This window comes from Dasypus novemcinctus, chromosome 18 (assembly GCF_030445035.2).
Source record: "Dasypus novemcinctus isolate mDasNov1 chromosome 18, mDasNov1.1.hap2, whole genome shotgun sequence".
In the NCBI taxonomy this organism is placed as follows: domain Eukaryota; kingdom Metazoa; phylum Chordata; class Mammalia; order Cingulata; family Dasypodidae; genus Dasypus; species Dasypus novemcinctus.
Window position 1 is genome coordinate 7,036,334 of NC_080690.1, and position 144,179 is coordinate 7,180,512.

At 44.8% G+C, this 144,179-nt stretch overlaps 2 protein-coding genes and 1 non-coding gene across 3 annotated transcripts; 1 reads left to right on the top strand and 2 right to left on the bottom strand.

Annotated features, from left to right (window-relative positions):
• Nucleotides 1-10,720: 10,720 nt before the first annotated feature.
• On the bottom strand, nucleotides 10,721-94,769 carry HSD17B2 (hydroxysteroid 17-beta dehydrogenase 2). Its single transcript, XM_004468947.4, has 5 exons — nucleotides 94,170-94,769; nucleotides 40,869-41,081; nucleotides 36,233-36,418; nucleotides 19,473-19,610; nucleotides 10,721-14,137 (listed from the first exon to the last, which is right to left on the bottom strand). The coding sequence occupies exons 1-5, from the start codon at nucleotides 94,435-94,437 to the stop codon at nucleotides 13,779-13,781; spliced, it is 1,164 nt and encodes a 387-aa protein (XP_004469004.2). The 5' UTR covers nucleotides 94,438-94,769; the 3' UTR covers nucleotides 10,721-13,778.
• A 32,657-nt stretch (nucleotides 94,770-127,426) lies between these two features.
• On the top strand, nucleotides 127,427-133,707 carry SDR42E1 (short chain dehydrogenase/reductase family 42E, member 1). The gene is made up of 3 exons (XM_004468948.4): nucleotides 127,427-128,709; nucleotides 129,911-130,006; nucleotides 130,581-133,707. The coding sequence occupies exons 2-3, from the start codon at nucleotides 129,939-129,941 to the stop codon at nucleotides 131,692-131,694; spliced, it is 1,182 nt and encodes a 393-aa protein (XP_004469005.1). The 5' UTR covers nucleotides 127,427-128,709; nucleotides 129,911-129,938; the 3' UTR covers nucleotides 131,695-133,707.
• Nucleotides 133,708-142,244: 8,537 nt separating this feature from the next.
• On the bottom strand, nucleotides 142,245-142,319 carry TRNAE-CUC (transfer RNA glutamic acid (anticodon CUC)). The gene has a single exon. It is a non-coding gene; the product is annotated as a tRNA-Glu (tRNA).
• Nucleotides 142,320-144,179: the final 1,860 nt, after the last annotated feature.

Genomic DNA, 144,179 nt, shown 5'->3' on the forward strand with positions numbered 1-144,179 from the left:
GAACTCATATTGTTGCTTTGTAAACATATATCACCAATACTACTTCACACTTTTTCCTTCCTTACACAATTGACTTTCCCCAGCACTAATACTTTCCTTTAAAGTGAGCTTAACTAGCAATAAGAAATTGGAATAAGAAGAACAAAGTGACAAAGAGAAGATATAACACTTACGCAAAAACAACAGCTAATTAATCTCCAAGACTAGACAAAGAAGCTAAGGAACTGATTAAATCCGTCAAGAAAAAATGTTGACAAGACAGCAACAAAAATCTACAAACCAAACCAGTAATCAGGAAAACATGGCTGAATCCAATCAACAAACTGAAAATCAGGAAGGGGGGCAGGACTTCGCACAAGCAATGAAAGATCTCAGAACATTTATCACCGACAAATTTGATGAAGTAATGAAAGAGGTTAACAGCGTGAAGACAACACTTGGAGGGGAAATTGCAGACATGCGCAAAAAAATAACAGATATGATGGAAATGAACACCACAATTCAAGAAATCAAAAATACACTTGCAGCAAATATCAGCAGACTAAAAGAGGCAGAGCAGAGAATTAGTGATGTGGAAGACAGTGCATTGGAAATCAAACAGATAGTAGAAGTGGTCAATAAAAAGGTAGAAAAAATCCAGATAGGACTTAGGGACCTGAATGATAACGCAAAACGCTCAAACATACGTATTATAGGCATTCCAGAAGGAGAAGAGAAGGGAAAGGGGTCAGAAGGAGTGTTGCAGGAAATAATGAATGAAAACTTCCCAAATCTACTGAAAGAGACAGATGTACATATCCAAGAAGCACAGCGCACTCCACTGGTCATAAACCCCAACAGGCCAACCCCAAGACATATACTTGTCAAATTATCCAATGCTCAAGACAAAGAAAAAATTCTAAAAGCAGCAAGAGAAAAGAAAACCATCACATACAAGGGAAACTCCATAAGATTAAGTGCTGATTTCTCATCTGAAACGATGGAGGCAAGAAGGCAGTGGTATGATATAGTCAAGGTACTAAAGGAAAAAAATCTCCAACCAAGAATACTCTATCCAGCTAAACTAGCATTCAAAAATGATGGAGAGTTCAAAATATTCACAGATAAACAGAAACTGAAAGAGTATATCAACAAGAAACCTCCCCTTCAAGAAATTCTTAAGGGAATTCTGCAGGAAGAAAGGAAAAAACAGGACAGTCAGAGATGGAGGAGAGTGTAAAAGCAACAAGAAAGACAAAAATAGAAGGGGAAAATAAAATAATACAAACAAAATATAACAAACACAAATCCAACCAAAATATGGCTACCATAAATAACTCTCTAAACGTAATAACACTGAATGTCAACGGATTAAACTCACCTATCAAAAGATTCAGACTGGGACACTGGATAAGGAAATACGACCCATCTATATGCTGCCTACAAGAGACACATCTTAGACCCAGAGACTCATGGAGGTTGAAAGTGAATGGCTGGAAAACAATCATACAAGCAAACAACAACCAAAAAAAGGCAGGAGTAGCTATATTAATATCAGACAAAATAGACTTTAAATGCGAAACAATTGTGAGAGACAAAGAAGGATACTATATTTTAGTGAAAGGGACAATTTGTCAAGAAGATCGAACAATCATAAATATTTATGCTCCTAACAAGGGCGCCTCTAAATATGTGAGGCAAACGCTGGAAAAACTAAGTGAAAGAATAGATGCATCTACAATTATAGTGGGGGATTTTAATACACCACTATCAACTCTGGACAGAACATCTCAAAAGAGAATCACTAAAGAAACAAAACATTTGAACAGTATATTAGAAGAGCTGGATCTAATAGACATATATAGATCATTACACCCAAACACAGCAGGATATACATTTTTCTCAAGCGCACATGGAACATTCTCCAAGATTGACCATATGCTAGGCCACAAAGAAAGGCTTAATGAATTCAGAAAGATCGAAATCATACAAAACAATATCTCTGACCACAGTGGAGTCAAGCTGGAAATTTGCAAGGGACAGAGACCCAGACTTCACACGACAATTTGGAAATTAAACAGCACACTCTTAGAAAAACAGTGGGTCAAAGAGGAAATCTCAAAAGAAATCAATGACTACCTTGAAACAAATGATAATGATAACACAACATACCAAAATTTATGGGATGCAGCAAAAGCGGTACTGAGAGGGAAATTTATAGCCATAAATTCATATATCAAAAAAGAAGAGCAGAAATTGAAGAATTAACTGCACATTTGAAGGAATTAGAAAAACAACAACAAAGTAACCCAACAGGAAGAAGAAGGAAGGAAATAACAAAGATAAGAGCAGAACTAAATGAAATAGAAAATAAGAAAGCACTTGAAAAAATAAACAAGACCAAGAGCTGGTTTTTTGAGAAGATCAACAAAATTGACAAACCTTTAGCGAGACTAACAAAGAAAAAAAGAGAAAAGATGCAAATACACAAAATAAGAAATGAGAAAGGTGATATCACCACTGACCCCACAGAAATAAAGACTATCATAAGAGGATACTTTGAAAAACTATATTCCAACAAAAATGACAATTTAGAGGAAATGGACAAATTCCTAGAAATACATAAGCAGCCCATACTGACGAAAGAAGAAATTGATGATCTTAACAAACCAATCACAAGCAAAGAGATAGAATCAGTCATTAAAAATCTCCCAACTAAGAAGAGCCCAGGGCCAGACGGCTTCACAGGTGAATTCTACAAAACATTCTGGAAAGAACTAACACCAATCCTGTTGAAACTATTCCAAAAAATCAAAACAGAAGGAACACTGCCTAATTCCTTCTATGATGCCAACATTACCCTAGTACCAAAGCCAAACAAAGACACCACAAGAAAGGAAAATTACAGACCAATTTCTCTAATGAACCTAGACGCAAAAATACTTAACAAAATACTTGCTAATCGTATTCAACAACACATTAAACGAATTATACACCATGACCAAGTGGGATTTATTCCAGGTATGCAAGGATGGTTCAACATAAGAAAATCAATCAATGTAATACACCATATAAACAGATTGAGAGAAAAAAACCACATGATTATATCTATAGATGCAGAAAAGGCATTTGACAAAATACAGCACCCCTTCCTGATAAAAACACTCCAAAAGATCGGAATACAAGGAAACTTTTTGAACATGATAAAGAGTGTATATGAAAAACCTAAAGCCAACATTGTTTACAATGGCGAAATCCTGAAATCCTTCCCTCTAAACTCAGGAACAAGACAAGGATGCCCATTGTCTCCGCTCCTATTTAACATTGTCTTGGAAGTACTGGCTCGAGCACTGAGACAAGAACCAGATATAAAAGGCATTCAAATTGGAAGGGAAGAAGTCAAAATTTCATTATTTGCAGATGACATGATCCTATATATAGAAAACCCTGAGAGATCTACAACAAAGCTCCTAGAACTCATAAATGAGTTTAGCAAAGTCGCAGGTTATAAGATCAATGCGCAAAAATCAGTAGCATTTCTATACACCAATAATGAGCAAGATCAGGAGGAAATCAAGAAACAAATACCATTCACAATAGTAAATAAAAAAATCAAATACTTAGGAATAAATTTAACTAAAGAGGTAAAAAACTTATACATCGAGAACTATACAAGATTGTTCAAGGAAATCAAAGAAGACCTAAATAAATGGAAGAATATTCCCTGTTCATGGATAGGAAGACTGAATATTATTAAGATGTCTATCCTACCAAAACTGATCTACACATTCAATGCAATCCCAATAAAAATCAACACAGCCTTCTTTAAGGAACTAGAAAAACTAACTATGAAATTTATTTGGAATAAAAAGAGGCCCCGAATAGCCAAAGACATATTGAAAAAGAAAAACGAAATAGGAGGAATCACACTTCCTGACTTCAAAACATACTACAAAGCTACAGCAGTGAAAACAGCATGGTACTGGCATAAGGAGAGACACACAGACCAATAGAATTGAATTGAAAGTTCAGATATAGAACCTCATGTATATAGCCATATAATATTCGATAAAGCCACCAAACCCTCTCAACTGGGAGAGAATGGCCTATTCAACAAATGGTGCCTGGAGAACTGGATAGCCATATGTAGAAGAATGAAAGAGGATTACCATCTCACACCTTATACAAAGATCAACTCTAGATGGATCAAAGACCTAAATATAAGAGCCAAGACCATAAAGACCTTAGAAAGCAGTGTAGGGAAACATCTACAGGACCTTGTAATAGGAAATGGCTTCATGAATATCACACCAAAAGCACGAGCAGCAAAAGAACAAATAGATAAATGGGACTACCTCAAAATTAAAGCCTTCTGCACCTCAAAGGAGTTTGTCAAGAAAGTAAAAAGGGAACCCACACAATGGGAGAAAATATTTGGCAACCATATATCTGATAAGAGACTTATAACTTGCATATATAAAGAACTCATATATCTCGAAAACAAAAAGATAAACAACCCATTTAAAAAATGGGAAAAAGATTTAAACAGACACTTCTCCAAAGAAGAAATACAAATGGCTAAGAAGCACATGAAAAAATGCTCCAAATCCCTAGCTATCAGGGAAATGCAAATCAAAACTACAATGAGATACCATCTTACTCCCATAAGATTGGCAGCCATGAAAAAAACAGTAGAATACAAATGCTGGAGAGGATGTGAAGAAAGGGGAACACTCATCCATTGCTGGTGGGAATGCAGAAGGATCCAACCATTCTGGAGGACAGTTTGGCAGTTTCTCAAAAAATTATCCATAGATTTGCCATATGACCCAGCAATACCACTGCTGGGTATATACCCATCAGATCTGAAAACAAGGACACAAACCGATATATGTACACCAATGTTCATAGCAGCATTGTTCACCATCGCCAAAAGTTGGAATCAATCCAAAAGTCCATCAACAGATGAGTGGATCAATAAAATGTGGTATATACACACAATGGAATACTACTCAGCTGTAAGAACCAATACACTACAATCGCACGTGATAACATGGATGAACCTTGAGAATCTTATGTTGAGTGAAGCAACCCAGGCATTGAAGGACAAATACTATATGACATCAATGATATGAAATAAGTTAACTGCCTCAGAGAGCTAGAGTCTGGAAAAGTGGCTTACTGGAAATCGGGGGGTGGAGGAAGGATGTGAGTTAATGTCTGTAGGGGTGGAATCTGTGATGAGCTGGGGGTAAGTATGAGCACAAAGAAGGGACAAAATGGGGGCAGGGGGTTACCTTTGGGTGGGGTTTTCTGGGTTTGAGGGGGGCTGGGGATGGGAAGAGGGGTAATATGGTCCAAGAAATAGGTGGGAGGGAGGGGCAACATACAAACATGGGAGAGTGCCAGAAGTTCGTTGAGAACTAAATGTTGAGTAAAATGTATCAAAGTATAAGTAGGAGGGTTACCTGGTTAGGATGCTCAGGGGGTATGGTCTGATGCGGGACGGACTCCGGAGGGAATAGCTGAAGGCTCATTTTGCCAAGGTGGGTTCTACCATTGGGTGGGGTGGACCCATATCCTGGGGAAGACTAATGCCGTCGAATAGAGAGAACTGTATCTCTCGTGAGAAAGGACGGCTCCCAGGGCATTAGATTGGCAGGCGTTGTGGGCCCTAAGGGGAGGGGAAAATGGACGTGCAATGGATGGAACAAAGGTAAATAAGGGGGCAAAAGAGGAGTTATGTGAGAGTACACGAGGATGAATATAAAACAGCTAATATTACACCAAAAACATATAGGGGACGACAGACTAATAATGAAAACCATAAGACAAAACATAGGATAACTAAAAAATTTAGAAAACTGTACAACCTAAAGTATGGACCACATAGTAAGCACAAATGTTACCTTGTTCAAAAACTATAGTTTCGGAATCTGTACATCAGTTTCAGGAAATATGATATGAATAAGTTAAAAGATTATTGCTGTGGAAGGGAAAAGGTTTTATGGTGGATCTGGGGAAATACTGTATATTGTATATATGAATTTTGGTGATCTAAGACTCTTCTGAAGCTGACATTATGTTGGGATTCACTTTACGGGAAGTTTTGGATCACAGAGTGGTTCAACAATGGCAGTGGAGGAATACTGATATGGGATGTTATTGACAGGATATATATGGTTGACAGGGAGTTATACAGGGCATATGCCCAGGGTATATGGTAATGTCTATATATACTCATAGTGGAAACAATTAAAAACAACAGCTGGGGGGGTGCTGGGCTCCTGGCCGGGGGGTCACTGTTGTGGGCCCTGGGAGAGCAGCGGCAATCCTCCAGGTGCAACAGCAAGAACCAGGAAGGAAGGAGGGCCCAACAGTGGGCTCTTGATACTAATGGCTACACTTTTGAGCCTATACACCTGCAATAAGAACAAGGCCTAGAGTAGCATTGTGCCTGGGGGTTTCCTCCTGACAGCCTTCATGTTACTCAAATGTGGCCACTCTCACAGCCAAACTCAGCGTGTAGATGTGATGCATACCCCCCAGCGTGGGACACGACACCCGGGGATGAGCCTCCCTGGCACCGAGGGATCACTACCACATACCAGCTGAAGAAGCAACTAGAAAATGACCTTGAATTAAAGATTCAATGCGGAACAGCAGAATATACCTGTCTACATATAATAACATGACTTCGGGAAGCGGTTTGACCTAATGTGAGGGGGAAATGGAAAGGAGAAATGAGATTATAAGGCTGTGAGTCTCTAAAAAAGAGTCTGGAGGTTGTCAGAAGGAATACCCCTATGTACAACTGAACAGAGTCCAAGAGACAGATAAGGTAGATACAACCCCAGGTATTGGTTCTTTTGAGGGATAAAGAGACCCATGGGTTCTATGGTCATGGCAGAAGGGGTTCACTGCCATGACAGATGGCCCTTCTTTGGAGCTGGTGTTTCTGAGTGATGGAAATGGACTCAGAGGGGATCTCTTTTCACAAGACTTGCATGCTACTTTATTGGAATTGTAGTTGGTGCTGGGTTTAAGATATATGTAGGGGATTTGAATCTCTGGACTGATAATATGACACCCAGGCCCAGAGCCTCAACAGACTTCAGCTCCTACACTTTGACTTATTGGACTTACTCCACTCAGCTAACATGGAGTTGAAGAAGGTCAACCACCACAACATGGAGCCTAGAGTGTCTACAACTAGAAGCGGGAAGAGTGCATCCAGTACCCATGTGGAATCTAAGCCCTCACTTGACATAGGTGTGCAATGGACACAACCAATCCAATGTCCACAGAGAAAATGTGGAATGGGTGTGGGAACGGTAGCCATGGGGGCTGCTGGGTGTGGGGAACGGGAGGAAGAGATGAGATGTGGAGGCGTTTTCGGGACGTAGAGTTGTCCTGGATAGTGCTTCACGGACAATTATGGGACACTGTAGATCCCCCCAGGGCCCACTGGATGGAACGTGAGAGAGTCTGGGCTATGATGTGGACCATTGACTATGGGGTGCAGTGATGCTCAGAGATGAACTTACCAGGTGCAATGGATGTATCACGATGATGGGAGAGAGTGTTGCTGTGGGGGGAGTGGGGGGCGGGGGCGGTGGGGTTGAATGGGACCTCATATATTTTTTTTAATGTAATTTAAAAAAAATAATAATAAATAAATATTAAAAAAAAAAAAAAGGGAGTTGCAGAGGCGGTCCAGAGTCCTGCAGACCCTCGCTGGATTCCTCCTAAGTTGACATCTTTCATAACCATGCCACAGTCGTCAAAATATGGGAGGAACCCACCACTGGTACATTCCTGTTAACTAAACCCTAGACTTTATCCGGGGTTTGCCAGCTTTGCCATCAATGTCCCTTTTCCAGGGGAGGATCCAGGGTCCTGCAGCATCTCTCCATGAAGTCTCTTTAAGCGCCTCTGGCCTGTGGCAGGTTCTTGGTTTTTCCTTGCTTTTCAAGACCTTGTCAATTTTATTAAAGTCTTACCCATCTGGTGATTTGCAGACTGTTCCTCAGTTTGGGCTTGCCGATGTTTTTCTCATGATCAGACTGGGGTTTTGGGTTTTTGGGGAAGAAGCCTGGAGCAGTGCTTTGGGATTGCTGGGTCATATGGTTGTTCCATACTTATTTTCTGAGGAACCGCCAAACTGTTCTCCGCAGTGGCTGCATCATTTCACATCCTTACCAAAGATGAGTGAATGTTCCTATTTCTCCACATCCTGTCCACCACTTGTTATTTTTCATTTTTTTTTTTTAAAGATTTATTTTTATTTTATTTATTTAATTCCCCTCCCCTCCCCCGGTTGTCTGTTTTCTGTGTCTTTTTGCTGCGTCTTGTTTCTTCGTCCGCTTCTGTTGTCTTCAGCGGCACGGGAAGTGTGGGCGGCACCATTCCTCGGCAGGCTGCTCCCTCCTTCGCGCTGGGCGGCTCTCCTTATGGGTGCACTCCTTGCGCATGGGGCTCCCCTACGCGGGGGACACCCTTGTGTAGCAGGGCACTCCTTGCACGCATCAGCTCTGCGCATGGCCAGCTCCACACAGGTCAAGGGGGCCCGGGGCTTGAACCGCAGACCTCCCATGTGGTAGACGGACGCCCTAACCACTGGGCCAAAGTCCGTTTCCCTATTTTTCATTTTTTTTAACAGTAGCCATTTAAGTGAGTGTGGCATTTTGAGTATTTTGTGGACCCCAGAAAATTCTGTACTTAAAATGAATCCATTTCTGTAAGTGTAAACTCATTGTAAATGGGACCTTTGATTAGATTCAGTTAAGGGACCTTCCTTTTGATTAAATCACTTCAGTAGGGCATGACCCAGGGTGGATCTTAATCCTCTTACAGGTATCCTTTATAAATGGAGGAATAAAAAGCCACAGACACAGAAAGAAGCCTTTAGAAGTTGAAATCAAAGAACCCTGAAGAGAGAAAAGCCACAGACAGAACAACCCGAAGCTAGAAGCAGCAAGGCTCAGAGGAGAGGGGAGACACAGGACCCTGCCATGTGCCTGACTGCCCACAGCTGCAGCCCGGGAGGAAGGTATCTCCTGATGATGCTTGACTTGGACAGGTTCACAGCCTCGAGACTCTAGGCGTTTAACCTACTACATTCCCATTGTAAAAGCCAAACTTCTGTCTTGCACTAGTCTTGTGCCTGCTCGGGAATTCCCTGTTTACAGGAATCTGTGTGTCTCCTCTGCCCCTAATGGAATAGACTTTTCCCACTCCCAGGTCCTATTTTGTACGCCTTACAGTCAGTAATCCATTGCTCCAGGCTGTTTTGACTTAATAGATTATCTCTTGTTGTAAAAAAAAAAAAAAAAAAAAAAAAAAGAAAGAGGCCATGTTAGAGCCAGTAAGGAATCATTACCTATCATCAGAAATAGGAAAATTGAATAACAATTTAAAAATTGAATAGCAGTCAATTTCTAAAAAGCTCTTTGTATGTTTGTTGTTCCAGGAGAAACAGGAAGCTAAACAAAAATATCTCAGTGGTAAAATTCCCAGGGCAATTACCTGGAACATCACACGGATTGAATAACCTGGGAAGAACAAATAATTTAGGAGAAAAGGCTTGAGTTAGCTGTTGATCTTTCTGTTTCCCACAGTAGACTGAGAGTCTCACTTTACTCATGCCTATATTTTGCAATATGGTAAACAGATTTTGTGATAAGCCAAGACAGAATATCTTATTATGCTAGACACAGTGTACCTCACAATCTCATCTAAGCCAAGATACAATTCCAGTAATCTAGAATTACCAATGATTGGCTGAAATTTTTGGTTTCCACCATGGGGTTAGATAAGGGTTTTGTTTAATCTTGTTTCAGAGGGACTGTGTTCACATGCTTTGGAAAAATTCAATAGAAATTTAATAGGAAAAAAAGATCTGTTCTATGGGGGGAGAGAATTGGTAATATCACCTACCCCAACCTCCTTCTCTCTCTCTTTAGTTTCATCTCTTTCTCCCCCAGGACATTGCAGCACTGTCTAATTTCTCTGTCAAATTATTTTATTCCTCATTCTTCACTGACTCCTTCTCCAGAGCATGTATTTGTTGGGAATTCATTCTATTGCAAAAGATAGAAACCCAACTCAAAATAGTTCAAGGATAACTTATTGGTTCACACAATTTGGAAACCAATCCAAAGGGAAGAGATGCATATATGGCTAGAGACAGGGGCTCACACTAAGTCCTTAGATATTGGTTTTCCTTCATCATTCTGTTCTTTTTCTCTGTCCTGGTTTTATTCTCTACCAGACTGTTCACTTGCTAGACTCTAGAAGATTCCATTTAGCATGGGGAATGCAGCTCAGCAGAAGAAAAAGGTGCCCCCTTTCTCCCAGTGTCATTAGCAGTCCTCCCACCAAAGGCTATAATTGGCCCTTCCTGAGTCATATGCCCACCCCTGAGCCAATCCCTGCAGCCAAGAGTATAGGTTAAGTTGATTGGCCAGCCTGGGTCACATGCCAATTCCTCTGGCAGGAAGTCAGGACCCCTTGAATGACAGCCCCATCAAAATCGCTTGAACTGGGGAAAGGCAATTCCCTGAAGAAAAGAAGTCTCCTAATCTTTGACCTTCAAATGAGTGTTCAATCTTTCCTCCTTCCTTTTGCTTCCTATTTCTTGAAATGGAATTAAGAGCTGGGTATCAGGACAACCATCCTGCCTGCCGTGGCCACCTCTAAAACTGAGATCTGAGAGAGAGATACAGGCTCACAAGACAAGTCAACAAAGAAATATTTTATTTTGATCCACTTCAAGGCAGGTGTCCAGGGCCCCAGATCCCTGAGTGGGGCAGTCTGTGAGCTGGATTAGCGATTTTTACTGGGCAGGTAGCAAGCCTCAGGCCCCCACTCCCTCAGGTGTTGACATGGAATTACTATTGGAATGACACCATCCAGAATGGCATTCTAGAACCTGGTCTTTATCACCAGTGTAATTAAACTGATGAAATTTAAAGTTCCATTCAAATGATCTAATAACATTTATTTGTAGGTATTTTATTAATTCACTATGTAATAAAAGATGTCATGTTTTCATTGAATGATTTTCCTAATTTCTCCTTCTTACTCCAGGTCTGTTGTGAAAAGAGCCCATTTCACAGTCCTGGGAAAATACCCAGAGGGAAGAAAGGGCAGGAGGAGCAATTAGGAGTTGTTTGCCTGTGGGACTGTGTAGCCAGCTAATCAAGGTACCTTGTGTCCTGCCTCTGGGCAGGAGAACAGGGTTGGAGACAGGAAAGGACTTTTTGCTAGGAGATCTGTTGCTAGTTTATGTTTTCTTCATGCCTTCTCTCAAGAATACGATTCATTGTGGATGTACTGGGGGCTTCACTTGGCTGTTAGTTCTCATAATAAAGAAGAAACCAGGGACATCATTCACTGTGCAGACACGGTCAAGACATGATGTGCTTTGCATGTTGTTTTCTGAGAACTACAGGTATTGTGCTAAAATAACATACTTATACTTTCGAAACCCTGGCAATACTTTCAGTTAACTTTCTCTCTTATGGTTTAAAAAACAGGGTCTTCCGGGTGAATATGCAGTTGAATTCACGATTCTCCCCTCTTCTCCTTCTCTCTTCCCTGTCCTTTTCTTCAGGTGGATCTAGATTCCTAGGGGGCTTGTGCATTCTCACGGCCCAGGAAGGGACATCTGCCTCTTCTTCTCAGGTCTCCAGTGGAGGTTTCTCATCCTCTCTTCATGCCCCAGCTCAAGGCTGCCTACCCAGCAGCCTCTGCCACAGGGTCTCCTAGTTGGAGGCACAGACCCGCCACCCCCACCCCAACCCCTGCCCTGATACTTAATTCCAAGTTCTTTCCCCTCCTCTCTCCAGGAGCCTCAGTGTCTTTCCCAGACCCCCACACAAACAGCTGAAACCAAGGGCTCCTGGTGAGGCGTTCTCTCAATCTTTCTTTGGCTAAATAAACCATTTTGTGGTTTCTTTTCCTCCAACAGAATGTGGAAGCATTCCTGCAGGAAACAGGATATGACCTTCTCTGCACTGGGCTTCTCAGGCCGTTCTGGGTTCTCTCTTCAGCACTGCTCCCCTCGCCTCAGAGTTTTCAACTCCTGGGAGGCTGCAGAACAGAAAGCAGGCCCCACACTCACGTCTTGACTCTCTCGACCCTCTCCTGCTGGCCTCTGAGGACTTTCCCCTTCTGCTGTGATGGTAGAGGATTGCATTGTGGGCCCCAGTTTGTACATGTTGATGGTCATGGTCTGCATTCTGGTGGGCATGGATTCATTATAAATAAGATCTCTTCTAGATGCTACTTCAGTTAAGGTGTGGTGCGCCTGAATCAGGTTGGGCTTTAATCTGGATGACTGGAGCCCTTGAACAGCATGAACATAGGACAGAAAGAAGCCGCAGGAGCCACTGGAGCTCAATGGAAACCAGCAAAGAAAGAAGACATGGTCATGTTCATTGACATGTGATGGAAAAACCAAAGAGCCCCCAAAATTGCCAGCTAGCCAGACAATGCCGAACTCAGGAGGAAGCAGGCCTTCTAGCTTCTGAAACCAGGAGCCAATAAATTCCTGCTAAGCCAACCCACTGTATGTTATTTGTTGTAGCAGCCAGGAAACCAAGGCTGGAAGTGACCTTACCTCATATTTAGCAGCCTGCTTCCTCTGTAACTTGCAGTAGCTCTTCTCAAAACTTGAGGGTGCATCAGACTCACCTGGTGTGCTCATCACAACACAGATTGCTGGCCCCAGAGTTTTTGATTCACTAGGTGTGGGAGGTAGAGTAATGGTCCCCCAAAGATGTCCATTCCCTAATCCCCTGAGCCTTTTAAATATGGTGCCTTACATGCAAAAGGGACTTTGCAGTTGTGATCAAGTGAAGGATTTTGAGATAGAGCGGTATCCTGGATTATCTGGGTGAGCTCTATGGAATCACAAGGGGGTTCTGCTAAGAGGGAAACAGGAGAACCAAAGTCAGAGAAAGAGGTATAAGGATGGAAGCAGAGGTCAGAGTGATGTGGAACCAGGATTCAATGACTGTGGGTATCCTTAGAAACAAAGTTGCAAAAGGAAGAGAAAGGATTCTTCTGGAGCCCATCCAGAGGGAATGCAGCCCCATCAACACCTTGACTTGAGCCCTGTGAGACCCTTTTGGATTTCTGACCTCCAGAACTGTAAGATAATAAAGTTGTGTTGTTTTAAACCACTAAGCTGGTGGTGATTTGTTACAGCAGCAATAGGAATCAAATACGTGGTGCCTGAAAATTTACATTTCTAATAGGTTCCCAGGTAATGTTCCCAAGTTACTGGTCCAGTAAAACCAAACAATCCCTAGCAGTAATTTAACGGTGGCCCTCTTCATTTCCTCCTTTTCTCCCTTCCCTTTCATCTCTTGCTTGCTCCTCCTCTCCCAGCAGGCAGTGTCATGTAGTAGAAAACATGCGGGTTCTGGAGATTGGTGTGGATTTGAATTCAAGTTCTGCCTCTTGCTAATTGTGTGATCATGAACTAGGAACTTAGCCTCTCTGATCCCTACTTTCCTTACCTATTAATGAGGGTTGACAAAAGCTACCCAGTGAGGATTAAATAAGAGGATATCTGAATATATGCAATGCATAGCAGGCACCCAGTTAATGCTTTCCACTGGGGGAAGCGGGGAGGGGGGTTATTACAATTCTGCAGCCCTCTCACCAACAAGTCCTGGTGGACCAGCAAAGTGGACAGGGAAGGAAGGAAGGCACAAGTAACTTTAACGGGAAGCTCACTTTCATTCCAAGACCATGCCAGGGCGCACACATCGGAGGCCCACTGCTCTCTACGTGCTGTTACTCTTGCGATGGAGCACCCTTACAGCCCTGGGCAGGTCTCTTGAACCCAGCATTCTTTTGTTAAGATAATCAAATACCCCAGTGGGGAAAAAGGAGACAATGCAAAAGCACAGATAAGAGAATTTTCCCGGGGAGTAGAAGGGCAGGGGGCTCTTGGCGGAGACCGCGTGCTGGATATCCCTGAGCACCGGCGAGAGGTCGGGGCTGGACACAGAGCTTATGAGGCGCAAAACATTCCGATAGGCGAGGATGTAGTCCCTGCCGTAGTCGTCCACCACGTCCGGGCTGAGGTTGTCCAGAATGTTCTTCTCCATCTTGTCCCACATCTCACTCGAGCCTCCGATTTCTGGGACACGAGAGGAAAGGAAGGGTGAGCACAGGGTCAGATACTGGGAGGCACGGGCCCTCCCACAACCCCTTGGGAATCTGTTGTTGAGGATTGCGGTCAATACAAGAATGTTCCTGAATTACCAGGTGTTAAGAATATGCTGATACACGCGGAAAATACAACTAACGTACGTAAAGCACTGGCTATAGTGCACAAGAAAATCGTAATATTTTTGCAGCAAAGGCAAAGAAGGTACTATTTCGATGCTAAGGGTAAAAAAAAATAATATGGGATCTAATTTTATGAAATATGAATATGATCAAGCATTTTTTCTTATCTTTTTTTCATTACCAAGGAGACTTTGGTCACATCGTTTAACCAATCTGAGCTCATTCATTCACCTTTTGGAACACTGGAGAAACGATTGAGTTTGTTTTTAGGATTAAATAAGATAAATGTAACTGGACAGAATTTTTTAAAGGAAGGCTTCCAGAATTCGTTAGGCTGCTTTTTGTCTGTTGTTTTGTTTTTTGAATTTGAAATACAGTTGGTAGGGAAAAAAAAAAAAGAAAGCTCCCACCCATTGAGTTACTGACCAAGATGGCCTTGACCCTAGCCCCTTGACCTCCCTCAGCGTGGCACCTTCAGCATTCCAGATAGCACCCCTTGCACGTGGCCTGACCACAGAGTCAGACGTGGTCCAACAATGGGGTGTGTCCACTGCGTGTTGTTTGACCACTGCTCCAGCACTTTCCCACTCGCTCACCGCAGTCCTTAAAGTGCTCCTGCCCCCCACCTCAGGGGAGTGACGCCCCTCCTCTCCCCTACTGCAGTAACCTGTTCTCTCTCTCCTCTCTCTACCCAACAGCCTTCTAGGCTCTCTTCTCTAGCGCATGGACCTTTGAATACAGTCTTCCTTCCCTATTTATCATTGTCCAATGCACTTTTTTTACACCATATGTGTGCCTATATATATATACTTTTAAATTAATTTCCTCTGAGATGGGCGATAGTGTTGTGTGCCCTTTTGCACTCCCTTCTTGTTCACTGACACATATATTTACAGAGGGAGCTTCGTTTTATTTTCTTTTTTAAAAATAGGAGGAGGATTATGCTACACATCATACGATAATATTTTCCTGAAACTTGATTTTTTTTTTTTTTTCACTGAGTAATAAATCCCAGACTTTCCTCCCAGTCAGTGGCTATAGATCTAACCATTATTGGTCAGTGGCCATAGATTTAAACCAGAGCAGCAGAATTTTTCCATGGAATGGGTTTCAGGTGACCATTTTTCTATCAAATGACGTTCTAGTCATTCCCGGGTTTCACCATTACTAACAACGCTGCAGTAAACAGCCCTACCCAATAAATCCTTCTGGACTCCTGCTGCTCCTGTAGGCTTTGTTCCCCAGCATGCCCTCCTGGTCTGAAGGCATGTGCATGTTTAATTTTAATAGCTGTTGCTCCATTACTTTACACAAAGTTCGCAGCAACCCACACTCCCTCCTGCAAAGGGCCTAACAGCTCAGGGATTGCGGGGGCCCAGCCTCTGCCTGCTGGCTTGGGTAACTCCTGGATAGAAGGCCCGTGGGGCTTCATAGGGCTTCGACTGCTCCTTTCACTTTTGCATGGAGGCACAACACCCTACTTAACGAAATGGTTACCCTGGCAGTTACTCTGGAGGCCCCGGGGTCTTGAAAGATATTCGTCAACCATTGTCCCTCCAGCTATCTCTGCCCCAGGCTCTGCCTGGGGGAAGAGGGATTCCTTTTCCTTGCCATGCCTTTTGCACCTGCTGACCACTCTTGTGGGTAATCTGTCCAGAGAGCCCAGAGCTCTTTGTGTGAGTACCAAAGCCATCAGCCTTTTACCACCATCACCTGCCACTTTGGGCACATACTCTGTCCATCCCTTGCCACCTTGGTGCTACACAGAATGCAAAGGTGACCTGGATCCAAATCCCTTCTCTGCTTCTTAACCAGCTTAGTTACTTTGAGAAGTTCCTTAACTTCTCTGAGCCTCCATTTTCCCCCTGCAAGCAGGAATCTGATGCTACTTTACTGAGTGAAGATTAAATAATAAATGAGATGATCCATGTCAAGTGCTAAATCTTTTAAGTATGCACTATGGTTTAACTCTTTATTGTAGGGCACTAAAAATTCAGGCCTCCTTATATGTCTCCAGAACCTCCTTCTCTGTGTCCCAGGAGACCCCATTTCCTGTCCCCACCTTCAATATTAGTTCTCCAAACTTGAGTCCTCAGCCCACTTTTGCCTTCGGAGAGCTTATCAGATACCAGCAGCTTTAAATTGGGAATATGTGTGAGGGGCAGCCCGGTGTAACAGAAAAAAATTAAAAACAGCATTGCACGTAGGGATCTGGTTTCAAATTCCCCACCACCACCAAGTGCCAGCCACCTGACTCGGGGTGGGAGTGTAAATTGGAACAATGTTTTGGAAAACAGTTTGGTATGACTCAGTGAAGCTGAGGCTATGTAAACTCTGTGGTCCAGCCATTCCACTTCTGGGTATGTGTTATGGAAAATTCGTGAACAACAGGCACCAGAGACATGTACCAGAAGGTCCAAACTTATATTGTTGATCATCATCTCAAATGGAAGTACCCCGAATAGCATCGACAATAGAAAAATGGTGGCATATTCACAGACTACCATCTGGCAATGAAAATGAATGAACTACAGAGGCACTCAATATAGATAAATGGTAGAACCATAAGCTGAGTGAAAGAAGCCAGACATACATACACAAATAAATGGGGCTTGATTCCAAACAAAGTTCAATAACAGGTAAAATCAAACTTCATTGTTTAGGGATGCAGGTATGGATGGAACACTGTAAGGAAAAGCAAATAAATGATTATTACAAAAAGCAAGATGAGCAGCTACATAGTGGGGAATAGGAGAGGGCTGTGACTAGAGAGCAGCGTATGGGAGGGTGCTTCTGGGTGCTGACAATGTTTTCCTTCTTGACTTGGGTGTTAGATATATAGGTGTTTATAATAATTTGTTAAACTGTGTGTGTTGCTTTTCCTGTGTACCTGATACATTTCACAATTGAAGAAAATAAGATCAACACAATCAGAAAAGAAGGTGCAGAAAGTATGCCTTCGACCTGGCAATAGCAACTTCCCCAAAATGATAGCTACAGTATTATGGTGACTCCTCCATTCTGTAACTGCAGTGTTACTATCTTTTCTAAAGGGCACCCAGGCATCTGTGTGTTGGGAGTTTTCTTTGGCTGTGTCACCCAGCCTTCTAATCTCCTGGCATGCTCAAAATCAAATCCATCACCTGTCCCCCAGCACTAGCTCATGGCCAGCTTTCCTCTCTCTCTATCTCCCTTCCAGCCCTGTTTCTCAGTCTGGCACATTTGACACCATCGTTGACTCATTTCCCTTCTTCACCAACTCCCCTCAATTCTCCTCCCCACTCAGGGAGCCCACGTGTGGGAAACCCCTCTTGTAACCCCATCTTAACTATTGCCCTAGTCCAGCCTTTCAACCTGGATGGCCAATGTCCCTTTCTGTCACTTTCCTCTCCCAGAAAACACTTTCTCCTCCTCAACAACCTTGAGAGAATCCCAGCTTCCGGTAATTCAAACCACAAGTTTCTTTTTAGATTGATCTTGTGAGTTTCGGTTAACACTCAAACCTTTTGGGTTTGTTACTTACTACATTAGCTATCCCCCCCAGCTTGTGGCCTTTTATTAGGCAGGCTTTTCACATCTTCCCTTAAATCACTGATAGCATGTTTGATGGCCCAGAACTAAGGGCCAAGCCTTGGGGTGGTTTGGGTCTATCGAGAGTTCAGAACTTCAGAGAGGAGAGGACAGCCATCTCCCAGGGGTGGAGGAGAGGTGGGTCAGACTCTTCAGAGAGGAGGAAGGTTGTTTGAAAAATACATAGCACTAAAACAGTTGTCACTGAAAAAAATATTGTTTTCAAAGTGCATAGAAGCTGGGGGAAAGAAACCATCTTGGCAAATGGGAATGAGAGGCTGATTTAAGGAATGTTATCCAGAATAACTGCTCCACTTTAAACAACAATAAATCTAAATCTAAATAACAAACAGATATGAGGCTAGGGGATCATGTAGTGGAACAGAAGTTTGGATGGGCTGGAGAAAATTACCACCAACGATGAGATTCAGTTAGGACCATTTTGTGAACTGTTCTCCCATGGGTCAAGTGTGATTCCACAGCAGAAGGGCCTGAGTCACAGAATAGTTCTGTTCTGAATGGGAATCAGGAACCTGGGCTCTAACACAGCTTGGCCTCTGTGTGCGTACTTATCAGCCAACCCAGTTCCTTGGTGGAAGGAAGCAGGGTGTAGCAGTTTGATATTATTGATGAATTCCAAAAAGAAATATTGAACTATGTTTGTAAACTGATCTTTTCCTCTGGGCATATTAGATTATATTGGATTCATAGGTTTACTTGATTAAGTAATTATATAAACCGCTTTTGCCAGTAGGATGTTGAGTCCCTACCCTTTGGTGGGTGGGGACTCACAGATAAAAGACATGGCAAAGGACAGAGTTGGAGTTTTTGATATTGAAGTTTGATGCTGAAGCCTTAAGCTGGAGCCCCAGGAAGAGAGGAAGAGAGGAACCCAGGAAGCCTGAACCCTCCCAGACGTCGGCAGCCGTCTTGCTCCAACACGTGAAAATAGACTTTGGTGAGGAAGTAACCTATGCTTTATGGCCTGGTATCTGTCAGCTCCTTCCCTAAATAAATATCCTTTATAAAAACCAACTAATTTTTGGTATTTTGCATCAGCACCCCTTTTGGCTAACTAGTATACAGGGCCGAGCCTGCCATTTCCCTTGTGTTGTGGATTGAATTATATCCCTGCAAAAGATCTAAGTCCTATGTAAGGGCACCATGAATGTGACCTTATTTGAAAAGAGGACCTATGAAGATCTGGTTAGTGAAGATGAGGCCACCCTGGAGCAGTAGACGCTAACCCAATATGGCAGGTATCCTTATACGAAGAGGAAATTGGGCACAGACAGGGAATGCCATGGATTGCCAAATTCTTCACTATAGTCTTCCAAAGAATCATACATGTCCCTTCCCACACCTTGATTTCAGACTTCCAGCCTCCAAAATGGTGAGAAAATACATGTCTGTTGTTTTAGGCCACTTCATTTATAGTACTTTGTTACAGCCACATTAGGGAACTAAGATACTCTCTATTCATAGATGAGGCCCACCCAACCCTACCCCTGGTCGACCACTGAGGGGTCCCATTTGAGCGCTAGCAGGGAAAGAGGACCTTCAGGATCCCTTCCAGGATGAACATTGCAGGGCCCAAAGGCTCTGGCACCTACTTGTTTGGAAGCCTCCAGGTTGAATGACTGAGACTTTAACTCCCCATTTGGAAAGCTCTTGTCTCATAATTGCAGAAAACATGGTCAGAGCAGCCTTAGATGAGCCATATGCTGCTAATTTTTCCATTGGGACACCTCCTATGGGAGTAAGAGGAGAAAAAAAAATCAAGTCTGTTGTATTCATTCATTCATCAAATAAATATTTAAACACCACCACTACATGCCAGGAACTGGTAGCAGGAACTGCATGCCAAGGCAGGCAAGGGCCTTCCAGACCCACATTCTTGACCACTCCCACCATCTGCCTTGTTTCTCCTGCCTTCCATCACTCTCACAACTATTTCAATAATGAACACAAGTTCAGGCTCAGTCTCACCCGTCTCCTAAGCTCAATGTGATTTAAGTGGGATAAAGAAAATCTGGCCCAGCCCCTGACCTTTTCCAGTGGAGCAGACCGGAAAGCAGCAGCTTGACCCTAAATGGCTTCACAGTGCCTCCCCTACCCCCAGCCCCACCGTGCTCCAGTCCAAGAAGGGAGCCAGACTCTGGATTCTGCCTGCATACCGCCTGTCTGACTTCCCTCTCTGGTAGCCCTCACAGTTTAAAGGTTTTAAGCTGGGAGTCAGGAGAAGAGTGGAAAAGCAGAGAGACCTGGATCAGTGGGGGACATTCTTCACATCTTTGTTCTTCCTTGCTGCAGTGAGGAACAAACCCAACTTGTTCAACTACAAATGCTGTAATAGGATGAAAAGTGGCTCCTCAAAATATACGTCCATCTGGAATTTCAGGCTGTGACCTCATTTGGAACAAGGGTCCTTGCCAAGGTAATTAAGATAAGGATCTTTAGATGTGCTCATCCTAGAGTAGAGTGGGCTCTCAATCCAAGCACAGGTTCCTTATAGAAGACACACAGACAAGGGAGGAGCCATATGGAGATGGAGGCAGAGCTTGGAGTTATGTTGCTAGAAGCCAAGAGCGCATGGGGCCACCAGAAGCTGACAGGAGCCAGGCAGAATCCTCTCCTAGAGCCTTTGGTGGGTGCCCACACCTCGATTTCAAACTTCTAGCCTTCAGAACTGTGAGAGAATAAATTTTTCTTGTTTTGAGCCACCGAGTTTGCGGCAGTGTTTCACAGCAGCCATGTGAAACTAATGCAAGCTCACTCCTGGTAGTCTTGGGCTAGAAGACAGTGAGGGCTCACAGTACAGAAAGGAGGTGGCAAGCCTCTGCTGGTTTTGGTCTCATGGGTATTCAGGAAGACTGGACCCATGACATCAGGGCCCCCAGCCTGGACAAAGAGGTCCCTGGTCTAAGAAGCAGCCATTGGGCGAAAAACTGTGGTACAGCCATAAGATGAAATACAACTCAACCACAAAAAAGAACGAACTTTTATACATGCAACAACATGTATGAATTACAAAGTAATTATGGTGATTAAAAGAGTCAAACAAAAATAACATATTTTGTATGATTCCATTTATATACAGAATTCTAGAAAATGCAATTTAATCTATAGTGACTGAAAGCCGATCTGAGGTTCTAGGAGGGGAGAGAGGACCCATTTGGGGATGAAGGATATGTTCATTGTCCTAATTGTGGTGATGATTTTATGGCACATACATACATCTAAATTTGTCAAATTGCTCAATTTGAAATATTAAATATGAGCAGGTTATTATATGCCAATTATAGCTCAATTTTTAGAAACATTTTAAAAAAGAAGTCACCGAACTCAAGATATGATGGACATTTCAACAAAAGCCAGGATAACTTCATAGATATTTTGTTTTGCCTAAAACCCCCAGGAATTTTGCTCAACTAGTGAGGGGTGGGAAAAGAAATTCCAGCGTTGCCCCGTCCTGCCTTTGCATGCATCCTGGTTCCACTGGCTTTCCCTGCTTTTTGTGATTCTCACCAAACTAAACGTGGTTCTAGTTTTGCCTGTGTATCACTATCTCCCTTCTCCTGATTTCAGCATCTTCCAATGATTTTCCCTGCCAAAGTCTCCCCTATTCTTCTAGTTAGGCGCGCTTCAGGCATGGGAGAACACTTTTGTAGCCCTGAGCCCTCTTGCCTGAGGCCTACCTCCATCCAAAAGTTAAAGGTTTCAGCCTGAACATTTGGGATCATAAAATTTGGCTCATACCCACCTCTAACATTTATTTTGGCTCTTTTATTAAGGTTGGCTTTCTAAATGACCAACTCACAGTCTCTACTGAGTAGGACAGACCTTTATTTCTAGAGGGGTTTTCAGCTGCCTCTTTTTGGACCTCCATAAAACCCCAAACTCATTTCTGCAGACAGGGAAACCATGGGCTGCACATGACCACAGGGCATGGCCTTGGTCTGGTTTGCTAACTGGCAACCTTTGTAGACTGATTGGTCGCTTCCAGCCACTTGATGAAACTATGCCTTGAATTTGCCTGTCTAGCCTTGATTATTCAAAAGCCACAAGGTGTCATTAAAAAGAACATGAGCTAATAAAATTGTATAGAACCAAATACACACACACATTAAAACAAGTAAAACTGGGGAAATCTGAATAAAATCAGTAGATTATATCAATGTCAGTCTGCTGCTTATAATATTGTACTACATAGTCTTGCAAAATCTTACCATTGGGGAAATTGGGTCAAGGCTACACGGTATCTCTCTGTATTATTCCTTACAACTTTGGGTAAATCTACAGTTACCTCACTAAAATTTTCAATAATAAAAAAGGACATAGACAATGAAGGAGAGACATTTAGAATAGTTGATGTCAATTTACACCATCAGGGAAACGGACTTTGGCCCAGTGGTTAGGGCGTCCGTCTACCACATGGGAGGTCCGCGGTTCAAACCCCGGGCCTCCTTGACCCATGTGGAGCTGGCCATGCGCAGCGCTGATGCGCGCAAGGAGTGCCGTGCCACGCAGGGGTGTCCCCCGCGTAGGGGAGTCCCACGCGCAAGGAGTGCGCCCGTGAGGAAAGCCGCCCAGCGTGAAAAGAAAGAGCAGCCTGCCCAGGAATGGCGCCGCCCACACTTCCCGTGCCGCTGACGACAACAGAAGCAGACAAAGAAACAAGACGCAGCAAATAGACACCAAGAACAGACAACCAGGGGAGGGGGGGAAATTAAATAAATAAATAAATCTTTAAAAAAAAAAAATTACACCATCATTATTACTCTATTATTGTTAATGTTTTTGTCTGGCCCACACAATTTTAGGTGGGTGGGGTGAAATGCCCATTCTTACCTTCCTCTATTTCTAGGAAGGCTGTCAATCAATGGTCTGTCCTTCCCATCAAAAGAAGGAAGACCAGCCAATCGTAATACTCCATTCCCTCCCTAGGCATGGAGATCGGTGTGGGGTGGGCACATGCCTCAAATTGTACTTCTTGGAAACTGATAGAGATGGTGAAAGAAAGGTGGTTTTATTATTTCTAGCTACTTTGGTATGAGTGGAATACTGAGCTCCCAGGGGCCATTTTCTCCACCATGTAGGTAAAGCATGCCAACAAGAAGAGAACAGAGGGGAGAAACAGGGTGAAGGTGGCAAGTTGGATGGTGGTGAAAAGTGGAGAGGGAAGATGGAAAGTGGAGGCCGGGGAGAGTTTGATGATGTCATCTGAAAACCTGGTTCCAGCCAGTTGGTGAGCTTATTCAATACCTTTTCCCTTATTTGTTTAAACTAGTTCGAGGTTTGGCTCCACCACCAAAAACTGGAAGAATCCTGAGGCTTAACTAATGCAATTTCAAGATAATATTTGGCATAGAACAGGTCTCCTTAAATGCTGGTTTCCTTCTTGCTACAGAAGACAAGCTGATTTTTAAGTATTTGGTAGTTGCACAGAATCTTAGGGTTAGAACTCCAACTACTTTCCTTGGTAAGAAAGATCAAAGAAGTTGATGCAACTTGTTCATAGTTATGCTGTTGGTTGAATGGTAACCTGTGTTTGTGGGGTTGAATGACATTCTACCTCACCATGGTTTTTATAGATGATGGGAGCCTGGCCCTCAAGAAGCAGGTTAGCAGAAAGCCGTGGTTAGGAACGAGATTCGGGAGCCAGCATTGGCTGTATTCAAATCCCAGCCCTGCCATTGACCAGCCACCTGTTCTTGGGAAAGTGCCTGTTTTTCAGTCTAGAAAATAAGAATAATGATAGTACATGCATTTTTGGGTTCTTTTGAAGGTTAAAGGAATTAGTATATTCGAAAAGTACCTGGCAAAAAGTAAGCTCTATATAAGGACTTCCAAGTTTCTCACAATAATATCTCAATAGCTCCAAAGACCCCATATATTCAGTGTTTGCAAATGATGAGCTTACCTGTTCAGAATCTCCTGAGGTACTTGTTTATTGTGTGGGTTACTAGGATCCACCCTAGACCTACTAAATAGGAATCTGCATCTAAGCCAATCCAAGGGCTCTTTTTCCATACTAAAGCTTGAACTATGACATTAGGATTTTTGGTCATATTTCTGAGCATATGCTTCCATTGTAATGTACAGTCCAACAGTGATATAAATATGACAGATGGTGAAAAAATATCATACCCCACATTACTAGTCTGAACAGAACACATGCTTTAGACCAAACATTTGAGAACTGTTTGTCTTTTGTATTATATTGAGCCCTACGATGTTGCCAAGTATCAGAACAATTTCCTCCTATGGAATGGCAGTTTGGTAGGGTTCCACCTCATGGATCTAGGTTTGCTGTTAATGTTTATTTCGGTGTCTAAGGTCCTTGGGGGATTAGGACAAAATAAGGGTAGACATCCAAGGCTCGCAGAGGAAGAGCCACAGCTCTTTTCCACCTGACAATGCAGATAGAATCTTTCATTGTCTGTCCAGTTAGCCTCTCTTTTTTTTTTTTTTTTTTCAATTTTCATTCTTTTCAGGTTAAAATCCTAATGCCAGAAGAAAGCAAGGCAGTTGATTTCCAGGAGACTGGCAAGTACCTTTCCATTTCAGCAGGAAAACCTTGACTTCCAGAATACAGGGCTTATCTCCCTGGGCACTGGAAAACTGGTTCGGGATGCACAAGCTGGGAGGAAGCATGGGTTGTGACCTTAATAATCAGCTAGAGCACTGATGTCAATTCCAAGGGGGCTAACTCCTGGAAATTTACTTACTCAACCACTAGCTGAAATTATAGGAAACCAAATAGCTTTGATGCCCAGGGAGGGGCACATAGACTTTGCATTTGCTTGCATTTATTTATTTGTTTATTTCTTTATTTACATTCCAGATCAGCAGTACGGAGTTCAGGAGGCCTGGTAGAATCTACACCTTGGGAACATTTAGAAAACCTCAATGCCAAGGTCCTACTTAGACCCGTGAAATAAAAATCTCTGGCAATGGAGCCTAAACATCAATAATTAAATAAAACTCCCTGGGTGATTTTAATGTGCAGCTGGGGGATGGAAAGCACATTCTGGTTCAGAGGTGCTCAGACTTTGGTGAGTATCAGAATCACCTGGGGAGCTAATAAGGCTCACAGAGGCCAGCGTCCTTCAAGGTGGATAGAGCTTGGGGGGGTTTTGTATTGTTGTCAAATTCCCCAGGTGATTCTAGACGCCGCTGTTACTCCCTCTGCTACAACCTCTGTTCTAGCTCTTTGTTTTAGAAGGACTTCAAACTTGGCAGCTCATTGAAATTGCCTGGGGAAATTTTAAAAATATTGATGCCTGAATTCCCCCTCAAAAAATAGGATTTACTTGGCTTGGATTTGGTCCATCATGGGTACTAGGAATTTTAAAAGTTCCCCAGGTGATTCTTTTTTTTTTTTTTTTAATTATTTATTTATTTTTAAAAATTACATTCAAAAAATATGAGGTCCCATTCAACCCCACCGCCCCCACCCCCCACTCCCCCCACAGCAACACTCTCTCCCATCATCGTGACACATCCATTGCACCTGGTAAGTACATCTCTGAGCATCACTGCACCCCATAGTCAATGGTCCACATCATAGCCCACACTCTCCCACGTTCCATCCAGTGGGCCCTGGGGGGATCTACAATGTCCCGTAATTGTCCGTGAAGCACCACCCAGGACATCTCCTTGTCCTGAAAATGCCTCCACATCTCATCTCTTCCTCCCATTCCCCAAACCCAGCAGCCACCATGGCTACCCTTCCCACACCCATTCCACATTTTCTCTGTGGACATTGGATTGGTTGTGTCCATTGCACATCTATGTCAAGTGGGGGCTTAGATTCCACATGGATACTGGATGCACTCCTCCTGCTTTCAGTTGTAGACACTCTAGGCTCCCTGGTGTGGTGGTTGACATTCTTCAACTCGATGTTAGCTGAGTGGGGTAAGTCCAATAAATCAAAGTGTAGGAGCTGAAGTCTGTTGAGGCTCTGGGCCTGGGTGTCATATTATCAGTCCAGAGATTCAAATCCCCTAAAAATATCTAAAACCCCAGCACCAACTACAATTCCAATAAAGTAGCATGCAAGTCTTGTGAAAAGAGATCCCCCCAGGTGATTCTAATGTGCAAACAGGGTTTATAAACATTCCTAGATAATATCTCTGAACTTCTTCTATATATTTCTGTCCTCTGGAAGTATAAATGCTAACACTGCTTGGGATCTGAACCATTTCGAGATGTCACTTTTGGCTATGGAAAGCTCACGAGATTCAAAAGTTGGATAGTGGCCTGGTGGTGCTATTCTCTCCTCAATCTGTCATACATATTTGGGGAATAAGAGAGGTTGTATTGAGGGAGAATAAAATTAAAGTTTCTAATTTCTAATGCTGGGCTGGAGGAAAAGGTTTTTGTAAGCTAGACCAGCCTTGGTCAAAGTAGACTCCCTTTAAATTATGCTGAGTGAAGCCACTCTCAGAAGGTTATTTACTATATGATTCCTTTTATATAACATTTTTGAAATAAAATTATCCAGATGGTGAACAGATAGTGGTTGCCAGGGTTTAGGGATGAGAGGAAGGGGGACATTTTCATTTCTTCATTGCTAAAGCAAATACTATGTAATAGGTTGGCTTAAAAATAGGAGTTTATTGACTCATAGTTTTGAGCTAGGGAAAGTCCAGATCAAGGGATCATCAAGAGGACACTTCCTTCCCAAAGACTGGCGGTCTGGCCTGACTTCCAGCTACCCTGGATCCCTGGCCCCTCTGTCACGTGGCAATGCATATGGCGGCCTCTGCTGTTCTCCCATTCACTTCTGGGTTCTGCTGACTTCCACCCTCTGGCTGCTACCTCCATGGCTTTTTCCTCTCTGTGGCCTTCCCTAGAAAGCCTTCAGTAATAGGATTAACACCCATGCTGTGCCATACCTTATCTGAAGTACCCTCATCAAAGCACCCTCATTTACAAGGGTTCACACCCACAGGAGTAGATTAAATGTAAGAACATGTTTTTCTGGGGCTCATGGCTCACAGCCACCACAGGGGTGTATGGCTTTAAAGGAAGCACAGGGCAGCCTTCTGGTGATGGAACAGTTGTGTGTCTGGACTGTGGTGGTGGTAGTTACATGAAGCCGGACATTCAATAAAATCGCACAGAACTATATACACACACACAAAGAGTGCATGCAGAGCTGGTGAAGTCGGAATGAACTCTGTGGTTTGTACCAATGTCAGCTTCCTGTTTTGATATTGTCCTATAGTTATGCAAGACGTGGGTGAGACTGGGGGGAGGGTACATGGGACTCCCAGCAACTTTATTACAGTTGCCTGTAAATCTATAATTACTTCAAAATAAAAAGTTAAAACATATATACTCTCTTAGGACGTGCTCAATACAGGAGAAGTGCCTCGTTCCCATAGAGGTCTTTGGTTGCACAAAGGTAATAAGGTCCCTAAGGTTTCGGTAACTAAAAACTTGATTATCTATTTATGTATTTTTGATGTTTGTCATGGCATGCTAAGAAATCAAAGCCAGGTTTATTTGAATAGGATGAAGTACACTCCCTGGAAAAACAAGAGGTTTAGAAACATTTTCTGCCAAGTCTGCCAACAAATTGGAAATGATAATATATCTCTTCCACGCCCTACCCCGACACTCAATGCCATCACGGATGTGACTAATTGAAAAGCAGAATTCTGAACTTAGAGCAGCCGTTGCTTAGGCAACATCAAAACTGGATGTGTTATTCTCCCATAATTGGGTCTAAACCTGCCAGACCAATAAACAACTCAGAACCTTGAGTGACCTGGTACTGGGAGACTTAGCAGAACACCCAGTCAGCCACGGGACTTGCTTTAACCCATGGGCCTCTGGCCTCGTTCCGCCCTCTCTACTGCCGACTTGCTATCACAGCACAGCGCAGCCACTTGAGTGCAGCCATCCCTGCCCTTCCAGAGCCTCACTCATCTTTTCTGCCGCCAAACACGACTCAGTGCATTTGTTTCCTGGCCCTGGTTCCCTTTCTGCAAGTGAATAACCTCAGCCCGGCTTTGTTCATCCCCTGGGGTCACTGAGTTTTCCTCGACACTGTAGCATATTGAAGGGGGTGGGCTAAACTGGGAGGCAAGGGGATCAGAAACGACAATTTTGGAGCTTACAAAGAATTGTGGAGACCCTCTCCCCTCCCCACATCAGGTCTTTGCCTCATTCCTCTGGTGTCTTGGTGTGGCCCAAGCCATAAGTTACTATCACTTCCTAAGGTTCTATTGGCCAGGTGGTCTTGATATTCTTGGAGGCCAAACATGACCTCAAAGAGACCCTGCACCTTTTTCAGTGCAAAGAATATCCCAAAGTTTAGCCTTGGTCAGAATTTACTGCATATAAGAGAGGATATGTCATTCCAAAGAGCTTGGTTATCGAAGCCATGCTGCTAATATCCATTCCCTTTCATGTCACTATTTCCATCCCATTTCTTCCTCTTCTCCAATTCTTTTGAAACATGTGACCAGGGGGATCTTAGTTACTTATTTGTTTTCACTCTCCTCTTTTGTGTGCTGTGGCCACTGGAGTAGAGATTGCTGAGGAAATGGTTTATTTCACCCCATCTTGGCCTCAGTTTGAGTTATTTTAAATATTTTCTTGTAACTATCTTGTACTATTTTGTCGTGAAATGGATCACAATGTCATTTCGTAAAACAAAGCCGGATTCATGGGAAGAAAATGTACAATTCTTTCATTAAAATTATTACCCACTGACCTAACCTTTGAGTGTTTTGTGGAAAAATAAGTAAACTTTCTACACCACCACAACCACTAACAACAAAAAGACTTCCAGCCTCACAGCCACAGTAATAAACACCGATGGCGAGCCCTCTTTTTCCTACCCTATGGCAAAATAAGAATTATGGAAAAGAAAGGGCTTTGCCAGAGAATGTCCTATTAACATACGATGGGTCAGAAATATGAGCCCCGTCAGCCTGAGGTTGTATAGGAAAGGTAACAGGTACCCTGCTCACAAGTAGTCTGCTCAGTGTTCTACTACCTTCACAAGCCAGGACTAGCTCTCCACCACGTTCATAGAGAAGGTCACAAGAGCACCCAGCCAGTTTCAGCCTCCTCCAAGGTCAACTGGTGTCAACTCAAGTACAGTCCATTCCATTATTGCACTTTTCTGAGCTTAAGAGATGAAATAACCACAAGCCCCCAGGAGGATCAGGTTGGCTAATCTCATTAGGCACTGATAGAAGAAACTTGAAACTAGTAACATCAGGTTGTTTTCCTGTAATTTGAGCATCTCAGGGACCACAACAAGCTGTTGAGTAGCAAAACCAAAGTCTGGGACCATGTTCCCCAAAGTGTGGTCCTGGGACCAGCAACTGTACCTGGAGATGTTAGAAATGCAAATCCTCAGGTCCCACAGTACACCTATTAAATCAGAGATTCTGGGAGTGGGACCCAGCAATCTGCATTTAACAAGCCCTTCTAGCGCTTCTGATGCCTGTTAAAGTTTGAGAGTGTGGCCCATGGACCAGCAGCATTGGTATAGCCCAGAAACTGAATAGTTAAAGAGAAATGCAAAACCTCAGGCCCAGCCCAAACCTACTGGCCTCTGCATTTTAACAAGACCCTCTGATGATTCCTATGCACATTCAATCGTAAAGCATTTCCTAATCACCATTCCAACTCACTAGAGTTAGGGTCTATGTTTTTCTGCTACCCCTGCTTGCCTGGTCTGTTCTTGTTTGACAGCCTGGAGAAGTGGGAGGACCACAGAACTCGGAATAAAACGAGCAGGCCCAGTTTCAAACCCTGACTTGATTTCTTGCCCTTGATCCTGGGCTAGAATTGGCTTGATCTAAAGCATGAATTAATAGCTGCCTCTGCAGGTGTTAGAATTAAATGATTTTAGGCATGTAAAGCACCTACTACCATGCAGCACGGGGAAGAAGTTCATTGAATCTTGGTCTGCCCCTTGCCCCACAACAGCCCTGGAAGGTTTCAGGGGAGCAGATCCTTCACCTGTCGAGATGCTGAGCACATGAGGGATTGGCAGAATGTATTTGCCAAACAAGTCCCTTAAAGGGGGCTGGTGGGCAAGAAAAAGCCCAGTAATGAGGGGCTTGAAGCTTAGACTGAGACGAGGCCCAAAGCTTGAACTGCAAACTCTGCTGGACACCAACAATTTGTAGATGCATAAGAATTCTACCAGCTGCTACCTTTGGTAAAGTTGTCATAATGTGTTTTAACCAGTTTGGCATGGTGGGCAGCTATTGTTACTATCTTGCAGTATTGAGATTCCTTTCATTAGGATTACTTTTCATGTACTGGGAATTGTGCTGAGCATTCAGATTCCATCATGAATTCCATCATGAATTCCCAGAGCAGTGCCTCTCAACTGGGCATGATTCCCCAGGAGACACTTGGCAATGTCTGGACAGGTTTTGGTGTTCACAACTGGGAGGGAGGCCCCAGGCATCAAGTGGGTAGAAGCCGGGTATGCTGCTAAGCACCCTACAATGCACAGGTCAGCCCCCACGACAAGGTATGATCACACCCTCCCCCCTCAAAATGTCAGTAATGCCAAGATGGAAAAATGCTGCAACAACCATAGCCATTACTTCACCTCTAGGTGACAGATGGTAAAATGGAGACACAGACTCTATAAGGGTTCGTTTTCAACTCTTTTCATTCCAGCACAAACATATACCTGCACACGGGCATTTACTTTGCAATTTCTTAAAAGGAAAACTGGCTAGAAAAGGCTTTTAGACCTCTCAAACATAAAGATTTTTTTCAACTGCCCATTGTACAATCAAAGAGTCAGCTCTCAATTCCTCAGATCCTTGGTTAAATATTTATCCAACTGCCTTGCCAGAAAATGGGTTAAAGAGCTATACATTTGTGTGGGAGGATGATAAACATGTTGCTCTAGGGAATAAAAAAAAAAGTCTCCCAGACCAGGTGTTATCACACCTAGAACTTGTGACCTATTGGGGTTATCTGCCCAGGAGCTCATATGTAACGAGGAGCAAAAGTCAAGGTAACACAGTGTGACAGTCGAGGCAGAATGCCAGCAGATGGCAGGATAAAAACCACAGTGTGTTTACAGTTGTTAACATTTGCCCGTCCCTCTGTGCCAAGTCCAGTGCTGATGCTCTAACACAAGCCATTTCACGTCATCCTTACCAAAGCCCTAAAAAGAAGCGATGATTAATATTCCCATCTTAAAATGAGGAAGCTACAAGTCAGTGGCATAGGGATTTGCCCTAGGTCACATAACTGGTGTAGACAGATTTAAAACCTTTGGTTCTCTCTCTCTCTCTAACTGATTCTGTCTATATAAATTCATGAAGTCTTCCTCTCTCTTTTTCCTTTGCTTTCTCTAGGGGTGGGAGATGTCAGAGGAAAGGGTGAATTCATAATGCGATTGGCTCTACATTGCATCCCCCAGAGAAGAATTTAAAGAAGCAAAGCCCCTGCCACCAATCTTGGAACTTCCCATATGAGTGGACTGGGATGTAGTTTTGTCGACCCTATTCCCGCCTGAGAATGGGGGATGAGGCTGAACAAGCATCCAACAGTGGGGCTAGTAGAAAGAGGAAGATGGTAGAGAATATACCTTTGGGAAGGGCAACTGAAGTTCAAAGGCCTGGGGACGAGGCAGTTGTAACAAGTGCTCCACTTGAGTCATCAGGGAAGGAGAGGCCGCTTGATGAGTCAGATAAAGCAAGGGACCAGAGTTCAAATCCTAGTTCTAGCTTAAGGGCCAGCCACTGAACTCTTCTGAGCCTTGGTTCTCACAACCGTAAAATGGGGATAATTAAAACTTCCTACACAGGGTTTTTGGGATCATATGTCTGAGAGCAACCAACAAATGCCTGAAATGTAGCGGATGCTTCATAAAAATGATTAACATTGATTAGACCTCTCCTAGGTGCCAGACACTGTTCTGAAAGTTTGAACAACATCAACTCTAAACCTATTTAATGGTAACAAATGTCTTGGGATACAGGTTCTATTACTACCTACATTGAAGAAGATGAAAAAACTAAACCATGGGGAGCTTACATGACTTACCCAAGGACAAAGAAAGTGATAGTAATAACAGCTAACTCTTACACAGAATTTACAGTGTGCCATATAAAGACCTGTACACGGTTGTCACAGCAGCACTGTTCATAATGGCCAAAAAGTGGCAGCAACCCAAGTGTCCATCAACAGATGAATGAATCAACAAAATGAGGTCTAGCCTTGCATTGCAGTATTATTCAACCACAAAAAGAAACTGAAGTCCTGCTTCATTCTACAACATGGAGGAACCCTGCAAGCATGCTAAGTGAAAGAAGCCAGACACAAAAGACCACACGTTGTATGATTCCCTTTAGGCAAAATGCCCATAAGACAGAAAGTATACTAGCGATTGCTAGGACTACAGGAAAGGGGAAGATTTACAGCTAAGGGATGAGAACTTTGGGGGAAATGAAAATGTTCTGGAGATAGATAGTGGTGATTATTGCACAATCTTGTGAATATACTAAAAATCACTGTGTTGGTGAATTTTATGGTGTATGAGTTATATTTTAATTTTAAGAGTGTGCCAGATGCTGTTCCAAGCACTTCACATATATTAATTCATTCAATCCTCCCAGCAGCCCTATGGGTGGGTCCTATCGTTACCCTTCCATGTTATAGATGAAGAATCTGAGGTTAAGCAACTTGCTTTAAGTTGTCAAGTAAGTGAGTGGCAGAGCCAGGACTCGAGCCCAGATGGTTTGTCTCCAGAGCCTGCATTCCAAAAACTTTGACTATAGTTCCTCTTGCTACACTGTATGCCATATCTTAGTTGATAGCTGAAGGTTCCTGCTTCACAGCGGTAAGAACATTTCCTCAAAGTTTTACTTGCCTGCCCCGCAAAAGTTCTTAGAAGACTCAATATGTTATCAAGAATATGCACAGAAACCCTTTGAGGAGGGCATCTTTGGGTTGTCTCAATTAAGAAAAGCTTGAGTTCCAACACTGGCTGCCTCTGCCCATGGTAGAGGCCCATGGAACTGCCCACCGGAGCTGGCCAAAGCAGGCAGAGGGTCCGAGGAGGGTGTGGAAATCCTACCTTGCAGGGACAGTGAGGAGACAGTAAGTAGACCCAGAGTCAGCCTTCTTCAATGCGTTAACAAGGTGCTGAGGAAGTAGAGGCTGCACAAATAGTCTAATTTTCAAGGAGCTTAGAAGTAAAGTATAAAAGGGTGCAGGCAGGGCCATGTTCATTAATAGTGTTAATAATAATTCATAACCTTTAGATAATGCATACATAATACACATACATCAAGAACTAGGTTAAGGAAAGCGGATTTGGCTCAACGGATAGAGGGTCCACCTACCACATGGGAGGTCCAGAGTTCAAACCCAGGGCCTCCTGACCCATGGGATGAGCTGGCCCATGCACACTGCTGACGGGTGCAAGGAGTGCCTTGCCACAAAGGGGTGTCCCCCACGTAGGGGAGCCCCACACGCAAGGAGTATGCCCGTAAGGAGAACCGCCCAGCGCGAAAGAAAGTGCAGCCCGCCTGGGAGGGGCACCACACACACGGAGAGCTAAGGCAGCATGATGATGCAACAAAAAGTGACATAGATTCCTGGTGCCGCTGACAAGAATATAAACGGACACAGAAGGACCCACAGCGAATGCATACAGAGAGCAGACAACTGGGAGGGGAGGGAAGGGGAAAGAAATAAATAAAAATAAATCTTGAAAAAAAAAAGCTAGGTTAAAAACTTTATGTGGATTATTTCATTAAGGTTTAGAATGCCCCTATGCAGCAGGCACTCCTATTTCCTCCACTTTATGGAGAAGACTGCAGCTCAGAGAGGCCATGTGAGCCCAGTCCCCACCCCAGCATTCCTCACTTGGCCATAGGGCCCAGAGGACAAGGTGAGCATCTTAGTAAATCAGGAAGAGGGAAGCCTTGGACAGGAAGGAGTTGCAGGTTTGATAAGGAATCTTGCAGGGAGCAGTGCCCTGGGTAGAATGAAAGGCTCAGAAAGAGAGAAAGAGTTAGCAGAAGGAAGAGGGAATGGAGCAGAAGAGGAGCTGGATTTAAGACAGCAGGGGAGCAGAAGTTACTAATAGAGAAGTTCACATGGGATGGCTTCAGTTTGTAAAAGTTCCAGGGAACTCACTTTCTAAGGAAGGTCCTGTGAGAGTATTTGTTTATTGAGCTGCTAGAATGCGTATGTGAGAAGAACATGCTGGACACAAAGAGAAGGAAAGAGATGGAAAGAGGAGAAGGAGAAAGACAGGAGAGATTGCTGCCAGCAGAGAGGGTAAAGAGGAAGGAAGACCAGCTCCCCAAATAGCATGAAATTGGGAAATATTTCAGGGTTCCCTTACAAATTAAAACATAACACTCACTGCTCCTGACCACCCTAGACTAATCCTCTCTCCCCCTTCCTCTCCTTCCCCCCCCTCCCTCCTTTCCCTCCTTTTTTTCCTTCCCTCCCTCCCACCCTCCCTCCCTCCCTTCCTTCCTTCCTTCCTTCCACATACCTACCCACTTCCATCCTTCCATCCTTGTGATAGTTACATGTATGTCTCAACTTGGTAAAGTTTTGGTGCCCAGTTGTTTGATCGAACAAGTACTGGCCTGGTAGTTACTGTGAGGGCATTTTGTGGATTTAGATCATTAGCCAGTTGATCATGTCAATGGCCGATTACATCTACAATCAACAAAGCAGATGGCCTTCGGCATTGGGAGAAGTCTCAGCTAATCAGTTAATCAATTGAAGGCCTTAAAGGGAGAATGGATGACTTCAGCAGCCAGGGAGGAGAATTTCTATCTCTACTCCACACAGCTAGCTTCTCCTGGGGGATTCAGTGGTATCTTGACCAGAGTTTCCAACTCACATCCTGCCCGACAGAATTCAGACTTGCGCAGTCTGACAGTCGTATGAGCCAGTTCCTATAATAAATCTCATAATGTTGATATATATATACATACATATATCTCCTGTTAGTTCTGTATGGAAAACCTACTATAACCTGCCTTTCCTTCCTCCCTCCCTCTGTCCTTCTTTCCCTCTTTCTTCTTTTCTTGCCTTCCTGCCTTCCACTCAGACCAGCCAATGACCCAGCTCCCGTAGCAGGGGGTTCCAAGGAAGCTGCTGAGTTAAAACCAGGGAAGGGAGCATGAGGAACTGCAATTGTCCAGGAAATACCAAGGACCTCCTAATAGGAAATTCTTCTAGAACACTTGTTCACCTTTAAAAACAAATTTCAAAAAAATGAGTTGGACCCTTCGTTATTTTTCTTTAAATCTTACTCAGAACCAATCAACAAAGCATGAAGGATGGCACTCCTCTTTTTGGCTGCTCTGTCACCCAGGCAGGGGCCCAAAAGACAACACCCAGATGTTACTTAAAGCTGAGGAGGGCTCTGAAGAACCCTACTTTGAAAATGTCTGTCCTGGAAGAAGGAACACATAACAAAGGTTTTGGAAAGGGAAATTGTTAAGGCCTTGTCTGAGTTGTTTAGAACAGGGAAAAACAGGTGATCCAAATGTCACATCCAGATTCAAGGGCATTAAGATAGCAAAACACTAGTGATAACCTCACAGAAAACACTCAGCGAGCAGCGGACGGGGATACGGGACTTAACTGTGGAAATAAGGGCGAAGGCATTTGCCTACTCATCTTATAGGGAACAGATATGCCAAATTCAGGGAGGGTTGAACACTGGTTACCTGTGATGCTGCCAAGTGGAATTTCCCGTTAAAATCGGGAGCATTTTTGTGTTGGTGGTTGCATTGTAAAGATATTTAAGAATTCTAGGGAAACGGAGTTGGCCCAGTGGTTAGGGCATCCGTCTACCACATGGGAGATCCGCGGTTCAAACCCCGGGCCTCCTTGACCCGTGTGGAGCTGGCCCATGTGCAGTGCTGATGCGCGCAAGGAGTGCCCTGCCACGCAGGGGAGCCCCACGCGCAAGGAGTGCACCCCGTAAGGAGAGCTGTCCAGCGCGAAAGAAAGTGCAGCCTGCCCAGGAATGGCGCCGCCCACACTTCCCGTGCTGCTGACGGCAACAGAAGCGGACAAAGAAACAAGATGCAGCAAATAGACACAGAGAACAGACAACCAGGGGTGGTGGGGATTAAAAATAAATAAATAAATCTTTAAAAAAAAAAAGAATTCTAAATCCCCAGGAATGACACACGTTGGAAGGTAAATAAGAGCTCGCACATGAAGGGATTTGGAAGGAGAAAAAGGTTTTATTGTATGAAAGTGTGGGCAGTGAATGCACAGCCTTGCATGAACATGCCTGCCTTCTCGTTCAGCCCACAATGAAAGCAGTGAGCCAGGGTGGGCGTGGCGGACAACCCTGACCTTGTGGGGAAGGCAAACTCACCTGCCATGCTGCTGACGTTCACTAGCCTGCCCTTGGATATCCTGAGCAGAGGCAAAAATGCCTTCGTGACTTCCACGGTTCCAAAGAAGTTCACGGCCATGCATTGTTTGTAGTCGGCCATGGGAATGAGCTCCCCATCGGCTGGGTAGCCAAGGACTCCTGCGTTGTTGATCAGGGCCCACAGTCCTGAAGACAGAAGGAATGGCTGTGAGGCTGGGCAAGACAGGGGCGCATAAGGAGTTGTGACCCTTAGGGCTCTGGAGCTGGAAGGCCCCGCTGAGGTCTAGGATGCTAAGCAGAAGCTTCAGCCCTGGACCCTCCGCCCCACTGGGGACTGGAGGCCACGTACCTTGAGCGGGAAGCAAACCTCTGGGATATCAGGCCATAGTGTTTTGGGGGTACTGTCTCTTGCCTCCAAGCCCTTTCCTCCACCCAGGCAGCTAAATATTTGTGGGATCTAGGAGGGAATGACCCAGCAGGAGGAGAGCAGTAAGTCTTTGCCTGGCTCTGCCAGCTCAAGCCTACTTTCTGATTCTCCCCCCAAGGACTGTGTAGAGATAGCGTAAGCCCTTTAGGACAATGCGTGCTGACACAAGAGCCTGGCTTTCCTGATCTCTAGACCAGAAAATATTCCTTAGTCAGGGAAAGAGAAAAACTCGAGGGAAATGGCAAGAGCTAAAATGATTTTGGGGTCCTGGCTAAGGAGTTCCTGAGCCCTCTTCCCTTCCCCAACCAGCCTGCACTCTTTGCGCAGGCATCAGAATCACCAGGAGGGCGTGTTAAAATGCACATCCTGGGTCCCAACCTCCAGAAATTATGATTCAGCAGGTCCAGAATGGGGCCCAAGAATCTGCATTTCTAACAAGTTCACAGGTGATGCTGCTGTGGGGGGTCCAGACCATAGTCCGAGCACCTTGGCTGCCCATCACACCCCCCTGGGGAGCTTTACAGAACCCCAATAGCCAGGCCACACCCCAGGCCTGTTAGATCAGAAACTCTAGGGAAGAGAGTGGGGTCCCAGGCATTGGGAGTTTAAAAAAATTCCCCAGCTGATTGCAATGCACAACCAAATGTGAGAACCACTGCCCAAATTGGTAGGAAAGAGGTCATTTTTTTTAAAACTCCAGATATGCTGGGGATCTAGAGCAGAAGTGGGTGACGGCTCCTCTTTACCGGGGAGAAGTAGAGGTGCCAGGAGCTGGGGCGTGTTTGGCTAGGCAGACCTGACACAGAGTCTCTGACTTCCCAGAGCCCCCACACGAGAGAGCAGAGGCTCCCAGGGTGTGGCCCCCAAACGACTGTGCCAGCATCCCCCGAAGCTGTTGTTCAGAAACGGTTGTTGGGGTCCAGCCGCCTGTGATTCAACAAGTCCCCCCACCCCCAGGGGCCTGGGAGCCCCGGCACGGACACAGCAGGACGGGCCTTAGAGCTGGAAGAGGCCCCAGAGGAGCCGCACAGGGACTGGACAGAGGGCGGGACCGCTCAGCAGGGTCAGCATGAAGCGTGGACAATCCAAACCTACCCAGTGACCCCCCTCCAGGAATTCCCAGGCTCCCCGGGGGAAGGAGGAGTTGCTGAGGTCTAGGAAACAACATTACACGTCTTGCACGTCCGAGTTTACGGTCAGACATTTATTCACATTCAGGACTGGGAGCACTAAGCCGAATGACTCCTGGTACCGAGTAAGGGGTGGAAAGGGGTCTCTTTCCCAGCAAGCGATGGTTTTAATTCACACAGCTGGATACACCCCTCTGGCCCGTCAACATTCAGGAGACAGTTTGAGAATGCCCTAGAATGGGGGTCGGCAAACTTTTTCTATAAAAGACCAGACTGTAAATATTTTGGGTTCGGTAAGCTCTATGGGCTCCGTCTTCTCATCTCCCCAAATTCTGGTGTTGCTACACACAAGCAGCCACACGCAATACTGAAATGAACCAGCATGGTTTACGCCAATAAAACTTGATACACGGAAATTGAAATGTGTCAAAAATATTCTTCCTTTGATTTTTCTTCCAACCATTTTAAAGTGTAAAAACCATTCTCAGCTCTCAGGCTGCACAAAATTAGGAAGCAGTTATGGAACATTGTTTACGTAACAAATTTATAGAGATGAAGAATAGACTAATGGTTCCCAAGGGGTTAGGGACAGTGAGGAAAGTGGGATGTGTGGCTCTAAAAAGGTAGCATGAGAGAGGCTGGTGGTGATGGAACCATCATGCATCTTGATTGTGGTGATGGCTACACAAAGCTACACATGTGATTAGTCTGCAGAACTGTGCGCATGTAAACAGACACAAAGATATGAATGCAAGTGTAACGGGTGAAATCCGAATAAGCACTATGGATGACACCAATGTCACTTTCCTTGTTTGATGTTATGCTTCAGTTATGCAAGATGAGGGGAAGTCTGAGTGCAGGGTGCACAGGACCACCCTGTATATTTCTTAGCAACCTCCTATAAATCTATCATTATTTCAAAATATAAATTTTAAATATAAAACAGGCAGGAGTCCAAGCTATTAATTTGTCAACTCCTGCCCCAAAATGCTAAGCCAGCCAATGAGCCCATTATTCCTGTAGGATTTAATAATATTTCAAATTAATTAATTAACAATGAATGTTATAATAATAATTAAACCATATGTGGTATAGGAACACAGCACAGTTGCAGACCCTCGTACAGGAACTGAGGTTTTCTGGTTTGTAGCAGAAAATGTAATGGATTCTCAGGACAGCCATACAAACATGCAAAGGATGTTCCGTTCTGTTGTGCCTGTGGGAGCAGAATGTCTTAGAAACAGGGGGTGGGGAGAGGGAAATTTCAGTAAGAAGAAGCTGTATGTGAAAAGGTGTGAATTAGCACATTATCTACCGCAAACTATTCAGAGGCTACTGAGTGGAGCAGCAGGCAGCGTGGCTACCAGGGTTGGCAAGAGCTGCCCGTCCTGCTTCGATTGTATTGATAGGGAAACACTGACTCCTGAAATGAGGCAAAGCAAACCCCACACTACAGGCCTGGCTCATAGGAGGAGCCCCGTCCACAAAGGCCACGTGTGCAGCAGAGCATTGAGGGATGTTAGCCACGCAGGTCATGGAGATCCCTCTCCGCTGGGCAAGCAATGGGGAAGGAAAGAATGGCAGCCAGGAGGCCATTGCTGAGGCCCCGGCCAGAGACGGTGAATGGCCTGAGCCGCGTCATCGCTGCCCGGAGATGGTGGAAGGCGTTGGGATATGACATATCTTGGGACAAGTAGGATGCAGGGAGTAAGGATAAGCTGGGGTTCCAAGTGACCCCTAGGTTGCTGGCTCAAATGGCTGATGAGGTGGCAGTGACAGAGTCTGAGCTGTGGAACTCAGGAAGAGAAACATTTGCAGAGTGGCAGCAGTGAAAAAGGTAATGAGGTCAGTGTTGACAATTGCGGTTGAAGCATATCTGGGATAGGAGGGGTCATGTCCGGAGGACAATTTTATCACATACAGCTTTGGATGTCGGGAAGGATGGCTGGGTGGTAATATCGATTTGGAAGTTATTGGCTTAAAACACAGTGCTTCTCAACGCTGGCCAAACATTAGCATCACCTGGGAAGCTTGAAAGACGTGAGGATGTCTGGGATCCCCTTCCAGAGATACTGATTTCATTGGACTGGGGGAAGGCACCCAGGCAGGGCCAGCTTCATGGCATGTGACCTGTGCAGTCACACAGGGCCCTGTGCTCAGAAGATCCAACGCTTGGTTTACCTCCCTGCAGTCACCATCTATAATTCTTCATTATTTAACAAGGGATCCTAGGCTTTCATCATTGGGCCTCCCAAATTAGGGAGCCCATCCTGGGCCCAAGCATGGGCATTTTCAAACACTGCCCAGGTGCTGCTAATGCTCAGCCAGGGTCAAGAACCACTGTTCTAGGGAGAGAGCAGTGTAGCCCAGGAAACACGTTGAGTGGGAAGTTGGGGGACAGAGTCCTCAGGGGCATTCACATTTATGGGGGAGATGGAGGAAGAGGTCGAGAAAGGAGTAGCAGAAAGAATGACCAGAGAGCTAGAAGGACAACATGGCCAGGAAGGATGACCACTGCTTTTAAATACTACAGAGAAGTTAAAAACTTCGCAGTTAGGCTAATGCTGATTGACATTGCCAGGTCAGTTAGGGGGAAGGATGGGGGCTGATGGCAGACGGAAGGTGAGGAAGAGAAAACCAAGGGCAGCGAGGGTCTCAAAGAGCTCGACCATCAAGGAAAGGGAAGGGAAAGGGCAATAGTAAAGGAGAACAGTGAATGTGAAATTGTATTTGTTGAAACTGGGAAAGTCTAACACCTGTTAGTATTGGTGAGAGGACAGAAATGACCCGGGGGTGAGAGGAAAGTAATGGGAAAGTAACCTAGCTGATGTCAGAGGAAATGGGATGAAGATTCTTCTAAGTTCTGTGAGGCTAGGACAGATTGGATTCATCACTAAAAGCTTCACGTCCAAGAGAGCCCCTGGCATATAGTGGCCGCCTCGTGGATGCCCCTGCAGTTCAGGCAGCAGCCAGCGTGGAGAAGAGGGTATAAGCAATGAGAACTGGGAACCAGCATTCATGAGGAGGGCTCAGGGGAAGCTCCAGGGCAATCCGGGACACTGGGAGCAGGCAGCAGTACCTCTGCCCTGCAACTTTTCCACAAGTTTGCTACGTGCGTCTTTGATCTGCGCTGGGTTGGTGATATCCAGCTGGAGCACGGAGAGGCGCTCGGAGCAGGTCCGTCGCAGTTCCTCTGCTCCTGGTCCTTTCTCGTTCAAGACTCCAGCAAACACTGTGAATCCCAGCTGGTCCAGATACTTGGACAAAGCATGGCCAAAACCAGAATCGCTACCTGCAAAGGGCCAAAGCAATACAAAGTGGGCTGAAACCAAAGTGACGACACCTTAATAAGGAAAACATATTATCTATATGTGATTTATAATCACCCTTGTTCTCGGAAAAGAGTAAGTCCCAAGGAGGTTTCTAAGGGAAGTGGCGGTGATGAAGCCAAGACAGACCCGTTTTTCCATATTACAAAAAAAGGGAGGTGAGGTGGAGTTTAGCGGGGTGGGCAGAATGTAGGAGGAAGGGGAAATTTGGTGGGGAAGAGATATCCAGGAGTGGTTGGTGGCCAAAGAGGAACTTCAAAGGGAAAATCAAGACATCTAAAACAAGTTTTTTAAATTAGTCTTTGCTGTTTAGTGCCTGATGTAACTATATCACTACATAAAGTGGTCATTTAATACAGTCTAATGTGTCAGAGTTGGTTTTTGTTTTTGGAGATGTAACAAAATTCCAAGTCCTGCTTCAAAATTAAGACAGAGGCTGCCCATTGGAGCCAGTTTTATAACCTCCGGGTTATAAAAGACGAAGGCTGGGACCCTCGTGCAAAGTGCTGGTGGGAATGTAAAATGGTGCAGCCACTGCGGGAACAGTTTGGTGGTTCCTCAAAAAGTTAAAAATAGAGTTACCTTATGACCCAGCAATTCCACTCTTAGGTACAGACCACCCTCCAAAATTGAAAACAGTGATTCAAATGGATATTTGTACCCCGATGTTCATGGCAGCATTATTCGCAATAGCCAAAAAGTGGAAACAACCCAACTGTCCACTGACAGATAATGGATAAACAAAATGTGCTCCATCACACAGGGGCATGTTATTCGGCCATGAAAAGGAAGGAAGTTCTGATCCAGGCTACAACATGGATGAGCCTTGAAAGAAGCCGACCGCAGATGCCACAGATGGAAGGGTTCTGCTTATATGAGGCATCTGTGATAGACAGATTCATGGGGACAGAAAGTAGAATCATGGTTTCCAGGGGCTGCGGGGGAAGGAAATGGGGTTATTGCTTAATGGGTACGGACTTGCTATTTGGGATGACTAAAATGTTTTGGAAATAGATAGTGGTGATGATTATACCATGTTGTGAATGTACTTCATGCCACTAAATTGTAAACTCAAAAATGGTTAAAATGGGGGAGCAGATGTGGCTCAAGTATTGAGCACCCACCTCCCACATGGGAGGTCCCGAATTCATTTCCCAGTGCCTCCTAAAGAAGACAAACAAAGAATGAACAAAGAGTAAAAACAATGAGCAGACAACGAGAGAAAAAAAAAGAGCAGGGAATGGATATGTCTCAAGCAGTTTAGTGCCCACCTCCCACATGGGAGGTCCTAGGTTCGGTTCCCAGTGCCCCCTAAAGAAAAAACAAACAGACAACGAGCAGACAATGAGCACAAACAAGGAACACAAACAACAATAAGCAAAAACAGTGAGCAAATGAGGGAGCCATCTCAGGGGAGGAAAAATGATCAAAATGGTGAATTTTGTTATATATATTTACCTCACAGAAATGCTAAAAAATAATAAAAATAAGGTGCTGATTAAGGAAACAAAAAAGATGAAGGCTCAAAGCCACCTGTACTTCTCACCTCCCCAGACCTTCTGTAGCCAGGGGCTCCCCAGTCCATGAAATAGACTTCATCCTACAAAGACAGTTTGCAACAGAACCAGAGAGAAACCCCTAAGCTAGGGGCTCTTGATCTTTTTTGTTCCACAAACCCCTTGGCCGGTCAGGTGAAAACCACAGACCCCTTACTAAGTCTACACTGTCTTTTGTGTAATTTAATAAATAGATCACACCCACACCAACACATCCTCACAAGAACAATGTTTGTTTTTTTTAATTTCAATTCAAGCTCATGGACCCCTTGTTAAGAACCCCTGCCCTAAGCCCATTACTTTGTGAAAGCCAAGGAGAACGTAACATTTAAAATATCTGTCAGACCTCTAGAATTTGAGATGGGAGTTTATTCAACCCAGTCTAGAGCATATTATAGGTCCTGGAAAAATGCTTTGCATGCACAAGTGCAAAACTTTGCTTTCAGACATTCTGGCATACAGCTGGCCATCCTCTTTGAGGCCCACCATGATAAACTTACAACATGCACCGTGTCTCTACAGTATTAGAGATCCAGAATCATTTCCATGTTGACAGCACTGCGGGACTGTCCCTGCACACCTTGAGGGATCTCTCTTGTCAGTATTTGGGGTTACAGACAGGGATCCCCCAAGAATTGGGGAATTGGGCATGCTGAGAATCAACTCAGAGATCAGTATGTGAGTGATCAGAAAAGAGGTCTGACTTCCAAGCCCGGCCTGGGATCTGACCTCAGATGTCATGAAGTGCGAAGAGAGAGGCAAAGGACAGAGGTGGGCTCTCCAGGGCTGACTCTCCAGGCTGGCCCGGGGCTAGGTAAATGGGCACTGACATATAGTGTTGATGATGCGTGAGTTACTCCAACATTGCAGAGGTCCAAAAATCTACTACTGCTTGACTGTGATGTCCTTTAACCCCCAAATCTCAGCTAGCTGCCCTAGAGAAATATATATATAGATACAGACATAATGATGTTCTCTACAGCATTGCATATGATGGTAAAGAAGGGAAATAACAGAAATGTCCATGAAGAGGACAACGGTTATATAAATTAGGGTACATCCAATGGGATATGATGCAGCAATTTTAAAAGGTGAGGTAGAACTATAGAAACTGACATGGATATAGTTCCAGACATTTGATGACATGAAATAAAACAAGTTTCAGTTATAATAGTTATGCATATGAGCATTGTGGCTGTTTTATTGTACTGATGAATTCCAAAAAGAAATGCTGATTATGTTTGTAAACTGGTCTGTTCTTCTGGGCTTGTGATACACTTTGATTGTGTTAAATCCAGAGGTTTCACTTTTACTTAATTAAATTAAGATTAGGGCTTTGATTCAGCCACATCAGTAGGATGTGGAGTCCCTGCCCCCTTGGTGGGTGGACACTCACACAGAAAATGACAGGGCAGAGGAGAGAGCTGAATTTTGATGCTAGAGCCCCAGGGAGAGCCAAGTCGTTAACCTGACAGTTTACAGGTGGTCTTGTGTCGATTGCAGAGCAGCTCAGCCTGGAAAAGATGAGCCCCAGGAAGAAAGGCTAGCCTTATGCCGGCCCACAGCTGAGATCACAAGAAGCTAGGACCGTGGAGCCTTAGGAGGAAGGGGAAGGCTGAAGCCTGGTAGAGACCGGCAGTCATCCTGCTCCAATACGTGGCAACAAACTTTGGTGAGGGGAGTGACTTACTCTTTATGGCTTTGTGACTGTAAGCTTCTACCCCAAATAAATACCCTTTATAAAGGCCAACAGATTTCTGGTATTTTGCATCAGCACCCGTTTGGTTAACTAATACAGACATTAATAGAAATATTTATATTACTCATAATATAAAATATGAATTTACACTATATCTTTTTATAAAATTGATATACTTTTACGAAGTGAAATATTGATACAATTTATGCCCCATCCAAAAGAGGGACCTACCTGTGAGTAGAAATGCAAAGGACAGGATTCAGATGAAGAGATAGCAAAATGATAACAGCAGCTACCCTGGGAGGAGAGGCACAGTAGAGGGGACTTTCATTTTCATTACAGGAAACAACTTATTTTCCTTGTGTCATTTTTCTCTCTCTTAAAGGTCATGCCAGTTAGCATGGAGATTGGCCAGCCCTGCAAGTGGAGGGAGGGTGCAGTAGAGCCAGCCACGGCCGGGCATCTGCAGAGGCTGCCCACGACGGAGCGACGGCCGCAGCACGTGGGCTGGAGCTCCCCATCCTGCGGCCACCCCTATGGTGCGGTAAAGGCCCCTGGTTGCTGTGGCTGGTTCCATTTCACTTCTGATTCATCTGCTTCCTTACAGTGCACCCATGCCTGGGAACCGGCCCTCTGCCTGGGCTTCATTTTCTGCCTGGACCAGGCCAGAGGCAGAGACGGTGCCCGTGGAGGCAGCCACGAGGGTCCAGGCCACGGCCAGATCCCCACCTGGGTGTGTCTGAACCCGTTAAATTCCTGGCCCTATCACAGGTGTGCCCGTAATGGTTGTGTGCTTCTGGATCGATCTTGTGGGAATGAACTGGTTGGTGGACAAATCCAACGTTTGGGTCTGCGGTGCTGAGGCCAGCTACTGCACGGTGGCAAATGCAGCAGATAGTGGACGTGATACATGCGGCCTCTCCCTGGACACCCCCAAACACCACCCAGGGTCAAGTTGTAAAATGGGTCGTAAAATTATTCCCCAAATGTCTACAGTTGTGATGATCACGCTCATTTCACAGAGGAGGGAACTGAAAGTGAGAGCAGTCAAGGTCATGGGGATGGTAGGGATGGGCTCTTTGCCAGGTCCTAAATCCAAGTGCAGGCTTTTTCCTCATGCTGAGTGGGCAGTGAAGGGAGGCATGCATCAGCAAGACCCTGAATGAGCCTCTTGGCCCAGTAAAGCGGAGAGGAATTAACCTGAGCATAACGAAGGTAGCACAGGTGGCAGTGAAACACGTTCCAGGGTGAGGCCAGGTATTCCACGGTGAGTACTTCCCATTTGTGATGTACCACACCCTCCTCTGCTTTGGCCTCATCTTCAGCACAGCCGGACAGCTGGGGGCTCTGGATTTTAAAGCCCACAGATGCCCCTGGAGTTTCTGTGTTATCAGGAACCAGTGTGCTCCCCGACTCAAAAGTCCCTTCTGCACTGAGAGAGGCCTCCTGCAGGGCAGGGATGACTGCTGCGGCCCGGCTCTGTGCAGCAGATGAGCTCAGCCAGCGCCCCTGCCTCTCTGGAGAGCTGGAGGGAGAAACGCTCAGTCCCTACTGGACCATCACCTGCACCTAAAGCTGGAGTCTGGGGTCTGCGCCCAGTCCAGGTGAGGAACATGAACTCTGGACCCTCCAGGCCTTCTTCTGGCCATGCATCCCACAAGGCTCTGATTTGGTCAACACTGTGGCATGCGTGCCCCACTCATGACCGCTGAGAGCTGCCCTTTCTCACTGAGGTTTCATGGGGCTATAATTGTCCCACACAACCCCACCCCTACACCGCAGCTGATTGCACCAGGGTCAACTAGTTTTGCTCACCCAGAAACATGGAATTTTCCTTACTTTTGGCCCAGGATGGCATTTAAGCCCAAGAGTAGTAGGTGGTCTTCTACCACGTGCATGAAGACGTAGGGCAAGACCTTCTGGAGGGTAATACGAGGCCAAGCCACAAGTAAGGGCAGAGTTTCAAGGTCAAACAGTATCAGACGAAGCAGGAGAAGGGTCTTCTCAGCTAAGGACAGCATTTCAGTCTCGGGCACACCTCACGCGAGCTCCTGTATATGGACACCTTCAGAAACCCCACATCCTTATGTAATCCCCTTTTTCCTAAAATCAGCTCGCCTACATGTCATCTGTTCACTTATTAGAGACACTAGAACTGTTGACTCCTGCTTTTGGAGCCAGCCTGGCAGTTCCTCAAAAGGTTAAACACCAAGTTGTTATATGACACAATTTCACTCCTGGGTACATACTCAAGAGGACTGGAAGCATATATCCATGCAAAAACGTGGACATAAGTGTTCATAGCAACATTTTTTCATAAGAACCAAAAAGTGGAAACTACCTCAATGCCCTTCAAATGAAGAATAGACAAGCAATAGGTGGCCTGTCCATACACTGGAATATTATTCAGCCATGAAAAGGAGTAAGTCCTAATCCATGCTACAACATTGAAAATGTTATGCTGAGTAAATGAAGCCAGACACAAAAGGCCATCAATTGTATGGTTCCATTGATATGAAATGGTCAGAATATGCAAATTCACAGAGACAGAATTAGACAGGTTAGTGGTTTTTCCAGGAGCTGGGGGAAGGGGAAATGGGGAGTGACTGCTAATGGATACCAGCTTGCTTTTGGGAATGATGAAAATGTTCTGGAATTAGACCATGACAATTGTTGCACAACTTTGTGAATGTACTAAAAACTGCCAAATTCTGTACTTCAAAAGGGCAGATTTTATGGTATACGAATTATATCTCAAAAAGACCTATTTACCTCCTACTAACAATGCCTCAGAGGTGCCAAAGGGTCGTTCAGATCCCTCTCCAATCTGCACCAGCCTTCCAGAGCTGCCCCAAATAAGCAATCCAGGGAGAACAGTTCCCTTGCTATGCCAAAGCAGCTTCTACTCAGCAATTGCCACCGGCTCCCTTCCAGCCAAACTGCTCTGCCACATTCCCTTCCTTGTGGAGATCCTTAGGCCCCAAGATGCTGCACCCCAAATGTGCTGCTCCCCCAGACTCTTCCCAGCCCCACTGTCAAGGTGCCTCTCCTCCCCCAGGGGCCCCTGCAGTCACCAGCCATCAATAGGGAACATACTTAGTTCTTTGGGGAGGGATAAGTGAATGGAGAAGCATACTGCTGGCACATTACCTGAGCCTTGTCTCAGGTGGGTTTCCCTGGTAACAGACTCTGATGAGGAGAGGATGAGCTGGAACGACCGGGAAGGTGAAGGTGTGAAGGAAATGGGCAGAAGGAGACACTGGGCTGCTGTTTAGGAGCAACAAAGAGCTCGGCTGACCCCATGGGAGCTCTGGAACTGGGGGAACCTTCAGAATTGTCAATACCTGAGGCAAGGGGGCCGAGCCTCTGTACCCTATGTGCACCCATCATGGATGCAGGCTTCCCCTTGGGCAAGGCAGCTCTCTCCTGCTGAGTGCGATTCTAGAAGGGATGCATACAGCAGAGCTGTCAGCAGGCAATGCCGCTTTGGTCCCAAAGGGGGCAGCACCTACCATAGAGGTTCTCACTTAATCCTGACAATTGTCCTTGGAAAGATGTGGAAACTGAGACTCAGAGGGCTCATTGATTTGCCTCTATCATGAAAGAAGGAGAGAGCTGAGCTGATATATAAACCCAAGTCTGCAGACTCTAAAACCTGCCTCTCTTTGCTTGGGCAAAAGCGCCTTCTTTGGGAGCGGGTGGTGGTCATGGCGGTTGGGAGCAGTGAGCTGAAAAGTCCGGGCAAGGCTGGAGAGGGTGCAAGGCACCTGGCAGGAGCAGTGCGTGGGCTCGTTGGCCCCGCTTCCTCCGCCGCTCGCGGTCTGGGGTGCCGTGTGCAGCTGTGGGCCTTCTCTAGAAAGCCCATTTCAAGTTGGCGAGGGTGTTCCTGGTCGCCTCTGCCTCTCATCAGGGCCCAGAAGCTTCTGGAGTCAGTGGTGCTGCCAAAAGTGTCCACTGGGCTGTGACTCCCTTGAAGTGACCCCGGAGCCCCTGCCGCCCTGACCGCCTTTGCCCCAGTGGCAGCAGAATTCGGGGTCCCCCCCAGGGGGGTGTATGGACCCACAGTGAGGAAGCAGACAGGGCCAGGCCACGGGAGGTGAGAGGAGCAAGGCACGATGCCTGACCCCTGGACCTGAGGAGAGAACCACCGGGCAGACGTTGGGAAGGCGGAGACTGACCCATGCCGTGATTCTAGGCTCCAGCCTTAGGAAAGAGCCCAGGACGGGCTTGGCGCACGGTCGGCCAGGCCGAACGGTGAACCCAGCCAAAGTCCACGAACCACCTGCTCACCTGCACTTGGCAGGGGCCTTGAGGCGGGCTCTGCCACGCCTCCCTGGGGTCCCCAGGCCAGTGATTTCACCTCCCTGTGCCTCAACATCCTAGTCTGCAAGACACGCGCACGAATATGCTTCCCGCCTTAGTTAGCCTTTGTGAAGGGCTTAAAACCGTGCCTGTTATAAATCTTTTTTTTTTTTTTAATAAAACCATTGTCCCTCTTGATTTTCAGGCCTCCACAAGCGCGGAAGGGGAGGTGGCACCTGTGCCTTTCCAGTCCGTAGGCATCTTGGTTCAGTCTGCCGGAGCCCGTCCCCTCCATTACGAACCTTTTCAGAAAAGTCACCTGTAAGCGTGCTCAGCCAGGTAATAGCACATCCCTCCAGGAGTTCCCAGGATTCCGAGACGGGGCCAGTGGGCCTAAGGTTATCAGCAGCCTCGAGGCTCCCAGGCGCCCTGGAGTCTAGGCAGGCTGGCGGGCTGGGCTGGCTGAGGCCTGGGGAAAGTATGTGGCTGGGAACCACTCCCTGTCAAGACAGATAACCCGGGTGCACTCCCGGAGCCCAGCCTCTGAGAAGGCAGGTCTTCCTAATGCTCACAAGAGCGGCTCTCAGAGTGTGGGCTATGGTGTGGGCCACTGGCCAGGAGGTGCAGCGGGGCTCAGAGCTGTAGTCGCCAAGTGCAGTCAATGTCTCATGATGATGGAGGAGGTTGTTGTGATGGGGAGAGGAGCAGGGGGAGGGGGTGGGGGGGTATATGGGGACCTCATATTTTTTTAATGTAACATCAAAAAACAAATAAAGACAAACAAACAAACAAAAAAGAATGACCATGGGGAGAGCCAGTCCCCGTCAACCTCCACGTCTTCACTCGCTCTCACCCCCTACCACCCTGGAGGTAAGCCATGGTGTTCTGTTTTGGTTTTTCTTTTGTTTCCCATTGTGGTAACCTATCTACAACACAAAATCCCCGCGCTTTAGCCACTTGCACGTCTACAGTTCGGGGATAGGAGCTCCATTCACCATACTGTGCCGCCCACCACCACCGTCCCCCACTGAAACCTCCATCACCTCACCCAGGCCGGAGCTCCCCAGGTCCACCCACCTCCGGCTCCTGGAACCTTTCTGTCTCTACGAATTCACTTAGTCCAGATATTTCAGATAAGTGGAATCCTACAAGATTTGCCCTTTTGCGTCTGGCTGACTTCGCTCCACGTGTCTTCAAGGTTCATCCACGTGCTGAGAGCATGGGTGAGCGCGTCTCTCTGTTTTCTGGCTGGATAATATTCCATTGTATGGCTAGACCACATTTTCTTCATGGGTTCATCTGGGGGTGGACGTGAGTTGAGTCGTTTTATGATCACCAGTGTACAGAGGAGGACAGGCAGACACAGAAGGGTTAAGTCATTCAGCTAAGACATGGCAGAGCTGAGGTTAACATCTGCCATAGAAAATATTTAAATGCCGCTGAGCAGAGGGCCTGGCGCCTGGTAGGCGGTCGATAACTAGCATGTGTTGAGTGAACAGGCATTCTACAGAAGAGAGCACTGGAATGTGAGCACCTGAAGAGACAGGTGAGCCCTCCGCCTCCAGTGTCGAGGGTTCCTGACTCAGGAAACCTTGGCTGATTTGGATGGCTGGCCCAGCAGAAGAGGAGGGTGAGGCTGGACTTGGCTCCCACTCTGCCCTTGGCAATCCTGCTATCTCTGTGGCCGGGACACCTCTTACCTTAGCACCAGTGATGATACCAGAGTCCCATTTATGCATGATTGAACAGAGTGGGTTTGAAGTGGTACTTCATGATAAAAATCCTAATTGTCTCATTTTATGTGCAAAATTGAAATACTGTGAATCACCTTGAATTTTTAAAAAATTAAGAATCGTATTGTCTCCAAACTGAAGTATATTGATACTTTGCCACATGGGGGCCCCCTATTCGCTAGTGAACAGAAATGGAGCCCACATTTATTAGGCCTTGGCTTAAATTGAGCAAGTTGCAAGTAACATAAGTTCTGGAGTTCTTGGAGCCCAGGTCCTGACAATAAAACACACCTACCCTATAAAACTAAGACAAGGCAATGCAGAGGCTGTGGACTTTGGCACAAGCCAAGCCCCATTCAGAGAGGAGGAGGAAGGTGAAAGAAACTACAAAACTGTAAGTGATTTCTTGTCAGGATTAGAACATTAGCTAAGTAATAACACCTCATGGTGAGCAGCGTGATGAAAGAAGAAACAATCCACAATCTCACCAGTTTTTTATAACTTTGGTGTGTTTTTTCTCTTCAAGTCTCTTCTTTTTTCTATATTCTTTAACAATCAGAGTTACAGCACATATGATTTGACAACCTATTTTTTTTTAATTAATATTATATAAAGCAGTCTTCCATATGACTGTAGTCTTCAAAACCATCCTTTTTCATTACTAGCAACGAATTCTCCCTGTTCTTTAAAGTGACAAGGGGCCAGAGCCTGGATCCTGGAGTCTCTTGGGCTCAATTCCCAGCTCTGCCCTTAACCCATTCTGTGATCTTTGGCAAAGTCACTTCACTTCTCTGTCCTTCAGTTTCCTTCTCTATAAAATGGGGTGATACGAGGACCTGCCTCCTAGGCTTTTGAGAAGGACTAAATGATTTGATACGTGAAAGCACGTGAAACAGTTCCTGACATGTGGCTGTCACTATCCAAGTGTGGGCGCTACAAATGGCAAACTTTTCATCCGTGATAGTCCTTTCATCGGCTTCTCCTCGTCCCTGGACTCTGACAGGGTGTCCAGTTGAGTCTCATCTAGAAGGACTTCACCACAGCCATGGACCAGCCCAGGACCTGGGCTCTGCTTTCTGACAGTGGCTCCTTCTCTCCTCCACCCTGTCCCAAGAGCTGCTCTGAGCGCCCCATTCACCAGTAGTGTCTCCAAGGGGCGAAGCCACTCAGGGGTGAGTAGAGAGGCCCGCAGCCCTTTCTGGTAGTGACTTCTGCTTCTGGCAGTGGGATGGACAAACACAAATGGGAGCCCTACCCTGTACTGGTAAGAGGACGTGGTCTGAACAAGCATTTCATTGGGCCCCAATGGGATATTTTGTAAAAAGCTGAATTAACATTTAGAATCGGGAGACTGCACCTGAAAATCTGGATCAGTGGTTTCTCTTGATGAACAGGGAGATGGGCCAACTCCTGACACACACTCCCCCCGGGCTCCCCACTGAGGCTGAGGCTCCTCCTGGCTGTCGGTTAGGGACGAGGCCCTACCCTGGACAGTGTGCGCAGGCCACTTCCACCACCTGCTAGAGCCCCTCTCCCTGTGGGCTGCCACCCTTGTGGCCTATTGAGCACGAGACCCCCGATGGACATTGCCCCGGTCACACAAGGTAGCTGGCTCCAGACTTGTTTGTCCAGGAAACTGGACGTTAGTGGGAAACTAATGCAGAAGTGACTTCACCCTCCCTCATTGAACACTTGGGCAATCCATCAGATTGCCACCCTCCCCTGATGTCGAAGGTATAATAAAGTGGTAAGTAAATAAAATAAAACTCCAGTGCACTTGAGACTTCCCTCGTGGCCAAACAAGGCTCAGCTTCTGATCCAGGGAGGGCAAAGATGTGACTGCTGTGGCCCGGGCACCCCAGCTCCCTTGCCTGAGGCTCTGGGAACCGGCTAGATCTTTTCCGTCCATTTTTAAACAGAAGTCATTGCATTTCTCATGGAACGTGACCTTCACGAACACTTCTCCCATATTATCGCTATTCCTATAAGAAGATGGGGCACCTGAGGTGCCAAGAATATGCAGCCAGGACGTGTTAGAGGCCAACCTCAAATCCAGACTTGCTCTTTCTAACCCACATTCATTAACTCCTCTGCTTCATTGCTTCCTCAAGCGCCCCGGGCAGGAGGGGAATGCACAAAAGGGACCACGTGGGAGCTCCCTTCTGGATGGGGTTCCCACCGCTGACACCAGCTCCCTGCAGTGAGGATGGCTTCCCAACTTCCACAATAGCACACACCGCTCTTGCCGAAGGGACTGTGCAATGGATTTGTTCTCTGTGGCATCTGAGAAAGCAGTTCCTTGCTTGGCTGCGGAGCAGGCAGAGAGTCAAAGTAGCCCAGTGGGGGCTGAGCACCTGGCTGGACTCCCAGTCCACTGTCCAGTCCTGACACCTCTTCCGACCTCCACCTGCTCCACCACCCCCAAACAGAACCCATCACTCATTACCCCGATTGCTCTGCTTCCTGGAATTCCTTATTTCCTGTCCCCTTCCCTCCTGGCACCCTGGACTGATGCCATCTTTCTCGGTTCCTCCCATCCACTCCATCCTCACGCCTTACCCCAGGTTCTGACATCTGTCTCCATGCTTCCCCTTCTGCAACTCATGGCAAAAAAGCCAACTAAGCCTCACCTGGGCTTCCCGGGTCCCTCTTTTATCCCCTGTGCCAGAACAGTGCTGGCGCATAGTGTCTGCCCAGGAAACATTTCAATGAAAGGACCCTTGCTGGCAATTTGAGGTTCTTGCTTCTAACTGGTCTCCTGGACCCACTGCTCCCTTCTCCTCCTCACAATGGCCGTGGCTCTGCCCCTGTCTGGCCCTCAGTGCCCAACTTTGCATCCCAAGGGTGTTTCCAAGTCTCCCTGTCCTCTGTTCCACACCCTGACCCAGAATAAAATTCAAGTTCTCAACCTGGCATCGAAGGCTCTAGGATCTGATTCTGAGCTACATGTCCAGGTTTCGGGCTTCCTTTTGCCACCCTACCCACATCTTTGGCCATATCAGACTTCCTGTCTGGAATGTTCATTTCCTCACCATTAGTTTCCATTCCAATTTCAAAATGAAACAAAAACAAAAACTATTTCCTGGGGAGCGTATGTAGCTCAAGTGGTTGAGAGCCTGCTTACCATGGACAAGGTCCCAGGTTCAATCCCTGGTACCTCCTAAAAATAAACAAGCAAATGGAAAAAACAAACTTTCATTGGGGAACAGACATCACTCAAGTGGCTGACCACCTTCTTCCCATGTACAAGATGCTGGGTTCAAACCCTGGTACCTCCAAAAAAAAGAAAGAAAGAAAAAGCAAAACTATTTACTACAAAAGAACAGAGAATAATGTAACTCCAGCCGTGATCACTTCCAAAGCTGCCAGTGATTTAACAATCGATCTCGGGAAACAGACTTTGGCCCAGTGGTTAGGGCGTCCGTCTACCACATGGGAGGCCCGCGGTTCAAGCCCCGGGCCTCCTTGACCCGTGTGGAGCTGGCCCATGCGCAGTGCTGATGCGCGCAAGGAGTGCGGTGCCACACAGGGGTGTCCCCCGCGTAGGAGAGCCCCACGCGCAAGGAGTGCACCCATAAGGAGAGCTGCCCAGCGCGAAGGAGGGAGCAGCCTGCCGAGGAATGGCGCCGCCCACACTTCCCGTGCCGCTGACGACAACAGAAGCGGACAAAGAAACAAGATGCAGCAAAAAGACACAGAAGACAGACAACCGGGGGAGGGGAGGGGAATTAAATAAATAAATTAATAAATCTTTAAAAAAAAAAAAACAATCGATCTCAAATTCCTGAATACTTAATGATTAGATATTGTTAATTGTGTCCATGCAAGTCAGCTCCAGAACACCTCTGGAAAAGCAGAGAGTCATGAGGAAAGGTGCAGTGGGGTCTCAGGTACCTGGGGAAGACAACCTCAGGAGGGAAAAGGACTATCACCTGGGTGCCCAGCCTGTGCTCAAGTCAGCTCACATCCGAGGTGCGAGGGTCACGTCCTTTCCTCCCTAAGGTCAACACCCTCCCACTGTTCTTCCTCTTTCTCTTTGCCGCACAGCTAATTCTCATGCTCCAAGCCTTAGTGTGAATATCACCACCATCTACTTAAAGGGATGTACCACCCCCAACCCCTTCTAGGAAGGAGGCTGCCCAGCTGCTGGAAGTGCTGTCAACAGCTGACGTCCAGCAGTCCGTGCAGCCAGAGAGGCCCCTCTCCCTGGAGGGGTCCCCAAGCAATAACTGATCCATGCAGGAGCGCCTCATTTCAGCCTAACTTAGGATAAACCAAAAGGGTCGTCCAGTTTTAGAGCTCCCCATGGGATTAGCCGAGGCTGGCCTTGGGCTGCATTGCAGCTCGACTTGGCCCGTTGCCCATTCTGCTTGCATGGGTGTGGATTCAAGGGCACACCTAATGCACACACTGCATGCTCATTTTGGCCTCCGAGACTGTTTCCCAGGGAATCCAACCTGCTCCATCCCCCATCCCAATACCCCATGGCCCTTTATTCATTATCTCGCCCCTTTGGTGGATTTCTTCTATTAAAAAGTAATTTTAGGAAAGCAGACTTGGCCCAGTGGTTAGGGCGTCCGTCTGCCATATGGGAGGTCCGCGGTTCAAACCCGGGCCTCCTTGACCCGTGTGGAGCTGGCCCATGAGCAGTGCTGATGCGCACAAGGAGTGCCCTGCCACGTAGGGGTGTCCCCGCCTAGGGGAGCCCCACGTGCAAGGAGTGTGCCCCGTAAGGAGAGCCACCTAGCGCAAAAGAAAGTGCAGCCTGCCCAAGAGTGGTGCTGCACACACAGGGAGAGCTGACACAACAAGATGATATAACAAAAAGAAACACAGATTCCCATGCCACTGACAACAACAGAAGCGGACAAAAACAAGAACACGGAGCAAATGGACACAGAGAAGAGACAACTGGGGCGGGGGGAGGGGCGGGTTGGAGAGAGAAATAAATAAAATAAATAAATCTTTTTAAAAAGAGTAATTTTATTTGTTAGTTTTGTTTTTTTTCGGAAATCCTTCCTAGTTTATTTTTTTCTGAATCCCCATAATGTGGTAATTTATGAGCAGAGACTGTGTTTTCTCTTGTCTCTCTATTTAGTCACAGAATATGGCATTGTAGTAGTTATTCAATAGTTTTTAATAAATTAAATTATCAAAGTGTAGCCAACAGTGCACTGATTGGCCACAAACAGATCCAAAAAAAAAATTCAGACCCTTTCTTTTTATTCTTCATAGCCATTCTTTCATTTCAACATACACCTAACTTGAAGGTTTCTCAACATTTAAATTCTCAAATGAATTTAGAGTATACGGATGACTGGAATTCAATATTCTACTAAGAGCTGCTCACCATGCAAATGTGCATCATTTTTACCACACCTGTGAATGAACACAAAGCCGATATGGGAATGGGTGGGGTGTGTGGGCACTAATGATTTTTGCCCCTTCTCAAAAAGCTTGAGTGCCTCAGGTTTATATATGCTACCTCATTTCATGCTCCAAATCTTTTTTTTTAAGCATATGTAGTTTTAATAGATATTGCCAAATTTCTTTCTCATTTATTTTATTTATTTATTTATTTATTTATTTTTAATCTCTCTCCCCTTCCCCCCGTTGTCTGCTCTCCATGTCCATTTGCTGTGTTCTTCTGCATCCACTTGCAATGTCAGGCGGTACCAGGAAACTGCATCTCTTTTTTGTTGTGGCATCTTGCTGCTTCAGTTCTCCGTGTGTGTGGCGCCAATCCTGGGCAGGCTGTGCTTTTTTCATGCAGGGTGGCTCTCCTTGCAGGGTGCACTCCTTGCACGTGGGGCACCCCTATGTGGCACAGCACTCCTTGCGCACGGCAGCACTGCACATGGGCCAGCTTACCACACAGGTCAGGAGGTCCTGGGGATCAAACCCTGGACCCTCCATATGGTAGGCGGATGCTCTATCAGTTGAGCCACGTCCACTTCCCCATGTTCCAAATCTTGAGGTAAAGCGGATCTTTCCTTAATATATACTTTATTTTTATAGTGGTGTTAGATTTACAGGAACAGTAAGAAGATATAGAGTTCCCATATACCACACACACTCACACAGGCACATATTCCCTGCTGTTAACATCTTACATTAGTAGGACCATTTGCTACAATTAACAAATTGATGCTGCTACATTATTATTAACTCAAGTCCATAGCTTGTTCAAATTTCCTTAGGTTTTCTCTCATGTCCTTTTACTGTTTAAAAATCCAATCCAAGATTCCACATTGCATTTAGTTACCATGTAGTCTTAGGGTCCCCTTGACTGGGAAGGTTTCTGAGACTTTTCCTTGTTTTGTTACATTCTTGACATTTTTAGAGAGTACTGCTCAGATGTCTTGTAGGATGCCCCTCTACTGGAATTTCACTGATGTTTTTCTCATGATAATTTCTCACAGAATTAGTGTCACTTTCACCATATCACATATCAACATGATAAATGAATACTTGACCATGGGGATGAAGAAGTATTTGTCAGGTCTCTCCCCTGTGGAGTCACTCTTCTCTTCCCCTCTCCCCCTTCCATTTTCCACACTGTCCTTTTTGGAAGGAAGTCACTAAATACAGCCCACCCTTAAGAAGTTTTTTAAGATTTATTATTTTATTTATTTCTCTCCCCTTCCCCCCTGTTGTCTGCTCTCTGTGTCCATTCGCTGTGTGTTCTTCTGTGTCCACTTGCATTCTTGTTGTGGCACCAGGAAATTGTGTCGCTTTTTGTTGTTGTTGTTGCATCATCATGCTGCATCAGCTCTCCGTGTGTGCAGCGCTACTCCTAGGCAGGCTGCACTTTTTTCATGTGGGGCGGCTCTCCTTGTGGGGTGCACTCCTTGCACGTGGGGCACCCCTACGTGGGGGACACTCCTTTGTGGCAGGGCACTCCTTGCATGTGGCAGCACTGCGCATGGGCCAGCTCCACACAGGTCAGGAAGCCCTGGGTATTGAACCCTGGACCCTCCAGGGTAGGCAGATGCTCTATCAGTTGAGCCACAAGCATTTCTTTCCCCCTTCTTTAAAATAGAGTATCTCCATAAATTATTTGGAATCCTTCTGCCTGGGATATTTGTCTCTCTCCCCCCATTTATTAATTTATTTACTCACTTATAGCAATATTGACTCACAGATATTTATTTTCTATATTATGTTATAGTACAAAACAACTTTATTTTGATGCTCAAAGTGATCCTGCTTTGGCCATTTGGAGCTTTCAGTTGGTTCCTGTGAACGTTTTCCTTTTTTAATCTCCATGTCATAGGTGAGGAAGCAAAGCTTCAGAAAGAAATATAAAATTTTCCCATTGTTACCCAACTAAGAACAGAGGTATGACTTGAAACTACATCCATGATATTCTAGAAAAAGCACGAGTTTAGTTCTTTTTTGTTATCCACCATGTTCCATTAGAATATAGTCAATCTTTGTAAATTCAGAAATAGTATATATTTCGCTTGATGGAGTCATTTAAGGCAATATCAATTTTGAGACTATCAATCTGCTATGTATAGTATAGAGGAATTTCCACAGTTTTTTTTTCAAATTTTTATTAAAATAAATGTACATTCATAAAAGTACCCAAAGCATAAGTGTACAGCTTGATGAATTTTCAGAGTGAATCCATACATGCAGCCAGCCCCCAATCAAGAAAAAAGTCATTACCAGCCAACACAAACGCCCTTGTGCCTGCTTTTTACTGTGAATACAGGCAATTGTACATTAGCCCTCTCCGTGGCTGGCTCCTTTTGTTCAGTCTCTTATGTCTGAAGAGGTTTGATCAGTGGACATTTTTATTAAAGGTTACAACTCCACATTTCACAAGAAGGGTTCTTAGCAAAGTAACACTTATAAAAACAGGTTAAGCTACTAGTAAAAACATAGCACACTGCTGAATGAAAAGTCAATTTATTTAAAAGTAGCATAAATCAAAAGAAGGGGAAACTACTGGAAGGCAGAGCCAAATTGCCCCATTATCCAAAGGTGGCTTCATGCCTCCCTGGCCCTATCTGGAGTTTGATCTGCAATCGCTGTTCTGTTAGTGCCCCTATGAGTCTTTTCCACAGTAAAGGCATTTCCTGGCTGACAGGACGTCATTCTTGCCAACATATGGCCAAACACTCCCTAGGCTGCTTCTAAGGTGTGATGGTGCAAGGTGCTACCTGCTAAATTTAGCTAAAATATTGCCCAAGGGGGAGGCGGGGCAAGATGGGTTCTGAGAGAGTGCACCTCACGGTCTCTCCTGTGAAGAGGCGGCCGAGTGGGGTTGGAGTCTTGCCGGAGCGGGCTGTCTTGGGGGCTTGCAGGGCAGAGGGTGTGTGGACATCGATTTGGAGAGAGAGCAGCGGAGGTGGTGCTTGCTAAAGGTAGAATTGCGGCTTGCAAGTACAGAGGTTGGAAGCTGTGGGCTGGCTGGACCCTTCCCCCTGGGGCTGGCGGCTGCAGTGTTTCCTGAGAATTGTCAGTTGTGCGGTGGCATTCCTGGGCCCCGTGGTCCCCGGATGCATGGTCCCCAGGTCAGTGTCCCCTGAGCCCCCATAGCCTGTGTTCCACGGACCTACGTGCCCTGGGTCTGCAGAGTCCCTGACTTCCCTTTTCCAAGACCAGCGCTCCCTGAGGTCCGGGATTGCCCTAGCCCTCTGGTTCTCGACTGACTCTGTGGGTGGGAGGGATTCGGTAGGGGATGCAGTAGGGGGGACTGGCTAGTGTGGGTTCAATTTTCTGGTGTTCCCCGCCCCCTGCTTTTTTCTTTTCTTTTTTTCTCTTCTTGCACTTAGAGGAGCATACCAGCTGGCTTGGGGAGAGTCTGGGAAGAGAGGAGTGGCGAATCTGCTGAGAAAACCCGAGTCACCTAAATACCCTGGGATAGGAAACTTGGCCTGGGAGAAGATGGAGTCAGAAAATCAACAAGCCCTCTCATAGCACACCTAAAGGAGAGAGACTGTAGGAGCTGCTTCCAAGCCTCCAATAGCATACTTGGGGTTCCTGGTGAGGTGTGGGTGCTCTCTCTGGAAATTAAGAGTCATTGTTTTCTGTGCAGAGCTGATTCAACAAGAACCCACTTGAATCTCCTACCAGACCTCTCAGGCAGCTTTCCTGCTGCTTCAGAGAGAGGGAAGTGAGAAAGGGAGAAAAGGGGGAACGTCAGATCCCTAAGCGTTTTATTTAACTACAAACAGGAGTCCTTGCTTGAAACTTTTCCCTAGTATTTGGTTGGTTTTTCTTTGTTTTTCCTTCTTCTTTATCCCCCCAAGGCCCTTTTTTCTTTCTTTTTTCTTTCTTGCTCTTTTTCTTTTTCCTGCTTACTTCCCCACTCCCTTTTGTCTCTTTTTTTTTTCTCTTTCTTTCTCTGCTTTCTTATTCTTCTTACATTAGGTGCTGCAGGGAGAGCTTCACATTTGCTGTATTTCCTCATCCTCCATTTACTCTTTTCTGTGTGTATTGATTTTGGCCACCAACACTATTCCCTTTCCTCTACATCTTTCTATCCTCCATCATTGATTGTTTCTCTTACATTACACCTCACTTTGTTTGCCCCCCTATTTTTTTGACTTTTTATTACTAATACCTTTGTTCTGTTTTCTGCCTTATATTCACTCTTTATATTATTGTCCTCTCTTTTCTCTTTCCCTCTCTCCTGAACACACAGGCCTTTTAATTCACACTGTATTCCTCCCCATATTCAGATTTTTACGTACTCTACTTTTCTTACTGTTATAACTCTACATACCTTACATGTGTCTAATATCCATTTTCCTATATCTCACATGGTTCCTCTGTTAATATTTACTATCAATACTACTATTATTCATTTTCTTTTCTTACTCCTTTTGCTTTCTCCAGTCCTGATATTTTCCTTCAAGTGAACTTAGCCAACAACAAGGAAATAGAATAAGAAGAACAAAGTGACAAAGAGAAGACTTAACACGCATACAAAAACAACACCTAATTAAACTCCAAACTAGACAAAGAAGCTATGCAACTGACTAAACCTGTCGAGATAAAATGATGACCAGACAGCAACAAAAAACTACAAATCAAACCAATAATCAGGAAAACATGCCCCAATCCAATGAACAAACTAAAAACCAGGAAGAGGAACAGAACATCAAACAAGTAATTAAAGATCTCAAAACATATATTAGGGACCAATTTGATGAGGTGAAGGAAGTGATTAAGAATATGAAGAAAACAATTGGAGAGAATACAGAAGAAATTGCAATCATATACAAAAACATAAGGGATATGATGGTGATGAACAGCGCAATTCAAGAAATCAAAAATACACTCTCAGCAAATAACAGCAGACTCGAAGAGGCAGAGGAGAGATTAAGTGATGTGGAAGACAGTACATCTGAAATCAAACAGATAGTAGAACTGGTCGATAAAAAGATTTTTAAAATCCAGCAGGGGCTTAGGGACCTGAATGACAATGCAAAACGCACAAACATACGTATTATAGGCATCCCAGAAGGAGAAGAGAAGGGAAAGGGGACAGAAGGAGTGTTGGAGGAAATAATTGCTGAAAACTTCCCAAACCTATTGAGGGAGATGGATGTACATGTCCAGGAAGCACAACACACCCCAAACAGCATAAATCCCAACAGGCCTATCCCAAGACACATATTTGTCAAGTTATCCAACACTCAAGACAAAGAGAAAATACTAAAAGCAGCAAGAGAAAAGAGAACCATCACATACAAGGGAGGCTCCATAAGATTAAGTGCTGATTTCTCATCTGAAACCATGGAGGCAAGAAGACAGTGGTATGACATAGTCAAGGCACTAAAAGAAAAAATTTCCACCTGAGAATACTCTATCCAGCAAAGTTAGCATTCAAAAATGATGAAGAGTTCAAAATATTCACAGATAAACAGAAACTAAGAGAATATGCCAACAAGAATCCTGCCTTTCAAGAAATACTAAAGGGAGTTCTGCAGGAAGAAAGAAGAAAACAAGAGAGAGTTGGAAGAGAGTGTAAGAGCAACTAAAAAGACAAAAACAGAAAAAGAAAATCAAACAGAATATGACAAACACAAATCCAAAGAAAATATGGCTAATATAAGTAATTCCTTGAAAGTAATAACACTGAATGTCAATGTATTAAACTCACCTGTCAAGAGACTCAGACTGAAATATTGGATAAGGAAATATGACCCATCTATATGCTCTCTGCAAGAAACACATCTTAGACCCAGGGATTCAAGGAGGTTGAAAGTGAAGGACTGGAAAACAATCTTACAAGCAAACAGTAACCAAAAAAGGGCAGGAGTGGCTATATTAATATCAGACAAAATAGACTTTAAATGCAAAACAATTGTGAGAGACAAAGATGAATACTACATATTAGTGAAAGGGATAATCTTTCAAGAAGAAGGAACAATCATAAACATTTATGCTCCTAACAAGGGTGCCTCCAAATACGTGAGGCAAACACTGGAAAAACTAAGTGAAGGAATAGATGCCTCTACAATTATAGTGGGGGACTTTAATACACCTCTATCAACTTTGGACAGAACATCTCAAAAGAGAATCAATAAAGAACCAAAGACTTTGAACAATACATTAGAGGAGCTGGACCTAATAGACATATACAGAACATTACACCCAAATACAACAGCATATACATTCTTATCAAGTGCACACGGATCATTCTCCAAGATAGACCACATGCTAGGCCACAGAAAAAGTCTCTTTGAATTCAGAAAGATAGAAATCATACAAAATAATTTCTCTGACACAGTGGAATGAAGCTGGAAATCTGCAAGGTCCAGAGACCCAGATTTGGCACCAAGATTTGGAAGTTAAACAACACACTTTTAGAAAAACAGTGGGTCAAGGAGGAAATCTCAAAAGAAATTAATAACTACCTTGAAATAATGAAAATGATAACACAACATATCTAAACTTATGGGATGCAGCAAAAGCAGTACTGAGAGGGAAATTTATAGCCATAAATTCATACATCAAAAAAGAAGAAAGAGCTAAAGTTGAAGAACTAAATGCACACTTGGAGGAATTAGTTTAAAAAAACAACAAACTAACCCCAAAGGAAGAAGAAAGAAAGAAATAACAAAGATCAGAGCAGAACTAAATGAAATAGAAAATAAGAAAGCACTTGAAAAAATAAACAAAACCAAGAGCTGGTTCTTTGAGAAAATCAATAAAATTGAAAAACCCTTAGCTAGATTAACAAAGAAAAAAAGAGAGAAGATGCAAATACACAAAATAAGAAATGAAAAAGGAGATATCACCACTGATCCCACAGAAATAAAGACTATCATAAGAGGATACTTTGAAAAACTATATTCCAACAAAAACAACAATTTAGAGGAAATGGACAAATTCCTAGAAACACATAAGCAGGCTACATTGACAAAAGAAGAAATTGACAATCTCAACAAACCAATCACAAGTAAACAGATAGAATCAGTAATTAAAAACTTCCCAACTAAAAAGAGCCCTGGGCCAGATGGCTTCACAGGTGAATTCTACAAAACATTCCAGAAAGACTTAACACCAATCATGCTTAAACTCTTCCAAAAAATTGAAACAGAAGGAACATTGCCTAACTCATTCTATGATGCCAACATTACTCTAGTACCAAAGCCAAACAAAGACACCACAAGAAAGGAAAATTACAGACCAATCTCTCCAATGAATCTTGATGCGAAAATCCTCAACAAAATACTTGCTAACTGCATTCAACAACACATTAAACAAATTATACACCATGACCAAGTGGGGTTCATTCCTGGTATGCAAGGATGGTTCAACATAAGAAAATCAATTAATGTAATATACCACATACACAGATTGAAGGGAAAAAATCACATGGTCATATCTATAGATGCAGAAAAAGCATTTGACAAAATACAGCACCCTTTCTTGATAAAAACACTGCAAAAGATCAGCATAGAAGGAAACTTTCTGAACATGATAAAGAGTATATATGAAAAACCCACAGCTAATATCATTTACAATGGTGAATTCCTAAAATCTTTCCCTCTAAGATCAGGAACAAGACAAGGATGCCCACTATCATCCCTCCTATTTAACATAGTCTTAGAAGTACTTGCTTTAGCATGAGGCAAGAACCAGGCATAAAAGGCATCCAAATTGGAAAGGAAGAAGTCAAAATTTCACTATTTGCAGATGATATGCTCCTATACATAGAAAACACTGAGAAGTCTACAACAAAGCTTCTAGAACTTACAAATGAGTTCAGGAAAGTTGCAGGTTACAAGATAAATGCACAAAAATCAGTGTTTCTGTACACCAATAATGATCAATCTGAGAAGGAAATCAGGAATCAAATACCATTCACAATAGTAAATTTAAAAATCAAATACCTAGGAATAAATTTAACTAAAGAGGTAAAAGACTTAAACACAGAAAACTACACAACACTGTTCAAAGAAATCAAAGAAGACCTAAATAAATGGAAGAATATTCCCTGTTCATGGATAGGAAGATTAAATATTATTAAGATGTCTATCCTACCAAAACTGATCTATACATTCAATGCAATCCCAATAAAAATCAACACATCATTCTTTAATGAAGTAGAGAAACTAACTATGAAATTTATTTGGAAAGGAAAGAGGCCCTGAATAGCCAAAGACATATTGAAAAAGAAAAATGAAATTGGAGGAATCACACTACCTGACTTCAAAACATACTACAAAGCTACTGTAGTGAAAACAGCATGTATGGGCACAAGGATAGACACACCGACCAATGGAACCAAATTGAGAGTTCTGATATAGATCCTCATAAATACAGCCATATGGTATTTCACAAAGCCAACAAACCCTCTCAACTGGGAGAGGATGGCCTCTTCAACAAATGGTGCCTGGAGAACTGGATATCCATATGTAAAAGAATGAAAGAGGATTACCAACTTACATCTTATACAAAAATGAATTCATGATGGATCAAAGAGCTAAATATAAAACCCAAGACCATAAAGACCTTGGAAAGCAAAGTAGGGAAGCATCTACAGGACCTTGTAATAGGAAACAGCTTCATGAACATCACAGCAAAAGCATGAGAAGCAAAAGAACAAATAGATAAATGGGACTTACTCAAAATTAAACCCTTCTGCACCTCAAAGGAGTTTGTCAGGAAAGTAAAAAGAAAGCCTACACAATGGGAGAAAATATTTGGTAACCATTTATTTGATAAGAGATTTATATCTTGCATATATAAAGAACTCCTATACCTTGAAAATAAAAAGACAAACAGCCCATTTAAAAAATGGGAAAAAGATTTGAACAGACATTTCTCCAAAGATGATATACAAATGGCTAAAAAACACATGAAAAAATGCTCAAAATCCCTAGCTATTAGGGAAATGCAAATCAAAACAACCATGAGATACCATCTTACTCCCATAAGACTGGCAGTTATCAAAAAATCAGAAGACTACAGTTGTTGGAGAGGATGTGGAGGAATGGGAACACTCATCCACTGTTGGTGGGAATGCAGAAGGATCCAGCCATTCTGGAGGACAGTTTGGCGGTTTCTCGAAAAACTAGCTATAGATTTGTCATATGACCCAGCAATTCCACTGCTTGGTATATACTCAGAAGATCTGAAAACAAGGACACAAACTGATATATGCACACCAATGTTCATAGCAGCACTATTCACTATTGCCAAAAGTTGGAATCAACCCAAATGCCCATCAACAGATGAATGGATAAATAAAATGTGGTACATACATACAATGGAATACTACTCAGCTATAAGAACAAATACAGTACAAACACATGTGATAACATGGATGACTCTTGAGAACCTTATGTTGAGTGAAGCAACCCAGTCATTGAAGGACAAATACTACATGACCTCTGTGATATGAAATAAGTAAACCAAGCTGTCTCAGAGAGCTAGAGACTGGATGATAAACTTTAAGGTAGTTGGAGGGTAGAGGAAGGTTGTGAGCTGACAGCTACTTGGGTGAAATCTATGATAAGCTGGAGGTTAGTATTTGTACAGGGAAGGGATAAAATGGGGGCATAGGGATAACTTTGGGTGGGGCTGCGTGGGCCTTAGGGGCACTAGGGATGGGAGGAGGGGTCAGATTGCCCAAGAAATTGGGGAGAGTGTGAGGGGAACATTAGATCATGGGAGATTGTCAAGTATGTGGTTGAAACTGTGGTGCAGAGAAAACTCTTTAGAGAATGTCATATGGAAGGTCGCCTGTTTGGGATGCTTAAGGAGGGGGTTGCATCTGACACAGGGCAGGCTTCTGGGGAACGTGTGAGTGCTCATTTTGTCATAGTGGATTATATCATTGGGTGGAGACCCATACAATAAGAGTGAAGGTATACCCACATCCTGGGGAGGACTGATGTTCTCAAACAGAGGGAATTATATCTCTTGAGAGAATTAATGGCTCCCAATGGGTTAGGGCAGTCAAGTATGTCAAGTTCTCAACATTTTTGCAAGTATCTCTGAATATGGTCCCTCAAGTAATGAAGATTGATTGTCATGGTGGGTCCTGAGGGGAGGCAGAGAGAAGTGTTGAATACATGGAATCAGGGTAACTGTGGGGCAATGGAAGTGTTCCACAAGATCATGCCATGATGGATATAGGTCATGTGAAATTACACAAAAAATGTAGAAAGGTCTATAGGCTAAAATGTAAACCATAATGTAAAACATAAGATAACTAAAAATTTAGAAAATTGTATAGTCTAAAATATAAACCATGATGTAAATCCAAATGGAACCATGTTTGAAAGCTATCGTTTCAATATCTGTACATTAGCTGCAGTAAGTATAATATGAACATGTAAAAAGATCACTTTGGGGAAGGGACAAAGGGTTTGATGTTGGATATGTGGGAGTACCATATATTGTATATGTGAATTATTGTGACCTAAAACTTATGTCAAGAGAAACTTAATAATCAGGAAAAAAAAAAAAAAAAAGAAAGAAAGAAAGGAGGCAGACCCTGAGGAAGAAATGGAAGAAATTGCCTTGCCACTGTACATACAGGGCAACACCTGTAGCAATGATGAAAGGTAAAATGTCAAAAACAAAGCCTTTTCATTTTTTCATTTCTTTGATACTCCAATTTATTTTTCCTTTATTTAATTTTTCTAAATTTCTATGTATTCTCTATCTAACCTTTAAACCCATCACTATATTCCATTTTTCTATTAATGGAACCTGGCAATATTGGGCTTCCTTTTTGAAGAAGTTTTGGACTACAGAGAGGTTCAGTTATGGTGGGGGAGGAGCACTTATGTGGGTTGTCATTAGTGGGGGGCACATGGTTGGGAGGGAGTTCTCCAGGCCATGTATACAGGTACATAGAAAGATTTGGATATTTTCATAGTGGTTTCAGCTGGAAACGACAGATGAGAGAGTGCTGAATTCCTGACCAGGGGAGCTCTATCACATTCCGCAATGGAAAAACAACCATCCCCCAAGTGCAATGGCAAAGACCAATAAAGATGGATGGTCCAACAATGAGCCCTTGACACTGATGGCTCTGATTATGAGCCTGTGTGCCTGAAATATGAACTAGGCCTATAGCTGTGGGGTGCCTAAGAGTTACCTCCTGAAAGCCTCCAAGTTGCTCAAATGTGGCCACTCTTTAAGCCAAACTCAGCAAGTAGATGCATTGCCTTCCCACCAGTGTGGGACATGACTCCCAGGGATGAGCCTCCCTGTCACTGAGGGATTACTTCCAAGCACCAGCTGATGATGTAATTACAAAAAGACCATGAACAAAGAGGTCAACGCAGACCAGCAGAATATCTCAGCCTACATGTACTATCAGGTGTTAAAAACTGCTTTTTGACTTTGGATAAAAAGGGGGAAATGGCAAAGACAAGTGAGTTTATATGGCTAAGAGTCTCCAAAAAAAGAGTTGGGAGATCATCAGAGGGTGATGCTTATGCATGCCTCAGCAGGGTACCAGAGACAGCCAAGGTAGATGGAAACCCAGGTGCTGGTTCTCCTGAAGGCTGCAGCGACCCACAGGTTCTATGATCAAGGCAGATGGCTCTGGAGTTCAGGGCCATGTCAGTTGGCCCTACTTTGGAGTGTGTGTTCCTGAGTGTGATGGAGTTGGACTCAGATATAACCTTTCTACACATGCCTGTTCTGTTACTTTTACCAGACGTATGGTTGGCGTTTGGGTTGGTGTATGCTCATGAGACCTGAATCTCTGAACTGTCCATGTGATGGCCAGGCCCTGGGCCTCAGAAGACTTGCAGCTCCTACCTTCTGGTTTCTTGGACTTACCCTGGCCAGATGACAGGGAGGTGAAGAGGGTCAACCACCACACCAGGGAGCCAAGAGTGCCTACAGCTGCAAGCAGGAGAATTGCATCCATCATCCATGTAGAATCTAAACCCCCTCTTGATGTAGAGGGGAACTGGACATAGCCATCCCAGGTCTACAAGATGGAGGAATAGAGTATGGATTAGAGTGGACTTACTGGTGTGCTGCTGGGGAACTATTGTGATTAGTAAGGGAAGAAATTGTAGTAGCAATGTGGAGAGGGTGGCCACGGTGGCTGCTGATGGTCGGGAGAGGGAAGAATAGATATGGTATGGGGGCATTTTCAGGATTTGGAGTTGTCCTAGGTAGTGCTGCAGGGACAGATGCTGGATGTTGTGTGTCCTGTCGTGGCCTACTGGCTGGACTGGGGGAGAGTGTGGACTACAATGTGGACCACTGTCCATGTGCTGCAGCAGTTCTCCAGAATGTATTCACCAGGTGCAGTGGATGTGCCACAATGATGGAAGAGTTTGTTGATGTGGGAGGGGTGGTGTGGGTGGGGTGGGGGGTATATGGGGACCTCATATTTTTTTAATGTAAAATTTAAAAGAAAATAAAGAAAAAGAAATAAAATAAAAAATAATGAATGAATGAATAAATAAACAAACAAACAAATAAAATATTGCCCAAGAGGCCTCTGATTTATCCGAGTTCTCAAGCAGTCATTGCCATTGCCCTAGTCCCTTGGTGTCCAGGCTACCACACCCCTCTTTTTTGTCACTATGGACATTTTTCAACCAAAGCACTTTTCCTCAGCACTTGCTCACCCCAGCACTCTAAATCAATCAGAGAAGGCACCAAAGAGGACACCTCTGCACCATCCCATTCCCATCTGGCTGAATTCAGGTTTTCATTTCATTGATTTCTATTGGGTTCACACTTGAATTTCTATGACATCTTTACCACATCTCACCCCTACTCATGAACATCCCCTGGCTCCCACTTTCCTGTAGGTCATGAATGAAGGGCTCTGCCTGGATTTCAAAAACTTCTATAATTTTCCCACACCCAGCCAAGCTTTCTGTATTTCCCAATCTCAGGAGCCACCTTCCTTTCCAGTCGGGCTGTCTCCATCATCTCACACATGTCCTGCTTTGCCCAGTTCGTGGGCTCCTATGTGTTATCCTAACAAATGTTTCTTCACTCTTTCAATAGCTATTTATTAAACACCTTATTATGTGCCATCCATTATTCTAGACCATGGGAAACAGCAGTGCATAAAACTATCTGAGTCCTTGTCTCATGGAACTTGCATTGTAGAGGGAGAATGGGATACCCTTGCTAAACAAAGGCATCTGGTGACAAGTGGTGATAAGTACTGTGACGAATAGAGAGTGGCAGGGTAAGACAACACCACGTTCTGGCTGGGGGTCTGAGGGGGTAAGAGATAGCCCAGTGTGTACCAGACAAAGGAAGGAGCCAGCTCAAAGGCTATAGGACAGGAACGTAATTGTTAGTGGAAGAAGTAGGCGGCCATTGTAGCCAGAGCAGAATAAGTGAGAGGAAAAATAGGAGGTTAGTCCAAGCAGCAATTCGAGGTGGGTTCATGTGGGTCTGTCAGGCCAATGGAGCTCAAACGGGGGCAATCTTATCCCCAACCTGGGGGACATTTGGCAATCTCTGGAGACATTCCTTTTTGTTACAACTGGGGAGGGGGTGCTGCTGGCATCTAGTAGGTAGAGGCCAATGGTGCTTCGAAATATCCCACAATGCACAGGGTAGTCCCCTGCAGCAAATAATTATCCAGCCTCACATGTCAATGGTACTGTGAAACCCTGCTTTAAGCCATAGTGAAGACTGTGGGTCTTATTTTAAGTTTAGTGAGATGTCATTAGAAAGTTTTGAACAAAAGAGTGATATGACCTGACCTAGGTGTATTTAAAGGATCATCTTAGATACCATGTAGTAAATCAAACCTGATGGATAAGAGTGGCATCACTGAGCAATTGCCATATTTGAAACACTGTGCCAAACACCTTACCTAAGAGACCTCAGGTTTTCTTCATTGTTCCTCCCACAACCTGACACTGGATTACAGATTTATCCATTAATTTTAAATATTTGACTCCCTCAATAGAATGATGTTCAATGAGGATGACTTGGTTTTCTTATCTGTTGAATCTCCAGCATCTAGCACAGTGCCTGGAGCATACCGCACACTCTGTACATGTCTGTTGGATGACTAAATGGCTCCTTGAGGTCGAGCTGTTTATCCCCATTTCACAGACAAGGTCAACTGAGACTCAGTGTCTGTTGCTTAAACCACAGCTAAGAGCAAATCTGTGTTTTGAGGCCCATTCCCAAGAGAACAATCTCCAAGTTTTGTGGCACTCCCCAGAAAGGAAAGTTCTCTGTGCAATATTCGGGGTGAGTTGTCTAGGTAGTTATTGTTACTGCTACCTTTCACCTCCACATGGATCTATGCATTCATTCACTTACTAAGCCTTCACTGAGGCTTGGCTATGAACCAGGTCCTGGGTCAGGCCCTGGCAATGTACAGGTGAAGAAGACAGGCGAGACCCCTGGCCACACAAAGCTCACAGTCCAGTATGGGAAATAGACAGCACCTGCGGGGTATGCCCAAGAAAATGATGGACTGTGGTGAGTGTTGCAATGGAACTGAGAGGAGGGATGCAATGAGTACTCCAGGGGGAGGGTGGAACTGCCTCGAGGAGCCTGATCACAGAGGGTTTCTTGATGGAAGAACAGATGAGCAGAAACAGCGAAAGCATAGTACAATAAAGAGAATGAAAAATAACTATATATTTATGTTGACTGCATGTTTAAATAATAATATTATGGATATATCACATTAGATAAAATATATTGAAATTAATTTCACCTCTTTCTTTTTCACTTTTTTAATGTGACTACTAGAAATAATTTTAAGCTACTCATGGGGCTTGCCTTATATTTCTAATGGATGGTGCTGTTCTACACTATTCCCTTCCCACCCAAGATACCAGTGGGCAAGGAGAAGGATTTGACACCCAGAAGAGCTGAAATCAGCGTAGGGGATGGAAAGCAATATGTCAGGAGGCTGGAACTCAAATTGCAGAGATGGCTAAGTGACATTTTAAGACTAGAGCAGTCCGCTAATGGGTATGGGGTTTCTTTGGGAACTGATGAAAATGTTCTAGAATTAAATTGTGGTTATAGTTGCACAACCTTTTGAATATACTAAAAACCAGTGAATTTTATACATTAAAGGCATAGATTGGGGAAGCAGACTTGGCCCAGTGGTTAGGGCATCCATCTACCACATGGGAGGTCCGCAGTTCAAACCCCAGGCCTCCTGGACCCATGTGGAGCTGGCCCTTGTGCAGTGTTCATGCATGCAAGGAGTGTCCTGCCACGCAGGGGTGTCCCCCATGTAGGGGAGCCCCACGCACAAAGAGTGGGCCCCGTAAGGAGAGATGCCCAGCATGAAAGAAAGTGCAGCCTGCCCAGGGATGGCACCGCACACATGGAGAGTTGACACAACATGATGACACAACAAAAAAAAAGAAACACAGATTCCCGTGCCGCTGACAACAACAGAAGCGGACAAAGAAGAACACACAGCGAATGGATACAGAGAACAGACCACTGGGGCAGGGGGTGGGAAGGGAAGAAAAATAAATAAAATAAATCTTTAAAAAATAAAATAAAGGAATAGATTTTATCTTGGAATTAAATCTCAATAAAAATAAGCTTACAAAGAAGACAGTCTAAAATTATTTACAGAGTCTGCTAGGAGAGAAGACTCCTGAATTTTCTAGACAACCTGTTCCTTTTTCCTAATCTGCATACAGGGAATTCTAAAAATGTGTTTGTTGAAGAAGAAGAATTAAAGAGAAGGGGTTCTTACATGTTTTGGCTGATACCAGATGGATAATGAGAGTTCAGCTTCAGTAGAAATCAGAGCCAGAGCTGACTTGGAGAAGATAAGTTCAGGAATTTGCAAAAATGTTGTAGAGGGCATGGGAAGACCTCCCTCAGGGTGTAGGATAGGGGTTTGAGCAGATGGTAGTACAGTCTCATGGGGCAGGATGACCCTAGCTGATAAATCTGAGTCACACTCATTATTGGGAAAAACTGATTCATTAAGTCTAAATATGAACGTTTGTCTATGGTCTTGTGGCCTGTGTGAGAACCTCCCTTATGCAGTGTAAAATTGTGCTCCCTCCCCATTAACTGCCCTCCGGGTCAAGCTTTCTGTTGGCCCCCAGGAGCACAATGAGCTGAGCTTGCTCTCCAGGAGCAAGGACACAGGGGACCACGTTTTCTCTGGGCACAGTCTCGGAGTTGATTTACAACACCTTTGAGACAGCCCAAACCAAAGAGACTCATTAATTCACTCAGCTTTTCTCTGCCAGGCACCGGGCTGGGTGTTGAAGGTAGGCTGATGAGCAAGACAGGCTCAGTTACTGCTCTTAAGGGACCTAGAGTTTGCTGGGGAAGTTAGAGCCCATGGCCAGCCCAAAGGTCCTTTCCCAGTTCTGCTAAATCTAACATTGGCTAAGCTGGCATTCCCTATCTCGGTTTGCAGTCTGTCATTTTTTTTTATTCAGGAGAATGAAAGATGTTGCTTATTCCTATGATTTCTTATCTTCTCTACACAAGGGGAGAATCAACCTTCGTTGTTTGGAATGTGTGCCTCTTCCAAATCTTCCCCACACTTAATGCTTTTTGGTTTGGTGTCTTTTCCCCGCAGGCCACTCACTCTGGTCACCGATTCCCTGATTTGGCACAGACTTTGTGGGGCCCTGCTATTGACTTCTGCCCCTGCCATGTGCTCATGCCTGCATTGCAAGGAAAAGAAGTTCTTGAAAAGCATTGATCATCAACGAGGTAGGATTCCATGCAGTTTCCATGGCCTACTGAGAACCAGAAGCCATGAGCAAGAGTCATCAGCCTCACTTCGGCAAGATGTTCACTTCATTGGGAAATAACAGTAGAAGTAACATCTCTTAGAAGTAGGGAAGCGGATTTGGCTCAACTGACAGGGTGTCCGCCTACCACAGAGGAGGTCCAGGGTTCAAACCCAGGGCCTCCAGGCCCGTGTGGTGAGCTGGCCCATGCGCAGTGCTGATGCATGTAAGGAGTGCCCTGCCACGCAGCGGTGTCCCCCGCGTAGAGGTGCCCCATGTGCAAGGATTGCACCATAAGGAGAGCCACCCCATGTGAATAAAGTGCAGCCCACCCAGGAGTGGCGCCACACACATGGAGAGCTGACGCAGCTAGATGACCCAACAAAGAGACATACGTTCTCAGTGCTGCTGACAAGAATGTGAGTGGACACAGAAGAACACACAGCGAATGGACACAGAAAGCAGATGGGGGAGGGGGGAAGAGAGAGAAATAAAAAAAGAAGTGTCTGTGGCCATCTGTCGTTTTTGCTGCTGTAGCAGTCAGGACCCCCAGGATAGAGACAGCACCCTCAGATTGGGTGGTTTGAAGAACGTTTAATTAAAGGTGTGGAAAAGGACAAAGGATGGTGGAGTGCCCCAGGGCAAGGAAAGCCAGGGTTACCTCCCCTAGCCTGGAAGGGGCAAGAGCAGAGAAGAGTTAAAGAAATCCAGGAGGACTGAGCCCCACCCCTGCCCCGCCCCTCCCCCACAGTCACCGTGCCCTCCAGGCAAAGCAGATGGCAACCCAGAGCCTGCCTGCAGCCAGGGTGCCTGCCATGGGTGGTAATTCGCCTAACTTCGCACACCTCCCTCCCTCCAACTTTTGGCCCTTGTTCCCACTGACTGAGAACAGAGGGAGAGGAGGTTGCTGAGGCAGTCGGCAATCCACCCAGGTGCAGGAGGAGGAGCTGGGCCTCTGTCCACACCATCAGGTCTCTCAACCCACCCCCCTCCTCCTGGCAACAGGTTCTTCGTTGGTTTGCAGCAACTACCCCTCCCCTGGTACACGTGGTCTGGGAGAGACTGCCCACCCCCGCCCCAAGCTAGGGGAAAGGAGCGTTTACCCCACAAGGTCAATTTTGAGCTTGAAAAGAGCAAAAGCCTGCTCCTGTGAGGGCAGCTCCTTGCCCTGTGGCTTCTGTGCCCTGCTGTCCTCCAGCCACCGGCTCCCACCCTGCTGGAATCCCGACTCCAGGCTTTTGGAGAGCTAGAACCTATCTTCCCGATGCAATCCTTAGGTTAACCTGAGTCTGTTTTGTGACCTAAACAAAGAAACCGAACCAAGACAGGAGGGTCCTTGAAGTCTTGTTTAAGGCAAATATGCAAAGGGGTGGAGGGACCGAGACCCCTCCCCCCCACCCCACCCCCGCCTCAGTGCTGACTAGGACACATATGGTTCCATGCTGAAACACCACTCCACAGCAGGGGTCCACACCAAATCCCTAAACACAGTTCTGAAGTGACGGAACTGGAGGACACCCTCTCCTGGGTGAGTGCTTTTAGCTGAGCCTGAGGGAACACGGGCTATCGAGGACAGTTGGGTATCTACTTAGGCCAACACTGCCCAGGAAAATGTTCTGCAATTGTGGAAATGCTTATCTGCACTGTCCAATATGGTAGCCACTGGCCACTCGTGGGCCTTTCGATGAGGCTAGTATGATTAAGGAACTTGATTTTTAACTTGATTTCATCTTAATGAACTTAAATTATTTATGGCTAGTGGCTGCTGTATCCAATTGCATGCGTTTAGGCTATTGACCCCCTGGCCCCTTTTCAGGACCCAGATCTGAGCCCTCTGGGGAAATGGGTTTCAGGCAGAAGCTGAAAGATCTGTTTTGCCAAGAACTCTGAAGTCTAAAACCTCAGGTGGCACTGCCTTGGGGACCTAGGTGAGAGAGTGTTGCATGGCATGGTAGAGAAAGACATTTTCTCATTGACAAAGCCGAATACATGGAGATAAAGGAAACTTACTATTTGCTGGAGAGAGGAGAACCCAAGTGAAGAGGGTGGTGAAAGGGAGGACAAAGTAGAACGTGGGAGAGGAAGTGCAGCTGCCCTGCCTGGAGACCAGGACTGGGCTAGTGCCATCAAGTGGGTGACCCAAGGCATCAGAACTCCAGAAGGAGGTGACCTTGACAAGGAGAAGAGAAGCAGAGAAATGGCCTCACCCCAGGAAGAGGCTCTGAATAAGTGTGGGACCCTCATCTTTGCTTTGGAAACTTCTAAAGAGACAAGATGGGGGTGGGGGAGGGGTGTTCACACATGGAAGCACATGGACAAACTTGTTCAGCAGACTGTGGTCCTGACCTGTCCAGGACCTCTCCTCATCTGGCAGCACAACCTTCTCCTCACTCCCCACCAGCCAGCCCAGGGCCTGTTAGCCCCTCTTAGCCCTGTATGGAGAATCTCGTCATCCCCATTTCACTGAACAGAAAAACAAAATTCTGAATGAATACGTGAGCTGGGACTCAAACCCCATACCAGTTATGAGCACTCTTTTCTACTCCTCTACCAAGAAATCTTCCCAGAAGAACAGAAAGGGGTAAACCAGAACCCTTGCTACCAAGTGTGGAAAGAGGTTTCGCATGAATCTTAAAAGGCAGAGGACTCCAGAAAACTGCAAAGTCAATATAGAAGAACAATCCTGGGGGCTGCAAGCAAAGCTGAGTCATTTAGTAAACACCAGGGAACACAGAAGCAATTAGAAGTACATGCCCCATGGTTAGCCTCCTCAGAAAGTTCCAGAGCTGGTGGAACACCTCGGTGAGACACACCCTAAGAGAGCTTCCTGCTGTGAGTAAGCTAGAACTCAGTGGAAGTTCCACGCATGTTTCCCCCTCAGCTCCCCTTGCTCTGGCCAAGGTGTAGAAGCTGAGTGTTACTGCCCACTTTCAGTTCCTTGGACCTACGGCCAGTGGGACAAAAATCACATTACACTCATCATTCACAAAGCCCATGGCAGAAAGAAACAGAAAGAGAGGAAGAGGACCTTGGCTTAACTTCCAGTTTTCTGCAAAAACCCAGAAATGCCACCTCATGAGAGGAGGATGCCTTCCCAGTCCCATGTCCCACCAAGGGGAAACCTGTAACTGGCCACTTTTCCTAGGGACCACCTCGTGAGGAATTGCCAAAGACTGCCCATGAGCATTGTCATGGAAGCTTAGACGTGGCTTGACCGCTGGTCATGTTACATGGAGGTCATTTACTGAGCACCTTCTATGACCATGTAAGTTACAGCCTTGATTCCTGTCCTTGGCAGCCATGAACTTCAAAGAAGACCTGCCCAGGTGCCCAGGGCATGGAGAGGAGCATCAGAATCCCCTGGGTGCTAGGAGAAAGCAGGGAAGACTGCACAGCTGAGCAAAATCTCCAGGGTGGGATCCCCATTCTGCAGAGGAGCAAACAGAGTCTCTGAGATGTTAAGAAAGCTCTACCAGGTCACACAACTAGTAGGTGGCAGAGCTGGGAAGCTGAAACTCACAGACTCTAAGGTCTATGCTCTTCCTACTATGGTAGATCATCCTTTTGCATACCCAGCAGTCCAAACTTGCTCGTTCATTCACTCATGCTCTTTAGACATATTAATTGAGAATCTACCATGTACCAGGAACTGTATTAAATGTTCATAATATAGACCTGGGTGAAATAGTGAAGGTAGTCCAGTAGGGTACTCAGAGAATTTTCTACCTTCACTATTTACTTTAATATATATATACTTTTAATATATATTTACTTTTAATATATTTATACTTTTATATTTATATTATACTTTTATATTTAATTTATATATATATTTAATATATATATACTTTTAATATATATTTACTTTCAAGGTGAGAAAAGTAGTATGAAAGTAAGAAGTAGGATATGAGGATCAAGAATAACAGCTGAGACTTAAAGCCTAATGATCAAGGGAACTCCTGTCTAAGAAGGTACTATTTAGACTAGTGATTCTCAACCAGGGGCAGTTTTGCCCCCATGGAACATTTGGCAGTGTCTGGACACATTGCTTGTTCCAACTTGGGGGGATGCTACCAGCATCTAATGAGTAGAGGCCAGAGATGCTGCTAAATATTTTACAATGCACACAAGAGCCCCCACATCAAAGAATGATCTGGCCCCAAATGCCAATAGTGGCAAGATTGATAAACCCTGATCTACAGTAGGACATGAAATGAAAAAAGAGACAGACCTGTAAAAGATGGGGAGAAAAAGCAATCTCATTAGAAGAAACACATGCAAGGACTATCATGCCAGGAAAATCTTAGTGTTCTAAGCTAACAAGGGGAGAGGGCTACAAGATGAAGGGACCAGATTGTTCAGGGCTTCGTGGTCTTGGGCAGTTTGGGTTTTGATTCCTGATAGAGTGGAAAGCCCTTGATGGATCTTAAACCAAATGGGGCACTCTGGGAAGAATGGATTCAAGAGGCAAGAGTGGAATCCAGGAGGCCAGGGAGCAGCCCACGAAAAAATTATGGCAGCTTTGACTAGAGTGGAGATGGCAGAGATGGAGAGCAATAGGCATATCAAGATGAATTTTGAAAGTAAAAGTTACAGCACTGGGAATGAATTGGGTATGGGAGGACAAGGAGAGAGTAACAGGAATTGAGGGTGACTCTGGGCTGGCCCCGTACAGTGTATCTGGTAGTGCAATTTACCAAGAGGGAAGAGACTAAGCAAAGTCCAGGTTAGGGCAGGAAGGAGATCCCAAATGAAAAGGTCATTTCCAGGACTTGGAGGTCATTTCCAGGACTCCAAGTCCCATTGCAGAGACAGATGCTGGACATTATATATCCTGCCATAACCCACTGAATGGACTGGGGGAGAGTGTAAACTACAGTGTAAACTCTTATCCTTGTGGTGCAGCAGTGCTCCGAAATGTATTCATCAAATGCAATGAATGTGCCACAATGATGAAAGACGTTGTTGATGTGGGAGGAGTGGGGTGGGGGCGGGGGTGGGGGGCATATGGGAATCTTTTGTATTTTTTAATGTAACATTTTTTTGTGATCTATGTATCTTCAAAAAAATACAAATAAAAAATGATGGGGGTGATGGGGTAGGGAGTGGGGTATATGGGAACCTCGTATGTTTTTTTTATTTTAACGTTTTATGTGATCTATTAACTTTTTAAAAAGATAATTAAAAATTAAATTAAATTTTTAAAAAAGAGGTCACTTCTAGACACGTAAATTCTGAGATGCCTTGAGGACATCCAGTGGAGACAGGTACAGGAAGTGCTGAAGATAGGAGTTGCTTATAAAGGTTTTGAACAGTGAGTGATTCTCAATGTAGGGATATGCATTAGTTACACCTGAGGAGAGGTGGTTTCCTAAAAAATGATGCCTGTGTCAAGCCTCAGAGCAGGTAAACCTGACCTCTAGGGATGGCGCCCAAGCATTGTTAATTTTCCAAAGCCTCCCAGGTGATTTTGATGCATAGCAATGGCTAACATCCACTGGACTCAAGGAATCAGAGGCAGTGGTCGTCTCTGAATGCATAGATGTCCCCTCCCTCCAGTGGGGAGCCTCACTTCTATTACTAATTGTGTACTATGAAAGGAACTATGTCTATCTAAAATTCTCTGCTCCTTCAGTGGTTGCCTGCATTCTTGGATGTTCCTAGGTTTCCTGCAATTCCAGACCTTTCATTCCATGGTGCTTTTGTTTATAGCAATGTCTATCTTCCAGTGAAGCCCCAGGGCTGCCTCATCACTCCCATCCTTTTGGGGGCAGAATATTTACAATCTCCTTTGTGAACTTTCTTTTCAAACATCTCCCAGCAACCTCTGCCACTGTGAACCCAAAGCACAAGATGCATTCAGACCTGGCCTATTCTTCAAGGTCCAGTTCAATCCCCATTTCCTTTGATTATTATTGGGCACCCACCATGCAACTAGCTTTGTACCTGGCACTTGGAGATACCACAGTCAATGACAATGACATGGCCCTGCTCTAGGGAACTTACACTCCAGCACAGGATGTCTCAACCACAGCACAGTTAACATTTGGGTCAGATTATTCTTTGAGGTGGGGGCTGTGCCTCCCTGGCCTCTACCCACTGTTATCAGTAGCACCCTCTGCCCAGTGGTGACAACCAAAAATGTCTCCAGACTTGGTCAAACGTTTGGGGAGCAAAATTAACCCCAATTGAGAGCCACTGCTTTAGAGGAAAGAAGATATTAAACAAATACTCATAAATATTGAAAATGGTGGTGAAAGGGGAGTAAACTGGAGGTCTAATTTAACTGGGTAAGAACAGAGAGATAAAGAGCTCAACATGGAGTTCCAGCCCAGAAGATAGGTGCTATTATTTCCGTCACAATGCTTTCTCTGATCACTTTATTGTCTTTTGTTTTCTCTGATTTCCTACAGCAGAGATGGGAACAAGAAAGCACCCATTCCCTGAATGTTCACTATGCAGCCAGGAACAGCACTTAGTGTTTAGCATGCTTTAGTTCATTTTATTCTTGCAATGACCCTATAACCATAACTGGCTCCATAAACTATTGAAGATTCGCTATATCAGTAAATTGCTTTTTTAATCAATAACTTCGCATATTAATTTTACAAATCAACTAGAATGGAAACTCAGACACTTCTTCTCTTGTACCTTGAACAGCAGCCATCCACTTCAAATATCACAATCCCTTTTGCACAATGTCTTCTTCATTGAATCCTCACTTTTGGACCTCCAAAATCAACCCCCGAAATTTCTTCTCTTGGTCTTACTCTTCCCTAAAGCTAATTTCCCATCTTGCTCCTTCCTTTACCCACCAGGGTTTTCAGACCTTCTAGAGTTGTCCATTAGTGCCATCTCCTCACTGCCTTTGCACTGGGCTCCTAACCACGCCCTCCACTAATCAGTTCCCCCAAGGCACCCAGTGCAGGGATCATCCCACTTGATCCCTCTTCCATCCTGCACACTCTTTAGAACTCTCTCCCTTTGGACTTTCTTCTCTTCGCTGGAACTCTACACCATCCAGATCCACCTTCCACTGCCTATCCTGTAGATGTGGGTGGACTCCACTGCCCAGCTCTTGGTTGCCCTAATTTCTGTCTATAGTCTCCCCTCAGATGTCTGTTTAGCTTCTAGAGCTTCCTTTGTCCCACCTATGTGAGAGACAAACCTAATTGTGTCTCTTATCTTGGACTCTTTCTTGTATTTCAGCCTCACTTCTCCAAATGCCATTCAGGCATCTTCAACTGGATGCAACCCTGGCACCTCACATTCAAGGTGTCTCTCCAAAAAAGGCACTATCCTTTTCCTCAAAGTCAGTTCCTTCCCCTCAGCCTCCCAAGATGTTTTGTTTCTTTTAGAGGTAAAAATTATTTTCAGACCCTTGGAATAATTCTCTGCATTCATTCATTCATGCATTCACTCCTTGAGCCTGTGTTGTGTACCTGCTTTACACAGGAATACAGAACAAGGGTCTCTATAAAGACAGGGCCCCAAAGACTCTCTCCTTTCTGTAGCAGAAGAACCAAAAGAACGACTCAGAGAAAACGACCCAACTGTGAAGCAGAAGGGAAGAACCTGCAGAATGCTCCCACGGGAAACTCTCAGATGAGGCCAGGGCTTAAAAGGCAATTAAGGTAGACATGGAACAGAACCATAGGTCTCCTCTTCACACCAGGCAGCCCCACCCGCCTGTGAGAAAAACATCTGTCAGGGAAAACAGATGACGCTGAGGCCTGCAGAAACAAGTTAACTACAAAGAAGGCTTGTCAGCCAAGTAATGGCCAGAATGCAAAAGAACAAAAGTGGCTGGGCACCATTGAATCAGTCCAATGAGTTGACATTAATGAATGACGCAGAAGGCAGAGCTATCCGAATCCCACTTGGCTTTTGTGCTCTCCATCAAGGGATTACTGGACTGGGAAAGATAGGGGAAAAGTAAGAGTCATTTTATCTCATGAAGCTTTTATGTGCCAGGCAGATGTATATACACAATCTTGTTTAATCCTTAGAAGAGGGATCAGTCATAGTTCCTGTTTAGTTTAGTTTAGTTTTGTTTTTGTATAAGGAAAATCAGCCTTTGGGAGATGAAGCAGCTTGCCCTAGGGCCCAGTGGTTGTGTGCAGTCTAACGTCTTCATTTAGATACTGAGCATCTTATGAGTGAAGTTTAAAATTGTATGAGCATGTTTGCGGGAGGGAGCTGGGAGAGTGGAGTTCTGGGCAAGCAGCTCATACTTAACCCCACTGAAGGTTGTAGTCAGGCCTCCTTGGATCTGTCACAGAAGCTGAAGTTTAGACACAGCATCCTCCATCCAGAGAGTGGGTTTTCTCAACCTAATGTTGGGGGAAATACTACTTCCCCGCTCCTAATGTTTTCTGCAATATGGAGGGATATTAGTCTGTGTGTCACTCAAAGCTGCAATCTGTCCTCTCACTCTCTCCTCCCCTGGGGAGTCAGTAGAATGGTGAATGTTCTGGAAACCAGGCCATGGAGGAAGGAGAGTTTTGGCTCAAAGAAGACTTGGCTGTGATGTGACATAGTCTTCACATTTGTCAAGGGCTATCATACAAAAGAGTGCTTTAATTACCTTAAAGGGTAGAAGTAAGTGCATTGATGGATGTTCCAAGGACTATTTTAGCTTATTATAAAGAAGATATCTCTAACTATCCCCATTCTATAAAAATGGAATGATTTTCCTCAAGAGGTAGTGAGAGCTCCATGCCAATGGGGTTGTTCAAACAACCCCCCTGGGTGAAACCGGCTGCTCCTAAAAGGGCACTCAGGTATGAGGATATGGTTATCTAAACTGAAGTTTATCTTTGACTTTTGCAAACATCAAAGTGCAAACTGGGTAGGACAGAGGAGGCCCCATGTACGTGGTCAGACCCTACCTAGCAAACAGGATGGATGCCGTAGAACCCTCCCCGCCTCCACCCCACACACACTCCCTAAAAGGAGGGGCTATGGAAGGCTCAAAGCACCACATGCTCCACGAGGGAAACGTCTGACAGAAGAGGAGCATCTTCCTCCCTGATCTCACTCTTGAAGAAGGAGTCTGTGACAAGCCTGAGTAAGAAAAGCAGAGGCCCTGCTGGAAAAGCAGCCTCAGAAGTGAGGCGAACAGGTGCAGAGCATTCGCGAAAGGCATGTTTGTCCTCCACCAGCTCCTCCCCGAAGGTGTTGAAGGAAAACCAAAGCAAAGGTCATGAGCTGCCGTTGCCCCATGAGGATGTGTGTTTTGGTTTTTTTGGCCCATCGGGTTGTTTAAAAATAATAAGGAAAAAATTGCCAACTTCCTTAAAATGGCATGTTTCACATGCAAAAGTCCACATTTCCAGCTTCCCTTGAAATATCACACAATCTGGCAAGGTGGCAAGAGTCGGCTGCCAGTGAGAACTAGCATTGCCTTCTTTGGTCAGGGGGTTCCAGAGTGTGTTATGAGCCTTACCATCCACTACCAATCTCCAGTCACTGAGGCCAAGGGTCAAGTGCCATTATCTGTTGTCATTTACCTTTTTTCCTTTCAATTTCTTAGTTCCCGTGTCACTTTCAGAACAAGGAAAATAAAATAGCTGAGGGAGACAGATGTGTTTCTTACACCCTACCTGGCTCACCATTTTAGCCTCCCCACTAAACAGCAAAATTCAGTTTGTACCCGCTGATACCTGACCTACTGCTTCAAGCATCTGATGTTTCTCTTCCTGAGGAGGTCGGGTAAGACTGCAGGAGTGTTACGGGAGCAGCGAAAAAGAAGGGGGGCCTGAGAGAGAAGGAAATAGCCAGGTGCTGTCTGAATTGGACTCTCCATGGCTCAACAGGAAAAAGTCAAGAAACATTTGGCCCCATCCACTGATGCCATGTGCATCCTAGGAGGTGAATGGTGAACTTTTCTTCTGAAAACCAGCTGTGACTAGATCCCTCTCCCAGTCCTAAGAGTATCGTGTGGGGAGGTGGGCAATGTTCCCCTGAAATGAGTTTCTGGTTTGCTATCTATTGTGTGAACATAGACTTCCTTTGGCTTAGTCTAGAGGCTTCTCTCAAATTTTAGGTGGGAAAAGGTGTTGGTGCTGGGTGGGGGATTCCGAGGAAGTGATTGCTTCCATGTCATAGTCCAGGGCTTGCTCCAGTCATGCCAACCACTGTCATCTCCTCTTCCCAGAGATGGGAGGCTCCCCCAGCATCTCCATTCCTTGGCTATCTCAACCTCATCCTCTTTGAATAATATTAAGAGCTGCCATCTAGAGAACCTTCTCAAGTCCAGGCACTGAACTAAGCCCACTTCATGTATTATCTCATTCCATCCTGGTAACAATCCCAGTGAGACATGTATTATGACTATCTCCATTTTAACGATAAGGAAACTGAGGTTCAGACAGGTTGATTAACTTGCCGTAAGTCACAAAGCTACTAACTGGCAAAGCAAAAGCTGGCAGGCAGGTCAGACATTCTCCAAAGTATGTTGTCTTAACCCCTGCCCCCTGCACTGCAGCAACCAGGCCTGCACTGAGGGCTCAGATGCATCATGGTATGGCTTTGTTTCAAGAAAGGAATGCATTTTCAGTTTTGTTTCCAACCCCCTTCTTCACTCGGCCCAGCTTTTGTTTGACTGTAGGCCATAGGAGCCCCGCATATGTTGTCTTCAGAACACAGGATTTCGTGAGTAGCAGATCCCATTCCAGTGCCTCTTTGCCCTGTCAGAGACTCTGACCCATAAAAATAGAATTTGGGCTCTCCTCCTCCTGAGACAATGTTGGACACTGGCTCAAATTAAAATGGGTCTGGTCCAGTCCCTAGACTGTCAGTCCTCTACACACAAAGTATTCAATGAAGGATCTGAGTGCCTTCTGTTCTTAAGTTTTAGTATTTTTTTCAGCTGATATGTATTTTTTTCTAAGTCCTGTTCATGGTGTCCATGAAAGTTGGCAATTCTGAGCACAGAGGAAGAATCAAAATCTTAGGATTGGGGTCAGTGGGTAAGGAGGAGTCAGGGGAGCACCCAGATGTTGCATGGAGTAGGTTTTATGCTGAAAAGTTGCTGCCACTTAGTGACAACAGTGGATGGGATGGAAGCCCATGGGTCCCTGGAGCATCCGAGCCTGACATGCTCCCCCTCTTTTTCCCATCTCTGCCCTTGACATCCTGGTGCTCCCTGCTGATCTTTGGACCCCATCTTCTTCTCTTCAGTCCCTGGATTTACTGACTTCTCTCAGCCCTGGCCCTCCATTTACCTCCTTTTGTCTCAGTATAACAGAATTCTCTGAACCACCAACCCATCAACCTGATCTCACAGAACCTTTACTCATATCATGTCCTAGCACACAGGTATTGACCCCTTATGATAGAATCTAATCCCTAACTCTGGGGGCCCAGCATTGAAACTCAAATTCAGGAAGCTGGGATGGGGCAAAGAAGCAGCACCTGGCAAAGGTTCACCCTTAGGAACATAAATGGAGGATCCCAAATTGGTGGGATAATCTAGGTTCAGATACTGATATAGACAAGGCAGGGATAAGCTTTGATCATTTTTTTGAAATGAGATTTGTTTGTACAAGAGACTCTTCTGAAAACCACAGGTTTTACCTTCCTGGCAACTCTTGACCTGTCTTAAGGTAATAATATTTTTTGGTATAGACCTGAATGGCATACAACTTTTTGAATACCGGATAGGTACCCACCACTTCACTGGGAATTAGAGAGGAGGGGGTCTGGAGGAAGTATATGATATGATCTACATTTTCAAGAACTTTTGCACACAAGAAACTTGAATATTATAGGTGATGGGGGAACTATAGAAGAATTTTAAACAGGGGAATATGGAATGGTAAGCTTTATAATTTAGAATGATCATTCTGGCTACAGTGTGAGGATGGAGAAACAAAAGTAGGAAGGACAACCAAGACTCAGTTACAGAGGAATTGTATCATTGGTGTGGAGACAGAGGCTACAGGAGCTGCTGATGGCAGGGAGAGGGAAAAAGAGGTGTGATATGGGGGCATTTTCGGGACTTGGAGTTACCCTGAATGATATTGCAGGGACAGATGCGGGACATTATATATCATGGTATCACCCACTGAATGGACTGGGAGAGAGTGTAAACTACAACATAAACTATAATCCATGTTGGGTAGTAGTGCTCCTAAATGTATTCATCAAATGCAATGAATGTACCACACTAATGAAAGAAGTTATTGATGTGGGAGGAGTGGGGGGTGTGGTGTGGAGAGTGTGTTATATGGGAACCTCTTATATTTTTTAATGGAACATTTTGTGTGATCTATGTATCTTTGAAAAAAAAAGATTAAAAAAAAGGGAGAGAGAAATGGTGAAGACTTAGCATAGGGCGTGGTGGTAGGGATGAAAAGGACAAGAGATACTCAAGAAGAAGTGGAAGGTAATTGAGTTATCCATAAATGACTGATTGGACAAGAATAAAAGAGAAGAAAAAGTCCAGAATGACTCTAAAGTTTCTGGTTTGGGCAGATCAATAGGAAGAGTCAAAGGTGGCTTTGAATCTTCTGATTTGGGCAGATGCGTGGGTGGTGCTAATACCATCAGCTATGTAGAAAATACTAGACTAATGGCAGGATTTAGGGGAAAGGTAGTGGATGCAGTTTGGGATGTAGACTCTGGAACTTTCCATAGGAGATATTAGGTAGACCATTGGGATATGTGATCCAATTGCAGAAGAGAAGTTTAGACTAAACAGATATTTGAGCATCGCCAGAATACATGTGGCAGGCAAAATCATAAATGCAGGCAAGACCAGTGCAGGAGAGGGTGAGAAACATAACTACAGCCTAAAGTATAATGTGGAGAAATTTGGGGGTTATAGAGAATGCCAGCATTTAGGGGGATGGACAGAAGAAGACGAACCTTTGAAATTTATCAAAAGGGAGGAAATGAACCAACCTGTAGAAAGTGGTTGATATACAGAAGAAGTGGAAGCAGGGGAGAGAAAAGTGGAAGATATAGAATTGGGGGAAAGGTAGGAATCAGAAGAGGAGGAAAAGTATTAGCAGAGAAGATAAGTTTGTTTTAGAATAAGCCAATTTTAAAGTTTCTGCCTAAAATCCTGGAACTGTAAGTCAGGAGGTCATGAAGAGCATCAGGCATATAAAACTAAGGATTTGTCAATCCTCACACGACACCACAGGAGCAGGTGAGACTCACATGGCAGGGAATGCAGCGAAATAAGAGGAGGGGGAAGAGGGGATTGCCTCGGGGGAGCAGGAGGAAGAAGCAGCCAGGAGGGGTCAAAGAAGAGAGTGAGAACCATGGAAATGCTGCACACTGGAATGCACAGGAAACCATGCGGAGAAGTAAACTGTGGTCAGCAAGCTGGAGTCAAGGTCAAGACCTGGTGATCAGGAGGTCACCAGTGCCCTTGAGAACAGTTTCTGCAACCTGGTGGGGGCCAGAGGAAGTTCAGATTGTGCCAAGTCCCGGGTAAGCAGGAGCACACTGAGAACCAAGTCAACACAAAGCCCTGTCAAGAGCAAGCTAAAGTTGAAGTTCCTGCAGAACAATGGGGCCTCCCACGGCCTAGTCATGTCACTCTGCCCTTTCTGTACAGTTGCCCCCAGCAAAAAGAACCAGCAGAGATAAGAGCCTAAGCAACAGTGAGGTTTGAGACAATCGCATTGCATCCAACCAAGGACCACAAAAAGGGAAGGGCATTTCATCAACTCCGATTGTTTCCTCTTGGCTCATTCACTGATTATCATACTATTGTTTCAAAGACTGAAAAGGGTCGATGGTGATGAAAGAGACCTGCTCCCTGCCCTCAAGCAGTTTGCAATATAGTTGAGGGGAATTTCTTCCCATAAGAACATCCTCCAATCAAAATACCCCATCTAGAATGCCTAATAAAATCAACACACAAACTTTAAAACATTGCCTGTGATAGTATACCTTAGCATGCTTCCCTGTAGAGGACCAAGGTAAAGCTTAAACTGGAAGATAAGGAGAATAAGCGGCATTTTTTTTAAAAAAAGGATCCTCTAGCCTTATGGAGTGTAGGGTCACTGAGGGTTGTACAGACTCTTTAATGTGCCTCAGCTACCTCTTCCCTTGAACCTCAGTCTTATTTTATTGCTCATGTTTCTTCGGTTTCCATCTCCAGGCCTAACATAGATTGACTTCTCTATTTCTAACACAATGACATTTCTAGCTGCACTGCCCTCAGTGCCCTCAAATGCACCACATCATGCCTCTCATACCATCACTATCTTCCAACATCCCAACCCCTGCCCATTTTAGCTTCCCTCATCTGCATCTCCTGCATCAAATCAATTGCCAAGTTCTGCATCAAGCGGAATCACATGCACATAAAATGTTCGATGTATACACTTGTTGATTGATTGGGGACATTTTATGCCCTGCGAAGCTTTGTGGACTAATAGCAGCTATGGCTGTAATACAGCTAATGATCGTGGTAAAGAACTTGGCTTTCAGGGGCGGGTGGATCTGATCTGGATTTCATCCCATCTCTGCTGCTTATTAGTTCAGTGGTTTTGGACCCGTAATTTCCTTATTCACAAAAGATATTATGGTTGTAAAGAAATGAATGCAACGCTCTTAACCGAGCAGTTTCATCTTTTAGTCCACTGTCAATACATAGCCTGTGTATCCATTTCAGTAACCTAATGTGAAATTCAGAGGAGCCCAAATCCCTAGATGACGCCAACTTTAGAACCTAATTAGACAAGCGAATAACTCCCAGAAGGGGTCACCATCCATCTTGGACCCTTTATTTGGAGTATAAAGTAAAAGATCTCAAACTAAAACAGATTCCACTTCCCTTCCTTGTACCCAGTTTTGAACACTTCAATAAAAAAATTACCCAGCTCAACAAGCTTTATGGAGTGCTGACTGTATGCTTAGCGGCTTGCAGACAGTCAGCCTGCGGTACCGTCCTACCTGGGGTACTTCCTGGAACGTTACCTCCTTTGTAAGCCTTCTGCAGTCCCCTGCCTCACTTAAGAGCTGCCCCTTCTCTGGGCGCCACCGCACTTTGGGAAACCCCCCTGGGAAGCACCCCTGGTGCCCCACAGCACAGCTGTGCTGAGACTGTGCTCTCTCACCTACAGGGCGTGAAGCCTCCAGGTGTGCCCTTGCCCACAGCAGACCTGAATCAATACCTAACGTGGGCGAGAGAGCCTGGAAGGGCCAGGGTGAAAGGGCGGCAGGGAGGAACTCAAAGCGACATTTGCATCTCCTAGCCAGCTAGGAGGGTAGGCTGAAAAGGCTCAATGTAAGGAAAACTAGGAATTTTGTTCGCATCTCTGAGGACAAACCAATGTCATGGTCTTTCAAAAACTTTCCCCTTTTGCTTCTAGGCAACACCTGGTGCGTACTGGGCCTTCAGAAAATATTTGCTGAACAAATAAATACATGAGTATTTCTTCTCTCTGTCAACTTTTCTTTTTCTTTCATTCTTTCTTTCTTTTATTTCTCTGCCACTCTCTTTTCCCTCCCTCTCTCTCCTTCTTTCCCACTCACTCTCTCTCATCCACTCATCCGCTAACTCCATCTAGAAACATGTGGGGTGTGTGTGTGTATTATCATTTCCAGTTTACAGAGGAGAAAACACAAGTCCGAAGGCCCAGAACCGAGTATCAAACTTCACACAGTGGTGGGGTGTGCGTTGTGGGGGTGTGTGCGGGGGGTGCGTGTACATGTGTGAGCTCATGCCCTGGCACGGCCCACACTGCCCCACCTCCTGGGCCGTTTTTGCGGCACACTAATCCCTGGTATGTCTCACTCCCAACAGCCAGCACCTGCAACCCAGAGGTGCAACCCAGAGGTGGCCCCAGGCACACAGGGAGCGGGAAGTGCCTGCGAGCTGGGTCTGCCCTCCCCCGTTCTGATGCCTGACCAGGGCAAGGCATAAAGGACGGAAAGGCCTAAAGGCTGCAGCTCCAGGGGCCCTGCTCCCATGTGTGACTTCCCTTGATGCCGCCCCCTCCCCTCTTCCATCTTGCCCACTCCAGGTCCAGCTTTCCTCAGAAACTTCCCTAATAAATCCCGTTCACACGGAGTTTCACCTCAGCTGAAGGGGAATCTGGGGAGCCCAGCCTCAGGCAAGGTGACTGCAAAATTCAAATCCTAGCCCGCTGACCGTCAGGGTTGCTTCCATCGCGTCTTGCTTGAAATGTTATTGCTTTCCTGTTCTTCATGAAGTTTGCAGTCACTTAAAAAAAACAAATCAAATGGCCACTGCAGGTTCAGGGACCTTGAAGATAAATATGTGTTTAAACACTGTGTACTTGCTTATTTCTTCTTCTTACTATAACTTCTGGCATAGAAGATCTTTGAGCATCTTAGCAAAACAAAGGATTGAAAGAACAAGGAAGTTGTTTTTTTCATTTGTCCCTGGAATTGCCCACTTGGGTCCAAAATTAAATATAACACAAAAGGGACTCGATTCTTTTAATGGTTTTGCTCTTTTAAGTATTTTTATTATATAAGTAATATAGCCACATTAAAGAAATTTGAAAACTAGGGGGCAATACCATCCACGTACTCTAATCCAATCATTTCTAAACTCTTTCCTTCCAGGGTTTTCTCCATGATTGACACGGCTGTGCACTTGCACAAATCCTTGTTTTCACTTTTCCCAGCAGTCTTCCCTATGATAACACAGTCCTGGGGTTTCAATTTTTTTTTTTTTGAGATACTGCTCTGTCAAATTCTTAAATGTTGTTTAGTTGGATAAAACAAAACTATTACCCTCTGCTGTGATTGATAAAGTACAATATTTTCTCACATTAATAGAGTTTGTAATATTGTTGAAATACTAAAAACCCTTCATTCCTCATTTAGCTCAAATATTAAAACCATTGTACGTGTTAATCTAGAAAAGTTGTTCATGAAAATAAGAAAACGTCCAGCAGGCTGCTTTTTTAAAAAGCAGAGAAGGCACTGACACAAGCTTAAGCAGTGAAGGAGTGAACTCTAGCTTACCTTGTAAACTAACTGTACCAGCACCAACGTTAGATTTAAGTAGAGCCTGTGGCAGAGGCAACATTCTAAATGACTACCCTTTGGATTGTAATCACAATTGTAAAAGGGACCAAATTACAGTATAGCCCCTTATAAAAAATTTTTTAAAACTGTGAGCAGCATCCCCCACCCTTTTGTAAGTAAAAGGCTTAACTCATTAGTGTCTGGTCACTCTGAGGACTGCCACCTCTATCTAAAGGTGAACTGCAGGTAGAAAAAACAAGACAAGAGCAATGAACTGTCATAAAACACCTCTGTGAAGAAGAAATCTAAGGGAAGACATCTGAAACGCCTGCCAGCAGCAACAGGTAATGGCCTATCATACCCCTGCCAGCTCCTCTAACACCCTCGGGACTGTTAAAGCAAATACCCTCCCAAAGATCCAGAGCCAGACCAGGGAAACCTGAAAAGCAGCAGAGCGACTCTGCAAGGAAAACGGGCATCGTGGCTGTGATCGCTGTAGCAGCACCTCCAGCTGCCTGTCGCTTGCCCGGAGCTCATGGACATCACCCACGAATATTCGTCGTGCTCACCCGACAACTGGCCATCGGTCCCCTCCTGCTCTCAGGAGGAACGAGGTATGCTTCCACCACTACACACTGCAGCAAAACACCTGTGACCAGCCAGCTACTGTTTGCTGCCTAAAAATGTGAGTACTCTATGTAAAACGCCAGCGACCCTACAGCCAAATGAGAAGTAATAATTTTGTTATTGCCTATGCCTCAAACTATACAAACAGAGAAAAATAAAGTCATTTTGGCCATGCTGTGCAGCCTTACTGGAAGGGACTCTTCAGTCCATGAAAAACAAAACTCACCCAAATATTGTTACGAAACCACAGTTAATAATCTGAAGTCTCCTATTCCCACTAAAACTCTATTATGTCAAGGTAAACTCTTCTTACATCTACACTAATTTTTTTTTAAAGATTTATTTATTTATTTCTCTCCACCCCCCCACCCCGGTTTTCTGTTCTCGGTGTCTATTTGCTGTGTCTTCTTCTTTGCCCGCTTCTGTTGTTGTTAGCGGCACGGGAATCTGTGTTTCTTTTCGTTGCGTCACCTTGTTGTGTCAGCTCTCCGAGTGTGCGGCGCCATTCCTGGGCAGGCTGCACTTTCTTTCGCACTGGGCAGCTCTCCTTACAGGGCACACTCCTTGCGCGTGGGGCTCCCCTATGCGGGGGACACCTGTGCATGGCACAGCACTCCTTGAGCGCATCAGCACTGCGCATGGGCCAGCTCCACACAGGTCAAGGAGGCCCGAGGTTTGAACCACGGACCTCCCATGTGGTAGATGGACGCCCTAACCACTGGGCCAAGTCCGCCGCCTACACTAATTTTAATGTCACTTAAACCTCACAGCATATGGCCCATCAAACAAGTTATCGTAATAATCTAGCTTCTGACCCTATGTCTGATTGGTTTTCCTCACTATCTTAGCCCTCTATCTCACAGTTACTTCCCGTATTCATTCCACTAATAACCCTCCTTCTTTGAATAGCAGCAGAACCTTACATTCTCCAAGCTATAAGGCAGTTCATTCAAACAACAGTCCAGAACATCGCCCAGAAGCACGTGAACAAACGCCTACTAATGCATGACATTCAATACCAGCCATTAACCCCTAAAACACCATCACAATAACTCAACGAAGCCCACTCCACCCCTCAGCAGCAGAAAGGAGCCCACGATAGTAACAATGAAGGGCAAGCACGGCTATCCTCATTCCTCTTATTTTCCTTCACTCTTAAGAGCATTCTTTTTACCCACTAAAACATTATTACTGACAGTATTGATGTTTTTCTTTCTAGCCCGTCTCTTACAGCTCCTCTCCCGATTCATACACTGAATCGTACAACCAATGACCCAGAAATACATGAATGGCATCTTCCTGATACTTGACAATTAATATCAACCCCTGTGAGACCTGAAACGACAGCCCACTGGACAGAACCAAAGGGAATTTTTCTCCACCCCTTGACAGCAGGAAGTAGCCGGGTCGAGCCGACGCCCCAAATCCCCTTACCCTCCCATCCTGCCCAGTACCATATATCCCAGTACCCAGCTCCCCCAACATATATATATGTATATATAAACAAAGGGTTAGGAATGTTAGAGGCTCCCTCTCTCTAGGTTTGCAATAATTAACAAGCTGGGACTCAGTTTCCCTCTGACATGCATTGAGGAAAGACAAACCCTCCCCCACCCGTAAACCTATGTGTCTGAAAGCAGGGCACTTCCCCAAAGGTTGAACCAAGAAACCACATGGAAACGGGAGTAAAGGGAGATAGAGACCTTCACTCCCTGCAGATCAAAACAACACCTGCTCCTCCTGCATTCCAAGAAAGCCTGACTCCCTAACCCACCCCCCTCTAGCCATGCAAGGCAAAATTTTCACCTCTAGAGCTTCCTATGGGCCCCTGCACCTCGCTCGGACCCTCGACCCCCTCCCACTGACTATCCTTTCCCCACCTAGGAATGTACTGTAGAAACTCAGATCCCCCCTTTCCAGGGCTGACATCTCCCTTTACCCCCGCCATGCCGGCAGGGAGGCTGAAGTCTGTGCTTAAGATCCCCTTATTGGGAGAGCTTCCCAATAAACTTTCTGCCTGCAATCAGTTTCCGTGTCCCAGTGAGGGCTCCCCTTTTCTCCAACAGATGTACACTTCCAAATTTCTTCCCCAATTCATCCCTCTAAAAAATGTGTAACAGTTTTTAAGTTTTTAAAAACTTAAGTTTTTAAGTTCAGGTTGCTTCTTGCTTTTTAGTGAGCTCTGGTCTAAGTAAAATAACACATTGAAAATGTGTATGTTTAGTCCACAGGGCTTGAAACCTTCTGTATTGAACCAATGGCATTCCTTGTGAAAATGACAACCTGACAATGACATTTCAGTCACCCTTGAGTATTTGTAGTTACCTTCTTAATTCTGAACTTTGTAATAATAAGGGATTTCATTTAGGGATTAGTCACTGAGCTTGAATTACCTAACTGAATCAGTCTTCTTACCTAACACTAAACCCAATTCAGTACACTTGAAAGGCAGAAGTGGGTTCACTCTGATTTAGATGTATATTTTTCAGCATTTACTCACGCCTATATCCTTAAAACAGAAGATAAAGAGCATAGGCAAGGTAAACAAGCAAGAAAAGCTCCCTGTTTTCTCTCAGTTACCCTAAGGTTTGCCTGAGTTTATCCTCAGATCCAGTATTCTCATTTATAAGCCCTAGAGGTGCTGCCCCTGAAATTGATTTCCCAGGGATATTTAAACTTTCAGGAGATTTCATCTCATAATGATGAGCACAGCACTGCTATTTTTTTTTTCCCAATACCCTTAATTTTTCTGTCTTCTCTCACACAAATGGAAAAGTACCAAAAAATTAATTTGGCCCAGAATTATGAAGTCCATGGGTGCTTGGTACTGTACACGGAGCAGCTTTTCATCCAGCCCATGGGACACTCGAAAAAGCCAGTGGAAAATCCAGCGCATATCCTCAATGCATGATTCAAGGTGATGCCAGATATTGATGTAGTTAAACATCGCCATGACTGAATCTATCTTTGAACTGTTTTCTTAATTAAAGAGGCTTGTTCTCAAAACTCTAACAAGCACCAGCTTGCATTTTGTTTTGAGAAAAGAATCTTATTATTGGGTTAAAGTAAGTGGCAACTTAGAAAAGTCCCTTTAGTGTCCACTTCTCAGTGAATCGTCTCAACACCTCGATTTGCTCCATCCTTGCCCCATACTTGCTGCACCCCAGCGGCTCACAGCCAGGGGATGATGACCTCCCAACCAGCCATGCCCTTTCCTTGGCAGGATTTTCAGGGTTAGGACAACACTGGGTAATCCTCATTAAAGCCCCATCCAAGCTCAAGCCTCCTAACCAAACAAACCAGTTTTACAACTCAAAGGAATTTAATCTGGCCTCAGGCTCCCAGCTGAAAAAGAAAAAAACACACAAAAGAAGGGAAAACCTAGCAGCTCAGCTAACAAGCAGCCGGAGTCTGGACACACTGCGCCTTGATCCAATTAAGAGCATTAGCAGTCTAATGACAAACTTGAAGAATGGCTCAGACCAGACTGAAAGTTCCTCCCAGCAGCCAGGTGAACTGCAAAGTTTACAGCCCAGGTGAGTTCCCTTGACTTTCAAGAAACCCAGCAAGGTACAAGGAGAACCCGGCTTTGTAAGTGTCCTTGCACACTTCAGGAATAAGAGCCCAAGTCTAGAGTCTGGCCAAAAACGGGTTTAAGTCGAAAGAAGCGTATGGGACCTTCCTGGACACCACAGAGCATATGAAATACTGCAGTTTTACTCACTAATACTTCCTCCTGGAAAACAAACAGAAGCCCTGCTTAGGTGCATCTCACCTCCCCCCTCCCTCTCAGCACCATCAAAGGAACTGCCTGAAGAAAATGAACCAATAAACTGTAGTGAAATGAACCAGTAAGCAGTAGCCAAAACCATCTAGGCATGTGCTTTCCCTCACTCCATGCCAAGTATTTTATCTTTAAGCCACATTCGAAAAGGTCCCGCTAAGGCAGAGCAAGTGCCCAACTCTGCCCTCAGTAGGCACCTGCACACCGTCCACTTACCTGTGATCAGGACTGCCTTGTGATCCACAGGTAGCAACTCCTGGCCAGGTAAGGTTGCATATATGAGGAAGCAGGACAGGGAGAAGAGGACCAAGCCCCAGAAAAGGGACCCACAGAGCAGGCCAGCCCCAGCCCCCAGGCCGGCCACGCACACAGCCCGGCTGCCCACCTGCCCGGGCCTCCCCTGGAGTCTGCAGAGAAGCATCACCCCCAGCACGGCGGTGACCGCCAGGCAGAGCCCCGCGGGCTCCAAGAAGAAAGGGCTCATTCTCGGCGTCTGGCTGCACCTTCGCGTGCCTCAGGGCCAGGGAGTCCAGTGGGCAAAGGCTGGAGGGAGCAGCCCGAGTTATAGGATCGGAGGGGCGAGGAGGGAGGGGAGAAGCCCTGCGCGCGCCCTGGGAAGGAGCCGGGATTAGCCATCATCACAGGGGCTGACACTTCCCGCAGGTCATTTAAACCGCCTTGCGGGCGCCTGCGAACACGGCGGCACGCCCCTTGCCAGCTCCCGCGCACAGCCCGGGCGCCAGCACCCACACCCGGCAGGGCTCACTTCATTCCTTTCACGACCGACCCACTCTGGAGAGAGAATGCGAGTTGGATAACAATTGACAAGGAATGCAACGGGGATGACGATGCACAGTGAACGACAGAACTTCCCGGCTTCCAGGAAAACGCGGGTGGCTGTTGAATCCGTCTTTTAGACGTGGGAGGGAGCGGGTGAGTGAGTGTGTGTGTGTAAATCCAGGTGGTCAGGGAGGTCCAGAAGGTCGACCCTGACGGGCAGGCACCGCTTATTCTGTCCCTGCCCACGGGTGTCCTGCCATCGCCTGGCCAGCCCGGCCAGCTCGCGGGGTGAGATGGAGAGTGGAGGAGGAAGCAGAGAGGTTCCTTACAGAAAGAAGGTGTTTGCCTTGCCAGAAGGGAGAAATGCCTGAGAGGTAACAACGACGGTGCTGTAGCAACAATGGCCGGTGTGTATTGGGGTGCTTTCTGTGCCAGGTGCTGTGTTCAGCTCTGTATTCAGTCATTTTCTTTATTGAGTCCCTATTCTGTGCCAGGGACTATTTTGGGCACTGGGACTCATCAAGACAAGTGCCATCTCTTTGAATACAATATTTTTAGGAAGTAGGCTTGATGTCACGGTAATTTTACAGATGAGTCAACTGAGGCACAGAGAGGTCAAGAGACTGGCCTCCAATCACACAGCTGTGGAGTTCAGTCGCCTTACCTCCAGAGCTCTATGCTCTTAAATATTCTGCTGCCTCTTTCAGGCAAAAAAAGGAAAGATAACAAGGGCATTAAGGGCTACACCTTCCCTGCTTTAACTTCATGGGAACCTGAAGAAATCCTTCAGGGAAGGTGTTTTTACACTCACTGTAGAGAGCGGAACACGGAGGGTAAGTGGCCTCCCCGAGACCGCACAGAATGCGGAGAACCCTGTGACTTGCTGGCAGAGCCGCGACAGGACGCTGACCACACGGGCCACACCACGCTGACCACACCACACTGACCCCCAAGCCCCACACCGTGATGACCCCACCGCACCGGCCACACAGCGCCACCCTCTGATAAAGGCTGGCGTGACCAGAGCTGGAGACCTGGAGAAGTTCTGACTCGGAGGTCAGATTCCCTGTATTGAAACCAAATCTCGGCTCTGCTCTTTCCTAACAAGCCAGTCTTGGGTCCCAGACCTCCAACTACCAGGCTGTAAAATAGTAAAGTAAACACCAAAGTATCAAAGTGCCCAGCCTGGCACATCAGAAAGCTGCCTCAATGCTGGCCACATGCATTTCCAAACCAGAGCGGAAGATGGAACACGAGGCGGCTGCGGCATAAGGTGCCCGTCCTCGCAGGCATGTGTGGAGGCGCAGGCTGGAGGGGAGGCAGGGTCCCGTGAGACCGAGGACATGCGGGCAGCAGAAATGTGCCGTGTGGCTGCCACGTGTGGGATGGCCAGCCTCAGGCAGGGAGCCAGGGAAGCGGGCTTCTGGGCTGAGCAGACTGTCCCCTGCGGTGACTCCGTGTCTGAGCTCTTTGGCCTGCCTGAGTCCAGGGCCCCCTCAAGGCGGAGACCAGGGCAGGTGACAGCATCTTGGGAGTGGTCCTATGCTGTGTGGCTGTGAGGGGAGGACAGAAAGCAGTTCTGGGGGTCTCAGGCAGGGACCTGAAGGAGCAAGGTGGGGTCAGCTCCAGGATGCTGGAGGATGAGGATCTGGAATTCTCCTTGGCTGCCCAGAGGTCACTCTCCGGCACACACACACACACACCCGCCGGACGCCCACAGGGGCACGCCCAGAGGGATGGTCAAGGAGCTCCAGGGATCAAAGAGCTGTGCAGGTGGAAGGCAGAGTCAGTCCAGCTCAGAGCCTCGGGGTTTTGTCAGCGGCTCCCACAGTGGGGCCAGTGGAGCCTTCACTCCCCCTGAGATGAAGCCCCTGCAGCTTCCCAGCTGGTTCTGCACCACCCTGGGCCTGCCTGATTCTGGGGCTCCCAAGGAAGGGGCAAAAGCCCCGGTGAAGGCTGTGGGAACGTGGGCGTCCAGGCAGGCTCGCACCCCGATGGAGGAAGGGGGCACACAAGTTAAGAACCTGAGCTGGCAAGCCTCGTGAACTGAGCGTGGCTCCTGGCGCTGCTGCTCCAGAGCTAGGAGGCCCTGGGCAGGTGGCCAGCCCTTCCTGAGCCGCCCTCTCCCCCTCTGTCAAATGGGGTGGGGTCCTGGGCTAGTTTTCCATTCTTCTTTAAGATTCTCTCCCTATAAAAGATCATGTCAGGAAGCAGACATGGCTCAACTGATAGGGCGTCGGTCTACCACATGGAGGATCCAGGGTTCAAACCCAGGGCCTCCTTGACCCATGTGGAGCTGGCCCAGGTGCAGGGCTGCGCGGGCAAGGAGTGCCCTGCCACGCAGGGTGCAAGGTGTGCGCCCTGCAGGGAGAGCCGCCCCGCGTGAAAAAAGCACAACCTGCCCAGGAGTGGTGCCACACACACAGAGAGCTGACACAGCAAGATGACACAACAAAGAAGAGACGCAGATTCCCGGTGCCGCCTGATAATGCAAGCGGACACAGAAGAGCACACAGAGAGCAGACAACTGGGGGGACGGGGAGAGAAATAAATAAAATCTTAAAAAAAAAAAAAAAAAGATCATGTCATCTTTGAATTGAGATTGGAAAATTGAATGACTTAATTCTTGCATTGTGCCCCACCCTGGTAAGTACTCCCTAGGTGGGGGGGGGGCGGGGGACGGGACGAAGACTTTCCTCATCCTTAGGAACACTCCCTACCTCTTCACACCCCCGCCCTTGCTTGGGCAGACTCCTTAACTGCTTTGTTCAGTCCTTCTCATTTTCCAGATTTCTGAATGCCACTTCCTCTGAGAGGACATCCCTCACACCCCATCTGAACAGCTATTGTCATCACATTCTATTCCCACTACACTTAGTTCAATTCATAATTACCTATTTAATTTGTTCATTTTTTTAAAAAAATAAAAATCCAACCCTGCCCCCTAGACAGTGGGTTTCAGGGGGGCAGGGGCCATATCTGGTTTGGTTTCGTTGCTGTTGTTTGTTTAATTCACTGTGCATCCAACGCCTAGTTACGTGCCTGGCACGTTGCCCATGTGAACTAAATATTTGTTGAAGGCATCAGGAAAGAACAAATCTCTATCAAGTACCTACTTTGTGGCAGGTGCTGTGCTAGCCGTGGGAGAATTTCAGCAAAGATTAATATGGACCCAGTTCCTGGCCTTCAGAAATAATAACTTAATGTTCTTGTGGGTTTATGTCACAAAGGCAGTGACTAATGGGGGCAGAGGGTGGCAAAAAGGAAGAGCGTGAACTTGGGGAATTTCCAGGTAAGAAGTAGCTCCATCCCATCTAAGGCTTGAATGCCCTGCTTCCTTTGAATGAGGACCCCAGGGTCCTAGTCCATCTAAGAGCAGCTCGATCTCCGAGGTAGGTGGAATATGTCTCCCTGGCTCTTTCCATCCTTTTGCCCTAGTGCCATCTTTGAGGTCATCTTGCTTGGCCAGCTTCCCATTTCTGACCAGCATGCTCTCAGCTCCCCAAGGGGAGGGAGCACATGGAATCAACTCATTTAAGGTGGGTCAATTTGCTCCCTCCTTCTGCCACGATTATATGCTTTCTCTCCTTTATTCTGTTAAAGTGGTAAGTTTATTGACTTACCACTGATATTGACTGATTTTGAATGATAAACTAACATTGAACTTTTGGAGTAAACTTTACATATTAAGCATTTCATCTGTTGCTGGGTTCAGTTTGCTGATATTTTGTTTAGAGTTTTTCCAACTATGTTTATGACTAAAATGGGCCTCGAATTGTCTCTCTCTCTTTTTTGTAATGTCCTTACTTGTCTTTGGTGTCAAGATTTTGCTACCTCATAAAGTGAGTTGAGAAATGTTCTTTGGAAGAGTTTGCTTAATATTGCTGTTATTTCTTAAACTCTTCAGTGGAGTTCACTAGTGAAGCCATCTGGATCTGGAATTTTCTTTGTGGGAAAATTTTTAACAACAGCAAATTTTAAAATAGATATGGAACTATTAAGATATTCTGTTTCTTATGTCAATTTTGGTAAGTTGGACTTTTCAACATGTTTTTGCACTTTTCCATTTATTGGCATAAAGTTGTCTGTGATATACTCTTATGACTATTTGATATTTGTAGGATCTATAGTGATATCCTCTTCTTCCTGATATTTGATTTTTTGGGGTCTTCTCTCTTTACTCTTGATCAGTCTCCCCAAGTATTTGTCAATTTCATCCTTTGACTTGTTGATCCTTTCCATCGTATGTTTGTTTTCTTTGGTCTTAATATGATGTTCTTTTTCTAATCTGTTTTTTTAAAAATATAGGTGTTTATTCTAAGTATGGTTGAGCTGCATCCCCCAAGTCAATGGAAAATATTTCATTATTTCCATTCGGAATTTTCTTTTGTCCTATGGATTATTTAGAAGTATATTTTGTCATTTCCAAACACAGAAAATTTTACAGTGTTTTATTACACTTTCTATTTTAATTTTACTATGATCAGAAAATTATTATGCATGATTTCAGTCCTTTGAAATATCTTGCTCAATGGTCTATCATATGGTTGATTTTTGTAAATTTTCACATATACTCAGAAAGAATGAATATTCTGCTCTTGTTGGTTTCAGTATTCTGTTCAAGTCAAATAGGTCAATTTGTTCATTGTTATTCAAATCTTGTGTCTTTCAGATTTTTTAAAATTTGTTCTATCCTTCATTGGGTGTGATAAAATCTACCTTGATGAATATAGATTTGTCTTTTTCTCCTTTAATTCTAAAACTTTTTTCTTTAACTATGTAGATTATGATATTAGTTGCTTCCAAACCTAGAATTGTTTTATCTCCCCGGGGAATTGAATTTTTTATTATTATGAAGTATCTCTATCAGTGAAAATGTTTTTTTGCTTAAACTCTACTTTGTCAGATATTAACATAGTTCCAACTTTGCAGTATTCTTATATTTTAGATATGTCTTTTTGATGCTCTTCAAAGCATCACATAATGTCATTTTTTTAAAAATAAGGTTTAAAAAGAGAAGCTTTGAGTTCTATATGGCTGGCCTGAAAGTATTTTGTAATCTACAAATTATTTCTATCATTTAAAAGAATGCTATTGCCAATTCAAAGAAATGTCTGGTTTCTTAGAAAAACACATGCAAAAAAAAAAACAACGAATGAAACACAACTGATTTTTGCATGTTTATTATGTATCCCCCAACTTTTCTGAATGATTTCATTAGGACTAATAGTTTTCCGTTATTCTTTGAGATTGTCTCTCTATAAAATATTATGTCATCTTTGAATTACAATTGTTCCTTTCAAATTTGGATGCCTTTTATTTCTTTTCCCTTTCTAAATTCTTCAGCAAGAACTTCTTATAAAATTTTGAATAGCAGAGCTAAAAGCAGTCCCTCTTGTCTTATAGCCAATATTAGAGGGAAAACAACTATTGGTATTATTTCTTTATCCAATACGACAATCTTTTTCTTTTAATCAAACAACTTAGTTCACTTAAGTTTAATGTAAATTTTTTATATTTAGTTTGAAGCCATCATTTTACTGTTCTCTATAAATCCTTCCTAGTCTGTATTCCTTTTCTTCTATTTTCTTGCTTTCTGTTCTAGCCTGCTAGGCTGCAGAAAGCAATGTACCAGGAATAGGTTGACTTTTACAATGAGAATCTAAGAGCTTACAAGCGTACAGTTCTGAAGCCATGGAAATGTCCATCAAGACATAAGACCTTATGCCTTAAGACCACCTGCCTGCAATCTTGGACTCCTCTCTCATATGGCAAAGCACATGGTAGCATCTGCTGGTCTCTCCTTTCTCTTACAGGTTTTGTTGCTTTCACCTTCTTGCTTCTGTGGCTTTTACTTTCTCTGTCTGAATTTCATTCTTGTATAAAGGACTCTAATATGAGCCTGAAGACCCATCCTGAATGAGGTTTGTCACATCTTAAGATCCTACTCACTAAAAGATCCTACTTACCATGATTCCACACTCACAGGAATAGATTAACTTTAAGAACATACTTTTCTGGAGTCCATACAGCTTCAAACCATCACAACTTCTTTTGAATTAATTATTTTTCCTTTTCTTTATTCCATCCATCCCCTCATTATACACTCCTGACAGTAATATACTCTTTTATCTTCATTTTTTAATTTTTAATTTTGAAATAATTTCAAACTCATAGTACAGTTGCAAAAATAACACAAACCCCGTACAGAGAATTCCAACATATCCCTAACCCCCCCCACCCCCAGAGATACTCAGATCCACTAATTTTAACATTTTGCCACCTTTGCTGTATCATTCTATCATCTATCTATTTTCTGAACATTTGAGAGCAGATTGCATACATCATAATCCTTGAACATATAATACTTCCATGTGCATTCTCTATGAACAAGGGTATTCATTTATGTAATCCCCTTAAGTGCAATTATCTTCAAGAAATTTAAAATTGATATAAATCTTACACTCCATATTCCAATTTATTCTTCTGTGCCAATAATATTCTTTTGAGCCTCTTCTCCTGCATTCTTAGATCCCATCCAGGTTCATGTCATTGTATTTAATTGCCATTACCTCCTTAGTTTATCTTTTTTTTTTTTAATTATGGAAAACTATATACAACATAATTCTTCCCACTGAAACACTCCCAAGCATACCATTCAATGGGATTAATTACATTCACAATGCTGCAGTACCTTCACTATGATCTATTACTAGAACTTTCACTTCGCCCAGAAGGGAAACAGAAATCCCACAGTAATTTGTCATTAACTCCCATTGCTCCTCTTCCCCATGCCTGGTATAACCTGTTCTCTAATTTCTGTTCCTATGAGCCTGAATGTTGTCTGGTAGTTTTCTTTGTGGTTGCCATGGGGTTTACATTTAACATCCTAAATCCATAACTCTCTCCTTTGCTTTGATGCCATGCTAACTTCAATAGCATACATAAACTATGTTCCTATACCCTCCATCCTGCACCGTTATGTAGTTCTTGTCACAAATTACATATTTATTCATATGAGTCCAAAACCATTGATTAATGATTAATTTTATGCATTTGCCTTTAAGATCTTGTAGCAAGTAGAAATTGGAGTTACAAATTGAAAATACGGTTGTACTGGTATTTCTGTTTATCCATGTCATTATCTTTACCAGAGATCATTATTTCTTCATGTGACTTCAGTCATTTGTCTAGTGTCCTTTTCTTTCAACCTGCAGAACTCTACCCTCTCTTAAAGGGCTGGTCTAGTGATAATGAACCCCCAAGCTTTTGTTCATCTGGGAATGTCTGTGCCCCTTGGCTTAGCCTGAATTCCCTGAAAACAGAGCCTGCAATAAAAGCCTGCTTACAAGTAGTTTATTTGGGAAGTCATTCCAGGGAGCAGGAACAAAGGACAGGGGCCATGAAACAGAGAAGGAAGGGAAGCCAGTGCAATGATGCATTTTGGAGCTGGCCCTCCCCAGAGGATGGTGCTGGATTCCACCGGACCTTCTGAGAGCTATGTGAAGTGTGCCTTAGACTGTCCACCTGAGAGACAGAAAGGAAAGGCAGCTGTCCATCAGCTTCCACACATGCCCTTGACCAGTGGAGGCCTGAGGCTTCAACAGCCCTGCCTCCAAGCAATTCCAGGCTAGAGAGTCAAGCAGTTTCCTTCCTTGGGGCCTTTGCATGAGCTAAACCCTCTCCCTCAGACACTCTTCCTCTGCCTTTCACATATCAAGACCTTCTAATCTTTCAGGTCTCCTCTTAAATGTTATTCCTTCAGAAAGAATTCTCTAACCGCCCAGTTAAGAGAGTCTGGGCCAGCCCACCCTACCTCACCCAACTCTTCTTCATCATAGCATCCTGTTAATTTTCTATGTTGTATGTATCACCAATTGTAACCTTTCTTTGCTTATTAACAAATTTAGGATGAAAACTTGTTTCTCAGTGTCCTCAGGACTATCCAAGTGACTGATCCATATTAATTTGTTTGATTAATTTGTCAATCAATGAAGGGTGGATGCAGATAGAGTGGCCATGCTCCCCAGAGGAAAGGGAGTGGTTAAGACTGGACCTAGGAAATGTGGATGGTGGTTCCACCTAGAAGAGGAGGAGCCAGGTGATTTGCCCATTAGCCAAGGAGAGTAGTTCAATCAGACCCTTTGGATTTACAGAAGTGGTGTGGAGTTATTAAAAGAAGAAAAGCTGCCTGGGCTAGAGGAGAATCCCCAGGGAGAAGGAAAGGAGGGAGGAGATTCTGGTAAACTGAACAGCAGATGCCCACTCCTGGGCTTGGCTGTGTGCTGGGTAGATGACCCAGCATGGGGACGGAGAAGGTATCTGCTATCTGCTACCCTAGGTAATATCCCTGTGTGGCCTTTTCCTCCCCAGCCCACTCTCCCAGCTCTGCCAGAATCCAACCTTCCTCCAGGTGGGCATCACAAGAGATTTGAGGTACTGGCCATGGAGGCCAGCATGCAGCTGAGGCCCTGGATAGAGGTCCTACCCGGCTCTAATATCTCTGAATTGTCCTGAGTCTTTGCACGGGTCAGCCAAGTCGGAGCAACCATTCGTCAAGGCCCTGTGACAGGGAAGCAGACTTGGTCCACTGGTTAGGGTGTCTGTCTACCATATGGGAGGTCCGCGGTTCAAACCGCAGGCCTCCTTGACCCGTGTGGAGCTGGCCCATGCGCAGTGCTGATGAGCGCAAGGAGTGCCGAGCCACACAGGGGTGTCCCCGGTGTAGGGGAGCCCCACGCGCAAGGAGTGCGCCCCGTAAGGAGAGCCGCCCAGTGCGACAGAAAGTGCAGCCTGCCTAAGAATGGCACCGCCCACACGGAGAGCTGATACAACAAGATGATGCAACAAAAAGAAACACAGATTCCCATGCCACTGACAACAACAGAAGCGGACAAAGAAGACGCAGCAAATAGACACAGAGAACAGACAACCGGGTTGGGAGGGAAGGGGAGAGAAATAAATAAATAAATAAACCTAAAAAAAAAAAAGGCAATTGTGGCAATGTGTCCTCTGGACACAGTTCTTAAATGTGGTCTGAAGACAGATCCCAGTCCATGGTGAAATGAGGATCATCAAAAAGGATCATCAAAAAGCTTTTTTAAGAGTGAATTCATCTCATTTAAAAGGCTGTCTTCAGAGAATATCACCTTCCTCTTTTTGGCATTAAAATACCTTTTTGTTCATGAAATGGTGGTAATAGGGTATCGCAGTTGGATTGTTGTTACTATTTTAATGCCTTTATTTGGCCAAAACAAAAAGTTGGCAAGCCTATGGGTCTCCCCAATTTTTGGTTTGAAATTTTAGCAGCATTCAAAACTCAAAAATATGGGAGCCCCACTAACATACAACATGGTGTATTTTGAGTTATACCACTGTGTTAGAATCCCAGCTCACTACTTATCTGACTGTGAACTGCTCTTTCTGAGCCACAGTTGGCTCCTGACAGTGGGGGTAACACACATACCTCGTGTGGTTATAGAGATAATCTATTTAAATGACCTGGCATATCATAGTTCTCAATAGCAGCAATTAACACAAGAATCATTTTGGTCTCAACAAAAACTCCCACAGTGTAATTCTTTCTTTTTCTGGCTCTTCTTCTTCAGGTCCTCCAAATTTAGTGATAGGAGCTGAAGGCAACTAACTTGCAATTTTAGCCTTGCTTCTCTTCTCTAGTCTTGGCTCCCAGGCAGAAGGTCAAGGAAGGAAACACACTTGCATCTGTATCTCCAGAAGGGCGATTAAGTCAAGGATGAGTCTATTAGAAAGAAGACATTTCGAAATTGGGAAGCACAGATGAATACCAAAAGTAAATTACACCATAAGCCAGATGTTCCAGGAACTTCTTTTCCATTTTTTTTTTTTTTTTGCCTGAAGGAAATGTTTGAGTTCATAAAGAAAACAATGAGCAGAAATTGTTATTGCAAAATTGTTCATGGTTATTTAAAATGAGCCCATTTGAAAATAATCAAAGATGTGCACAATGATTTATAGAGAGAGCTGTTCATTTCAGTGTTATTTATCATATGCAAAATGTAGAAACATCCTAAATGGCTTACCATAAGGGATTTGTAATATAAATTACGGTACTTTGATTTGATGGACTGCTATATAGCCATTAAAAATTATGTTGTTGAAGAATATTAAATGACTCTAGAAAATGTTTGCAATATTTTTTTAAGCAAGAACAGAAGGCTATAAAGTAGAATACATCATTTGATCATGTCCTATGTCATTGTAACCTAAGTGTCAGCTGGATCTCCTTGGACTTTGGGATCTGGATAAGGTTGGCTTTAATTCATAATCCCAAGACTTGGGGAAGTCAAAGACCTGCCAAGATTTCCTCTTCCTAGCGACCTACTTCTTGTTCCTTCTGACTCTTATCAGCAACTACTTCTCTTCACCATCTGAACTTAATGTGAAACAGAACCCCTCTCCTCTCTGCAAGACAAAACTAATAGCAGTAAGTCAATCTGACTGAAGTCCCTCCTTCCTTTAGGGGCTGGGGTTTGGGATGGGAAAGATGGGGAGGATGAAGGAAACATTTACATCACCAAGTGCACATAACAGTAGAGGGAACTCTACTTACCAAGAAGGTCCTTTGCCGCCTTCTTCCACCACCACTGTGAGTTTCACAGTCCTCATAGACACTTCCATGGGCTTCTCTCACTTCTCTCACTCTCTCTGTAACCTCTATCCGTATATGCCCATGGACTCTAACTTATCCTCCCTCTATTCTGCAGATTTAGCTCATGACCCACCCTAACACCTACTCCCTAACTTAGATTTTCCAAACTTTCACCACCCACACCCTTCCATATCTCAGTTGAGGGCAACTTTTTTCCTTCTAGTAGCACAGCCCAGAATCATAAGACTCACCCTTGGCTCTGCTCTTCAACTCACATGTATATCCAATCCAACAAGAAATCATGCTGGCTCTACCTTCAGACTATACCCACTTCTAACTACCTCCCTGCTACTAACCTGGCCCAAGTCACTATCATCTCCTGGCTAGACTAAAGCAATAGCCTCCTCCTGATGCTACCTCCTGATTCCACCCTTGCCTCTTTACAGTCCAGTCTCAACCCAGCACCAAAGAAATGCTCTTATAACTGTACTCAGATCACATCACTCATCTGCTGAAACCCCAGCAGAGACTGCCCAGTCTCACCACAAGTAAAAGCCACAATCTTTAAAACACCTACCAGGCTAAATCACCTGGCCCCTGTATCTCTTAGATGACATCTCCAATTTTCCGTCTCAAGGGCCTCCTTGCTGCTCCTCAATCATGGCAGATGTGCTCCTGCCTTGGGGCTTACTCTAGCTGTTCCTTCATTCTGGTGTCCACTTAACTGATCCCTTCTTCTGTCTCAGTTCCTTGCACAAACTATCCTAGTCAATGAAGCCTGTCTCCATGTCCCTCCCCCTTAACAAGCTCCAAAGTTTCCTTTTCCTTACCACTTTTCTCCTTCTGACATACTATATAACATACTGATTGAGTTTACTATTAATAGTCTGTCTCTCTCCTCTCCTTCCCCAGAACATAAGCTTCAGGGAGGAAGAGATCTTTGTCCATTTCATCCACTGTTGAATTCCAAGCATCTAGAATAGTGCATGGTACATAGTTAGTATTGAATAAAATTACATTGAGTAAATGCACACATTTAAAAGTTAAGGAAAAAAGTGTTCAAGAGAAGAAAGTGCCTTCCATGTAATAGGATCCCACCCTCTCTAGGAGGTGACTGAGGTAATAAATATTTAATATAGATGGTTGATAGATGAGTGATGGATAGACTATAGAGAGATGCATGGATGGATGGATGAATGGATGGATGGAAGGACAGATGGATGGATGGAGGAATGGATGGATGGATGGAAGGACAGATGGATGGATGGGTGGGTGGGTGGTTAATGGATATATAGATGGACAGATGATGATATTCCTTGGGTAGTGGGATAATTACTGAATTCTTTGTCCTTTAAGCTTACCTTTCTTTCCAAATTTTCTCCAATAACCACATTTATTCATCCATTCAATAAATATTTATTTAGCCCTACCATGTGCCAGGTCCTATTCTCAGCTGTGGGTTACATTAGAAAACAGAATAGACCAAATCCCTGCCTCCACTGAACTCACATTGTAGCAGAAGAGACAGCAATAAACAAGGTAAATCAGGTAAATATATAGTGTGTTTGAAGGTGAGAAGAGCTAAGGAAAGGGGCTAAGGAATATTAAACACATATTTTTATAATAAAATTAAATATCAAATTCAAAAGCAGGCATCATTTCACTCCCCAAACTTATTTCTTTTCCTGCATTTGGTGCAGTATATAAAATTCACATTTGCCCAGTTCTTTCAGTCAATAATTTGAGTGTTATTTTTAACTTTGAAACTTTTCCCTTACTCCCCACATCTAGTCAAATACCAAATCCTGCCTCCATCTCCTACCTCGCCCCTCCCCCAGTCTATCCTCCCAACAGCTGCCAGAATGGTCTTTCTATAAACACACCGGATCAAGCCACCCCCTCCTAAAACTGGTCAGTTGCTTGCCATTGCACTTTCAATAAAGTCCAAATTCCTTGGCTTAACTTATTGGACTTTTAGGATCTGATCCACTTCTTCTTCCCAGACTCCTTGCCTCCCCTTGAATTCTCAGCAACACAGACACTATACCCGAGAGGTTCTTGTGTACATTGTTCCTCCTTCAGTTGAGTAACTCCAACCGCCCTTCATATCTTAATTTGTCCATCCCTTCCTCCACAGCTTTCCAACTCCCGGCCTAATACCTGCTATAATGGAGCTGATTGTCCTTGGTATCAGTTCCCAAAACACTTCACACTTCCTTCTGATTACATTTGCTTTCTAGTGCCATTGCTTTATCTCAGAAATCTCATACTCCTCTAATAACTAGTCCTGTGAAACTAGAGACTGTTAAATCTTGTTTTCCATTATGTCTGCAGTGCTTATCACAATGCATAACTCATAGGAGATGCTTAATAGGTATTTATTGATTTAACCCATACAAAGGTCAAAGAGGCTTGTTACTATGCTATAGCATATATCACAAGAATGTTACAGTTTTCATTAATGACTATTCCTTCCCATCTCCCTGTGATCATCAAAGAACACCTTTTTCCTAAAGAGGACTCCCATGAAAGCAAAACAAAGTAAGTGTTGGTGACACTGTATGTTATCTACATAGCATGCTCCTGACGACAACAATGAACTCCATGCCCCGTCTGCCTATCTATCTATTAATATCTATCTATCTATCTATCATCTATCCATCTAACCTTCTGACTGTCTATCTCTCATCTATTTATGCATTTATCTATTCAAAGAAATAGTTGTCATGGGGTATTGTTAATTTGTTTATTTCAATTGAAATATGAAATTATTTTTTTCTAACAGCTGATCATTAGATACAACTAGGGGCACATAGCTCGAAAAAGAATTCAGATAACTTGATTTCACTGATTGATTTGACAACGTGGACTGGCATTGCCAATTATGTTATATAAAGAACATTTTCCCTAAGTTGAATGAGTTAAATCTTCAGTTACAAGGTTTAAGACATGATAAGATGAAAGAATGTTATCAGTATATGCATGATTTTTTTTCTGTAAACCCACACTTCCCTAATAAAAGCAAGTTATCAAAATATTGAATTCACAAAGGTATATTGAAATTAATACTGTTTTGACTTACCCAACTCTGAGTACACCTAGTTAAACAAGATGCTTCTGAGTGAAAGAATAACAGGTATAATTATTAGTCATTTGATAAGGGTTTGAACCCATTTTGGTATACTTTACAGAAACTGAGAAAGATTGAGCAATAAATTCTTTTGCAAGTAATATCATTTCCAGTTTTCAGCTTTCAGTGAAATTGAAGAAGGGCCTAATCTAGGTGCCAACTTATCATTAAATATAATTCTGTTCATATAACTCAAAAGAAAGTTTTAAAAATCAAGTAGCATTGCTAATTGAAAATGGCTCCATTCCCATCTACTGCCTTTTGTGAATGAGGATTCACAGGTACATTTATAAAAATAAACAAGAACTGATGCTGAACCCTGTCTTATTCTATTACTGAGTTACTTCATCCTTGGATACATTAATTGAGGAAAAAATCATCTCATTAATACAATTTTATTTTGTGTGTAGTAATAATAAAAATTTGTCAGAGAGTTCTAATAAATTGTGTACTACTAATAATTATAATTATAGTGTTAACTCAGTCCAGGAGAAATTTGGCAGTGACTGCCTCATGGTCACAAGGGATAAAAACTAAAATTCATTGTACATATATATATATACACATAAACCTATATATTCATTTTAGAGGTATATTTGAGGGACGAATAAGAAACTTTCTTTCTACTGTAAAATATATTATATAGGATCAAATTCTGTGAAAGAAAGGGATGGTAAGTGAACACAAGAATAAGAAAATATGCAAACTCTCCAACTGCTCAAAAAAAAAAAAAAACGTGTTCCTATATTTTTAAAATAGATGTCAGAGGTATTGAGTTGCCAAGGTTATTTAGATTCCTCTGGGTACACTTAAAAGACTGATAAAATAGTTTATCTTAAAATGTCATATGCTAGATATTCCATTCTACACCACTAAACATAAGATAAAATTTTTAGATGTCACTGTTAAAATGTTGGAAAATATTTTTTAAATATTTCTTTTAGGGGTTATGAACCAAAAATGTTTGAAGACCCTTGATTTAGAATCTCAAAAGGCAAGGTCTTCCTTTACCAGAGAACAATGCAATACAGTGTTCTAAATAAGCAGACAGAGTCATCCTGACCAAGTGCAGTCTGGCTTGCCATTCAAGATCTCTTCCAATCCAGGGCTCCTGGGTCCATCAGTATATGCGAGTCAAGCCCTGTCTTAATCAGGTCTCTATTTACTTGCCCTGGCTCTTCTCACACCCTGATTCATGCTTCTCTGTGTCCCAACTATGTGGACCTACAGGTGGGTCCCCAACACACCATCTCCTTCATGTTTCATTTTTCTTCCCTGCCTGGGCCCTCCTCCTTTTGTTTCTTCTGCTACCTGTCCCCATCCTCCAAGACCCAACTCAGGCACCACTTCCAAAATGAAGCCTTCTATGATTTCTCCACAATTACTGGGTTGAGTTAGGGCCCCTCTTCAGGGCTTCTCCTACCACAATGCACTAAACTTACAGTGTTGTAGTTCCAAATATGCAATGGAAAGACGACTCACCTAGGATGCTTGCTAAGAGTGCTGAATTCCGGGCTCACTGTAGGAGAATGTCGTTCAGCCTATGGAGGTGGGGCCCAGGAAGCTGCAAGTTTAAGAAATACCCCACATGAAGAAAACACAAAGAGGGTGGTGGCAGAAGGAATGAAAAGACAGAATCAATCCAAAAGACTTGGCAAAGTAAAACCAATCTGATACGAGAACCAAGGAAGAAAATGGACGTGTCAGAATAGTGTGGCCAATGACAAGCGTTGCTAGAGATACGGAATCCAAGTACACACACACTTAGTTTAAGATGAAATCGACCACCTCCATAAAAACATCCCAGGGGCACTATCCATTTGGGCGCCATCTGCTTAGGGCTGAGAGTTTAAGCAAGGAGAACCAAAGAGTTCTCTTAGGGAAAGGATGTAGATGTAGAAGAAAACAAGGCTGAAGGTTGAGTCCTGAGTTTTCCCCACTGAGAATCTGAGAGGAGAATACAGAGGAGCCAAGAAACAAGCAAAAAAAAAAAAAAAATGGAGAAGAGAAAGGAGGGGCTGAAGGAAACATGGGAGGGGATGACAGAGCAAAGCATGGAGTAAGTAAACTGTTCTTTTAATTAAGGGAGAGAGCATGCTACATGAAAAGGGGTCAGGGATACTATCAGTGACAAGGAAACTCAAATACACGACAGCTGGCGGTGGGGGAAGTTATTTGCAAAAAGAAGAGTCTAAACAAATAGTAAAATTTACTTTGTCTCACATAACTGCATCCCCAGTGAAGCATCTGTGCAAAAATTGCACTTAGCATCATGTAATGAACTTGTAACAGTCACAGCAGTGCTTTTACTTCTGTAGATGTAGCTGAATAGGATGCACATAACTTTCCAAGAAACATCACCTGAATGCTCCTTACAAACAAAGAGGAAGGAAATAAAAAGGAGCTTCATCTGTGTACAGTGCACCACATCTTAATATTACAGTGGACTCTCCTGGTCTCTGAGGAAGGGAAAACCTTTGGGTATGCTGTGAATTAGGTAAATGACCACTAAATATTGATGCATGCATAATTAGAATGGCTAAAATAATCCTGGAATAAAGTTACCCTAGCTGTTAGAAGACAGACAAAATGAAGAAACATGATCACGAAAATTAATAGAAGCTGACTCTCAATTTTCAGGGCTGCTAACTGAAAACCACTTACTATTCAAACCTTACATTCCCTCCTGGTTTTGTACTTTTCTATCCTTGCCCTGAGAAAGGAAGATGAGAAGAGGGTCCAATGGACAAAAACCTCATATTGAGAGAGTGGAGCAAGAGAATTATGTTTATTTTTCTAAGGTGATGGATCTTTATTGATTTTGATATCCAAGACACACTTTTCCGTGGGCATGTCCAGGGTGCCAGGCCATCTTGTTCTCTCCCACTCAAATAACAATGAATTAGAAAGAGATTGATGTTATTCACATGTAATCTTTTTATTACAACAGCTTGATTGAGAAATTATTTACAATCATAAAATCATCCATTTAAAGTGTATAATTCAATGTTTTTAGTACCTTCACTGAGTTTTGCAACCATCCCCACATTTCATCACCCCAAAAGAAATCCCATGCCCAGTACCAGAGATTCCGTTTTATCCCAAACCCCCTGCCCCAGCCCCAATCAACTTTCTGTTTAGATTTGCCCATTCTAGACATTTCATGTAAATAAAGTCATATATACATGGTCCTCTGTGTCTGGCTTCTTTCTCTTAGCATGGTGTTTTCAAGGTTCACCCATGTTGTAGCATGTATCAGTACTACATTCTATTTTATGGCAGAATAATACTCCTTTTATGGATATACCACATTTTTTATCCATTCATCAGCTGATGGACATTTGAGTTGTTACTATTTTTTGGAATAATGCTGCTATGGACATTTGTCCACAGTTATTTAATGTGTAACCTTGAATCTGATCTATAACAAGACACTAGCACTGTGGGGAGGGAGGCATTATCTCATATCATCAGTCAGGACTCCTATGTGCAGAGCCAGGATTCAAACCCACAATGACGTGAGTACAAATCCATGTTCTCAGTCTTCTGGCTATATTGCCTCTAAGCCTAAAGATTAGAAAAGGTAAGCCATCCATAAACTTCACCTTAACTGCTCTAAGACATTAGTTAGGCCACCTCTTAGCCGATCACCTACCACCACTACCCAAGGGGTGGCTCCCTGGAGAAATTAATTTTAGGGGTGAAGGAGGCTCCTCAAAGTATACCAGGGCAGTGTCTCAGGTGCTGGTATATTCAGAAACTGCAGCAGAGCTTTAAAAAGCTCCAGAAGCAATGGAGAGGCCTCTTCTGAGAAAGAGGACATGTCAGGAAATGGTGGAGTCAGGAGGTCTGGACCACGCCTCCCCCCTCCTACACATTTCCTTGGTCTTGCTGTGGCCTGCTGAACAGTCCCAACACTTGGCCAAGGACTTCTCCTCCAGTTTCATCTCCTTTATCCTCCCAACACAGACATAGTCAGAACCTCTTCATTCCTCACGCCTGTGGCACCCAGTCCTTTGTCCCTGCTAGTTCTTCTACTGAAAATCCCCTTTCTTCCCTTCTCTTCCTAGGAAATGTCAACTCATTCTTTAGGACTCATCTCAAATGCTACTTCCTCAATAGATACGCCAGGAGCTGCGGTGGGAGAGATGGTGGACAGCAGACTCAGTAGGGAACACACTTAAAAACAGAGAATAATAGGATTCTGGTGTGTAGCAGAAGCTACTGGGACCCCACTCTCCTGCCCATGCACTTATCCCATCAGTGCCTGACCAACTTCCAAATGCCAGCACCTTCATCGCTTTTCACTGCTTTGCCATGGAAAGACTGGAAGTGCAGAGTATAAACATACCCTCTATCCCAATGGATGATAGGGAATAAATACCCACACTCTCTCACCCTTGGAGGAATAACTGAGAAAGATTATTCCTGGGTTCCAGAGTTCCTCCAGAAGGAATAAGCTTCCTTCTATCCCAACAGTTCACTTCCACTCCCCTACTGCTGTTTCCAGGAATCACCTCCAACTGTGGGTGATTTGGGAGATACCACTTGGGTCCCCCAAAAAGATACGTTGAAGCCTTAACCCCCAGTCTCTCAGGATGCCACCTTAATGGGAAATAAAGTTGTTGCAGTGTAATTAGTTAAGATGAGGTCATGCTAGAGTAGGGTGGGCCCTTAATCCCATATGATTGTCCTTATAAGAAGAGAAGAGACACTAACAGAAGGAGACACACACAGGGAGACTGTCATGTGAAGACTGAGGCAGAGCCTGGAGCGATGCAGCTCCCAGCCATGCAGCCCAAAGGAATGCCAGAAACCACCAGAAGCTGGAAGAATCAAGGAAGACTTCCCTCCAGCCACTGGAGAGAACATAGCCCTGCCAACACCTTGATTTCAGACTTCTAGCCTCCCAAACTGTGAAAGAATAAATGATTGTTGTTTTGAGCCCCCAAGTTTGTGGTGATCTGCTACAGCAGTGTAGCAGTTTGGTATTATTTATGAATTCCAAAAAAGATATTTGATCATGTTTGTAAACTGGTCTATTCCTCTGGGCATGATACCCTCTGATTGTATTAGAGTCAACTGAGATGTCTTTGATTAAGTTATATTAAGATTAGGGCTTTGATTCAACCACATCATTAGGGCATACAGGGTTGTGTCCCCACCCCCTTGGTGGGATAATAAAACAGACTTTCACACGAAAGTAGATACACAGAGAAGATACACAGAAGATCCTGTGGCCCCAGGAAGAGAAATGAGCTGTTCACCTGATAGTTTGCAGCTGAAGAGACCAGAACCCTGAGCAGCTGAGTAGCTGAGCCAGGAAAGAAGTGAGCCCCAGAGAAAGGGAGATGAGCCCTATGCCAGCCTACAGCTGAGATCAGAAGAAGCTGGGACCATGGAGCCTTAAGAGGAAAGAGGAAGGCTGAACCCTCACAGACATTGCTCGCCATCTTGCTTCAACACATAGCAACAGGGAAACGGACTTGGCCCAGTGGTTAGGGCATCCGTCTACCACATGGGAGGTCCGCAGTTCAAACCCCCGGCCTCCTTGACCCGTGTGGAGCTGGCCCATGCACAGTGCTGATGCGCGCAAGGAGTGCCCTGACACGCGGGGGATGCGTAGGGGAGCCCCACATGCAAGGAGTGCACCCCATAAGGAGAGCTGCCCAGCGTGAAAGAAAGTGCAGCCTGCCCAGGAATGGCGCTGCCCACACTTCCCGTGCCGCTGACGACAACAGAAGCGGACAAAGAAACAAGACGCAGCAAAGAGACACAGAGAACAGACAACCGGGGGAGGGGGGGAATTAAATAAATAAATAAATCTTTAAAAAAAGAATGTTTTAATTAAAAAACAAAACAAAACAAAATACATAGCAACAGACTTTGGGTGAGGAAGTACTCTTATGGTACCTGTGTTGGACTCTTTAGGGCCTTGCAACTGTAAGCTTTTACCCTAACTAAATGCCCTTCATAAAAGCCAACAGATTTCTGATACTTTGAATCAGCACCCTGTGGCTGACTAATCCAACCAGCAATAGGAAATAAATACACCTCCCAAACAGGAAACAAATACCCCTTCCAAATAAACTCCTTGCTCTTGAAGCCCTACCCCAGTGTCTGCTTCTGGGAAAACTCAAAATAAGATGTGGTGGTTCTCTCTTACAATTCAATCACACCAGAATTCCCTGCAAAGATTTTTCTGAGATACGCCACTCCCCTCCTAAGGAGAGGCCTCACATTCAAGGAAGTATTCTTTGGATTTTCCCTTCATTTTCTGAAGGGAGTTCATAAAAAATTAGGTCTGGAGAATTATGGGATGAATATATTTTATTTTGGGGTTGCTGCAGAGCAATGGGTATAGGCAACAGAACTCTTGCTGATGATAAATACAACCACTGCAGTTGTCTTCCCTAGGATGATATCTTGCCTCTCTCTGCATCCTCTGAGCACTTCACATGATTCTTTTTTTTTTTTTTTTAAAGATTTATTTATTTATTTAATTTCCCCCCCTCCCCTGGTTGTCTGTTCTTGGTGTCTATTTGCTGCGTCTTGTTTCTTTGTCCGCTTCTGTTGTCGTCAGCGGCACGGGAAGTGTGGGCGGCGCCATTCCTGGGCAGGCTGCACTTTCTTTTCACGCTGGGCGGCTTTCCTCACGGGCGCACTCCTTGCGCGTGGGGCTCCCCCACGCGGGGGACACCCTTGCGTGGCAGGGCACTCCTTGCGCGCATCAGCACTGCGCATGGCCAGCTCCACACGGGTCGAGGAGGCCCGGGGTTTGAACCGCGGACCTCCCATATGGTAGACGGACGCCCTAACCACTGGGCCAAAGTCCGTTTCCCCCAATACATTCTATCATTTAGTAAAGATATTCTTTGCAGACCACCAAGGCAAATACATTTCAGTATCTCCTGCCTCTGAACATTTCATCCAAACTTTTTTTTAAGATTTATTTATTAATTTATTTTCTCTCCCACCCTGCTGTTTTTGCTGTTTGTGTTGTCTTCTCTTCTCATTTTCTCTCCTCTAGGATTCACTGGGATTCAATTCTGGAGACCTCTGATGGGGAGAGAGGTTCTCTGTCAATTGTACCACCTTAGTTCCTGGTTTCTACTGTGCTTCACCTTGACTCTCCCCTTGTCTCTCTTTTGATGTGTTATTATCTTGCTGTGTGACTCACTTGTGTGGGGCACTGGCTGACCACGCAGGCACTCACATGAGCACTCATGCAGGCACTGGCTCACCACGCAGGCACTCACGTGGGCATTGGCTTGCCTCAAGGGCATGCTTTCCCTTCTTCTTTTTCACCAGTAGGTCCCAGGGATTGAGCCCAGGTCCTCCCATATGGTAGATGAAGCTCTATCAGTTGAGCCACACCCGCTTCCCACTTCATCCAATCTTGGCACATGTTGTTCTCCAAACTTGTGTTAGTATAAAGGTTAAGCTGCTATAAAAAAGCAATCCTTCAAAATGTAATAGCTTAATACACAAACTTGCACATATGATAAAAGTGTAAAAACTACAGGCACATACACATACAAATGAGTACAAGTTAAATTGAGGAAATCTAAGTAAGATCTGTGGATTGTATCAATATCAATATCTTGGTTGTAATATTATACTCTAGTTTTACAAAATTTTACTACTGGGGGAAACTGGGCAAAGAGTATACAGGATCACTCTGTATATTTCTTACAACTGCATGAGAATCCATTATAATCTCAATGAATATGTCAATTAAAAATATATACAGTGTCTAAAATAAGTAACAGTACAGGTAATCTAGATTGTGGGAACTAGTGAGATTGCTCTACTCCACAAGGTTATTCAGAGATCCAGGTTCCTTCTATCTTGTTGCTCTAACATTCCTTAGAGTGCTATCCTCATCTACATGGATAAAGTTGTTACCGACCAAACTGAGTTGCAGTCCATATAAAGAGGAAAAGAGGGCAAACAATATCCTTTTAAATACTTGATACAGAGAATATAAACATCCATTACACAGAATAGGCTATATTTTTAGCCACATGGTCATATCTAGTGTTAGGGGAGTCTGATAAATGTGGTTTTTATTCTGGATTATCATGAACTAATAAAACTATTATTATGGAAGAAGGGAAAGACCTATTTTAGCTAACAACAAGCTATCTGCCACAAAACACAAATTGGTGTTGTTGGTAAATGTAGCGAGAATGTTCTTTAGGGTAGGCCAAGAATCCTTTCTTTTGGGGAAACCACATCTGACATGTTCTATCGTAACTCTGCTCTGTCCAATGGTTGGGTAAGATTGAACCCCACTATGGTAGACTGAATAATGACCCCCAACACTAACCCACCATAATCTCTGGAACTTGTGAATGTCACCTTATATGGCAAATGATTAAATTAAGAATCTTGTGATGTGGAGATTACCTTGAATTATCCAGGTGGGCCCTAAAGTCACCATGAGTAACCTAACACAAGGGAGGCAGAAGATTAGACTATAGGAGAGAGAGAGGTCATGAGACAATGATGGAGGAAAAGAGAGATTTGAAGATGCTGGCTTTAAGATGGTGGAAGGGGGCATGAGCCAAGTATTGTAAAGAATGAATCTCTAGGAACTGGAAAATGCCAGGAAAAAAGATTCTCCCTGTGAGCCTCCAGAAGGAATCAGACCTGCCAACACCCTGACTTTAACCCAGTGAAACTGATTTCAGTCTTCTGGTCTCCAGAGCTGAAAGACAATAAGTATGTATTGTTTTAAGCTACCATGCCTGTGCTAACTTGTCACAGCAGTGATATGAAACTAATACCTCATCACAGGATGGATAATAAGCCAGTCTCAGTCAATCAGAATATATCATTTCCCAGCTACAGTGATTGGTTAAAAGATGGTCACATGACACATGTCTGTCTATTGGGAGTCTTTCCTGGAATTTTTACTGGCACTAGCATGGAAAAACAATCTTCTTCAGGGACCCAACCTGTAAGGAAGATGTTTGCTTGGGACTCCAAAAAAATCTCATCTTGTTGCCAGAGGAAGAAAGCCTTCTAAACATGTAAGAGAGCTGAAAGCTGGAGAGATTCTGGTGATGTCTGAGGTCCTGAAGCTAGACCCACCTTTAGAGTTTCCAGTTATAGGATCTAATCATCCCAAACTTCGCTTTAGCCAGTTTGGGAGGATTTATGTGATTTGAAACCCAACGAGTCCTGGTTAACCTACTGAGTGTCCACACTCTTCAGTCCTTGAAGGCACTGAAGAAAAAAGTGGCAGGTGTAAGCTTTACTAGCTCAGGGGGTCCTTTGGGTCCTTCTGGGAGAGCTCCAAACTCTCAAAATAACATATGCAGTTTTAATCAGCATGATTCAAGCATGGTTTAATCAGTACTGAAAGAGACATGGGAAAAAAAAAAATTACTCAAAAGTTTTTAAAAGGAAAAAGAAAAACCATTGACCCAAATAGGATGCTTGATAATTCTGAATAAGTGTTATAAATGCTTATGAAAGAATGTTAAGATGCTTAATTGCTGAATAAATGAAATATAAACAGTCATTACGTTACTTGAAGGGTTTCTTTAATATGTAATGGAGGAAAAACGTTTTCTCAAATGCACTGTGATAAATGCTGGTTTCCTTTTTTTAAAAAAATCCAATTCTTGCAGACATTACCCCCCCCCCCCATTTAAATATAGCTCTACTTTTTCTATTTATTGTCCCTCTTAAGTTTTTCATTAGTAGGAGAAAACAAATTTATCCAGGAGTTAGAATAGCAGAGTGGAAAGAGCTTGGAAGGTGGAGAGATTTGGAGTCAGAGCCCTTGGCTTTTAATCCCAGTCCTGTCACTTAATAGTTTCATGATTTGGGGCACTTAATGAGTCACTTAACCTCATCCAGCCTCCTGGTGGGATTATTACCAAGAATTTCTTACCCATCTCAGAAGGTTGTAGGGACAAACACCTTTTAATGCAGGGCTTCTCAATCTTACTGTGCACATGAATTGCCTGGGGATTTTGCTAAAATGCAGATTCTGAACTCTTAGGTCAGGAGAGGGACCTGAGAGTCAGCATTTCTAATAAGTGCCCAGGTGAGGTTAACGTTGCTGGTTGTGGGTAACAAGGTTTTAGGGCGTCTGCCAAGCTCATGATCTTTTCCCTTCCCTGGAAACTGCCCCAGTCTAGGGCAGTGGGCCATTAATAGCTGTGCTTGTCCCTCCCTGCCACAGCTGACCACAGGGAGGTGGGTTTCTGACCCAAGCAGAACCAAAAGAAGGTCTCACCTGCAAATCTGAGGTTTTGACCAGAGACAACCCAGAGGCATGATATCTATTCACGCACTCATTCATTCAACAAACTTTTCTGAATGCCCTCTCTATACCAGACCCTATAATAGGGGGTGGAGATACATGAGTCAGTAAAGCAGATCTCTGTCCTCGTGGATCTTTCATTCCAGTAATATACAAGATCATTTCAGATGCGCGAAGTGCTGTGAAAAGATTGGAGAATTTCAAGGGGTTTCAGGAGATCATCCTTACACGTGGGTGTTGGGGAAGGCCAAGCTCCTGATTACCCTCCTTCAGTGACCTTGTAGGCTGCACGCTGAAGACGGTGGCATTACAAATGAAAGAAGCCTGGACCCCTGGCTTCTTTGTGTGGGGTGTACCACCCCCCTTCCCTGTTGAACTGGACTTTTTATTGCATTAAACCACTGAGAATTTAGGGTTTATTACAGAAGCTACCACTGCTTCCCATAAATACATACAATTGTTCAACTCCTTCTAAGATTCCAGAAATTTCCCTTATACCACTTAAGTCAGCTAAAGCTGCTCTCCATTACTTGAAACCCAAAGAACCTTAACAGATACCATTTCTGTGAGCATCTGATGAGCTAATAAGTGTGAAAGTGCTTCTAAAGTATAAAGTGTTCTACACCTGTGAAGAATTAATATGACAACAAATTGATTTTTCTGAAGCATACCTACTGTCTGAATCTATTATTGGGGGGAAAAGAAGCATTTACTATAAACTCGCCCTGATGTCGATTTCTGGTCATTTCTATCTTAGCTTGGTTGTTCAGACCTTTATAAAATCCACTCACTAAATTGCAACAAGAAGCTAAGGAATGACAAAATTTGTAATTTTCCTTTAAGACATAAATGCTTAGATTTAAAAAGAAGATTAACTATTAACTTTGCAACATACCTTCCCACGTGCTGATACTCCGAGGGTCCTGTCACCCCTAAAGGAGATCTCTCTCCTGTTCTGCATCCTCAGAGGCTTTTTGCTTCCTTGGCTGCTGGTCCCAAGGTCCAAAGCTGATCTTCCAGCCCCTGCAGTCGCCTTCCTCTCTCCTCCTTCTAATCTTTATGTATCACGAGCAGCCAGAGCAAAGCTGTCCCTGAAGACTCCCTGGTACAACTATATCTCAGTCTCGTGCGACTTGTAGCTGGGTCACAGCTGAGGACAAGCTAGGCATGGAAGTCGGGGCATCCTATCAAGAGGGCCAACGCATGGGACTTAGCTTTCTTTACCTCCCCTTCAATGATTTTTATATCCCTGAGCTTGAATGTGTCCTTGGGACTTTGTGTTCTTACTGAAAACTGAGTAATACGTGATGTAATTCATAAGTGTCTCTGAGTTTGAAGGTGGTACCAGTTCTTCTGGCCACCACCATAAAGCTCCCGTGATGAACTCCTCCCTTGCTGGGGCCCACTGTGTGTGTGTGTGCAGAGTCTGCAACTTTCCTTAGAGCATGCTCATGGTGAGGATACAAAAGATGGGCATCTCAGGGAGACCTCTGAATGAGTGGGCCCAGCCTCCCTTTCTACGTGGCTTTTAAATCCTCCATTCCTTCAGTAGCGAAGGTTTATCTTGCCATCACTGCCTCCTCAGGAGCCAGAGGAAGTGGGGCTAGGAAAATACGGAAATCCTTGTGCTCTACACAAGGAAGCTTCCGGATGTACATAGCGATATGTGGAAACTCAGGATCACTGAGACTAAGAAAGGTAAATGAAGACCGAATATCTGAGAGTCTCACGGAGCCCCATCCGCCCTTCTTCCGTCCATCCGTCGGTCCCTCCCTCCATCCAGTGAAAAATGCTGACTGCACGGAGCGCCTCCTGCAAACCAGGCGTGGGGTGTATTCAAAGAGTCTAAAGGCAGAAACTGGAGGTGAGAACAGCAGGGCAGGTGACCCTGAAAGGGCTCCCGCAAAGCTGGGACACACGGGTTGGGAAGTGGTGATTCATAGCGTGACCCTGCTGCCCCAGCACTGGGGGGGCAGCGACCCGCAAGGTGAGACACCTGCTCCCTAGACAGGCGGAGTCCTCGGGGCTTCCTAGGGCGGCCGGAAGGGGCTCCCGGGGGTCTGGGTCGGTCGGTGGGGGCGGGGCGGGGCCGGGACGTGGGCGGGGACATGGGGCTGTGGGCGGGGACATGGGACTGTGGGCGGGGGCCGGGGCTGTGGGCGGGGCCGGGGCTGTGGGCGGGGCCATGGGGCTGTGGGCGGGGCCCCGCGGGTCGGCCGGGGCCCCCGCCGAGTCCGTCCAGTCCGCCCGCTCGCCGCCGCCTGCCGCCGCTGTGAGTGCGCCGGGGTCAGGAGGGCGGCCCCCCTGGCTGGGACGCTGTGCCGAGGCTGGCGGGGGCAGCCCCCGAGGTGGGACGAGCCCCGTGGCAGGTGGCACCAGGCGCGGGAGTGAGTGACGCCGACCCGGGTCGGGGAAAGAGCATCCCGATCTTAGAGCCGTCCTTCTTGTTTCAAGGAGCTGGGTCCAGCTTGGCTTTCTAGAAGATCGCTAAGACCCCAAACACTTGCTCCGCCTGTAACAGCAGCCGCAACAACAAAGATGAAAAGACAGCAGGCGCCGGGCACAGGGCTGTCAGCAGCCATCTGTATAGCCAGTTAGACTCGATGAACTTCTTTCCAGCCCACTTTTTTTTTTTTAAGATGACCTGTTTATGACAGATGATTCTGATTTTGCATTTAAAGTGATGTAAGGTTCCCATTTAAAATGAACGTATTTATTGTAAAAAAGGTAAAAGGCTTTACATAAAGCATAATAATTTGTACCAGGGTTACCGAGTACGCCAGGAACTGAAACACTGCGTTGTCCCAGCCGTGGTGCGAGGCTCAGGTTAAGAGCACAGGCTGAGGAGTGGCACACACTGGCTTCCAACCCTGCGTCAGGCTCAGCCATTTGCAACTTGCGTAATTTGGGGTCAAGTTTCTTAATCTCCGTGCCTTTTTGCCTCATCTCTGAAAAGTTGGTGATGATACTAATTACTTCAGGAAATTTTCCTGACGGTTATTATTTCCTTTTTAGAGAAGGGACAAGGCATCAGGGAGGTTAAGTGTCTTGCCCAGGGTCACACAGCGAATTGGTGAAAGAGCCAAATCTAGGGCCCAGGCTTTCTGATTTCCAACCTAGGAATCTTGACCCTGTGTCGCTGCCACCTGTACGTCAGGTGAGGCAATGCCGCACCTTCTCTCTTTGGGAGTTGGAATGGCCCTTAGGAGAACGCGAACAAACGTATTAGCTGTGCTACACACCATGAGCTCTGCGTGGCCCTATGTGCTGCTATTAAGGCATGAGGTCTGGAGTCAGACCCACCTGGATTCCAGGGCTACAGCCCCGTTCTACCATTTCCTAGGTGTGAGACTTGAAGCTAGTCACTGCGTGTCTCTGAGCCTCAGTTTTTTTGTCTGTGAAATGGAAGTAGCAAATTAGTACTCATCTCAGGTAGCTGTTCTTAGAACAGAGGAAAGAGTTCACAGAAAGGGCCTAAGCAATCAGTAAGTGCTTAATAAATGGCAGCTGCTACCACATCTATACGCTGAAGGGGTGCACCTGCTGACCTGGGGCGGGGAGGAAGTACAGGCCACGTGAGCCTCCCTGCAGGTGTGGTGGGAAAGGAACCTTTGAAACGGTTGTAAAGCACTCACCCCCTGGAGACTCCTGTGTTTTCTCTGTGCCTGAGACTCCTTGTCCCTGCAGATATTCCTGGATAAATGATCCGTGCTTGCATGGAGTGTATGGGTTAGTTTTGGAAACAGGTTGGCAACACCAATTATAAAATGATGTAATTTCTTCAATCATAAGCATCATGAAGAAGTGCAAACATCTCTTATGCAACAAGTGGCTGGGTTAAAGGAATGTCAGTGGGTAGCTGAACACTCACAGGTGATGATCTGAGTGAAAGACAGCTGTCCACCACCTTCAGTTATGTCCAAAACAGTGTGCACCAAATGCCCATCTCTCTTAGAGGTATATCAGCTTCTCACTTACTGCTATGCTCTTGGTTAATTTTCTTCCAAAACCTGCCTGGCCTTCAGGTCTTACACCTCATGTTTCATATACCTTTTATCTGTATCAAGGTTACTCTCTTTGTTGCCTTCTTCATCTTTATTGCCTTGACTGCCTGAAGTTAAACACAAATAAATAATTTCCAGGTCATGCATGGGACTTGAACAGCCTCATTTCGTAAACCCTCAAACATCAATACTGATACTGATACTATAAGAATACAGTTAGGGAAACAGATGTGGCTCAAGCGAATGAGCTCCCGTCTACCATATAAGGGGACCAGGGTTCAGTTCCCAGGGCCTCCTGGTGAAGGCAAGCTGGCCTGCGTGGCGAGCTGGCCTGAGCGGAGATCCGGCCCATGCAGCGTGCTGGCCCGCATGGCATGCTGGCCTGTATGGAATGCTGGCCCATGTGGAGACCTGGCGCAGGAGGATGACATTACAAAAAGAGACAGAGGAGAGATGATGGGAGACACAACAGACCAGGGAGCTGAGGTGGTACAGTCAATTGAGCACCTCTCTCCCACTCCAGAAGGTTCCAGGGTCAGTTCCGCATGCCGCCTAAAGAGAAGACAAGCAGACACAGAAGAACACACAGCAAATGCACACAGAGAGCAGACAGCGAGTGCAAAACAATGAGAGGGTGGGAGGGAGAAATAAATATTTTTTTTTAAAAATCTATTTAAAAAAAGAACCCAATTACCTTTTACCTCTAGGCAGTAATTTATAAGGTTAACCTACCCAGAGGTAATATTTTGATCCCCCTTTAAAGTAAATATGGTATTATTTTATTGTTATGAAAGCCATCTTATATTCTCCTAACTCGTGCTGCGTCTCTATTGCTGAAATGCTAGCGTGTCTAGATTTGTATGTCCGTCATCATACCAGTTGGGTTGCATTGTTGTCTTGGGCTTTTAGGGCTGAAGGAACTCTGGAAACTCTACGGTTCTTATTACTGACACTTAGCATTCAGTGAGGTCTCTAAAGCACTAATCTAAATCTAAAGCACTCCCAGCCATTTTTATTAGTTTCCTCTCAGAACTTCTCTGTGAGGAGTGAACTTTATTACCCTCCCTTCACCTGAGTATTACCAAGAGGTCAGGCACATTTTAAAGTTCATTTTCCCCTCTTTGTAATTAAGATTCCTTTTCCTTGAGCATGCACTTAACTTCAGACCATATCTGCTAAAACGACTGCCCGGGTCAGAAGTTAGCCTTTCCCCCCCGAGAGGAAAGCAATTACTGAACCAAGCCAAGTTTTAGAAGAGCCTTAAAGTTATCCCAATTATAAACGTTGGTGCCCAGTCCTAAAAGAAACTAATTAATAAAAGAGAAGCCAGAGAGTGGATGAAAACCGGGCAGCCAGTTGAAGAGAAAATGTATATGCTCCTTTTCTCTTGTTTGAGTCAATTTCTCAGGGTTTCCTGCGAAATGTGTTGACTGAGATGTCTACTTGCTTGTTGATGTAGGGAGTCAGACAGGCAAGCAGCAGCTCTCGGAAGCGCCCTCTTAGCCACTGGGGATGTGGTGGAGGGACTTCTTGTCTCTGCTTTTGTCTTGCTGCATTATTAGCTCTTCCTTATTCATTACCACCTTTCTCACCTGCCCCTCCGGACCCGTTCAGTTATACAAGTTCTTGCCTGGGATCATTCTGGAATTAGTAGGAAGGCAACAAGGAGTCGCCTGAACAGGACTGGCAGGTCCTTGGAGCATTCCTAATTTGAAAGGGGACATTCCGGGCGTGATGCAGGTACACGGGAGCCTTGATTGACCTGTGGTCCTGTGACTGGGCCGGAATGTGTCATTTTACACAGAAAGGATCACTGGAGATTAGGAAGTCTTTCTGTTGGATTTCTTTTTTTTTAATTGGGCTCTTTGAGGCTTTGTTCATTTTCTGAATCCCATAAGGTAGAATTCTTGTGGCTATGTTAAGAATATCTTAAACTCTGTTATCTGCCATTCTGTTCATCAAAACTTAGTTACATGGGCTAAAGATTCCCAAAACCTGTGTGTGCTGGTTCAGCGACGTTACCTTCCTCAAAACTTCCTCCTGGAAACTGCCTGCTGCCCCTTCCTTCTGTTGATTGCAGACTTTTGTCCTGATTTCAGTGGGACACACTGGCATTTCTATCCTCTTGGAGAATCGTCCAGCCCAGATCCTCATCATCCCTCCTTAGACTCTTGCCTGCGATTCCACCAAGAGGTCCCGTTTGCCCGGTGAGCACAGAAGCCCATACAGAGGCACCCGGATTTTGAGAAAAGAGTTTATTGTGTGGTCAGCCAGCAAGGAGGCTGGAGGCAAGCCTCGGATCAGTCTCCCTGAACCAAATGGGGAAGGATGGTCTGGGGAAGGGGGGCTTAAGGGAGTGGCTAAGGATGGGGTGACATGACATGGGCAAATCCAGTTTGGAACAGGCGAGGTTAAATGGCAATTATGCAAAAATGGAAGCCCAGCATGTTCTGTGACTAGAACCCGTTAGAGCCGGCTTCAGAAACAAACTTCTCTCTCGAGGCAGCAAACCTCCTAGGAATAAACACAAAGAGGTGGGCATTTGGACAAAAGTTTCTAGAAATTTCTACAAACAAGGGAGGAGCTACCCTGAAAAGTGGGTAAGTAGCCGTTTCACCTGCCTCTGGGGTCTCCCTCCTCCAATCCATTCTCAGCTTGATCTTTTGAAAGGACAAGACTGTCCCAGTGTCAACTTTCAAAGGCTTCCTATCGTCTAGAGAGTGGAGTTCGCAAGCAGGCCCCAGAAGGGGCCTCAAGGCTGTCCACAAGCTGATCCCAGGCTAGCTCTCTGCCCTCAGTCACCAGCTGTACACTGTGGCTTCAGCTGGCACCCAGCCCCCGCAGACTGGCTGTGGTTTTTGCCCAGTCACGCAGAACCTTCCTATCCCACTCCCTTCATTCCTGATCTCCTGATGCTCCTCCAGCCTTTGATAACCCTCTGCTCTGCCTCTGCTGGCCTCAACCCTCCAGCTGGCCTGGTTCGGCTCTGCTGCTCACCCCACCGTGAAGCCTTCCCTGATCTGCGCCATCAGAATCATTTCTCCCCACCACCACCCGCTCGGTGATCCCATTATACTTGGTTTATACCAACATTGTAGCAGTAATCTGTTTTTTGTCCTTTTGTCTTGAACTCTAGATATTTGTAAAAGCTTCTCTTCTCCACCGAACTCTAGATATTTGTAAAAGCTTCTCTTCTCCACCGTCAGCTCCAGGATGTAGGAGTCTGTCTCATTCTGCTCTGATTCTCACATTCTGTCACCCAAAACTTTTTAGGAGGCGAGTTGAACTAAAAACGGCAGAGTGACTTGGCACATGTGACAATGACAGACCTCACAACCCAACCCTGCACAATTTGTCCCCATCGTAATTTTACGAAATTAGCTGGACTTTACGGTGTTTGAAGTCAGCTATACATTCAACAGACATTTACTAAGCATCTACTGCATTCTAGGTTCCGGTAGGGATACCCTAGTGAAAAAAGGCAAGCAGTCTCAATTTCATGGAACTGCTAGGAGAAGGAGACCAGTAGGAAAAAAGTAAACAAATAATTTTAGATAGTGAAATGTGCTATGAAGACAACAAAACAGAGTTTAAGGTAAGGGGGAGCTATTTTAGGGTGATTGGAGAAGCCTCTCTGCGTAGGTGACATCCAAACAGCTCTAAATATTGAGAAAGATGCTGCTAGGCTAAGAGCTAGTGGCATGGTGTTTCACCCAGAGGTGAATGAGAAGTGTGAGGAGGTCTCGAGGCCCAAACGAGCCTGGCATCTTTCAGGTAACCAAAGAAGGGCCTTGGAGCAAGTGCACCGATAGCAGTGTGAGATGAAGTCAGAGAGGGCGATCGCAGCCAGATCATGGAGATGAAGGTAAGAAATCGGGATTGAAAAATCTGTAGCTGATGCCTACTGTGTTTGAGACTAGGGCATTCACAATTAATCAAATGTGGCTATATTAAATAATAGAATTGGCTGCATTTGGTTTTACAGCTATTCGGAAAACAGTAGGTCACTGCGAGGTATGTTAAAGGTGTGCCTGTTAATGGCATGCTGCTGTGTCCATTCTTAGTGACTTTTCTTGAAGCCACAGCTGCAGCAGTGGCTTAGTCATACCTTTGGAATCCGTCTGTCTCCTTCACACCACGTTGCTCAACTTCCCTAGTGTTTCTCAATTTTCTCCTCTTTGGCACACATCTTGTTGAATCTTGTCTTCAGCTGTCACAGCACCTGATTTCTGTGTGAATGATCTGATTCACTTTCCTGGCAATATAGCACCCTTAGTGTGAATATCTGGAGAAGTCATCAAACTTTTAAAAATCCTGTGCTTTTGAGAGACATCTAATCATGGTACGTGGGAATGTAATGGAAGCATCAAATCGCTAAATTTAAGCCTATTGGAAAAGGAAATTTGAGAAATGACATCTATGGAATGCCCATCTTATGCCCTGCATTTTGCTTGGCATTTTTAATATGTTATCCCGTTGAGACTTCCTAAGCTTGTTATCAGCTCCACTTTTTAGATGAAGCAACAGCTCCAAGGGATTAACTTGCTCAAGGTCACATGGCTAGTAAAGGGACTCCAAAGTCCCTTCCCCTACCATTTATGGTCTAGTGGCAAGAGCACGGAATCCTCATGCCAGATAGCCATTGGGTGTTTCCACATAAGCTGGGGGAAGTTATTTACCCTCTGTGACAGTTTGAGATTATTTTGTGAATCCCGAAAAGAGAAAGATTGTAAATTAATCTATTCCTCTAGGTGTAATACCCTTTGATTGCATTGAATTGAGCTGAGGGGCCTTTGATTAGATTACTTGATGAGATTGCTTTAGGGTTTTTGATTGGAGACTCACCTCACATTGAGTCTCTGACCCCTTACTGGCTCTGATATAAAGAGACTCACACAGACAACAGAGGGAAAAATGAGAGCTGGCATATTTTGACTCTGCAATGTGAGAGAGAAGATTGCTTAAGCACAAAGCCCCCAAGAGGCTGGGCCCACGGAGCAGCTCAATGCCGGATAGCTCACAGCTGAACTTGGGAAGAGCGCAGAACAGCCGAGACTGACACAGGAAGCCCGAAGAGAAAAACCCTGTGGCAGCTTGAGCTGAAATCAGGAAGAAAGCAGAGCCGCTGAGCCGGAGAGAGGAACCCTGGGTGGGGGGCCAGGCGGAATCCTCCCACCATCTCCAACACGTGGTAGCTGATGTTGGTGAGAAAGCACCTCTCAAGGTGCCTTGAGTTGGACTTTTCACAGCCTTGGAACTGTAAGCTTTTACCCCAAATAAACCCCCTTTATAAAAGCCAACACATCTCTGATATTTTGCATTGGCAGCCCTTTGGCAAACTAATACACCATCCCTGAGCTTTATTTTCCTCCGCCGAGAAACAAGGAACAGGCTGTCCTTTTCTGATAGGACGATTTTGAGGATTGACTAGTTGAAATAGTTCATGTATGGAAAGTGTGTCGCGTGCTGCCTGGCACCTAGGAATCAGCCTGGGGTCCGTACCTGTCTTGTGACTTCCCCTGCACCATGCTGCTCTTGGAGAAATCTTAGCATTCACAGCACACAACACAGCTTTGTGACAACACTGCACAGGAGAAAACTGAAGTCTAGAGGAGTGGCTTGGCCACGGTCACGTGACCATTAAGGAGCGAGGCCAGCCATCACCTGTGTGTCCCTGTGCCACGCCACATGCACTGACATGGGACTTCCAGCTCCTCCCTGCCCAGCCCAACCTACGCCGCTCCCACGTGCAGCCTGGCCCCACCCTCCTCCTTGTTTACGTCCTCTTTGGGGAGCACCAGCCGCTCCAGGTGGTGTGGAGGAGGCGGGGGCCAGGTTGTGGGCAGCAGCGGGCAGTTCCAGGGCTCTTGGTTGCCTGCAGTCTCCCAGCCTGACATCCCCCATCTGAGTGTCTCTGTTGACTAGAGTGTGTGAGTATGTGAGCGTGTGGGTGGGTGTGCAGGGGTGTATTCCCACATACATTTGGGGGCCTGTGTGTGTCTTCTCTCTCATTTCTTTCCTTAAGAGGAAAGAAGGAGGTGAGTAGCCCACTTTATGCCTGTTTCGTTTTTGAAAGAAGGGAGTCAGATCCTTCACAGGATGAGGTTGTTGTTGTTGAAGGGGCCTTATAAGGGGAGGAGGGAGAAGAAACGCCCTCATTGACCTTCACACTTGAAGGTACTTGCAAGATTTCCTGGGGGTGGAAATGTGGTTTGCTACATGAGAGTCCCCCTCCCCATTAGTATTGCGCTAATAATACACTAATATTAAACTAATCATGCTGCAGTGTTCTGTTGTAAACAAAAGATATCAGAAATTTGCTTTCGAGTCCTGTCTTTGATTTTCCTCGTGTATGCCATTTCCTACCAAATTTGAGTGAATTGTTTTCAAACAGTCTATTAATATTTTCCAAGGATTAATAACAATGCCTTGCATTTGACAAACGCCTTGTGGTTTTCTTTAAGCTTCACGATGACTTTGTCAGGTGGGTCAGGTAGGCAGGACAGAGGTTGCTGTCTCCATCGTACACATAAAGAAATTTGAAGCTCAAGAAGGAAAGGAGGGCGGCGGACTTGGCCCAGTGGTTAGGGCATCCGTCTACCACATGGGAGGTCCGCGGTTCAAACCCCGGGCCTCCTTGACCCGTGTGAAGCTGGCCCATGCGCAATGCTGGTGTGCGCAAGGAGTGCCCTGCCACACAGGGGTGAAAGGAGTGTGTCCCGTAAGGAGAGCCGCCCAGCACGAAAGAAAGTACAGCCTGCCCAGGAATGGCGCCGCACACATGGAGAGCTGACACAGCAAGATGACACAACAAAAAGAGACACAGTGCCACTGACAACAACAGAAGCAGACAAAGAAGACGCAGCAAATAGACACAGAGAACAGACAATCAGGGTGGCGGGGGGCGGGGGGCGGGGGGCGGGGGGGCGGGGGGCGGGGAGAGAAATAAATAAATAAATAAATCTTTAAAAAAAAACAAACAAGAAAGAAAGGAGGGTGGCTGTTCCTGGAACTCAGGCCCAAACATTTCTTTCTACTGGAGTGTCTCGCCTTTTGCCTTTGTTAACCCCAAATTAGGGAGATTCATGTATATTTGGCTCAATAATAGTGTTGCATATTTCTTTCTTATAGGTCCAGCTATAGCTTTTGATTGCCACATATGGACTTCCAGAAATCTCCAAAGGAAACTGTCCTCATAACAGGAGGAGGTGGCTATGTTGGTTTCCGGTCAGTGAATCTATAAAATACACCCATAGAGTTATTTTGCTGGTAGTTTCCTGGAGAAAGGGTAGCTTTCAACTCTGGCATTAATACAATGTAGACCTGAACTTGTTTTTACAGTGTTAGACCAGAAGTGAACTGTGCAGTGCACTGCCTGGCACTGAAATTGAGAACTACAGATACAATCCGTTGAAGAAAATTCTGTATAAAGTCATTCATTTTGGGGCAGGGGGACTTATTCACATCACCAAAAACAATTCCAAATAGTAGATACTCTTTTACAATTATGTTGTTATTCATAAGTATTTCAAAGAATGGGTGATGGTCCTGAAACACAGGGGAAAAAGTAATTGTAGACCCCATTGTCTTTGAAGATAAAGCCTCACTAATTATAATTTGAGAAGATGCAGGGATTCTCATTTTTAAATATTTGAGATACATGAGACTTGCACCAATGAGCATGAGGACTCGGAATAAGCCAAGAAGACTCAGTTCAGCCCCACCCTGAGTGGGAATGATTTTATACGCTTTTCCATGGCAGAGCTTCACAATGATCTACTTTTACTTTTTGTCATTTCAGGCTAGGCTGTGCACTGAACCAGAAGGGAGTCCATGTGATTCTGTTTGACATCAACAGACCTGTTCAGACTATTCCAGAAGGGATCAGGTTTATACTTGGTGACATCCGCCACCTCTGTGACGTGGAGAAAGCCTTCCAGGATGTGGCTGTCACTTGTGTGTTCCATATTGCCTCTTACGGTATGTCAGGGCGGGAGCAACTGAACCGAAACCTGATAGAAGAAGTCAACGTGAGAGGCACAGACAACGTCCTCCAGCTTTGCCGGAGGAGAGGCGTGCCAAGATTAGTTTACACGAGCACTTTCAACGTCATATTTGGCGGTCAAGTTATTAGAAACGGAGATGAATCTCTGCCTTACCTACCCCTTCACCTCCATCCTGATCACTACTCTCGGACCAAATCTATTGCAGAGAAGAAGGTGCTGGAGGCAAATGGCACAGCCTTGGAAGGAAGCAGTGGCATCCTGAGAACCTGTGCCCTGAGACCAGCTGGCATCTATGGGCCCGGAGAGCAGAGGCATCTCCCCAGGATAGTGAGCTATGTTGAGAGGGGCCTGTTCAAGTTTGTGTACGGCGATCCCCAGAGCCTGGTGGAGTTTGTCCATGTGGATAACTTGGTGCAGGCTCACATCCTGGCCTCAGCGGCCCTGAGAGCCGACAAAGGCCACGTTGCCTCTGGGCAGCCCTACTTCATCTCAGATGGCAGACCGGTCAACAACTTTGAGTTCTTCCGGCCTTTGGTTGAGGGTCTGGGCTACCCGTTCCCATCCACCCGCCTGCCACTGCGCCTCGTCTACTGCTTCGCTTTCCTAACAGAGATGGTCCACTTCATTTTGGGTAGGCTGTGCAACTTCCAGCCCTTCCTCACCCGCACCGAAGTGTACAAAACTGGAGTCACACATTACTTTAGCCTAGAGAAAGCCAGGAAAGAGCTCAGTTACGAGGCTCAGCCATTCGACCTCCAGGAAGCGGTAGAATGGTTTAAAGCTCATGGCCATGGCAGGGCTCCTGGGAATGGTGACTCGGAGTGGCTTGCTTGGGAAGGGCTGGTTGTCTTTCTCCTGGTTCTAGCAGCTCTCACGTGGCTGCCTTCTTCTGTGGTTCTGCTAGTATGATGAGGAGCTAGAAAGAGGGAGCTGATCACACCTGCAAAGATTCCTCCAAGGAATGTGGGGTTTTAAATGTAGGTGGTATATCGGTGCTGAATTCTGGCTCTTCAAACCACTGCTTAAGAACAGACCCTTGGATTAAATCATTTCTTAACTCTTTGCACTAATCTCTGATGGGAGAAAAAGAAGCAAAGATAAGTTTGAAATTTGGTTTCTTGTATCCTTACATGGATACAATAGAAGTTGTTTTGGAAGTATAAATAAGGATAGGCTTAGCTAGGGTGGAATTTGAATTTTTCAGAAGCCAAAAATGCATGGATTTCTATTCCAGACACCAAGAACCTACTTAAAATGGACTAAAAATTGGAGTGATGCCAGAATTGCAAAAACAATCCTGTAGAGGTTATGGCTGTTGCAGAGGAGGTATGAGCTGGTCAAAGTCCAAGGTTTTATGTATTAGCTTTTACCCTTGGATGTAAGGGTCACTACAGCTGTGTGACCAGATGGCAATGTTTGATGTTTAACAAACAGACCTTTACCCAACCTCACTGGGTTCTTGTGAGGCTTAGATTAGAGAGAGAACATGAAGTGCCACTCAACACCCACAGTCCATATTTACCAACATTGGCCTTGACATCCACTTGAGGGTTTGCCTCCTCAAAATATTCTCTGTAGAGAGGCTGTTGTTACTGCTAACCTTTCCGGAATGCCTTTGTGACATGCCCTCTGAGCCTGCAATAAGTGTGTCATAATAGAGTCAGTGTTGGCAAAGTTTAAGCCTCTGAGGATAGATGGAAGTTTAGGAACCGACTGAAAATCTGATGGCTAATATGAGACTGAATCTTCCCCTCAATTAGAGGTGGAGTGGGCAGCACTATCCCAGAATCCTCAGGATTGGGGAATAAAATATGGACTAGAGTGGACTTACTGGTACTCTACGATAGACTTGTAGTGATTCTAGCAATGGAAGAAATTATATCACTGATGTGGAGACAGTGACCACTGGAGGTGCCGAAGTCAGGGAGAGGGACAAAGATGGTAAAATGGGGGCAAATTCAGGACTTGGAATTGTCCTGAGTGATATTGCAATGACAGATATGGGACATTATATATATGGCCATAACCTACAGAATTGAGTGGGAGAGAGTAAAAAATACAATGTAACTATAATCCATGCTTAGTGGCAGGGCTCCAAAATGGGCCCATCAATTGCAATGAATGAAGTTGTTAATGTGGGGAAGGGTGGGAGGTGTGGGGAACGGGGCATATAGGAATCCCTTATATATTTTTTAATATAAGATTTTATGTAATCTAAGTGCCTTTTAAAAATAAATTTTTTGGAAAATCTAATGACTAGGGAAGGTGTCAAGCTGGAAGATGCCATTTAAATTTTTTTTTTTTTAAATGAAGTATACTAAGCCTAAAGCATAAACTGCTTTATCAACCTAAAGCAGAAACTGGTTTTCTTCCTGGAAAGAATTTTGGCTCTCCGAAGGCAACTCCCAAAGAGGAATGTTTTGAACAGTATCAGTATTGTCTAGCCACCCGTGGGGACTGCGGTAGAAGATGTGCCAGCTATACTGTGGTGTAGAAATCAAACTGGGAAGAAAACGGGACATCTTTGCCCATTCTAGGATAGCAGCTACAGAAAAGCTAGTGTTGAAAGATTGTAAGGAGGAGGATAAGTTAGGTTAGAGTTGTCCCATGAAGATTTGTAAAAGATAGCTGCTGGCTGATTTTGAACAGTCCCCATTGAACGCTGCCTGGATTTTTGGAAAGAGCGCTGAGCTTGATGTCAGCAGACCCTTAAGCGTGAGTACTTTACGTGGCCTCAACCACGTAACTGAGGCCTTTCTAGACTTGAGTTTCCTTATTCGGAAAATGGAAATAACTAGTTTTGCCCTTTCTAATCAACCCATCCATCTCACAGGATTTGTTGTGAGCATAAAATAAGATGTGGTGAAAGTACTCAATTGCAACATAAATATGAGATGCTGGTAGTGATTGTATTTAGGAAAATAGCGTTGGAGTCTTTTTATGTCACATAGAAGCTTTTGCTGTGGTCTGGGGTTTACGTACATGAGCCCCTATAGCATATGTCACCCTTGGGGTGCTAGCGGGGTATAGGGGCCCTTCACTGACTTGCAGTCCAGTGGTGGCATGGCACGTCCACACAAGTTCACTGATCATCCATGTGAGTGAAAGCATTTATCCATGGTCAGTGAGAGAGACTTTTAAGATATATTTTTAAGAAAGTCCTCAAAAGATGAGACACACTTCTCAGTTTTCTTAATGGAGTATACTGAGCATAGTTCCCCCCTCCCACCCCACCCCCCATAATCAAGATATGTAAATGAAATTCAGGATCAATGTGCAGACTTTGTTGTCACCCTGGTATGAGACATATTTTACAGTTCCAGAACATTTGACACAGTTGTCCACCCCATCCTTGAAACATCGTTCATTTACTTTTCACGAACTCAGACTGTTCTGGCCTTTCTCCCATGTAACACATAACCCCCAGGACATATCACAAGCCATACTTGACAGTTTCCATAGGTCAGGCATTTGGGTGCAGCTTAGCTGGGTCGTTCTTGCAGGGTCCCTTGTGGTGTCGGTCAGGGCTGCAGTCATCTGAAAGCCTAAATGAGGCTGAGGATCCACTTCCAGGGCATTCCATCTGTGTGACTGTTGCAGGAGGCCTCAGCTCCTCACCAATGGGCTTCTCCACAGGAGTGCCCAAATGTCCTCATGACATGCAACTGGTTTCTCCCAGACTGAGGGACCCAAGAGAGCAGGATGGAAGCAGCCCTGTCTTTCGTGACCGCCTCAAAAGCCACCCACCGTCAGCCTGCGTGTCGTATTGATTACTCAGGCCAGCCCTATTCAGCGTGGGAATAGCGTGTGTTTGCCAGAGGTGGGGGCTGTTGGGGTCCAGTGGCTGGCCACCAGAGCCAGCCCTTTGGGCTCTCAGCTCCACCCTCCCAGTCACCCTTCCTTTTCTCTGAAAGCAACCCACATTTGCAATCACATGGTTTTTCTCCGCCTGTTTCCAGCCACTAGAATTCTGGGAGTCCAAAGGCCTCTTTTCAGTTTGTACTGTATCCCTTTCAGTCCAAGCTGACAGCCCTACTGCCAATGTAATTATTTTTAAAACTCTGTGTCTCCCATGAATCTTATTGCAGTTCACCACGTTGAACAAAAGTCACACACACAAAATTCCCTTTGAGCTACCCCTCTCTTCCTTGGGCATCTGCTGAACAGCTAAGGGTCAGGACCCTTAAGCTTCGTAGAAGCCTTGTGTGAAAGTTCTCTGAGGCCCCACCTACCTTAGGTCGTTCTGAGGTCATAAGACATTTCAGAGCCACAGTCTTGGTCGTACACTGTCATTTCCACAGTGTCCATTGGTTGCACAGGTTAGCTCTGTTCAGTGTGGGAGGAGACAACCCAAGCATGTGTATGCCAGGAGGTTATTTTGGGGGCCCGTGCTAGAGGCTGGCTACCACAGCCATTCCCATCTCTCCTCACCTATTTTTCCTGCCACCTTTCCCCCACTCCAGTTTTGACTGGTAGCTTTCCTCAGGGCTCAGTAGTCAGCCCTCTTCTCTTCTAATACCATACTTTTTTGCCAAGTGATCTCATCCACTCTCACAGCTTCCATTTCCACCTATATTCCAAATATATCCTGCTAAATTTATAGTTCCAGCCCAGACTATTCTCCTGGACTCCAGACTCACTTATCCAACTACCTCTGCATATCTACCAGTATGCCTCCCAGGCACCCCTCCATCAACATACCCAAACAGAAATAACAGTCCCCTCCAAACTCTTCAGGGCTCCTCCCCTCAGTCAATCTCACCACTATCTACTGAGTTGCTCCTGCAAAACTCTGGGGTCAACTTTGACCCTGTCTCCCCCTAACTTTGCACACCTAACCCACTATTTGCACCTGTGGATTATACCTTCTAACCAGATCTGCCCAGGGCACAGGTGTTACCTCTCTCAAAGACGCCATACTCTCAGTCCTAGACAAATAGCCAATTTGCACTTCCTCCTATGTCCACTCGCCTTCCTTCAGTCCATTCTCCATGTACTGAGTAGATTGATCCTATAAAAACGTACATCTGATTGTGCCACTTCCCTGCTCAAAACTCGTTAGGTTTAGCTTGAGAATCCTGAAAGTCACCTAAGAGACCTCACCTGGTCTGGCCCCACCTACCGCTCCTTCCCCTTCTCACATCAGACTGCCTTCTCTGCCGGAACCATGCTGACGTTGTGTGAATCCCTGGGTTCTGAGCTGTGCATGCCCACTCTCTCCCCCTTTCCAGCTTGCATAATGTCTGTTTCATGTCTCAGCCTAAGTCTTCTTCCAGAATTCTCCCCTGAGCCCTCTGATTTAGGGTACTGAAGAATTGGCATCAATAATGTAATCTACCACATACAATTAGAATTGCAGAGGTCATTGTGAAAAAAAGGGAAAAACATGACTATTGATCAGTAATAGCTAACACAAAAGCACACTTTCAATGTGGAGGGAAAGAACAGGGTTTGTATGGGTCAATCCAAACACTAGCATTTGAATTTGCAGTTTTTTCTACATGAGTGAAATCAAGGTTTGTTGATTGAAGTTTCAAGGTCTGTATCACTAGAAATATTCGAAGAACTGTTAAACTTTTTTTTTCTCAGGTTCCACTCAAATGTCAAAATAAAGAGGCCTGACCTTAAAATTTCTTTGGAATCTCTTCCAACCCTACCTGGGCATGGTACCCATCATGCACCAGACACAGAATCAAGGGCTGCCCCCTCGATTGTGACAGTCACACCTTGCAGGTGCTCGCATTACCCCAAAACCATGCTCTCAGCAGCCAAGACAGCATTGTGGAAAGAGCCAAGGCCTTGGTTGGAGTCAGGCAAGCTGGGGCCACGTTTCACCTGGACGTAGGAATACTGGGTGAGTCCTTCATCTTTTGGGGCCTCTGTTTTATCATCTGCGAAGTGAGACAGACAGAGCGCATCAGGTTTATGGCCCTTCTGGTTCTGAGAGTTTAGGATTTGATGGCAGCCTGGCTGCAGGGAGGGGTCTGAAGCACAGGTGGGAGAAGTGGCCTAAGTAAGAAGCACCATTGCCAGGGACAGTGAAAACTGTCTGTGGGCACAGGCAGAGCCCCAGCTGATGGCAACACATGGTGGGTGTCAGATACTCCCCCCTGGACCATCTTAAATCCTACGCCTCCCGTCACAGTCCATCCCTGAGGTTCAGGCGTGGTTTCCAGAGGTAGGAATGGTTCTGGAGGAGTTTCCACGTCTCACAGCGCCCCGAGATCTGGGTTTCCAGAATTCTACCTCCCCGGGAATAAAACCACATAGGCTGTTTTCTCGAACAGCCCAGGAGATAGGAAAAAAATAATGCATGCCATAAGAGGAATTTTTATACAGAAAATGTATTTTGAGGCTCCTTCAGCAGGAGCGACAATTTTCTTAAATAATCATTGAATCACCCAAACATACCTAAAGTGATAAAATGATGCTCACACATGTGCACATGGAGGCTCTGCGGGATGCCTGGGCATTACCTGCCCAACACTACCACCTTAACCACTGCTTCCAAAGAGTACATTGGGGTTTATCTTTAAGCCTGTTGGAGGTCATAAAGGGGGAAGGATGACGCGTAGACTGTGTGAGATGACAAGCCTGTGGTGGAATCCAAAGGTAATGTCAAAACTGTCCCTCTCCACACAAAGGAAGAGGGGGCCTGGCAGGTCTCGTGCCACGTTTGTGGCTTCCTTAGTGCTGCTTTGGATCAGGGTGGCATGGCCAAGGGTGCCACGTTAGGAACAGTAGCTGCTCCTGAAGGGCCAAATGACTAACTCTGGCTGCAAATTGCCTGAAGCAGTAGTCTCTCCAAGCTTACAGAACAGGAGACCTGCAGACTCTTTTGACCAAAAAAAGGTTTTCTTTTCCTAAATCCTCTCACATGGTGATTATAAGGCCAGTACGGCTTTGATCTAGGTTTCATCAGTTTATTAATCTCTGAGGCATCCTCTACCACATGATCCTTTCTAAACCCGCAGCAGTTTTTCTAGCCTTATAGACAGGGGAGAAGCAGCAGAATTTTAATTCCTAGTCCCAACACGGTTGTGCACCATCGGGCTGTTGGCTGACTTTTTTTTTTTTTTTAAGATTTATTTACTTATTTATTTCTCTCCCCTTCCCCGCTCCCCCACCCCAGTTGTCTGTTCTCTGTGTCTATTTGTTGCATCTTCTTTGTCTGCTTCTGTTGTTGTCAGGGGCAGGGGAATCTGTGGTTCTTTTTGTTGCGTCAGCTGTCCGTGTGTGCGGCGCCATTCCTGGGCAGGCTGCACTTTCTTTCATGCTGGGCGGCTCTCCTTACGGGGCACCCCTACCCGGGGGACACCCCCGTGTGGAATGCCACTCCTTGCACGTAGCAGGACTGTGGCATGGGCCAGCTCCACACAGGTCAAGGATGTCCGCAGTTCAAACCCCGGGTAGGCGGATGCCCTAACCACTGGGCCAAGTCCGCCACCCTGTTGGCCGACTTTGACTGACTCCTCCAGCACTTCCGCCTGAAGTATTACAATTCTTACTGAGAGCACCCCTGTTCTTTGTAGAACCACACCCCTTTCAAGCCCTAATTGGAGTAGGTGGGGGGAAAGAGGCTGACGCCCACATACAACAAGGCCTGGCCAATCAGAATACTGGCATCCTCCTGGCCACAGTCATTGGGCCAAGGCAGGCCAATCAGCATCCTCTTTTCAACTTTTCTCAGGGAGCTGGATACAGGCACTGCTTAGGGTTACTTTATGGGAGGGGTAGGCGTTGGGGCTGCCCCAGGTTCTCCTGCACAGGAGAGACCAAGCTCTGAAAGTGTTGCTTGGGCTCCTGGGCCCAGCTGAGTTAAGTAAAGCAGAGCCAAGAAATGGGGAGGGAGAAGGTTCTTGATGACTTCCGAGCCCCAGACCCAACCATGCCAATGCTAACTTCATCCTAGATCCCCCTGAAGGGTGAGTCTGGGAATATTTTCTTCTCTGCTTAACTCTTTAGAGTTGGGCTCTTCCTCCATGAATTGTGTAGGAAAGGGTTAAGTTTAGTTTTCACAAAGGGAAGCCAGAGCCAGCTCTACGGTTGGAGAGAGGGAAATGGCTTTGGCAGCCAAGAATTTGAAAACTGGCTCCAAAACCAGGGGGGAGGGCAAGTAGTGAAAGGGGCGCCAAATTTGAAAAGCATGCCAGGAGTGAAAGCGGCTCTGAGCCCACTCAGCCCAGCAGAGGGTAGAGAGCGCAGGAGCAGCACTGAGAGAAGAACCCCACAACTTAGTTAGCCCTCTCGGATAGGCTGTAACCCCTGCAGTCCCCAGTCAATGGGGAACAGGGGAGGGACCTGTATGTTAGGTTTAGGTTATAAATACCACTGTTTCTTGTTGTTTGGTGGGTGGCCATTTTATCCAGGTTGTGTGCCATTCTTGCAAGATCATTAATAAAATTCTTTTCTCCTTCACAATCGGGTGAGCCTTCGTTCTCTTATAGGTGCAGCTTTCTTTCTAACAAACTGGAAACGGTCCCCTTTGCATCCCTGGGTACAGGTGAACATAATCTGTGGTTTCCAAAGGCTCTACACTCCCCTGTGCATCCTCATCTTACAAAGAGGGTCCTCTTTTAGCTCCTGAGTGACTGAACATTTTCTGGAGTCTTTTTTCCAGAAGAGATTAATTTCCTTTTTTGAATCACGAAATGTTTGTATCTTAGGGCTGGAATCATCTTTACGTAGTCTAGTTCAAACTCTTGTTTTTTTAAGAAACTCGTTTGACAAAGTGATTTATTCTCCAGAATATAGACTCCTCCTGAGGACAGGGGCCACATATGTTTTGTCTACTTCTATCTCCACAGAACCCAGAATATTTCCTCCTTTTGCCCAGTAAATGTTTGTTGAATGGGTGAACCCATTTATTCCACCAGATAGCCTCTTATCTGAGATTACAGCTCTGATTTCTCAGCCCTCCCTTTCTTTAAACCTCTGCTTCCCAGAGCTACCTGACTCCAAACTTCTCCCCTAAGATTCTGATTCAGAAGGCCTGTGTGGGCTGGGAATCGGCACTCCAGGTGTTCCTTATTTTTAACAACTATGCAGGTGAAAAATGTTGCTAGAAACCAAGCAACACTTCCCTTGCAAGACAGTAAGTGGGAGGCTCTGAATTCTACATGACTTCTTTCCTTCAGAGGGCTCTGGTATAACAAGTGCTCGGCACATCTTGCCAAATGAATGAGGGGGAGACAGGTCCCAAAAGGACCTGAGAGTCAGATGAGCCTCCGCGTCCTCTCTTATGCAGGAGCTCAGTTGTTCTTTGATGACTGGCAAGCACTGTCCTGTCACAACGCAGATTTTTCCAGCCTGTTCAAAGCCCCTTCCTTTGGGCAGAGGACTCCTTTTTTTTTTAAATTCTTTAATTTACTTTTTTAAACCAATTTTATTGATACATATTAATAAAGCATAAAGCCATCCGAAGTGTACAAGCAACGGCGTTCAGTATAATCACATAGTTGTGCATTCAGCACTTCAATCATTTCAGGAGCATTTTCATTATTCCACTACTCCTACTAATAATAATAATAGAAAAAAGACACATAAACAAAAAACTTATCACCTCTCAGTCTCTCTATGCTTCTCCTGCCATACATACCTAGCTGCTCTTCTGTTTCTCTCTCTCTAGTTTGTTTTTATATTTTGTAAAAACAGTCTTGTATATACAGCATCACCCATGATCATATTTTACGTGAGGCTTCACTATGTTATACAGTCCCATGTTACATTTTTTAGCTTTTCTTCTAGTGATATATATGTCCTTAGACTTTCCCTTTCAACCACTGTCATCCCCATATAATAGTTCTGCTAGTTACAAACACTATGATGTGCTTTCATCATTTCTGTTCATTTCCAAAGATTTACAAACAGCTTTTACCAATTTTGCACAGATTAACCCTCAGCTTTTCATTCTCTACCTTCATTCTACTTTCTGGTGACCTATATTCTAATTATTATCTCCATGGATTTACATGATATATATTTAATTCATAATAGCACAGTCATACAGTATTTGTCCTTTTGCATCTGACTTGCTTCACTCAACATGATGTCCTCCATGTCATATGCTTCATGACTTCATTTCTTCTTACAGCTGTATAATCCATTGTGTGTATAAATCACAATTTGTTTATCCATTCATCAGTTGATGGACACTTGGGTTGTTTCCAACTTTTAGCAATCATGAATAATGCCGCTATGAACATCGGTGTGCAGATGTCTATTCGTGTCTCTGCTCTCAGTTCTTCTGGGTACATACTTAGTAATGGTATTGCCAGATCACACGGCAAGTCTATAGTCAACTTCATTAGAAACTGCCAAACAGTCCTCCACAGTGTCTGTACGATTCTACATTCCCACCGTCAGTGAATAAGCATTCCTATCTCTGCACATCCTCTCCACCATTTACAGTTTTCTGACTTTTTTTTTTGTTTTTGGTTAATATCTTAATACTTTTTATTACTATTTATATTTACTCCACTCTAGTTATCTTTTTTCTTTTTTTTAAATTAATAGATCACAAGGAATGTTACATTAAAAAACATTAAAAAAACAAAAAACATGAGGTTCCCATATAACCCACTCCCCACCTCCACCACATCATTTTTGTGAATTGTATTGTTTTGAAGATATATACATCACAAAAAAAAATGTTACACTGAAAAATGTAAGAGGTTCCTGTATACCCCCCACCCCCCACCCCACTCCTCCCACACCAACAACTTCCCTCATCATTGTGGCACACTCATCACACTCGATGAACACATTTTGGGGCACTGCTGCACCACACAGATAATAGTTTACCCTGTAGCTCGTACTCTCCTCCAGTACATTCTGTGGGTTATAGTAGGATATATAAGGTCCAGCATCTGACCCTGCAATATCATTTAGGACAACTCCAAGTCCCAAAAATGCCCCCATATCACATCTCTTCTTCCCTCTCCCTGCCCTCAGCAACTACTGTTGCCACTTTCTCCACCTCGATGCTAAAATTTCTTCCATTACTTGTCACAATAGAGTTTTCCCACTTTTTAATGGCAGCCAGTCTAATGGGTGTGAAACAATATCTCATTGTAGCTTTGATTTGTAGAGGGCTTCTTTTGAGACTCGTCTGGGTCTAATTACCTGATTTTTTGGCACAAAATAGTCATTTGCTATTGAAAATCTAACCAGAAATTATAATTCATCCTAAGGAATGGAGTTAGCCAGTTATGGCATTTCTAAACTGTGCAGATGTCTAAGGTGTCAATCACCCTTCTGTAGACTGGAAGCCTTGCACACTAGGAAAGTTGCCTCAGCCACTGAACTCAAGTAACTGTGATGGACATCAAATCTAGCTCACCACACAGAAAGAACATAGAGCAGTGTGACCTGGAAAGTAATCTGGGCAAATGTCCTTTGGCCAGCCTAGGATCTATTGTGTCTGCAGAAATTTGCAATGTTTATTTTTATTATTTTTTAGGAGGTACTGGGGATTGAACCCAGGACCTCATACATGAGAAGCAGGTGCTCAACCACTGAGCTACATCTGCTCCCCGCAATGTTTATGTTTAACAGAGCTGGTCAAAACATCCAAGTAATTTTTTAAAAAATCATTGCTATATGTAGGATTTTAATTCTGGCAATATCTAGATCTTTTTCCTCCATCTTCCAGTAGAGCCTTATTACAGATCAAAAGCAAAATATTTCTTTATCGATGTATATTTTAAATATTTTATTGTGAGTTCTCTTGTGCTTTTTTTTAAGATTTATTTTTTATTTATTTCTCTCTCCTCCCCCTCTCCTCCCCAGTTGTCTGCTCTCTGTGTCCATTCGCTGTGTGTTCTTCTGTGACCACTTCTATCCTTATCAGTGGCACCGGGAATCTGTGTTTCTTTTTTTGTTGTTGTTGCGTCATCTTATTGTGTCAGCTCTCCATGAGTGCAGCACCACTCCTGGGCAGGCTGCATTTTCTTTCATGCTGGGCGGCTCTCCTTATGGGGCGCACTCCTTGCACGTGGGGCTCCCCTATGCAGGGACACCCCTGTGTGGCATGGCACTCCTTGCGCGCATCAGCACTGCACGTGGGCCAACTCCACACGGGTCAAGGAGGCCCGGGGTTTGAACCGAGGACCTCCCATGTGGTAGGCGGACGCCCTATCCATTGGGCCAAGTCCGCTTCCCCTCTTGTGCACTTAATGTTGCCTAGGAGTTAGTGTCCTGAGTAGCTAACATGTATCTGAAGTGTTGCCCAGCTTTTAAGAGGAATTATTTGCTGTGTTACTGGGATAATTACAACACCCCGACTGAGTTATAGTCGTGCTACTTCCATAGGGGATTTTGTTTCTGAGTATGTTCAACATGGAGATAACAGTGGATATTAACCTGTCACCCTAGTTAACTGGATTACTCCAAGATGATCATTTTTAATAGTTAATCACTACCACTTGTTGAGAGGGTGCTATGTGTAAGGCCTTCTATATTTCTTAAGCTCATTTAATTCTCACAGCCTTAAGTAGATGCATTTGTTAGGTACAGTTTCCATGTGAGGAGTGGAGGCTTAGACAGGTGAAGGATCTTGTTCGAGGTCACCCTGTTTGGAAGGGGCAAAGCTTGGATTTGAGCCAGGTCCCCTTGAACCCAGAGACCGAAATCTCGACAGCCACCTTAAAGGTGACTTTATTGATTTAGTGAAGCACTGGTCAAGACCAAACGTGACCCGAACTGCATGTGCACGGGAAGTAAATTATTTTAATTGCAGCAAAAGTGCTGAACTGTAAATCGTGGCTTTTGCTGCACTAACTCACAATGAGTTACCATCAACACTTTGCTTGTGTTACTTTACTGTGTGAATGTGTGTGTGGGGGGGAGGGGACCTGTTAATCTCCTGGAATCCCATCTATTTTGTGAGGAGTATGGCATATTTAAGCCCTGTTTAATAGCCCAGAGAACACCGTCCAAGAATGGCTGGTTTGTTTTTACATCTAATCATATACCGACACTTCTCTTATTGCACATTATCCCTCTTCTCCTTTCCCCAAGACACTATAAATCAGTATTGTGGGAGCAGAGCCCAAGTATTCCCTGCTGTCCACCTCTGCTGCAGTCTCTTACAAGGTTCAGGGAGCACAGACCTAACAGAACTCTGCCAAAGGGGTGAAAATGCAAAGTCCAACTTGAGCTGCCCTATCGATTTCCCACGGAAAGTTTTCAAAGCATAGCAGGGCAGAAGTTTCTCCACACACTAGGAAGACATTACTTTTCACCTGGTGGAAAAGAATTCTTTGGGTGGGTGATCTTGCTAGCCTATGGCTCTTCAATGTTCAAGAGACTCGCTGGTTAGCCTGCACTTCCTTAGGCTGGTTGTCTTTGCAGTGTGACTTTGGGCAGGTTAATGCTTCCATTCCTCCTCTTTA

Bases quoted from the DNA above. Each gene is read 5' to 3' on its own strand.
- SDR42E1 (XM_004468948.4), top strand. From the start codon at position 129,939: ATGGACTTCCAGAAATCTCCAAAGGAAACTGTCCTCATAACAGGAGGA. The intron at 130,007-130,580 runs GTCAGTGAATCT...TTGTCATTTCAG, and splicing joins GGTGGCTATGTTGGTTTCCG to GCTAGGCTGTGCACTGAACC.
- HSD17B2 (XM_004468947.4), bottom strand. From the start codon at position 94,437: ATGAGCCCTTTCTTCTTGGAGCCCGCGGGGCTCTGCCTGGCGGTCACC. The intron at 41,082-94,169 runs GTAAGTGGACGG...GGCCCTTTGCAG, and splicing joins CAAGGCAGTCCTGATCACAG to GTAGCGATTCTGGTTTTGGC. The intron at 14,138-19,472 runs GTAGGTGCCAGA...CTCGTGTCCCAG, and splicing joins ACCTGGAGGCTTCCAAACAA to AAATCGGAGGCTCGAGTGAG.